Below are 141271 nucleotides of genomic sequence, written 5' to 3' on the forward strand. Positions count from 1 at the left end.
CGCTGCCCCAATCCACCTGTCGATCTCCCGCTCCCATTTTCCCTCATTTGTGAACGAGATCTCCAGATACTTAAACTCCTCCACTTGAGGCAGGAACCCCTCTCCCAATCTCTCCCAGAGAGGTGACATTCCACGTCCCAAGAGCCAGGTTCTGCAAGCACCATCCATATTCACAAGTGTTTAAGAAAAGAGTTTGTTACACACAACCAGAGCAATGCCTGCTGCTGTACCAAAACCCAAACCAAAAGTGAAGCTGCTCAAAAAAGACTCCCCACAATCAGACAAGAAAGTCCACATACTCCAGGGTGGACTCTCCTGCTGCCTCACTTCAGGTCTCAGATGTTTTGTTGCAGCCTCCAATATCTCACTTTCTTCTGATTCATCCAAATCATAAAATATTTTAATTTTCTCCATTAGTTCCGCCATTTCAGTCAATAATTCTTCTGCATTTAAACCTCGCAGCCTCCTTCTTTGAATCCTCATATAAAATTCCTCAAGCTCTTCAACAAATTCTTGATCTTCCATCATAAAAGTTTCACAAGTAGCCACTCTTTCTTCAATGCTCCACTGTCTTTCTTCAATGCTCCACTGAATGATCTCTTGGGGAAAAAGTTCAAGTACTTAAGACTGTTTATGATGTCATAACAAGAGAATGATATTATGACATCACAGAGAGTGATGTCATAACTGACATATGCTTGCATATATTTATGCATTTTATAAAATATGTTTATATGGTTTTCTTTTTTGCATATATATTGAAATATGTTTAATCTAGGTCATGCTAGTTCTGCTGTTATATTGTTTTTGTCGTGTTTTAGTTCTTGAGAAAGTGTGGTGGGAATTTCCCAAGCGGTAACATTTTGGCTCCTCCTTGCAGGAACTTGTTTTTTGCCAGACACTGACCTTACCTTGATGCCCATTGTGTTTTACCAAATCTCTTTATTGTTGTTACAGATGGTTAATCAAACTGAGCTTTACATACAGTTTTAAACAAATATATGGTTCATTTATGTTCTTGCATTGTTCTAAAATGCAAGTTTATATAAACTAAAATATAAAAATGGCATCCAATAAATAAAAGGTCAGTATTTTATTTTATTTTCAGAACATTTTAATTACTTGCTTTACTTTTTTTGAAAAGGATAAGAAGCATGGCCATATTTTATTTTATTTCTTCAGATCGCTTCCACTGGATGCAGGATTATTGCTTGTATCTTATTCTGAAGATTGGCATTTTGATTATGGAGTCCCTTTTTCCATCACATTCGTTTATTTTTTTTATTTCTTTATTTTATAACTCAGTTTTTCTGACTTGAAGCTTGGTTCAGCTTTTATGCTCACTTCTGAGCCCTGCCAAGAGCAGGAATGGTTCAATCAGACGGGAACTACAAACTTGTCTGCCACTTTTACCCATAATGCACTGCAGTTAGTTGATTGCTTCTCTGAAAGATGAGTGCTGTATTTAAAACTCCCCTTTTTCACAGAGTTCTTTTGATTCTTTATTTTCAGACTCCTTTGCCTGATATGAAGCTTCATTCAGCTTTTAACTTCACTTCTGAGCTTCTGCCGACAGCTGGAACCAGAGGCGTCGCCAGAAATTTTGGGCCTCCTGACAAAATATTAGATTGGGCCCCCCTGCAAAGGTCGCCAGGCCGGGAATCGAACTGGCAACGGCCGCGTCGAGGACTAAGGCCTCCATATGTGGGTTGTGCTTAACCCCTGCGCCACCACAAGTCTTTTTTTGACCCATTAAAAAATTTTACAATTTTAAAGGCTTGCAACTTGCTTTCTTTGATTCAAGACTGATACTAGCATAATATTTACTGCTCATCTATTTTACATGCAACAGTCCACATGCAGTATGCAAGTAGATTGCTTAATTTTTTTCTATTAGTTTTATTTTACTGAAATGTCTCTCCCCACGAGCAGCAGTCATAGGCAGGGGTGAAAGTAAGGGGGAGCGGCAGGGTACTGCGTACCCCTAAAAGATTTAGAGGGGGTACGCAGTACCTGCAAGAGAGGGGAGCGGCTGTCTGCTGTAAAAAATCAGTGGGATAAACTGTGCAGCCGTGACTGCGCCCACTAATCAGCCGTGACTGATTCGTTTTTCAAGAACAATCTAAAACAGACTTAATCAGTTAATAAATAACTTTTTTCCCATTTCATATTGTTTCGGAACTGTTTGTGCTTTGTTAGATCAGCGGTGCAACACGTGGTTTTGAGTCGATCTCGGCTTTAGGTGACAAACTGAACGCTGCCAGGAGGCTGAGAGCAGCACGTCCACCGCTGTGTTCAGGGAGGCTTATTAATGATCGCAAAATAAATATCAAGCCTGAAAACGTAATATCGTAACGGACTAAATGTTATGTTTTAACGTAATCTCTGGTCGGCTTGTGGAGCGCAGGAGGCTGCCATGGCAACGGGTGTGCTTAAATTACAGAGAGACGGAGAGTAAAAAGGTGCGAGTGGTTTGGAGTTGATCACCTGTTCGGATTGTTTTAACTTTGTTTATCTTTGCTGTGGCGCATCACAGTGCCCCCAATTATTTAAAACTTCGTTCACCCCTGGCTGCAGCTCTATGAGAGTTTTGTGAGGTCAGAAGTGGCTCTTTGAACAAAAAACGTTGCTGACTTGTAAAAAAAAACAAATGGAATATTCGTTCAGATTTTTTTTGTTTGCTTGTAAAAACCAGAAAAACAAACATCAGAAAACAATATATATGCAAGAAAATAAAAGTGGGAATAAGAAGCACACATAAAACATAAAAACAAAATGATGTTTTATAGTCATGTAAAAAGGAGAGGGGAGAAGAGTGTTAAACGCTCCGATCGACTCGTCCGGTTCGTGCGTCGTGCCTTTCGGTCGGCTCATGTTGGTCGACCGAGGAAGTTCCGTGGTCTGAAAATGAGACATCATTCTCACAGAACAACATCGGACCAACTTAATCCTTCACACCAAAACAAGCCAAAAATCTAAGAACAAGTGAAGATTACATGATCCTGAACAGATGTTCAAAATCCCCCTTTTTAACCGTTTAGTCGGGTTTAGCTGAGCGCATATGTACGCATTCTCAAAATCTTGTTTACGACGTGGGCTCAGAAGGATTCCGGGGCCCGCTCGGTCCGGTGACAGGTGCTACCCGGCAGGCCCCGGCCCCGAACAAGACGCAGCTTTCTCGTTCACATTCCAACTGCTTTCAATTTTTTACTAGAGCCCAGGGGCCACTGGAACCGCTCCGACTCGGGTTCGACGGGGTCTGGGCCCGGATTCTCAGGGCCGAGCCAGGGCCAAATTGGGTGGCAGTGTGTCGCTTTGCTTCCCACTCAAGACATCTGCTCTTTCAGCCTCTATCTGCCATCGTGGCCTCAGGTGGTCTGGCTTGGTTTAAGGCAAAGGGGCCGATGAAACTGACTGATCCTGGTTAAAACTCAGCAAAGAAGCCTGGTAGGACAGACAGCGGTTGCTCTTATTGTAGGTGAAAGGTCAAGGCTAATCTGTCTTCATAAACAGGGTGGAGCCAGACAAATTCTTTTGGCTTGGTATTTGTAAATGCCGCCTGCTCTCTGCCTTCTCTCTGGGAGATTTTCATTTCTGCACACTATTCAATTCATTCCACTGGTTGCAACATTACTAGTTAATACTGGACAGGTCTATGAGAAAGCTGGGGAAGGTAAAAGATGTAATATCGTTAAGTTATGTATCAACTCTAGGCTTTATGGGGGCCACATAAAGAAAGCCTTTAAGATAAACAGTTGTGTGCTTAACTATTATTTTATCCATGAAAAATCAAAGCAGGTTTTTTCTGCATGCTGCCAAGATACATCAGTGTGAAAAGATGTTTGATATTATTTCATCTTTAAGGTGTACTTATTGAACAGACACAGATAATTATAAATATTTTTAAAAGTTTGCTAATGGGTAGTTTTACCAATACATTCTGCCACAACCGGCCATATTGACGACATCTGTGATATGGATAAGGCCCAAAATGAAAATGAGTTTTGACACTCCCTGGTTTCAGATCGAAGCATGTTCTGTATTAGAACGGCCCAGTCAAAGTAAAGTTGTGAGAACTGGTGTTCAGAAGTTCTCACCGGCTGAGATTCGCAAAGATGAGAAAATTCCTGTGTCTATATGTCTGAAACCGGTAAAGTAAAAATGAAAAAATCCAACTTGAATCGCAGCGAAATATGTTTCTGTAAGGTGGGGAAGTTTATATTTACCAAAGTGCTACTAAAATATAAATGCACACCACACTTTTAAGATTTTTTTTCTGTAAAAAGTAGACATTTTATTTATTTTTCTTTCCCTTTTTTATGCACTGTTTTGTAGTGGTCTGTCAGATCAAATCTGAATAAAATACACCCAAGTTTGCGGTTGTGGAATGGCAAAACGTGCGAAAGTTTCAGGGGTTTGTATGAAAACGTAATACCTACAGGTGACGCACGCGCACGGAGAAACATCCAATGGTCGAACAGGCTGAACGAAAAAGGTGGAAATCGAAATCGGGAACAAAAACCGGCCAATGAGAGGAGCCATAGGAAGCTATTTGAGAGGGAAAAAACCCGAAGCAAGAGGGTGTGTCGATGATGGCAGCGAAACAGCAACGGGGAGGAGATGATGAATTGATTGAGCAGATTTGAAAGTCCCAAATGGGAAGACAGCTGTGTCTTATTCAGGAATACGGAGCAGAGGCCAGAAAGGAATTAGCGGTCTGTAGCGTTTCCCATGCACGTGTTAATTAGACGTGTTTGTGTATCGAGAGCAGAAAGAGGCTCCTGTAACATACAGCAGAGCCGAGGGGTATGTTTCTGCAGATGTGAATTGTTACAGAATCGTCGGTAATCTACTTCAAATGACTCTCGTGTGGATTATGAGCGAAGCTGTTCCCCTGAGAGCCGCAGCGGGAGCCGACACCCTCGACACGGCTTCATTCGTCAGAGAGGGGAGCGAGAGTGACCCGCAAAACGGTCTGCTCGAGATAAAACCTGGTAAAGTTGGGGTTGTAACCTGCGTGTGTGTGTGTGTATGTGTTTGCTTGTGTTCATGTCATAAAAACGGATGTTACAGCGCAGCAAAAATACAAAAGCGCTACAAGTTGATCTGTTTAATCGCTGCGTTTAGCCTGAGACGTGGCTGAGCTGCGTTCAGGAGCCCGGCTCTCCTGCCATCGCCTGTTATCTCTGGCTCCGATAGTGAACAGCATTTATCTACTTCTGGCCAGTAACACCTAAGTGCTGGACACAGTTCCAAGTCCCTGTGGCGATAAGATTAAGTGGTAAATTAAGTCGAAACAAAAAGCTACCAAGAATGACAGACTCGTCGGTTCTGCCGACTTCAACGGGAATATCGGATTGTTCCCAGGCTTTGCATTACAGTGATGCACATCATTACTGTTGGCAGGCCAGCAATTGTTGACACAGAGCGGGATTTGGCTGATATCTAGAGCAACACATTTGAAAACAACAGTAACTTACAGCGCCTTGTTTTCACTTTACATCAGTTTTTTTTTAGTTTTTTTTTTATCGGGCATTAGGATTTTAGGCAATAAACGCCAAGTGGTGAATATTTGTAGCGAGGCCATTGCTTTCCTGTGGAGTTCTGCTGGATTCTCATCTCCCTTCACTTCTCCCTAGGCGACTTCTGCCAATTGAAGTGAATTCCTCTGGTAGAATTTCTACAGGCCCAATCAGCAGTTTACACTCCAGACCAGATGGTGGCGGTAATGCACACTTGGTGGTAAGTTTGCTTCAAAATGCTAATTATCTTCGTTTAATTATAAACAGTGCAGTACATATATTAAACAAACTTCCGTTGGTTTCAGAAATAGTTATTTGATCAATTTTATTGTGACTTTTATGATCACTATTATTATTATTATAACAATCATTCAACTTCATGTTATAACTGCATGGAGGCTCTTGTTTTTTGCAATTTAATATAGTTTTATTCATAAACGTAACTTGAGCAGCTGTTCAGTTTTAACTGGTGTTTTTCCCAACACTAAGTGCTTAATAAATATAATTAGAAAATAATTAGACTTTATTCCCCTTGTTAATCCACCATTTCTCTTTCATACATTGTATTCATTGTTAGCTTTCAGGGTCCTGTGATGGACTGGTGACCTGTCCAGGGTGAACCCCGCCTCCCATCTGATGGCTGCTGGAGATGGGCACCACCAGCCCCCCTCACCACCCTGCAAGGATCAGCATGTTCAGATCATGGATGGAAAGATTTTAAGATAGTTTGTCTCTCTTAAGTGCAAACTTAAAGGAGGTCCTATATCAGCACTCAGGTGATACATTTTACCTCCTTAAAAGTGCAGTACGTCACCTCTATTAAAAAAAGAAAAAGTTTTTAATATAGTCGTTAAGACCGTCTCCATGTTGTGACAGCGTGTTAGGAGGCAGATAATCTGTGAAAGAGAGAATCTCCTCCACTTCCTTTCGGAGAAATGCACCGCTCTTTATTCGTCCCGACCAAAAACAACCAATCAGAACCAAGAGGAGAGATGCTGTCAACCAGCCTCGTGCACTCGCTGCTACATAAATTAATGGCGGAGAAACAACTTGCCATTACAGGAAAACCGTTTATCCGCCATCATTGGTCTCCATGCTAACTAGCCTTAGCATTCATGACAGGCTGTGCTAGCTGCAGCTTAGCAGAGAGAAGTTGGAGGCGGGGTGAATAAGCAGCAACATGGAAGGGTGACTAAGACCTGCCTCCTGCCTCTGATTGGTTATTTCTAGTTGGCACTAGAAGGGGGAGGAGCTTATTTTTTTCACACATTGTTCATCTCATACCATACTGTCACGACAGTTTCCACAAATATGTAAAAAAAGAAAGTGTTTTTTTTTTATTGAAAACACTTTTCAATAAAGTGTTGTGCAACTACTGATTCTTGCATAAGAATCAGTTGCAGACATTAAATAAAAATGACATGACATGACATCATTATCTAGTTTGTTATGTAAGGCTGAAGCTATAAGTCAGTAAGCTGGGGATGGGGGCATTAAGGACACCTCGCTCGGAGTCAAAGTCCCGCCTCTCCCTTCCCGCTTGTCACAGCTGGGCTGCCAGCGTTGACGAACGACTGGAAAGTCTGGCTCGGCTCCGCACTGAACCCTCACCCTGTGACTTTACATTGCGTCGTCCTACGTGTAATTCTGGTGGATTACTGCAGCCTGTTGATAGCTCCTCCGTGTCCCCCGGTCACAGGCAGCAGCTAATGTGTTAACGGTCCCAGAGAAGTAGTGAATGTCCAACGGCATGGCCCGCTAATCAGCCCGGAGAGAAAGAGGCGAACGGGGCGACGCTATCTGAAACGTGCAGAGTGAGCAATTTCCCAGCCTTTACTTTTAACAAAGGAAACCAATTAACAGCCGGAGGGGGTGCTAATTCTCCTCATTACAGACGCCTGACAGCCGTGGTGGGGCGCCTCACAAAGGAGGAAATTATACTGGGGTTGAAGAAGAAAAGCAATAATTTTGACTCTGTTGCTATTTCTGAACTGTATTAAGTATTGGTAATTAACTTGAGTTTGGACTCTTCGTGGGGAGTGGTTGTGTCAAAGCAATAATTTTAAACTTTTATAGACTTTAATAATACAAAGCGGTGCTTTCTTTTTTTTTTTTTGAAGCTGTAGTATTGTTATTGTATTGTAATTGTGTACTTGATGAAAGCAATTCAAAATAAATTTCCTAGAGGGTTAGAAAAACACTAGGAATTGAGAGAGCCAAATAATAGGACTTATAGTGTTTCATCCTTATCCTTTATTATTTATTCTGGCATATACTTTTATTTATTTATTTATTTGTTCTTTGTTTGCTTATCTCCTCCTTTTTTTTCTTCCCTCCTTTCTCCACTTTTTTCCAAAATATGTGTGATGCTAGATTAATTAGAGAATAGAAAAACAATTGAAATGAGAAAATAGCTGCCAAGATCAAAAGAAAAAAAGCATATCCTAATTCACATATTAATCAGTTTCATTTTTGTTGTGACGCCAATTCACTATGCTCTGTGTTTTGTTTTGAATGTGCCCTTTTTAATGTTTACCTACATGTTTGTTAGTTTGGTTTGTTTGTTCTCCCTATTCGTTATTTGATTTCTATTGATGTTATTAATCTATAAAAAAAAAAGATGAAAAACACTAGTTCCATTTCCGTAACAAATGTGCACAAATCTTTGTCTCTATTCTGCTAATGTCAAAAAAACACACTCGCAATTGCCGTGTTTGCAGTAAAAGAATCAAATTAACATCAAATGTGAGTCACTAAAATAAAACAAGGCAGTGATGGTATGTATGTGGCGTTTTGGGGAAATTGTAGTCGGCGATTTTACAGAAGAGCACGTTCTGTTGAATCCATGAGCTGTTGCACATTGTATGAAAACGCACAAACCATCATCCTCCTACTACCACTTCCTGTTGTCGTCTTTGTCATTTTTGCCAGTAGTAACTTTGGGTTGTTGCAGATGACTCGTATGAAACGAAAAAGTGTTTCCACCGCAGTTTTGCTAAATACACCTATATTGAAACGGCCCAAAAAAACCCACCATTTTCTGACTGTGCCTTTATTCAGCCCGTCATTCTGATGAGGGATGGGGTGGACAGTAGGAAGGAACGTCTTCGTTTTAACCAGAAGTAACCTGCAGCGAAACTGGACTCAAAGTGACCTTAAAAATGGACAGGGTGTCCACCCCGTAGACAAAACACCGGGTTCACAAGAGATGTGCCTGATAACTGGAGTTTGTACTGTCCATTCTCTAGGAACAGCAGGAGGATTGTTGTGAAAATATGGCTCTGTGAGATAAGATGGCGCTCTGTGATTTAGAAGTCGTTTAACTATCGCAGGCAGAGGGAAGGCCTCTTAGACTCAACTTTGAATTGTTTTGTTGAACGAGCTAAAAGAGATAGCCAAAGATTCAGTAAAGAAATGAACACACTAATACATCTTTTTTTTTTTTTTATTGGTGTATTTCTATTGAATTTATAATTTCTGCAATTTTAAGTAAATAGAAATGCCGAAAAAAACAACTTAAGGATGCCAACAACCTGTTGGTTTAAAGTTACGTCAGAGATGGCTGTGGTTTTTTTTTTTGTTTTTGTTTTTTTGTTTATTGTAATTGGACCCAACCAAATTGTCAGCGTCTGCATGTCTCCTTCTCACAGACACTAATGAACTCGGAGTGAAAAGAAGTCTCCAGGGAACAATTGTCCAACCTTAGCAACGAGATAGTAAAGAGGAAGTTCAGAAGTGCTCTGGAACGCAGCCCTAAACCCAACTCTTGGTCTAACGCAGCATCTAACCACTTCCTGCTAAGACACACCCAATTGTTTGCTCAAGCTTAATGAGGACTGCAAGTGGCGAGAAGCTTTAAATAGTTTTGTGAGGACAGTCGAGTCAGAAACTGAGAGGCTAACTCTTTTCTTCTTCTGCTGACCCGACCTGTCTGGTTTCACCTTTCCTGCCTCGGTTCTCCGAGGCTTTTTTGGACTCCTGTCAAACTTCATAAGCCGGATCCAGAGTTATTTCCACGGGCCTCTCACAACCCATGCTCATCCATCACTGTGATCTCTATTATGGCGCGAACTTCCCGCTGCGGTCATGGACCGTGATAACTAGACAGCGTGGAAACAGATGTGCGCAAAGGTGACCCGAGCGCGTGCTGAAAATGAAAAAGGTGAGCAAACACCTTTGTTAATTATCCAGGTTTTTTTCGCGGAGGAAATCACTCATGAAGCCCAGGGTTCAAGGAGGGGAAGGCCGGCCGCTGGTCGCGATGAATTCTTGGCGTGTTGTTATTATTCCCAGCCCCCCAGGGTTTGACTTGTGGTGCTTACAGTGTTTAGTCACAGAGTGATGACCCTCGAGTCGTCTGTCATCTTCAAGTCGGCCACAGTCGCGCTTTAAGAGACCGCCTCACAGTGGCATATTGCTGCCTCACCTCTTCACCCTTCGGTTAATCCATCAGTTTACCCTGAGAGATCAGGACATCTTTAACTCAACGAGCATCGACTTTTCCTGATTGATGCTTCGCAGAGATCCAGGGGCTCTTGAGTGGAGCGGCCGCTCGCCTGCTCTGGCTGTTGAGGGGGCAGCGTTATGCGTTTTCTAGGCACTTAGTGAAATATTGCAGCGTAATCAAGTAACTACGTTTACTTCAGTTGTTGAATAATTTGAAATGCTATGTAAAATAAAATGCTATATACATTAAATATGACTTAAAAGAAATGTCTCTAAAAACTCCTGCTCTTTCTGAAACTCCGCCTCCAGGAAGTCATCACAACATGGCTCCTCTGTTAACTCTTTAAAAACATTTTTACCAGCGTTTCACTGAGAAGTAGCTCGTATAATGAGCTCAGCAGATGCTCAGTTCCACCAGGTGTTTGCTCATTTCTGCTGGCTAGTCTGAAGGAGCTGAGCGGTTGAGCGCTGCTCTGTGAGGCAGAAGCTTTGAGACTTCAGCTCAGACGAGGAGCTTCATCCTCGAAGGCGGAGCTATGTCCACCCAGGTGTTTCGCACAGCTGAATGGTTGCCATGAGAGATTAAAGGATTTCTCAAACACGCATGAAAGAATCAGGGAAACACTTCTGGTACATTTTTTGACGAGGGAACAACTTAACACGATGTAAAGCTCAAAAAAGTCAGTTTTATCTAATACTACCCGTTTAGTCCTCATTGTCTCCGGTTTGTTTTCACGGCCGTCATGGAGGGAAGTGTGATAAAGTTTCCTTTTCTTTACCCGTCTATGTTTAACCGTCGGGCTCCTCCTGCTTACGCGGGACTTCGGGCACCCAGGCGATTGTTTTACATGAGGTTACAGGAAGGTCAGACGTGGGATCGATGGGGAAACGGCTCTGCTGCTCTGAACTCTATTTCTGCCGAGCAGGATCCACTCAGAGGAGCCGGGATATCGGAAGCCCCAAATGGGAGGATCGTTAACATGGCTGGGGGAGGAGGAAGAGAGGGGACAAGAGGAAGAGGAGAAGGAAGTGAAATGAATAAGGGGGAAAAAAAAGAAAGAGAGCTGTTACTAGTGAAATTTGAATCAGACCGGTGGAAAAGGCTCTGAAGGGTTTTTTGTAAGATGTTGCTCAAGCTAAGCAGAATATTATCCTGCAGATCTGTTTCACAAGTCAAATTACAAAATACTGACTAGCCTGTCATTTAAGTAAAGGGATAGTTCATGATCTTTGACATGAAAATCTGCTAAAAAGTTGTAGGAAAGTGTATTTGTGTGGCACATTTCAGCAACAAGCCGGTTCAAAGTGCTTTACGTAATAAAATAAATAAATAAATCATACGATAACAAATTATGAAGCAACCAAAGTAAGTAAAATTGATTAAAGGACGCAGTGATTTTATTCAAAAGTTAAACATGTCAAGGTTTAAAGTTTAAAAGATAAAAATAAGCTAAAATTCTGAGTCAGAAAGATGGAGATTTCTCTCTAAATTTGACTTTAAGTTCCAGTATAGTTGCCATGTATATTAACTTTGGTGAAAGCAGAAGTAAAATTAAAAAATGTTTATTTCCACTTTCTGACCACCTGAACCTCATCAAATCCATCAAACGCTGAACTCTACATTGTCCAGTTGCAACAATGTTGCTCCGGTATTTGAAAGTACAAAATAAATATATTGTTACTCTGGTTACCCTGGTTACTTAACAGATTAATTATTAAATCCTCTGCGGTTTCTTTGAGCCTGGAACTTGACCACAGTTAAAGAAGACTCAACGTTATCTCCAACATTATTGAAGTTTTCAGAGGCAAGCAGAAGCAGCTACCAGAGACATTTTCTGTTTCAGTTACTTTTAATATGTTCATATCTTAAATAGTTAAATCCCAAAATATCTCCAGTGGTTTTTCCACCATAGTTTGAGAACCCAGGGAGTTTTAGTATAAACCCAGATTATTCTGAATGCGGAAGCTAATGACTAGTCCGGGAGGATTTAAGACCAAAGTGCTCTTGTCTTGCACCATCTTAAGCCTCCAGTTTCCAAAACGTCAAAAATAATCTTCCTGTTTGACACACGTACTGAAAATGGAACATGTGAACAACCGTCTTAAATCTACAAAAGCATCTCACATAAACAGTAAACATTTTAATTGCCTGAGGAAGGGAATTGAAAGAAGAGCTGGAAAACCTTCTGAGTTCTGAAAAAGCTTCGCCGTGCAATAATGTTCACAGCGTCTTATAGGAACCTCGGGGGGTTTTTTGCTTTAATGTTTCCTTTCCTCTCTGCTGCGTTGCAGAGGGGCGGATATTGCAGATTGGAAGCATACAGGGAGTTTAGAGCGTCTCACACCGATTATGAGCAGTGTGACATTCACACTTTGAAATGCTGAACCAAAACGACTTTAGCTTGAACAAAGCTCTGAAGTTTGGTTCTGGTTCTTTTGGATGTGAAGGAACAGAGCAGCCTCAGGGCGCTGGAGACCAAAGAAGAAGAAGAAACATCTCACCTATAGTTCACGTATGCGAGTCAGAAGCTTTTGACATTTTTGAAAATGTGCTTGTTTTTTTTTTTTTACTTCACTGCTTTGCTGTTAGAGCTCCAGCTGATGAGTAAAAGTATATATTTTTCATGCTTTACTTCAAACTGCAGCTTCACGTTTCTGCTGATATTCTTTGTATATCATCATTCCACCATTTAGCTATGATTTAGTTCTGGATGTAAACATTTCAGCAGCAGAAGTAGTTCTACAAAATATCGACAGTAATGTGCAGAAAACACACTTTCTAGAGTTTGTTAAAAGGACAGAATTAAGCAAAGTCAATGTCTTTGAGTTTTACATCATGTTATAATGTTATTCCCTCATGAAAAAACATTCCTGGAACGTTGCCTTGATTCTTTCACGCATGTTTGAGAAATCCTCTAATCTCCCGTAGCAACCATTCAGTTGTGCTAAACGTGTGAGTACTCCTAGCTCCGCCTTCGACGACGAAGCTCCTCCTTGGAACTTCTGCCTCACAAAATAGCCCTTCCCTGCAACTGTCCTGCCCAGTTCCTTCAGACTAGCGGCAGCAGTTAGCAAACACCTTGTGGATCTGCTGAGCTCATATACGAACTACTTCTCAGTGAAACAGGTGAAAATGTTGTACAAGAGTTAATAGAGGAACGATGTTATGACTTCCTGAAGTTTCAAAAAAGAGCAGGAGATTCTTAAACAGCCAGAGACCCGATTTCAAGGAGTTACATTTACAAGTCAAATTTCTTTTAAGTCATATTTGATATATGCAGCATAATTATAGCAACCGGAGGTAACATATTTACTTGATTGTGCTTTAAAATGGCACTATATGGCTGGAAAACACATAACACTGCTCCTTTAAAAAAAAACTAACTGAAAGCTATGCTCCTTTTTCCTTCCACCAATTAACTATTTGGTGTTGATCCATCGCATAAAATCCCATTAAAAATAAAAATAAAAAAAAAAGATTGAAGTTTGTGGTTGTGACAACATTTTAAAGACATTTTATACGACCTTTTCCCGTCTACTCTGTGCACAGCAAAACAGATCCTTCAGCAGTGCATCAGCCTTCTCTTTGGTTCCAAGTTCATCTGTTTGACTCCAGCCGTCACAGTGAGGAGCGGAGTTTCGGCTGACGCTGTGGGAATAAAGCCATCCGAGCGTTCGTCTTCATGCGATGCGTTGCGTTCGGCCTGCGCTCAAGAAAACATCAAATTACTGCAGATTGTTTTGGAGGCATTCGACTTCGGCGCGGCGGTTTGGCACAAGCAGGAAAGCCAATCCTGAGTGATGCATGTTTAGTGAGCTCTGACACGGCCCTTCCTTACTGAATAATCACATGTCTTTTGGGGGCAGGAAGATTGATGCTGCTCCCAGTGAACTCTAGGATATCCCCATCCTCAGTCGGGCAGCATTCTGGGGGTTTGTGGGAAACGGGGGGAGCGGGGAGTCGAGGGGGGGGGGAAACCACTTCCCCTGCTTGTTAAACAAGACCATTAAAAAGCATTATGCGCCGGTATCTGGAAAGGCTTTTTTGCGTGTCATTGCTTGCATCTGTTGGAGGGCGTCTCTGGGTTTCGCGTTTCTTTTGATTATTTTAAAATGCCGTAAATCTGCTCTCCGAGTGTTGCGGAGGTTAGTGGAAACAATGAGGCCAAAGAGAAAACGCGGCGGAGGAAAGCCACGACACGAGAAAACGCATGAAAGCATCCGACAAACCCCAGGCAACATCAGATATTGTGTTTTTTTTTTCTCGTTTTCGAAAAGTATAACTATAATCGAATTACACAGTTTATTGACAATAAATAGCCAGCACAAGCTCAGTGAAAGGATGAGGAATGGAGATCAGAACTGACGTTTCTCAGGGTGGCTTCAAAGTGCATCTTTCCCAACACGCTGCACATCCCGTGATCTGAGCCATCCAGAGCCATGTCATATACACAAAACCCAAATACTGATCACATGCTGGATTAGGAGGTTGAGAGAGATTTGGAGCTCATAACATCCTTCCTTCATGGGTCAGCAGCTTGACAGATCACTGGATCTGTGGGTCGGATATCTTTACAGTAATTATCAGGTAATCACATTAGCCTTTTTCCCCTGTCCAGACGTTTAAGGAACTCTATACTTTTGTTGTTATGGGACGTTGTCAATGGATCCAGGGTTGGTGTTTTTATGAGTGCTGCACCGATTAGTAATCCTGGACAGGTTCTGATCCTTGGTGTCTGTAAAGCAGTGACCTGCTGAGTCAAGTGTAACATAGAAACAACATTTTACTAATTTTACTAGAACTGCAAGCAGTTATGAACGGGTTCCAAGCCCTAACCAACCTGCGGCCCTCACTCCGCCCCTCTCTGTACACATCCCGCCAGCCTGGCGTTTCTATTGATCACATACTTACGAAATTTGACATTTCAAAAAATAAATTAGCTTTATGGAAACATGCAAATTTTGAAAACACTTGTCATTAAAAAGTTTGAGGTGGCTATCAAAGATGTCTTATCGCACAAAGCTGCAATGGAAACACTTTTTTCGCATCACATTAGTCACATGATCAACAACCGGATGTTGCCACCGGCACAAACCATGAAGAAGAAAGACGACAGGAAGTAGTAGGAGGACCATGGGGGTTTTTAATGACTTATCGCTTGAACAAACTTATTCACATGTGATTTTAATTGCGTTTCTTCTTTAATGGGAGTACAGCAATTGCGAAATTGTGTATTTTCGACATTAGCTGAATATTGACAAAGTTTTGCGTACATTTGTAATAGAGACAGAGGTAGTGCGGCTTTTAGCATGCAGACCGAGTTGGACGTTTTTGGGACAGTGCTTACCTTAGAGGTGTTCCCATTACACTGCATTTAGCTTCATGGGTGACAGTGAACAAGTAACTCCACCTTGTGGCCAAACCTTTTCTTGCACACTCTCCCCTCCCCAGTCATGAGTGGTCAGTAATTATTTTATACCAGGAGCAAAAGTGGATCCGATTCACATCAGATACAAACCAATAATTTAAAGCTTATTACACAAAGTTTGTGGGATACTATTATTATACTCCTAACGGACAATGGGATGTAGTATTATAGTGCAACATTATTAGAACACTTTCTTTTTAGCCGCAGATCAAATATAGTTTTTTTTTGTTGTTTTTTATTGGCAAGTTGACCATATGCTGATTAATAATCCCTTTTAAAGACAGATTTATATTTCCAGGATACCAGTTCTAAAAGCGTTGGAGAGCAACAAACAGGTCTGAGCTGACAGCAGCTTGTACAATGAGAATTAACAGAGACTTTGTAAATTTGTCAGAATACAGGGAGTCATCAGATTTCTTTGGATCAAAAACCACTGGCGCAGAAATACAAACTCGGTCCTTTACTTTTAGAAATGGAGGAGCAGTTGTTCCACTTGCTACATTATTCAGATTTCTGTCAATAGCTTAATTAGAAACTTAACTTGTAACTAAATCCCTTTCAAAATTAAAAAAAAAAAAAATGAGATCAGAGCTGTGGCGGAGCCAGAAAGCTTTCATAGAGGTGGCCAGGCTGGGACCGTTCCTCACGGCGGTGGCCAGCAACGGATCGTGCCAGAACCACAATATACATATTCTCAAAGTAATTTACTGAAGACTGCTAATATTTTCTTGAAGGCCTTGCTGTACTAATACATACAGGAGTAAATTAATGTTTTCACTGCTGCCACCACATGTTCATTGAGGGGAACTGCATGTTCCAGAGATGAGCTCTGCTTCTGAGTTACATCACCATGGGAACAATCACGTTGCAGGAGAGGAACCAATGAGTGGCTAGGGTCACTCCTGGCTCCGCCCCTGGATCAGAGCGTCTAAGAAACTTTACTTATCCATGACTTCCTGTTTCTGTAGTGTGTAAAGATGACATGACACCCATTTCTCTTAGTCACTCTTCAAAATAGGAAAGACAATCGGAAATTCTGTTTAGGTAAGGCCGATGTGTCAGGAAATAGCAAAAGCTTCACCTATATAAACTTGGCAATGGCTACATTCAGATCAATGAGTCAAAACGGCTCAAACTGGATGCAACGAGCAACGATTTTGAATTTCCGTCTTTACGAGAGCAAATTGTAATAGATGGAGCTGTATGCATGTAAAGCCACGGAGAGTTTATTCAGAATGCTGTTTGAGTCGCGTTGAAAAACGCAGAGAAGTGGACATGACATACGAAAAAATAACAAAACATCCTGCTGTTTACACTTTATTGGTGTTAGGAAACAATTAAAGTCACTCTAAAGTTGGTGCTGATGCAACTGTGGAAACTCTTCAAGAGTGCTCCATAACACAAACACTATGCCATGGAGTTTTTGGGGGTTTTTTCCACGCAGATGTTTATTTCAGAATTTCATTGCTGTCCCATTTTCTTTATCTGCCACAAAAGAAAAGAATAAAAGGAGTTTTTCCTAGAAAATTTCCGTGACACATTGTGGTCTCAAAAACCTGGCAGTGTGCAGCGGAGCTAACATTCTTGGACAACCTCCGTTTGGGCTCTACCCAACACAGCAGAGCCCCGGGACCAAGTTCAAGTCGCAGGTCTGGCACAGAGCAGGACAAAAAAGGGGGGTTAATGTGATTAAAGTTGCGCCTGGATAGAGATTTCCCCGTTAGAAGTCAGAAGAAGAAGGATTAGATTTGTCATATGCGCAGAGGAGCCCTTGCTGTGGTTGTCCTCACTTCGCTGCTCGGGAGGAATCCGTGAAGTGAGTGTCTGTGCTGTTAGGGATGTTCATCGGACAAAGTAATACGAGGGCAGCGTCAGCTGGAGAGGTACTGGGCTGACTGCCCAGAAATAACACCCTCGCACGCACGGATATTATAAAAACAAAAAAAGCTTGTAAGCCGTTGAACACAGACGGCGTGTTATGCACTTCCTAGCATCTTGAGGGCCATGAGGTATGCATGTTAACACATGATATTGTCTTGCATTGTTCCACCACCATTCCAGATCCAGGAGATGTCCCTCTTATTAGGTCAGCTGAAAGTGGAGAATTAGCACAATCCCCCCAGGCAGGGATTTATCCCACATCTCTTCCAATTAGCTCCGAGAGCTCCAGGAGATAATTGCAGTGTACTGGGAAGAGACAGTGGCTCCCATAACCTCTCTGCTGCTGCTGCCGCTGCTTCTTCATTCCTTCTTCTATTTAACGGTGACGTCTGCACTTCCTCATATAGAAAGACGGAAAAAAAAACCTTAAGGAACTTAGAGTGTAACTATAGGCTCAACATCTCATCTCTCATGATTAATCCAGCTCCGCAGCAAGCAAGCGAGCCCCCTCCACCTCTCCCCCCGAGCCTGGTTCGGCTAAGTACTTACATACGCTGCTAAGAGTTTGGAGTTGGGAGAAGTTTTTGCATGTGTTGTCATTTATAGCGCGATCATCTTTAATAACAGGGAGGGATTAGCGCCACTGGCTTTTGATCCTATAATCCATGCTCCTCAAAAATCCCAAATTCTATCGGCTTGCCTCTCTCCACCGGACCGGCTGATCTGCTGGGAAAGACAGAAATTGACCTCAAATGAGGTGCCGTCCTGTGAAATCCCCGACAGGTGACAGCCGTAATTCACGGCGCAGAGGAGAGCAGTTGGTCTGACGCGGCGGCCACGGGAGATGAGCCCGTTGGCTCACACAAGGGCCGTTGTCAAGGGAGATTAAAGGACCTCATAAATATGCCTTTCCATTTTTCGGTGCCATATATCACAGGGCTGCATTAATCATCACTACCCATCCATAGCATTGCGATTGCATGCGAGATGAAAGCTGAAGGACTTCATCTCTCCACCTGTACCATATGTGGCACTGCGGATCCATCACACATGTTTCACGTCAAACCTGGAAATAACAGCATGCATCACCGTCTTTGCTTCAGTGCAAGTATATTTGAAACCTCAAAATTTACAGAAATGTTTACTCTGCAGTTACCGATTTGGGAAGACTTCATTTACCTTTAAGTAGTCAAGAGAAAGAAAGCAAGATGGAAGAATGATTAAAACACTTGGAGAGGACTTCCTCTGGTCTCTTCATTAAAGTGACACAGACTTCCTTCCTCGGCATTGTCGGGATTCATGTTCCACTTTCGTTTGCGGCTCTCTCTTCTTCCCCGCAGAGCCTCAGACAGAGGGATGGAACGGTTCGGTTTCAGTGGCTCCGGATCGCGCACTGGAACTAATTAACCAGCCAGCCCTCAGTTTATGCTAAACGATGTCTGAGAGCCCCCAAAGCAAACGACGGGAACTGACATTACGTCGGTGTGGGGATGAGAGCAGCCGCAAAAAGGTTTTCGGTGGCAAACACTGACTTGGTTGCAGGAGCTGGAAAGTCTCACTGGCACGCGCTGGCGCTCTCTGCATGCTTCAGCTGTGGACCACTGCTTTGCTGGCAGATTGGTGTATTTCTTGAGGGACTTTTGTGGGATTAGGTACATATAGCAGAGTTGGTCTCAAAACAGAGATGGCGACTCAAGTTTGAGACTCGACATAGACTTGTGCCCTGGCTAGACAAGTGATCAATATTGAGAGAAAGGGTGTTTTCACTCCTGATAGTCTGGTAGACTTGGTTTGATTTGGGATAAATTTTTGATTGTTATGAACATCGCCATGTTCAACAAACAAACAATGCGATTAATGTTATTGTCATTTATTGAAGATCTAAAAAAATTACAGCGCCACACGAAAGGGAAAATAAAACTGATAAACAGGCATAAAACAACTTTAGGCTGCTTATATTCTGCTTTTCCTCACTCACTGTGTCAGTTTTAATCTACATGCAGATCCATTGTCATGGTAACCAATAACACCTTTGCTAACCCCACACAGGAGGGCGTAATATATTGACCAGAATGCCCTGCGCTGCAGTTAGCTTCCTGCTTTTTGAGCGGCCGCCGGTCCACTCGCATTCAAACTGTGTCAGAGTTCACTTCAACCGAACCGAGACCAATGTTATACGGACCAATGATAGTCCGTATGAAGAGTTCGATTATGCATTCACACCTCCCCAAGGACCTTCTAGATAAGCAAACTAGTAGAGTTTGATTAAAGCCAACTAAACTGGTCTTTTGTGAATACAAACAAAATCCATCTGATAAAATGTTCAATAATTTCCCTGAACTCCGATCCAGAACCGTACGCAGAAGACATGCTATGGTTGCTAAATCTCTCACGGCCGACTTGGCTCGGTTGGTGGCATCAGCCAACTCTTTGGTTACCTAGCAACAACAACTTGTTAAATATCATGATCAATTTTCATAATATTACAAAGCAGCCTATAGCAGACCTTTTGGACGGTGAAATAAATGTTACATTAAAAGACAATTGTTGTTGTAGACTTGAGGCTCAACTTGGAAAAATTAAACATTTCCACATAGTGACTTTCTCCCTTAGAGGTCAGCATCTAATTGGGTCGTACAGAAGTCACCTGACTCGTAGCTCCTCTGCTCACAGGCCTGTGGGGACTGACAGGAAGTGAAGCTGGGGTCAACTTGGGGCGCCTTTCAGAAATTGTAGCGGCCATAAAGCAACGCAGACTCCTGAAATACCTCAGTGACAGATTTAGAAACGTCAAGCTGTGCAAGATGAAACCGAGCCGTTTCAAGATGCTGCTCCTTCCAAACACCAAAGGAAACAAACGTTACCTGCAGGAAACTGCAGCACAAGGTGAGAACATGAGGGAGTTTGAGGCTTTTAAGAGAGGATGTCATTAAATGAGGTTCATGCAGTGAACTACAAGCCTCATTCCTTGTGCCTTCTTTTATCTTCTGACACTTCAGAGGCTTCAAAGTTTCAAACCACTGTCTACTTTCACATCAAAAATCTATGAGTCTTTGATTCCATGCATAATTTCTATTGAAGAAAAGAAAAATCCTGAGCTACTTGATATACGAGAGCACCCAGAAATCGGTCCCGGTTCTCACAGGTTGTGGCATCCACGTTGTTATAATTCTGATATCTCCAATAGGTTATTCAAAATCTAGTTCCAAAAGGGAGAGGAAGGTTTTATTTCCAACATGAGAATACATTACCCAGACTCCGGCAGAGCCGACGCTGACAGTTTAATCTACTTATGGAAACATTTTTGTAACTTTAACCCAGTGAATCCAATGAACGGCCTACAGTCAGGCTTATTCTGAAGATGTTTATTTGTGTGATATACTACTTCACGGTAAAACAGCACGCCATTACAATGGTTTATGCTCCACCGTAAAAACAAAGTCCGTTTGGGGAGAAGACGGAATCAGTTAAAGCGGAGGAATGTGGAAAACTCCGGTCAGTCAACAGAGTCTCGTTGGTCCGAAACATTTAGACTTTTTTTTTTTTTTTTGTTATTTATGATGTCGGATTCCGGGCTTTCGGCACTCCCCTCCATCTCACCTTCTGGGTTGGGAGGGTTCCACAGGAAGCCTGAGACCAGACTGACTAACTTCTGGTAATAGGTAGTGAGCAGAAAGGAATGAATTCTCCCCCACTGGGTGAGTAAAGCTAAAGTTTTAGAAGAAAAGTGAGCTCAATAAGAGTAGACCTTTTTTTTTTTCTTCTTCTTCTGCTTCTTCTGGTTTGTGCTGCCTAACAATAACCATTCTGTAGAAGTGACTGCCAAAGCCGCAGCTCTTATATAGGAAACTGTGACCATCTGTGACGCAGCTGCCTGCAGTCAACACGCTGGCGGAACCGAACCGCCTGCATTCATCACGGCGTGCCGACCGACCTGGGCATTTAAACCCCTCTTAATGGATGCGGTCTTTCAAGGTCTCACAATCAGTCTGGTTCCATTATCAGCCTCCCGCTCTGACGCTGCCATCCCGAAACGCCGAGCCACTCCCGTTTGGCGTTATGTGACCTGTTCCCACTCGCAGCTGTCGCCAGAAAACCGCGTGGAATTCCCCCCGCGCTCTCGAGGGGAGAGGGGGCGTGGGGGTGGACGTCGCCTGTGAGAAGGGAAAGCTACTGTGCGGACGGGCCGTCGTGTCATTACGGGCTGCGGCGGTTCTCTGGTCCGAAAGCGCGCAGGACGCGACCCATATTTTTGTCAACCCCGTGATCAGCGACCGGCCTAATTACACACTAATCAATCAAGTGTAATGAGACCGGAGCGCTTGCAGGGTGGGGCTGCGCTCCACGCCTAATCCGCTGCGTCTTTTGAAGGGCGATTCCGCAACCACGCTTGTTTTATTCACACACTAAATTTTGTTTAATGTTGCCGTTTTTTTTCTTTTTTTTTTTTTGTAGCGTCAATCAAAATGTTACATGACAGAGGAAATTAAAGATGTCGACCAACTACAACATAGTGTGGTGGACCGAGTAGAAAACAGGGGAATTATTAGAGAAATAAGGTTTTTCTTTTAACCCTAAAAATTGTATTCTCTGAGCTACAGTGAGCTACAGTAGGACTTTAGAATACAACAGAACAAATAAAGATGACATTGGATGGTATAATGGGAAGTTGTAGCTTTTTTTTAGTTAGCCATCTAAACCTTGGATATAACTCCATACTTGTAAAGACATGACTATACAACATGGAGATGCTGTCTTGACCCAACTTGTCGCAGCAAAGCTTTATTTCTGGACTTAGGAGCCCACAGCGAAGACAAACTTCTCCCGACAGAGAACTTCTAAAACTGTAAGCCATCTGTCCGTGAAACGGTTTCATCACAGGACCAACGGCCTGAAAACAGTGAAGCCATTTACCTCAAACATCACCGATATGGATAATAAAGATTTCCTACACTGACTTGTCTTTCACTCTACTCCCACAACCTCTCTGGGACAACCTGAAACATTTGTCCCTTCTTTCAGCTCCGCGGCGCTGGCTGTGGTTCCTTCATGACATTTCGGTAATTAAAGCCAAATGGCACGCTCCGCGATTAGACTTGCAGCTGCTTGCATTTAATTCCATACAATCAAAGTGTCCTGTTGAGCTGTCACAAGCTACCAAAAGCCATTTGTCACAGTGGTGGTAAGAGAAACATTTACGGCCAGCAAAGATAGAGCTGCTGTCGTTTTGAACAGTTTTGTTGTTTAGAAGGGAAGGCCGTCTCAAAAACCCAAAGTAGCTGTTGAAAATGAAGTCGTTGCCGTATAAACCATATCTTGCATCAATCTCCCCCAAGACTGAATTGTTTGTCAAAAAGAAAAATCAAAAGCAACAGAGTGGAGGGGGAACTTTATGAATCAAAGCCTGTCAGAGACAGAACACACATACAAGAGCTTAACGGTTCCAGAGTTGACACGTGGAGAAAAAAAATAAATACAACCCGAGTGTTACCTGATATTCTGCACCCCTGTGTCATAGGTTCCTCCAGATGGGCTTTTTTTTTTTTTTTTTTTCAAAAACCCTGTGACCTTTAGAGAGGAGATGGTGTTTGATCCAGTGAACATCCCCTGAAAGGTCTGAATGCAAGCTTGTTTTGTTTTCAGATCTGTTTCCTCGTGTTTTGACTGTGGTGCATGTCCACCAGCTATGGGGTGAGCTCACGCTTTTAGACATTACGCCTCGCAAAAACACAACGTACGTGTTAGAAAGTGTTCAGCCTCCTTCGCACTGATACCCCATGTTGTTTTAAGACAATATCTCAGGCTTCGATCATCACTCCGTTCAATCTGTTGTCTGAATTTGAAAAGAGCAGTGACTGGACCGCAAACGAGACCTGGCTGTCCACCGAAGCCGACAGGCTTTTAGGTCAAAACGTCATCATGTGTTAGAATGCCCTAGTCAAGGTACAGAAATAAATTAAGAATTGGGAGGTTTCAAAATTGCACAAGCTCAAAAACTGCGTGCTATTTTTGTTTTAACAAAGAATGGCGAAAAATAAACTTTCTGTAAAAGGAGTGGAGACATACCATAATACCAGGGCAAAAGTATTCCCATAAATCTGAACAGAAATATGACCCACACTTTTCAGATTTCTTTTGAAAAAAGAAGGAGCAGTATTATGTGTTTCCTGGACACATAGTGCCATTTTATAGCATAATCATGATATTGGGCCGCTGTTTCGTTAAAAACTCATGCTCTGTCTGAAACTCCGCCTTCAGGTAGTCATCGCAACATCGCTACTCTAACGAGTAGCTCGTATAATGAGCCCAGCTCCACCAGATGTTTGCTAATTGCTGCCGCTAGTCTGAAGGAGCTGATTGGTGGGGATTGCTTTCTGAGTTGGAAACTGAAGCTGCTAGGAGGAGCTGTGCCTCGAAGGCGGGGCTACGTCCAACCAGGCGTTTTGCACATCTGAATGGTTGTCATGGAGATTAAAGGATTTCTCAAGCATGCATGAAGGGTACAAAGCAACACTCCAGGTATACTTTTAGTGAGGGAATAACATTATAACACGATGCAGAGCTTTAAAAAAAAGTTACAAAATGCTGTCCCTTAAAAGAAAATTAAATTTTTTTTTTTCAAATGGAAAAATAAACATTACTTCTTAATGGACTATAAAATATCATTAGGTTTGAGGTTGTAAAACGACAAAATGTAAAAGCGGTACAAAGACGTTTGCAAGGAACTGCATGTGAAGCCATCAGTGATGTTTCTGGTCAACCAGCACTTTGTTTTCTCTGCTCATTTTTCACCCTCATCACATCTGCTCCTCGGCTGAGTAATAATGTAAGAACAGTTCTGTTTTTTTTTCATAAAAATTTCCTGGCTTTGTTACGGCAAATTTGAGAAATAAAATAACTCGGGGGTTATAGGATAGAAAAGCACATCGCTGAGGCCTGTCTGTCAGAATGAAATATATTCCTTTTCATAAAAAAAGAAACTTTCCAGTCCCTTAAAACCCGTCTCGTCTTTTCTCGACTGTGGGCACTTATATCCCACTGGGTGTGTTATTTCATTTCTTTGGATGCAAGTCATGAAATTTTAACGCCGTTTGAGAAAGTTGTTCCAAAGCGACGCCGTGTTTGGAGGGCGATACGTCGGGAGTCGGTATTTCAACGTCTTCTGGAAATCAAATATGCTCTGCGAATAACGGCGCTTTCCAGATCCTCTTTCCACCGTTTGCGCTGGCAAAGACACCGACGGGCCGTCCTTCTGAGGGAACCCTGTGAAGAAACTCTTCCACTTCAGCACCGAGGGGGCCCCCGTGTCTCCTGCATCCTGGAGACGAGAGGCCTAAACACTTCAGCTTGAATTTAGTGCGACTGTTAAACTGTTCTGATGTAATTACGAGCCATTAAATGAAGAGTGGGATTGCCCTGTCGCCAGCGGAGCAAAAAAGTCAATCCACATTGAAGGTGATTTCAGGAGATGCGGGGGCTTGTCCGGGGGGCCTGGCGGACCTCACACGCTCCCAACGCCAAACTGGGACTCCTGATGACAGAAATGTTCACCAGCTTCAGGGTGCAGGCGCAGACCCGCGCACCACAGGGCGACTTGATCACGCTCCCAACTCTAAGAGAGACCAGAAGATAATCCCAGAATTTACAGAGCATGATGATTTGATTTAGCATCACATTAAGGGAACTCGCTGGCTGCGCTGCCGCCTCGGCAGGAAGGCCCTCAACAGCAGCTGAAAACGTTTCTTCTTCCTACTCTCATTTACGATGTCAAACTCAAACTTCTGTGTGATGGTGAGGTTTCCGAAAAAAAACAAAAAAAACCCAAACCAGAAATGCACTTCTTCCACAAGGATCAACAGCTCCGCAAAAGAACAAGCTAAAAATACTGATTTTCTCAAATTACTTGGGAAGTCTGACTTGGCAACGGATCAGTCGGAGGGGTAAAATTAGATGGTTAAAATACAGAGAGAAAACTGAGATAATCACAAGAAGAAGCTGGAGAGAAGGCAGAGCGGAGAAAGCCACCAGGGCAGATTCATTTACCACACTGACACACATTTTCACAACACGCACAAACATAAACACACACACACACACACAACGCAAGCAGTGCTCCAAGGTGCTAAAAACAACAACAAAAAGGAGAAGTGTTACTTTCTGCACCTTAATTGCAGAGAATTAGAAGCAGAGTGTGTTGCATTTTTATTTCACGGTTGGAAGAACAATAAACAAAAACATCCTCAGGTCAAAGTGTAAAAGGCAGCATTGGTGTATTATCGTCATCAGCTGTTGTTCTGTTTGTTTTGCATGTTCGACTCTGTCTAATGAAGCAAAGATGCACATGAGTCATCTTCAACAAGTCCAAGTCAAGTCTTGACTGAAAAAAACAAAGTCTCTGATGTGATGCATGTCAGACCTTACAGACACAACTGACTTCATGATTTCATTACAGGTTCCAGTCTGGAGTGTAGATTTACACCAAGATAGGAAGTGAAATCTCATAAACTGGCTTCATCTCATGGTTCATTTGACCAACAGTAAACCAGGCTTCTCAGTTGAAGCGTCAGGGTTGTTAAAGCTCAGTGATCTTATCGGGTTTCCCCATCATTCCCTGCTGTCAGACTCACAGAGGAGTAAGAGCTTCGGTCATTCTGCTCCTCTTCCTCCTCCTCGCAAAAACATCCCTTCTTCTCCCTGTGGGGAGAAAGAGGTAAGACTGAAGAGCTGCCAGTGTGAGGGGTGTTACTGTGTGCTTTAAGATGTGTTGTGTTCGGTTTTGACTTCATCTGCATTCTAGAGAGAGCCTTGCACAACAGCAGAAAGAGGCAGAAACATTAGATTCAATTCTGAACTCAGAATTAGCTAAATTAGCTAAGTACACTTAGCTAACTTCAGTTACTCAAGTCAATTGGCTTTAAGTAGCTGAAATGTGGCTAACATTCAGTTAGCTGAAAGTTAGTTAAGGTTTTGCTAGCTTTAGCCAACTGAATCTAGTTGGAGAATAAATTAAAATTCATGATTTTTCTTAAAATTAACATTTTGATTCATTTTTTGCCTGGCGCTCAAAATGCAGTTAGCTTAAGTCGATTTGCTTTTAGCCACAGCTTCTGCATGGCTTTAAGGGCGACGTCTTGCTCCACCCAAATACAACATCAGTAAAACTGCTACACCTGGTAACCTTGTTAGATTAATGTATACATTTGCTTATTGTGTGAAGTTGTAACCAAGTATTTTCAAAATAAAATACATTCTTGTGGGGACCGACCTTTAGTAGTGTAAGATTTATACATGGTAATGAAGAAAATATTAGCAGGGTTGGACTTCAGGATATGTGCATCAGAATTTGTTTAAAAAAGTCTTGACATGTCTTGACTAGAGTGATATGTTGGGTATCTATCTTGTCCTGTCCAGATGGATGGGTATGGCAATGGTGTATTTTGACAATCAACATTTCTGCCTTCACTCTAGCAGCATTGCTTCCTTAGAAACAAGTCGACAGGCCTAGCTTCTGGCAACAGGGACTTGAGCAAACTCTGGCCTGAATGACACTGAGTGGTCATTACTACAGACAGGGCAAATGGACATATGGTGGTAAGTGGCAGGTAGTAGAAAAGCAGGTCAACAACAACTAGTGACAAGCTTCTCTTTTGCCTCGGCAATGATGAAATGTCCCCATCTGTCATTTGTTGACATGGTGGCAATCTTGACATGCAGAGATGTTTGGGAACCACAATACATATTCTGAATCCATAGACTTACCTGATTTAGGACCAAAGGTTTCACTACCAGAGATGTATTCACCAACCGGTTGTTCCCGTGAAACAAAGGCCGACAATCAATACCAATACTTTTTTCTTTTCAATAAAATCCCCAGAATGCTATTTGGCAAGCTGACGTTCCCTGAAGGGTCATAAGTTGTACCACAGAAGCCTAACACTTTATGTCCGAGATGTCCTTCAAAATATTATGAAAACATAAATCACTCCTCTCAGTTAACTCTACTGTTGGCTCACCAGAAAACAAAAAACTATCATGTAAATGTGATCTCTGCAGGTTACTTAGCTTCTCGCTGCTCTGTTCTTGCCGACATAGAAAGGAGCCATCTTGCATATGTATGGGGATTTGTCCTGAACAAGAGCTGACCTGTAGCGCTCCGATGTGGTGAAGGGAAGTGACCCAGCCTCCCACTGGCATGACTCCCTTGCTGGTCACCCAAGAATATGGCACTAATTGAATTCAATGAAGACAAACGAGTGTTAATTGGGAGGATAACGATGGCCGCAGCCAATTATTCACAGCAGAAGCAGCCTTCAAAAAGAGAAAGGGTGGTCAGGGTGGGGTGAGGGGGGCACCTACCAACCACAGGCCTGTTCTTCCCAGCAGGAAGAGGAGGAAGAGGAGGGAGGCAGTGAAAGCTGTGGTGAGGAGGCTGAAAGGAGGGAGAAGAGGGGAGGGTTTTACAGTTTGTTGTGCTTCTTTTCTTTCGAAGGAAGCAATAAAGCACTAAAGCGCATGGTAAAAAGGGATAGTGTAGAGGTCCCCGGTGTTGTGACTGCCCCCTCCGTGCCGATGGTAAAGAGTTGCAGGTGGGGGAAGCTCGGGTCGGTGTGAAGGATCATCACTACGAGGCCTCTGTGGGTTTGAACTGAACAAGTGTTTGACTTATTTAAGTAACGGTGAAAGCCGTAACGCAACTCTATACGATTACAGAGATGCAGGTTAAATGTATCCACCATTAAACAAGCTTGTGACATCACTATGAAGAAACCAAAGCAGTAATGCCTTACTAATAGAAGAAAAAAAAAAAAAAGGTCAGGTTTCATTTTCAACAGCGTATGAATTACCCTGTAGACAAACAATATTGCATGTGAGGAGAGCTGCAGGTTCCAGATATTCATCTTTTTATTGCAGTCCAGCAGAAGTGTCTCAATATTTAAAAAATAAAGCGAAGGCCTCTACACCAGCTACGCCTTCTTACATTTCTTATTGCTTTGTCATAAATTCTTCATGAGACAATATGATCACAAAGTGTTTGGAAATAAACAACTCCAAGAGGCTTTTCTGAATCTTTTTTTGGAAGTCTTTGAGGCGTCAACTTCTGAGTAAAACTGAAATATTTAATGGTAAAGTTTAAAAGATAAAAAGAAAAGGCACCAATACTTATTTTATATACACTTATTCCTTAATTGTTGATGTGATTTGGATTATGAGTCTGTGATAAAATCTCATACTTTCAAAGGAATTTGCTCAGATATTTTCTTTTAAACACCAAAACAATGTTTTTGAAACTTTTCCTTTCTCCCTTAAACCTGTAACCAACTAGTGACACAAACGTTTTTACTGTTTCAAATGGACATTTTCTTATTTCAAATGTATTCCAACGCCACATTAAAGTGAGGAAAGCTAAGCTACACGCCGCCCATCTTCAACAGACCATAGCAATTCAAATCCAGAGCCAAGCAGACATAGTAGGTTCATTTGACTCCTAAATTCTAAATATTTTTGACTTCTATATTTGCAGTCAGACGGAGACGGGAAGAAAAGGCTCTCAGATGTTACCGTCATATCGTGTCTTTGTCTCTGCAAGTCACATATTCGTAGTGCCATCGGTTTGCTACTCTCGTGTTAAATCTGCGCTTGTTACCCTTAGAGTTTCTACCAAGAAAAGTATGATTTTCTTTTCTTACATGTGCTACAATCACGAGAAAAGGATAGTGAGTCATTTACTGACAGGAAAGAGATTGGTTTTTGTTTTTGTCTGGCTTTAAAGCAACATCTCTGAATCTAGCTGGATGTAGAATGTAAGCTAGCAGCTAGCATCTTTGTTTTGTTTGGACTTCGGTTCCAAATCTGAAAGAACAGAAAGATAAATTTTAATCTTATTTTTTGGCATATTTTTGCTTTTACAAACGCTCCCATTTCGCAACATCTGCTGACACTTCTAACCCTTTTGGAAGATTTGAACCAAGCATTTGTGTGGTCTTGTTTTGAAAAGTCAGTGAAAGAAAATGAGTCTGAAAGAGAAACGGAGGAGTTGCCAAACGGTCCGGCTATCTGGTACGTGCTGGAGTGCGTTCGGAACAACATGTATCACAGCGTGTGGCATTTTGTATCTGTAATGAAGCAACCAAAGCTACTTGGGAATGAAATGGCAAAGGAGAAAAACAAGGAGCAGAAACGGTGGCGGCAGCAGTTTACTGACATTTATCCAGCTGGCCTGTTGCGGCGTTAATATTTTGTTCGTTAGAAAAAGCCGACATGAGCTCAGGTCACGCTGGTGTTACACTAGGCAACATTTAAGGACGGATGAACACTACAAACAACTTTGATTTTATTCTTTGATGATGTGTGGTTTTCCTTTCATGCTGTGATTCATGCAACCAAGAAAATCCAGATGCAGTTGAGGATAAAAGCCGTCACTATTTAGTTATTTAGGAAATCCTGAAATAAATGGTTTTCAGCTTTGATTTTTATGACGTATATAAAAACAAAAATGTGCATAACAAGAGCATTCTTGTCTGATTAGTTAAAGCAGAAGTCAAGTTAACAACTCTGGTCATTAAGACCATCTCCTGTCAGTCGGCTCTGAGAACGAGCTCTCTCTCTCTCTTTCTCTCTCTCTCTCTCTCTATTTTTTCCCCCTCTCCCTCTCCTCCGGGAACACAGCAGCACTTAATCACCCTCAGCATGACCCCGGACAGTGGCGCGAGTTCAAAGCTGCACACAACCCCTGCTTCACCCAGAAGAATCTGTCCAATCACCTCTGCATCCCACTGCTTCCCTCATTGGCATCTGTCCTCTTTCCATATATCACAGGTGAGCCCCGGCCATAAAGGGGATTACTCTGTGGGGGAACCGTGCATCCATTTCCACCATTAAACCCGATTCAGGTGCGCCTTCTCCTGCTCTCCATAGGCGTCCGGTGAGTAATGGATACCCTTGTGCCTCTCGCTGCCCTTTCTTATCTACTCTGGAGCCTGGAGACACTCACTGATTCACACAGACAGACGGAGACAGCCACACACCCGCGCACTAAAACAGAACCAGTCGCTTTCGGTCCGAGTCTGGAGGAGTGTGCTCAAAAGAGGAATTCTGGATCGTGACCCACTGCGTGACTGATTGGCCTTTTGGACCGCACCGCGTCCTTCATCCCCTTGTCCTCCAGACACTCATAGACGCGCAATGTGCTCCCCAGAGTTCTCCCATCGCGAGCTTTCGTGTTTCATTGTTCTTTTATTTCAGCCGGACTCTTTCAGGTGCCGATTTCCATCTTTGGAACAGGAAGGGCGGTTTGACTTTGCCGTCGGCAGCGCGGTGCGGAGCCGCTCTGAACTCTGTGAACAGAGCCATTAATGCTTCACTGCTCTCGCGGTGCTAAAAGCCCCTGTCACAGAGCGAGGCCGGGACACAAGAAGGGTTTTCGCGGCTGCGAAGACGACGAGTCGCCAAACAGACCTCAGTGAGTGGATGAAGCTCACTCAGATCCGAGGGAATACGGAGCCAAAAGGTTTTAACTTTCTTGAAGAAAATATAAAATTATTGAGTTAAAAGAAGATTAAGAATCTTTTCGTAGCAAAGCAACTCTTTAGAACAGGGCTCAAAACGCTTGGCACTCAAAACGACATTATAGCTTCATTCATTTTCGTCAAAGAATGTCTTTAAAAAGACACCGTACTCCATTTTATTTCTCTCTGTTCAGAGAGATGACCAGACTCCTGTGGCTGGTTAACATGTACATTTATAATTACTGAATGAACATGTCAAACAGTGGGTGATTTAATATATCTACTTTTTCATTCAACAACATTTCATACAATATTCAAATAATTTAAAACTGTTTAAGAAAATTTGGATGTGGATTTAAATGTCCCAGAAAAGGATAACTTCAGTTTAATTAATAAACTACAGCAAAGATGTGTCAATGGCAGTACATTGGTGTATTGGCACCATCGTAAAGAGGGGGAAAAAAAATAAATAAACTATTGCTAAAAAAACCATAAAATTTTGCAGTCTCTCTCAAAAATTCTGAATTTGAAAAGTCAAAAAATGTGCTAGAAACCCCCTCCCAAAATTTCCATATATTTTTGGAACAATCTTTAACAATCAAAACTTATTGACCTAAAACTCTGAAATGTCCTTATTTTTTCTAGACAATTTTGGAGATGAATCTCAATTTCAGAATTTTTTTGACTGAAATGTACTCTTGTTTTTTCCCCTCTGGTATCCTGTCGTAGTCACAGCCGAGACGGCACACAGTCAGAGTCTTGACTTGTGTGTTAACTGCGGTAATGACCTCCTGCTAAGTCGTCCTTATGGAAATAAATGGAAACAAACAGAAGGGAACAGAATCTCAGACCATCAAATCCTTTAGATCATTAATCCGAGAAGATAATCTTACAAAATTTGCTCAGGACTCCTGGAGTCAGTTTTTTGTCAACCATCTTGCTCAACATGGCTGGAATGCTTAAACCAAAATATTTGGTGCTCACTCAAAATGAGAGCATAGTTTTAACACACTGAGCAGAAGTAAAACAAAATTCGGCAGCAGGTAATAGAAAGAGACGCGTAATGGCACCCATGGATGTCTGCCTGTTGACAGTCTGTAGCATGATGTCAGCTCTGTTGGACTCTGCGTTGATGGAAAAACCTGCTGTTATGTTGCCAGGGTTCCATAAAGACTGATTAAGTCCAAAAGTACCCACAAAATGTTTTGTACCACTCAATGCCACCCTGTTGCTGTGCAGGACTGTGAGGGCAAAGTTCAGGTAACGAAACTGTCCTCTAGAGGAGGACTGCCATGTTTTATGACGGACATGAAATGCTCCAGGAGAGTTAAAGGGGCAGAATTATACGTTTTCCAGCCACAGTGCCGTTTTATAGCACAATCAAGTAACTATGTTACCTTCAGTTGTTATAAAAATGCTCTATATATCAAACATGACTTAAGAGAAATTTGACTATAATTTAGGGTCTTAAAATTGGATCTGTGCCTCTTTAAAAACATCTGCTCTTTCTTAAAGTCCTCTATTAACCCTTTAACAACATTTCTACCAGTGTTTCACTGAGAAGTAGCTCCTATAATGGTCTCAGCAGATGCTCAGTTCCTCCAGGTGTTGCTAATTGCTGCTGGCTAGTCTGAAGGAGCTGAGTAGGGGGGAGGGGCCGCTCTGTGAGGCGGAAGCTCGAAGACTTCAGCTCAGAGGAGGAGCTTAGTCCTCGAAGGCGGAGCTAGGTCCACCCATGCGTTTTGCACAGCTGGATGGTTGCCATGGAAGATTAAAGGATTTCTCAAACATCCACGAAGGAAACAAAGCAACACTCCAGGTGTGTTATTGATGAGAAAATAACATCATAACATGATGTGAAGCTCAAAAAAAGTGTATTTTCATAACGCTGCTCCTTTAAATTATTCCCACACAAAGCTCCATCTGTTGCCCTGTCATCACTACCTCAATTATATTCAACTCTGCCAGCTCGGATAAAAGCGCTGCTCTTACAGGCAGCTGTTTCCCGTCCCCAACTCTGCTGCACAATTACTAACCAGCCACCATTATGGTTCTTCTTCTGCTTGTTGAGCACAGACTCTTTACGACTGAGGCAACGCCGCAGATTCCCCCATCAGACGGCTTCTATCCTTCATCAAAGGCTCCCAGCAGACCCATAACCCTGCCGTCTTGTTCGAACAACGCGAGGGAAAAGCTGAGGGAACACATTCTCCATTAAAAGCATTTTTGAACACCTGAAACAGCAGGCTGCTCGCAGTAATGGGAAACTCCCGTCTCGTCAAGAGAGGTACGGCGACGTATCCTGAGGGTCCAGAGGAGAACCTCGTACTGTGTAATTACGGGAGTGGAACACATCGTTCAGCGCACCACTCAGACCCCACACACTGTATCAATGTCACCACACAGATGAGAAAATCAGACGGGTTTTTTTTTAAATGACAAATGAGGGAAGGATTTGAAAAATGGCCTCTTTTAAAAAAAAAAATGCACTGAGTAAATAAAAGTAGGGTTAACCGATTAGCTCCTGTGTTTCAGTATTCCCAATCCTGCATTGCTTTGGTGTGGAGTGCATTAGATCTTTTTCTACATATTTCCCCATAAATTCGAATTACCATCCGTGTATTTTAGTGGCTAAAAAGCAGAGCTGTCTAAAATGCACCACTTTTTATAAAAAGCTGTGTCGGCATAGCTTCATAAAAATCAATGGTTGATCATACTGTCCTAAGTTGAAGTTCAACATTTCTAAAAATCAGCCGGATCAGAAGAACAAGCCCCGTATTAAAGTCTGACACGACACAGAACGGTCGTAGAAAAAAGGTCCAGCGACACACCGTGGCATCGTCTCTGCTGACTTCAAGAAAACACTAAAGTTTAGTCAGTGACGACAGAAGCTGTGTTTGTGTGTCTTGCAGCGACTCTGGGCCTGAACGCTGGGACGCATGTCGCCTCGTGACGCGTATCAGAGCTGACTGACTGACAGACGCTGACGGCTGGACCTCGTGCAAACATGCATTTTGGAGACAGCGTCAGTCAACAGCGCAGATTAGCGGCGAGGCTATTAGTCAAGTCAAACATCCTTCATCTCTCCTTCAGCAGAACTTGAACACAACGGAACTTTAATTGAAGAGTCGACAACGTGAAATGACCCGCAGCAGCCGGGAATAGCGAGCCACATTAAGATCCTAGATACCAGAGGGGGTATGTTGCGTGCATGAAGGTTTGACAGACGTGTGAAGGTGAAACAAGAAAGTTCTCTCATTGAGATTTGTAACTCACATAGAGATTTATGTCTAATTGAAATCAAAATATGTTCTTGTTTAAAAGAGAGAAGTTGCAGCACGTTGTGGGACGTCTAGGTGTCGTCCAGAGGAAATGGTGAGAGAATGGCATGACGGGTTTTTATATCTTGTTAAAACAAGAAATGCTCTGGCTCTGAGCTTTGTATTTATAAATGAGAAAGTTTCTGATTATACCACAGTGAATTTGAAGAAGACTCTGACTGAAGACTCTCTACCTTCCCAAGACATGAAGAGGACGGTCAGGGTTGTCCACTCCAGCCAGTGGAGTGGGCAGGAGCGGCTCTGCTCTGCGTGTCGAATCGTCTCTAGTATTTCTCTGAGGATGTGCAAACGGTTCAGAATGGTAGTTCAGTTTAGGCTTCACTTCTTCCACCGTCTACTTAATAATATTAAAGTTTGGAGCAAAGGAGGTCTTGCCAACAACCTCTAAGTGCAGCTAAGATTATTTTCTTGGCCTTTATTTTTTTTATAGCTCATAAAAAAATATTTTGGGGATTTTTCGAGTTAGAGTTTCACTTCATTGAACAATTTGATTTATTTTTTATGTTTAACAATTTTTTTCCTTTCAACAAATGAAGTACAACCAACTGGTGAAGGACGAGCTGCAATTTATGTGTTTTACATCGTCAATATCTGTCAACCTTCTCTCTGCCCAATTGATAGTACATAGTGATGGTAAAATAAAATATGAATGTAGAATTAGTTTGACATTGTTGGAAATTGATGTGTTTCAGAATGTAAATGTGATAAACGGACTGAAGTTAAGCGACACTTTTCTTAGGAATGCTGAAAGCTCAAAACAATTCACTGTAGAGACACATTCACCCAATAACATTCACACACTTATGGGACCAACACGTAGCAACAATAACTTGCAACTTTTGGATTTTCACTTTTTTTGTTAATAACCAACAACCTTTTAGTTTGTTTTTTTGCCCCGTTTCTGGGATGAAACCGAATACCTCAGCTTAACACGGTGATTGCAAGGAAAATAATTTAATCTCTCAGCCCACCTTGCTCTCACCCCATTGCTATGGTTACATAAAATTCACAGCATTTCAATGTTTCAGTGCATTGAGCAGCAACAAATCAAGCCTAACTGACCCCTACATTTTTTGCTCATGTTTTGGCACTTTGCTTGGATTCCATTTCACTACTTGCCCTCATAACCTAGTCTTACCTCAATGTTTCGTGTTTGTACTCAGGAGTGGAGGCGTCTCAACTCTTAATTTTCAAGGCACATTTCAAAACAAAAAGTTTCGAGCCCGAAACCAGAGCAGCTCAGTCCATGATTCTCTCATGTCAGAATTTTTCCACTGGAAAGGTATTTGTCATAACGTTTGCAAAGGTGCGTTATGGGATACTTTTTAGTTTTCCTAAAAATACTAGTGAAAGCATCAAGTTTTGTGATTCCACTTTATTAAATATTCTCCCTTAATAAGCGTAACAATATATCTGTACTGCCAACGTGGAAATAACTCGTTCTACAACATATTGAAACTGGGGAAAGAAAAAAAAACAACTCAGCCAAAGCAGCTCACCTTTTTATTCTGAATGGATTGTGAATAAGTTATCTTTGCTGATATCAATTTCTCCCACTTTCAAATGGATTACCAATGTTTTTCAGCTTTGTTTGTGGCGAGAGTCATCATTCTGTTGTGTGAAATGACAACGGTGCAGAAAGCTGGGAATTGTTAGTGAGACAACTCTGGAACGAAGAGAAACCATGGGTCAGCCACAGAGAATCCAGCAAGTAATGACAGAAAAAGTACTTAAATACTGAGGAGTGATCACTGACACGCTTCACAATGACAGCCAATGAGGGGAGCAGCGATGAGAGAATGAGGGAAGCTGAACGTTAAACAGAAAAAATACACGAGGATCTATGGAAACTAAAACAAAAAACCTGCAAGGAAAAAGGTCTGCTACACAAACCAGAGTCTAAATAGACATATAGGACATAATGGGAAGCACAAGACTGAATAAAATGAAAGCTCCAGCGATCATGACCGAAGGGACAGAGATTAGCTGTTACAACTGAATGCATCATAAAGAGCTACTGGTGCATTCACTTTGTACTCTTCTGTAGGATTTTCTGAATTCAAGGTAGGAATTACAGCAATACCTCCTTAAGACGAAAGTCTGGAAGATGGACCTGGTCATACACCCACTAGTTAAGTATTCAACACGACAGCCACATATGAAATATAGTGAAGACTGCAAGTTAGAAATATGAGAACTTACTGAGCATGCATTACATTAAACTACAGGTCAGTGTTGTGCATAAACACAAAAAGTAGAGATAACGTTTTCAAGATTTTTGAACTGAGCAGTGATCCATTTTTACACGACAAACTTGAAAGTGAGCGCAGTTCATCCCGACATCTTTGATTTTTGCTCCATGTGAGCAAAGACATGCTACCGTTGTCAGAGTGCGACTTCTCAGGCGGACACTGAGATGACTGAATATCTTGTTTAAAATATTTGCAGGATTTTTTTAAAGATGGACAGCCACCTCATGTATAGTGCTTTAAAAGTGACCACAAAAGGCAGCCCAATGCGACTGCTTTTCAGTTGAAGTTTCAACTGATCAATATTCTGATGATGGGTGGATGACAGCCGCTGTTTTTGAAGTTTCATCATTTCAATACAGTTTATCTTAGCAAAGGCAACGGGATTTAAATCGATCAAAGATTGAAATTGATTTAAAACGAGCTTTTTGTTATGGGTGAACTGGAACAACATGTGAATGTAATCCTCTACAGTTTGAGCAGAAAACATGGCTTAAAATACATACTTTTCAGTTTACATTGCTAAAAGATGTTAGTATGAAGAAATAATATAAGAATTCTGCAAGTCACTGTTTCACTGTAATGTGTTTCAAGCTGAAAATGAGTTTGCTAGCACATGCTACTGATTAGGAAATAACATTCTGTTCAATATTTTCTACCTCATTCGCCACTTTATGTATAGGAGAACGCATAAAAAACACAACAATATAACTGCCTAAATGAATTATATTTCAATATCGTGCTGGGGGCATCTGATATCTGAGATGCGGAGTGCAGAGCGGAGGTCACACTTCACATCAGCTGCAGTTTATAGAACCTGCATGGTGTACTTTTCGGGGTAACGTTCCTCTCCGACTGTCAAGGCACGTTAAAATTTTTGTTTGGTTCTCGCCAAACTTACTGCTAGATTAAACTGAATGAACGCGGCGTCGTAAAGTCATGCTTGTGGCTGTGGAGCACCCGGGTCTTTGTTTGTGTTGGAGCGACGGGACATGCGTGACCTCGGGAGCGGAGCGGGGTGTGGGGGTCGGGGGGGTGTTTGGGTTTAGCAGGAGCGAGCGAAAACCCCCGCTGATGTTTTGAGAGCGTCAGAGAGTGGCCGGGCGGATGATGTCATTAAACACAAAACAACCAGCAGGAGCGTATCGGCTTTCAGTGAAAACACGAACAAATCTGGGAACACGAGCTACCAACACCAAACGTGTGAATTGACAGGATGGACGGACGGACGGATGTGGCCGCAGAAACAATACAGTTGAGCGTGAAAGTGCACATGTAACTTCCATTGTGCCAAACGGTTCTGTTTTACAGATCCTGTCTTGCATGTGAACCTACAGCTGGTCCTTGGGAGTATTTCTGCAGAATGAAATCACCCATTTTATGTATTTATAGGTCAAACTCCTGTGACACCAGTAAAAGCAACCTCTCTGTGTGTGGAGCTTTTTTTTTTCTTTTTAACTGTGTAACCTGATGATTGGTTGGAGAAGCCAACAACTGAGTTCAGATTTTTTTTTTTTTTTTTTTTACAACTTAATATGAGAAAGCAAATGCTGTGAGACGGACGCTGAGCTGTGCAGCCTGGACAGGAAGAGAGAGAAAAAACTTATCTGATATTTCTAGACAATCACATACAGAAATTGTACAGAAGAAGAGTTTAATGATTAAAATCTTTCTGTGCACATTTTAGCGGAGAGTGAAAAATCTCATAATAGGAGAAAAAAAAAAAAGGTCTGGTAGCTCAGAAAGGTATCGATACACTTGGAGTTGTTTTTTCTCCAACCCAACTCTAACCCTGGCAACCACAAACCTCTGAACATCTTAGGTGGTTTGTATAACACTGCAAAAAAAAAAAATACTTCTATAAACAAAATTTATAAATATATTCCCCCCGGCCCATAAGTGAAACAAATCTGCTAGTAGAACTAGTACTTCACACCAAACGGGGAACCATTTGGCGTGAAGCTGGACCGGTGGACTGGTAAGGCCTGTTGATCGATAAACGCCTGCTGCATTTACTTTACCCAGCAGCCTCTTGGCGTTTTGTTGGCCTAGTTAAAGGTGTCTTGCAGGAGCGCACCTCATCATCAGCGGGCGCTGACGAGGGGAGGGAGCCGTGGGCCAGACCTCTTCTTCTGCCAGGAGGGGATCAGACTGCCAGCACCAACAGCTTCTGAGAGATATACGATCCACTGCTTATTAAACAAAACTTTACTTGTGATTAAACCTCTCAGATGGGTTTCGCCAGAGGTTCGCTCCAGGCCTCCACCTCTCTCTCTTTCTCCCCCGTCTGCCTCCTGAGAAGTGATGAGTGAGGAGTAATAGGTTTCATACTGCGCCACAGAAAAAAAAAAAAAAAAGAGAGAGAGCTGGCCTTGAGAACGCGAACTCTGAAAATAAAAAAAAAAAAAAAAAAAGAGAGAGAGCTGGCCTTGAGAACGCGAACTCTGAAAATCTGAGTAAGGCAAACGGGCAATCATCATCATCATCATGTAGATCTTATCCCACCAATGGCACGGTTTGAAAGATCCTAGGAAAGCGCTCCGAGGGGAAAGCACACCGACCGAAATGATTACAAGGTGGTAGAAAAGCTCAGTCTGGAATTCCAGAAACAATTTGCGTGTGGTTGGAAACACTGGCTCTGGATGTTCAATCACAGACGTCAAAACGTGCGCAGGGAATCTCCAAAATGTCGAGTCATTATGCAATAAAACTCTGGGAATAAGAAAAAACAAACACTGTTTTTAATGTACGTTTCACTTCTGTTGCGTACGACGGATGGACCGACGTGGATAAGACGTGAGCGTGCAGCTGTGCCCAGATGCGCGTGAAACAAGGAAGCCAGGTGTGGTGGCAGAGAGCGGGCCGGTCCGGTCCAGTCTGGTTTGGTCCGGGGATCTGACGCAGGCCTCCAACACCTCTGTGTGTGAGGAGCTAAGTGCTTTCACAGAAACGTCTGGCGGCATGGCGACAGGTCTTCTCTTACCAATTAGTGCTTCCTCACACTCCTCTATACGTTTCCTTACAAGGCTCACACACACACACACACACACCACACTATATTCACTCAGATTGTCGATCTGAGTGAATATAGTGATTAGCCCTTTTACATTAAAAGGGCTAATCTACCCATTTTAAACATGGAGTTTATTTTTACAGTCTCCAGCTGGGCTTGTTTCGTGTGTGTGGAAGTAATCAGGAAACGGAGAGAGAGTGAGGGAGGGGAAAGAGAGAAATTGTGTTCACAGATTTGAAAGTAACTATAAGCTCTGTGGATGAAGTGCAGAAATGCATAAAAAGCCAAATTGAAATGTTAGATTTGCTTGATGCGATCGCCTCCAAATGGATGTTTTGTCTTTGTATGATCAAAAAAGTATTTCAAATAAAAGGAGGGAGATGGCAGCTAAAACAGAATCATTTGTCAGCGTGTCGATGTTCTGAAGTCTCTTCAAAGTACGAGTGTGTTGGTGAAACGCAAGAAAATACCTGGAGTGTTTTCGTGCGTGTCCTCTTGGTTTCATTCATCGGGCCAATAAAGGGTTGGTTTGCAACTATGTGCCCCGTTTGTGCAGTTTAATGTACGCACAAATAAAGACATACAGTAGAAAGAATGTTGTATCGTGTGTATTTATTTGAGCAGGGAATAAAGATTTTTATATATATTTAGTAAACACTGATTATCACAATCATGAATGGAAATCATGAAAACAACCTTAAAGGGCCGTTATGCGTTTTACAGCCACATATTTTACAGCACAATCAAGTACCTAAGTTAACTTCAGTTGTTGTAAATATGTTATATATATATATGTAAAATATAAAATATGGCTAATGAAATTAGATTTCATAATTTAAATAATTTAAAACCTTGAAAATGGGCCTCTGTCTCTTTAAAAAACTCCTCTTTCTGAAACTCCGCCTTCAGGAAGTCCTCACAATATGGCTCCTCTATTAACACTTTAACAACGTTTTTAGAGCGTTTCACTGAGCAGTAGTTCCTATAATTAGCTCAGTTGATGCTCAGCTCCACTCCTTCAGACTAGCTGCTGGCTAGTCTGAAGGAGCTGAGTGGGGCGAGGGGCCGCTCTATGAGGCTCAAGTTTTGAATCTTGGAAACTGCAGCTCAGAGCTGCGTCTTGAAGGCGGAGTTACTGTAGGTCCAACCAGGCGTTTTCCACAGCTGAACGGTTGCCATGGAGATTGAAGAATTTCTTAAACTTGCATGAAACAATCAAGGCAACACTCCAGATCTGTTTTTGGTGAGGGAATAACATTATAACATGATGCAAAGCTCGAAAAAGTCAGTTTTACATAATACCGCCCCTTTAAAACAACTATTGTGAAATTAGAAGCAGAGAGTTTAGGAAGCAGTAGACTGCAGGTTGAAGGTTCATGTTTTACATTTTGCTCTTAAATCTCTAAGGCCGAACTGTGACAGAGTGAAGCTTTAGTGGTTTTACACAGGATTTTCAGACTGGCATGGTGAACATGTTTGCATAGTTCAAGTTCAACATCATAATTATTCCACCCTGAAAGAAGACATCATCATGTGGCACGCATCCTTTGTACTCCTGTGATGGCTCTAAATGAAAACTGTAAATATGCAAAATGCGATGAAATGCTGTCCACCAGCAGCAGCACTGCTGAAACATTCGTCAGGCGTAGGAATCTGACGGAGCCAGTGGCCTTCCTCCACCCAGAGCATGACTCTGCGCTGCCCTCCTGGTTTGACATGTTGCTCTCCTGATTGATGTTCACCTTCTGGGGAAGGTGGCTCCGCGCTTTCATCAGGTCCTCAGCAGGCGGGCAGGCAGGGAGGCGTTCAGGGGAGAAGAACGAGCATCAGCCGACTCTGCGCCGAGAGATAAAACAACCGTCCCGTGTCACCGAGCGGCACATAAAACAAGGCTGCGCTTCACAGATCGTACATCAACGTTATACAGTCTGACGCCAGGAAGCAGCGAGGCATGCTGGGTAAGTGACACACCCGGAAAGATGGATTTCTGTAATCTTGATTAGCGAACGCATAAATCTTCAGGGAATACATTTGAGCACAAGGAGGATGGTTTGGTTCCAGCTGAGGTGAACCAACAATAATTTGGTTTGATTTAAAAAAAAAAATTTACAACCTGTACACGTTTCATACTATTGTCACATTTCAAATTCACAAATTTTATTCATGCGTCACGTAGTAATGAAGTGGGAGGGAAACAATATATTGGAAAGTATCTAAAGTTAAAACTCTTAGATATGTTCCCCCAAAATAAAAGCCAATGTGACGGACTGCCTTTGAAAGTCACCGAAAAAAAAAAAAAAAAGATTCTACATATTCTATATATAGTGCCACAATAAATCCAGCTGTCCTTTAAATTTAAATGTTATTTAAATTCAAAAATACTTTATTGATCCTAAAGGAAAATTAAATGTGGCTCATATTAATTAAAAAATTCTTCAGAGTTGTTATAGATGGTGATGGCTGTGGTCAAGAGGGATCTCCTGTAGCAGTCCGTATTGCAGCAGCTTTTGAAGATGCCTCTGATTTAAAGGCCTCTAAGGTTTGTTAGACAACATTTGAACAAACAGCATCTTAAAGGTCAGGGAGAAAACTGGAGACGTTTAAAACAGGTTACTAAAACAAAACTGCAGCTTTGAACAGTTCAATTCTTCTGATCTGGTTTAGATTAGAGCTTATTCATGCTGTTCTATGTGTTAGAATGGCCCAGTCAAAGCCCAGACCTAAATTCAATTGAGTATCTGCAGGAGGACTGCAGTCGCTCCACGTTCAATCTGACCGAGTCTGACCAAGAAAGCAAAGGCAACGATTTCAAACCAGATCCAAAAACAAATGCACAAGTCATTTTTTAAAAATTATTTTCATTTTCATTTGAGCGATTGTGTTTTGGTAAAAAATCTTTTACATTCATGTTTATTTTGGATTTTATATAACATCTAGAAATGAACTCAAAGCCAAAAACGTTCTCGGCTGTTTTACCCCTTGGTGGGACTTTTTGCAGGGTTTGTGTGTGACATCATGTCATCACCTCTGTGAACCTCTGGGACCAGAGACCACATATAGCAGCGTCCTTCATCACAGCCGTCATCTGGGCGTCAGAACGCATCATCGTCACAGCGGCGTCTTTCCCACATGCGGTGCGTGCGTGTCCCTTTAAAAATGCTCAAAACAGAGATTTAAATTCAAGAATTAATACGTTAGGATGAAACTACGACTTTTAAATGAAAATCCACTTACAAAAATGTTGGATGGAAAACAAAGTGATGGTCTTCTTCAAGGTTTCTGGTTTTCTTCTGTTGTCATGGTAACCAGGACATTGTTTATTATCTCTCTTTTAGCCGCTCAAGTATATTTGCACTGCAAAACCGTAAAATCTTACCAAGTGCTTTTGGTCTAGTTTCTAGTTGAAATATCTTCGTACACGTCACATAGGGAAAAACTAACATCAGCAAAATATGTAACATGAGAAAAATGTCTGCCAATGGAGCTGGCACTTTTTCATCAATATTAAGGAATTATTGACTTAAAACAAGCTCGTAAATGTTGCTGAAAAGTTACTTATGAGCTGGTTTTGTCTTATTTCAAATGCCCAAAGACATTTGCACTAGAAATTAGACCAAAAACACTTTGTAAGTTTTTATATTTCTGTAGTTGACAATTCTGGCCCACGTGACGAATAGTTTGGACAGCCCTGCTTTAAAGGATCGACTTCACTGTAAACTATTATTTTTATTTTGGTTCTTTTTTTGGGAGACGTTGCAGGGGGGAGGCACAGAGGGACGACTTCAGAGGTCTTCATCCTTCACCTCAGCTCACATTCTATTCTTTTTTCTCCCTCTTTCTGTCCTCTGCACGTCCATTTCTCTCTGCAGGATACCAGAAACACACATTCGGCAGCTCGCCCTCACGGACACTTACCCCGAGTTTGATCCTTCACCGATACGAGCGGTTTCCAGTCGCGGCCTGACAAACGCTTGACATCAGCATCTCATTGTATCACTCCGCAGTTCCTCCTTGTGTTCTCGACCTTTCAAACCCGATTATGCCTGATTGTTCTGTTACGGTTCGAACATGCCGGAGCCACCTGTCGTCCTCCCCGCCACTTAGCTAAATGTGGTTTTCATCTCTTGAAACGTGGTTTTGATCTCTCCCACCCCGAGCTGAGGGGCCTTCTCCTCTTTTTGTTTTTTTCCACCGCTGTGGAGGAGATTATGGCGTTTTGCGTACACCCCACCGGCTGATTAAAGGGTGGGGGAGAACAGCTTATTTGCAGAACCGGGCGCTCGCAACTGTCTCAACAACCTCTCAGTCAAGTGCAACACACGCTTTAATTGCAGGGAGTTTAAAATGAGGCTCCATTAAAATGAATGAGCTTCATTAAACTGGTATTAAGGGACAGATGCCTTTACTAGCAGGGTGAACTGGGACTTGTTGTGAGTCGGGGAGCACTTGTCCTGACTCACAAGTGCTTGAATAAACATCTCTGCAGGTTTTTCTTGCCTTCACCCCGCTCAGAGCGAAGCCCCACTGAGACCGCCATCAAGATTACAACCACCTGGCCGGGCGTCCCGCTCGTCCCTCCAGCCCCCCACCGCGCATTTTAATCATGGATGAAATTCATTTATATGTTGCGATAATTGGTCCTAATTGTTTCTTTGAAGGGGGCTAAAGCCGACAGCATCTGGCGGACATCTGGCCTCATGCCTGTGAGAGAGACTTTGTGCCCAGCAGGAAGCCGACTGTGGACCTGATCTGATCTATACAGCCCATTTACCCAGAGTGTGTGGCAGACCAGGCTGTGCAGCTGACGAAGTAACGGCTAACACATGAGGACGGCGATGCCCCACACAAGTGTTTCTCTCCTTTGGAAAGTTAGTAACATCAATGTGTTTGCTAGCTGCGTTTCCGTCGACCGTGTAATTGAGCAAATTGGAATTCTGAAAATAAATTAGCGCGACGCTCAGGAGGAGAGCAGCAGATGTCACGGTCGGCAACAGCGAAGGGGCGTGGGGGAGTTGTCCTGTCAGACTGTCAGTTCCCGAAACCACACCAACAATAAAACGCTTGTTAGTCAATGCGACCCACAGGGTAAAAACCTCTTGAGGTCCAATGGACCTCGTCTCTTAGGAACACGGGAAGGCTTATGGAAGCATGCCAATTTTGAAAAAAAAAACCTCACATTTTTCTATAAAAAGTTTTTGCGCTAGAAAAAAACTTTTCAACTATCAATTATTTTGTATTTCGCAAACCTGCAATGGAAAGATTTTTTTTTTTTTTTGCATCACACGAGTCACATGATCAACAACCGGATGTTGCCACCGGCGGAAAAGATGAAGCAGACGACAGGAAGTGGTAGGAGAACAATGGGGCACCGTGTTTCTAAACGGCTTATTGCATGAACAAAGTTAATCATGTGGGATTTTAATTGTGTTTCTTATTTAATGGAAACACTCCAACTGTGAAATTGGTTTTTTGACATTAGCAGAAAGTTTTGTGCCCATTTCTAATGAAAAAGCAGCTAGTCTTGCTCCGTCCCTCTGCCTCTAAAACTACTCCTGTGCTCGTTGGGCCACATGTTTTAGATCATGACTTTGGTGAAAGACTCAATGATTGCCCATTTTCAGTTAACAGGTAGAGGGCACCGGATTTTTTTTAGAATCTGCTCATATTTCAAAGATCTCTTGGTCCCTTGGGTCTCTGGAAGAGAAACAGCAGATCCCCAGGTCCTCCACCATTCTTTAGAGATATGCAAAAGACCTTTCATCTTTTGTTTAACCTGGTCTGTTTGTGGAGAAAAAGCTTAGTGTGAAACATGCATGCAGTTGTAGTCAGAGCCCTAGTAGAGGCTACTAAACTCCACGTGATCATGTAAGTGATGGTAGAACAGAAAAGGCCACTAAATAGATCTTGTGTTATCATGTGCCAGGTACTTTCCAGTGATGTTATTACTATTATATATGAATATGTTTGTTTGGTGTGGTTTTTCGGTTTTGTTTTCCCTCTTTCTATAGGTTTAAGGGCAGACTTCAAGGTTGTGTTCGCTCTATGCTTCTCTCTTTTCTCTACTCCTTTCCTTTTAAACATTCCCCCCACCTTTCCATTTCATCCATTACATTTGAAATAAACACAAACACATTTCTAATAAAGTTCTATAACTCTATCAAATGGAGCATCGGCTTGTGAAAGTACCTCTGTTGGGCCTCAGCTTGACAACAATTCTGATCCCAGGACAGGACACATAGCAATGATAAATAAATGTGGCAGAACTGGTTATTTAGTTCTAGCACATTGCAGTGAAATTAATCTTATACTACACATCTGTAGCAACTGTCTGGAGTCGCTTTGAGTCATTGACTTTGCAGCAATCCCTCCTCCTGAGCAAAGCATGTGGCAAGCGAAAGGAAGCGCTTTCTTTCAACAGGAAGAACCCTCCAGTGGAACCAGACCCACCAGAGCAGCCAACCTGGCCCTTCAGAGGACACAGCAGGCGCACAAAGAACAGAGAAGCGCCGGTCCGGGAGCACATTCTCAATGTTCGAGAAATAACAGCTGGTTACAGTGCAAACCAATTACTCAGTAATTGACACATAGTTGATTCCTGCTGGGTAAACTGGGCAAAACACAACTGATCCCAGGCCAATCTGAATTCAACACAAAGGCTGGCGTTGAAATCCTTTTAATTACATTGACACACATAAAGTCAGAGTTTTGAAACGACGGTGTGGAAACAGAAACCAGGGGAAGACGAAAACCGTCTGGAGAGAGTGGAAAGAGACGGGGGGGTCAGGAAAAGGATAGAAGAGGTGCAAGAATGTGCGGAGTTACGGTCATCATAACTACGGCCATCACGACTCCAAGTGGTTTCATGTCCAATGTTTTCAGTGGAAAATCAGATGTGAAGTTTCTGTGAGCTATCCATGACAATCCATATCCCTAACAATAACCGTTTTGTAAGATCTAGAAACTCAATTTTCCCGTTGCGGGAAAGCGTACGCAAACTGCCGTAAAACACCAAAAGTCCTATTATGCCACATGTTTGCTATTTGTGAAAGTCGGTGCACATGTATGAATCTTAGGAATTGAAAACAAGTGCTATTCATTTTCAAATCTAATCTCTAGTATTTTGATCGAGCTTAAATTTCCCACTTGGACTAATAAAGGGTGACCTTATCAGAAAGACATTGTGTTTTTAAATACAGAGTTTGTGTTTCATTAATGAAATATGGGATTTTAAGAGGAAAATTGACAATTTCCTCTTAGTTGTGTGATGTAGGTGTGTTGCTGTATTAAACACGTTTAGGAAAAGTTTTCTAAAAAAAAAATAAAATAAAAAAAAATAGGTAAAGGCTTATTAGCTTCTGAGTTTTGCTCCATTGAATAAATATAGGTAAAGTGTAATTTTGTTCTACATTTTTTTGGTGACTACATGCTGCTGCAATAAAATATTTTAAGTATTTTTACATACATCTTTTCCAGATGTCCCCATAACTAGGTGCTTTTTTTTTTTTTTTACTTGTCCCACAAACCTGCCACCACACACACACACGCGCGCGCACACACACGCACACACACACACACACACACTTGCATAGTTACACAGTAGCCTGCATTTGTTGTGAATGCACAAAGTTGCATGATTTAATAAGACATCATATTAACTTTCTGGTTTATTACTCTTCGCTACAGACAGTTCTGAACCCTACATTTGGTTCCAATTTGGTTTTCAACGCCCGCAGGTACAAAACATACCGAGGCAGAGCAGTGGAAACAGCTCACAGTTAAATCTGTTCGGTTCTTTACTTTACAAAATGTGCCAGAGAAATATTAACAAAATGTTTGAACAGCTTATATATAAACAGACGTTTGGGTGCGAAGTTAAACGTGTCTGTGTAGCAAAGAGTTCTGACGTTAGCCCGTTAGCTAGCTTGTTCACGGTCGCTCGCTCCCACAAGATGGATTGGCGCGTCTCGGTGTTTAGCATGTTGTCAGTCTAGCATGAGACGAAGTGCTTTTTCTAGAGGATGCAGTTTCCTTTCGGCCTCATTTAGTAAAGTCAAATTCATTACCGTCGGAAGAGGGAAGTAGCGAGCGTAGCGATCAATCCTTCGTAAGAACAACTCAATGAGGCTGCTCCTTCCTTGGCTCAAAGACAAACCAAAGGCTGTCATCTGACTGTAAATCCCACCATTGTCTTTCTCGGTAAATCACATTTTATACTGACTTTAGAGACAAAATAAATTGTTACAGAAAAAGGAATAGAATGTTGTGTTCTTTTTGTTGGATGCAGAGCAGCTTTGCAGCAATAACAAATGTTGGCTTTGCATAGACATGAAATTCTTACAGCATGATTACCCTATAGTAAAATTCTTGATATTATACTACCAGACAATATACTGTGCCATGGCGCTAGCACATTTAAAACAAAAATACAAAACACGATCTAATTATTTTATTTCAAACAGAAAAGCTACAAAAAAAAAATCATGTTAATGTTACAACAATATAATGCGATTCCTGCTATAATAATGTTATTTGGTGCTCTCTGAAATGGTCAGATTTTGATGTCTTATTCTTTGTCTGAGGGAAATATGTTGTGGCTTTTTTTCTGCCAACTGGCCAACAGTGTGCAGCACTTTTTAGGAGCTTGTTTTAAGTCAATAACTCCTTAAATTTGATGAAAATGTATTTGTTCCACTGGCAAATTATTTCACTTAGGAATTGGGAAAAATGTCTTGTTATAAGTTAAATAATCTGCTAGTGGAACTAGCACTTTTTCCATCAATACTAAAGGAAACATCGACTTCAAACAAGCTTCCGTTTCTTGCTTAAAAGTTACTTATAAGTTACTTTTGTCTTATTTCAAGTGCACCAAGATATTTGCACTAGAAACCATTCCAAAAATGCGTAGTCAGATTTGGTGTTTTTTTGTAATACATGGACACAATCCAGAGTCCATGTATGAGGACGTAAACCTAATCTTCTGCTGATGGGAGGTTTTATTCGTGATACTCTTGCTGACTCTGTAGCCAATCGGTAAGTTAACCTCCCCGCTCCCCAACCCCGACATCCCCACTTCGACATCGAATGTCGTTGACGCTGACACGTCACATCTGGAAGCTCTTCCCCGCGTCTGGTGCGCGGACATTTCTCTCTCCCGGGAGGCCAGATTGAGAAGCCTCGACAACGATGGGAACGCAAGAGCTCTGAGGTGTCTCTGTAACTCCTCTGAGGGCAAGAAAGAATCGGTACCAGTCGCATTACTCCACCTGCTGTGCAGGGATCACTTTTCCTTTAATGATGGGAAGAGAGAAAAGAAAAAATGAGATGAAGATGGTAGCAAACCGCTTTGTGTCCCGGAGTCTTTAACACCTCGTTTGGTGCGAAAGGTCAGAGAAGTGGAACCTGCTGACAAGGACGAGGGGCTTTCTGGCGAAACGCATCGGTTTTAAGCAAATCCAGAAATGTCTGAAGTGTGTTTTAGAAGCTTGTTAGCTCAGCAGGCAGTGACAGAGCCACTTCAGGCCTGTTTCCTGTGGAAAATGTAGGCTAAGTGAGCTGCTGTGTTGCAGCGAGGGTGTCTCCTTGGCAAGAGGAGCGAATGAAATAATCATTAATATGTCTGAGGGGTGAATGATGTCATTCCCAGTGAATATGTGTTGCTGTGAGGCCATGTGGGACGCTCTCGAGGAGAGACTGACACTTTGGGCTATAGCGTTACACAAGGACAGATGTGTTACACACACACACACACACTGCTCGCAAACGAGACTCGCTCTCAAGACACACGTACATCTGCAGGCCAGTTCACCGAAACCTGGGCACGATCTGCTTCCAGTTAGAGCCCCGCTCGGTTCCTGTTCGGCAAGCGTACAAAGGAGCGGCTCCGGTTTCAGGACGTGCTTTTAATGAAGCTCAAACAGAAACACGTTTCTGATTGGAGAACAAAGGGCCAGAATCAAAAGCTGTTGCAGAGGTAACCTGGGCGAAATCGTGCTCCCAACTCCAAACACAGACTCTTCACGAGAAAAGGGCACACTTCAAACGCGGCCGTGTTTGAGCCGAAAAGAGCGCCAAACAATCCGACGGATGCAGCCGGCCCTCATGCCGCTGCGATGCGGAATGCTAATTTGTTTTGAAAAGTCCGTGACATGTAGGTAAACTACAATTTGGTTTGTTTGGGACTTTCAGGGATGTAAGGACGAAAATCTGAAACTACTGAAACCTTGAAACGCTTTGAAGACAAGAAGCATTATAAATATTAGCTGAATGAGCCACAACTCTTTCATGAAACGTGTACATCTTAGCTGGTAAGAGTTATTACCTGACGCACGTAGAGACAGTCTTTTTGAGAGGCTTTGTGCACACTGAAACACAGGCATTGATCATTCCTGTCTAAAAAGAGATTCTGGAGTGAAAGTTAATATTTGTTAAGTGCTGTGTTTACTGGGAGTTTAGAACTAATCCTTCAAATTGCTCTTTATATCTGATACAAAAACAACTTCTAACTCAGATTCATTATTCCAGGATTCGCAACTGAATTTTTTTCATCGTCTTCTTTTAGAAGCTGCAAAGTATTCACACACACACTTAGACATTTTTCAAATTTTGTTTGTTTCAATTATAGAGATTTGAGACAGACACAAAGTCAGACGTAATTGTGAAGTGGAAGAAAAAGTTTTTGAGTTTCTCATGAAAGCCTGAAAAGTGACACTTTCAGCTTTCATGAATCTGATTTCCCTGAATAAAAATCCTATACAACCGATGCCCTCTCAGTTGGGCCTGGATTAGTGAATATAAAGCTCTCCAAAAGCAGGAAGTGGACTATATCAAAGTGCATTCTGGGTAAATACAACTAAACAGTGAGTCTAGCGTTAGTGGAAGAAACGGCTTGAGGTCTTTTGCCAAACTGCTAAACTCTGACACTACTACATTTTTGTTTACGTTTTGTTATGAAGGAAGTTGCGCTCTGTGTCTTCTTCAGAGGTTTCTACATCGTTTCCTTTAGAAGTTGTTGGTGCAATGCCGCCACAGGCGAGGAGGTGAACAGGTTTCTCAAAGGGTTCGTCTCGAAAACCCTAACCCGTTGCCTCAAGATGATCGAGGCAGCGCTCCAGAAGGCTCGCATCGGTTCGCTTTCACACACGGTGCAGTGTGAAAGCGAACCACACCGGCTGAAAATGTAATGAATGTTGCAATTTTGGTCCCAAACTGAACTGAGTTTACCAGACTACCAGGCGTGAAAACAACCCCGAGAAACTCAACCAGGAGTTAGAGAGAAAGCTAGTTGTGTTTTCTTTAGTAAAAACAGGAAAGCTGGTCAGAGTTTAGACAGACGGACTGAAATACATACAGGACAATCCTCAAAGAAAATCTTTTAGATTGCATCCAATCTGACTGTTTCGCTAAGAGTTGGAGAGAAACATCCACTGAGCCAAGCACTCCGAAAGACATGCAGTTGTAACTGCAGCTAAAGGTCCCTGTGCAAACTATTAACTCAAGGATTTATCATAAAAACTTGAGCCACACTTTCTGGAGCAGTTTTTTTTTTTTTTTAATAGTTTGAAAAGCATCAATCTGCTTCCACTTCACACTTATTCCCTGTGGGATGACTGCTTAAGACGTGAAACACATTGAGGTTTGCTGACAAAACATGAAAACATTTGCTTGTATGTCATCGAGTTCCAAACTTTCACCTTCAAACAACTTTTATCTGTTCAGATTATCCCTAAAAAAAATAAAAAGTATAAAAAAAAGAAAAATCACTGAGAAGTGCAAATCTTATTCATTGCCTCCGCTGTTCCACCAGGCCAGGTCAGCTTCTCCACTGTGACCTCCGTCTGGTGGTCCTCCGTCCCCCCGGGGAGTCTTCTCGCTCAGTCTGCACCTGCATCTGGTTGTGTTCCCGATTGAGGAAAACAAATACGGAAAATAACTCTCCCCCTCAGCCTAATGGAGCTTAAGAGCGCCCTCAATCATTTACCGCAAGAGTGTTTGAAACGACTCTGAGCACAATGGCTGTTAAAGAGCGGCCACGAAGCGCGATGGGCCCTCCGCTGCCGCTGCGCATGAGTGGCCCGGCGATAACATCGGCCTGAGCTGTGTGGTAGGCGGAGGGCGAGATGTGAGGTTTGGCGAAGAGGTTAAACATACGGGCTTGCCCACATTTACCAGGAGAAACGAGCGGAAAGCCCTGAGCAAACACCATTGTGTGCTACTGAAGCACACAGACCGAGGGCGGCTGCATCAAAGACGGCTTCAAGGACGGACCCACCGCCACATGAAACCTGAGAATTTAAACAAAGTCTTTCATTTCTCCTTTTTTTTCATGCTTTTCGTCCAGATATTGTCCTGAAAAAAAACGACAATAAAACTCTGCTGTAATGTTAGACAAAGGGACGGTTCTCTGCCTTGTTCCGCCTTGACTTTCATTGTGCTAACCGGCAGCTAGATTTCCACCCGCTCAGCTCCACAGACAGCGTTTTTATTATAACAAGAGTGTAATTTATGGAGAGTCCGACTGGGCCGGACTCACTCATTCCTCAGAGTGACAGGGCCCGGCTCCTGGAGATATGGGATCAAGGCTGATGCCTGACACAGCACCGCTTGGGGATGGGAGGAGGGCGGGACAGGTAGCTGCTCTTCCCTATTTTATCCGTTTCCCAACAAGTGAACATGAACGCAGCCTCCTATAAATCACTGGCTTCTGTCGACAGGCAAGGAGGCAGAGCCGGCTGATGTAGTACATGTGTGCCATCTTGTTTTTTTTTGTTTTTGTCCTCTTAATAAAATACAGGACGACGGGCCGGGCTGCTGTCACAGTCCTGTACAGACTCGGTTTCTTTACAGACAGTAAACGTAGCGCCTCTGCAGCGCTGCAGTCGTTTTGTCTTGAACCAGGAATGTTCTCGGTTCTTTCTGCAGGTTCGCATGTTTACCTCGTGTATGCATAGGTTCTCTCCGGGTACTCTGACTTCCTCCCAGTTGTGTGTGCTGACCTGCAATAGACTGGCTGCAGGGTGATGCCATGGGCCACTGCTCTAGCATCAGGTTCCCTCTGGTTGTGAAAAGAGCTCCGATGTATTAAAGGCATCAAAGTACAGCAGGAAACTCAGAAAATATGAGAAGTGAATGAGAGTCTTTCAGTACAGAAGCATCAATAATTAGCTACATTCCTAGAGTTGTCTGATTTTTAGTACAGGGAATCATGGGGCTGTTTTGGTTAAAGCTGCAGTATGTAACTTATTTTAAAATGTTGCTTTTTAAAACATATTTGTTAAAACTGTATGCAGTGAAAGTATAGTATGAGACAAATAATCTTAAATAATAATAAAAAAAGAGCTTCTCTGCCTCAGCTCAGTCAGAAACATCCAATCAGAACCAGGAGGAGGTGATGCTTGTGTACGGGCTGCTTTGTCCTGATAGCAGAGCCTGTCATGAATGCTAAGGCTCGTTAGCATGGCCACTGATGATGACAGCTAAAACAGTTGTTAAGCAACAGTTAGCTGTTCCTCTGCCTAGCAGTACACAGGCATGATTGACAGCGCTAAGTCCCTCCTCCTGGCTCTGGTTGTTTCTGAACAGGAAGTGCATTTCTTCAGACGGCAATAGAAGTACTACGAGGAAGGGGAACTTGATTTTTTCACAGATTATCTGTCCCATATCATACGGTCACAACATGGTTACAGTTTGAAACAAATATGTAGAAAACATTTTTTTAATAAAAGTTATTTACCGCTGCAGCTCCCAGCCAGTATGCGACTATAGAACTGTACACGAGTGCTTCCTGACTGCATGAAATGTACAAAATAAATTAACAAAACCAACCAAATAAGAAGTCGGTATTCCATTAATATCTGTGGGAATTCTCTTCACCCTTCTGCGGCTGCCTTCTAGCTTTTCCTCACATTTCTGTGGCTGAGCAGGAAGGGACACGCCTCGTGCCTCAGCGCGCCCGACTCTTCCTTTCAGATTACAGACCTCAGGAATCCAAGAGTGAAATCTGCTTCTGCCTCGCTTAAGAGTTGCAATCAGAACCAATTTAATTCTATGCAATTCTACGGGCTGCTTCCAAAACAACAGTGTGTGAATGCGTGCACGCATCCATCCATCCATCCATCCATCCTCAAAACTATCCAGTGCTGAACCTAAACGGGTGTGTGGGAGTGTTGGGCCGTCTATTATTCTCTAGACCTCGATCATCTGTCCGCGGTGCGCTTCCTGTTAACGAGAGGAAGAGAGAGTGAGCGCTCGTTGTTTACTGTATGTGAGAGCAGGGAGGCAGACAGACGGTGTCACGGTCAGCAGGCCAACAACAATAGATTCACTACGTTTGTTTGACCAATAACTTCCTGTGGAAGATGGATGCGTTCAGGCCTCAGCAGCTGTTCTGACAAACAGGCGCTTCCCTTGCATCACGTCCGTGCATCCAGAGATTATCATTCTGAGCATGTCTGCCTTATACATGCGCAGCTATGTGTGTGTGTGTGTGTGTGTGTGTGTGCGTGTGTGTGTGTGTGTGTGTGTGTGTGGCCGATTCACAGGGCCCAGACAGAAACATCCCCCACACACACACACCATGATCCCACCAAACACTTTTCAGGAGGGCCAACAGACACTGGAGGCCTCTCTCTCTCTCTCGCTCTTTTTTTCAGTGAAGTTTGCATCCTTGTGCGAGTTTGGCGCATGTGTGTGTTTGTTCACTGGACCGAAACCCAAATCAGCACATGAAAGGTGTGCATCCCAGTGTCGCCGCTTTCTCCCGGCGCTCTGACAGGAAACAGGCGCCAGCAGCGGTGTACGGTTTCCCCGGGACTCGATTTTAAGGCGTGCTGCAGAAATTTAAAACAGAAATGCAGCATGAGCGGAGCGGGGCGGGGCAGGGTGGAGGGGGTGAAAAGGGGGGTACGACAATAAGGCCAATGTTATGTCACTGGCTATGTTCGCTTCCAGAGACCGAACGCCTACTGGTTCAAATACGGCGATGCGCGTGATTAAAAACAGGTACTGGAAGGGTTTTTTGCGTATTTGATTTGTTTCGTGTGTTTTTTTTAAAGCAGCCTAATGACTTAATCCTCCTGCTCTCGAGTGTGTTCAGAGAGAATCCTTGTCTGAGTTCACGCTGTGTGTGTTCTCCCCGGTCTTTCCCGTCTGATTCTCCAACCCAGCGGGAGTTTGGTGTCATTTGTGCTGTGGCATGTAACACAGGTCCCCCCCAACCCCCCAAAGATTATGGGGGCTAAGACAATAATAGAGGATGGGATGGGGAGCAGAGGAGGGGAGGATGAGCAACTGTCTGACAAATGAGGAAAAAGACAAAGGAATTGCATCTGATCTTTCACCACATTTGCACTGATGTTTTGACTAGACCTGTGGAGTCGACTCCGTTGTCACTGCTCACCTGAAAAACAAATCCCTACATGGAAAGAACAAAAAAAGCGATCCTAGCTGCAGATTTGTTCAGTATTATTTAAATGTAAAGTAATAAAAAAAAGCCCAGGGTTCAGTTTCTGGCAGCTCATCACAGGCAGCTTTGGCAAAAGTCAAAAAGTTATTGAATTTTGTATTTTCTTGTTTGTTTACTTTTCTCTGAAGTCAAAGTTTTCCTTTTCTCCTCTGGTTACATTTGTTGAAAGGTTCTTTCTGGCATGTGCAGCGGTTTTGCAAATCTACAGACTTTCTCTGCAAAGACAATCAACTTTCAAGCCTCGCCACAGATTCACAACTGGATGAAGATCTTTGACTGGGCCGTTTCAACACATAAAGGCTCTTTAATCTGAACCATTCCACTGCAGCTCTGTCTGCGTGTTTAGCATCGTTTTTCTGACAGAAAGTCAACCTCCCACCTCGTCACACGTCTTTGCAAGTTAATGTTATCGAAGCAAAGCGGTTTTTTCGAGGATATTTCAGATTTCTGTTTGTCACAGTTTTTGAAAACCCATTAGTTATTTTCCTCCAAATTCACAACTATGCACCACTTTGTGCTGGTAGTGCATAAAATCCCAATAGTACAATAAAGTGAAGGCACTGCAGTTAGAAAACATAGGTGCATTTTCTTTTTCTCTTAAGCTCTGAAAACCTAAAGGAGACATTTTCAGTATTTCTAAGTGTCTAATAATCAATGTTTTACAAAGATAAAAAGTTTTGTTCTCATAAGCAGGTGCAGAAATTGTGTTATTTTGACAGAGGTGCCATAAACACTGCATGACATTACCCCATCCCACAGTTACACTATTATAAAATACACTAGATATATGGTTATGCATGTCATCATGAACATGTATAAGTATGTAGTAATTACAGATTTTTTTTAGCCACAGAGAGGCAGCAGAAACAAGCTGCAAAGAAACCCGATAGGCTGTGATTGAAGTCAGGGTGGGCAGCACCAACAGTGGGGCAAAAAAGTATTTAGTCAGCCACCAATTGTGCAAGTTCTCCCACTTAAAAAGATGAGAGAGGCCTGTAATTTTCATCATAGATGTACCTCAACTATGAGAGACAAAAAGAGAAAAAAAAATATCCAGAAAATAACATTGTCTGATTTTTAAAGAATTTATTTGCAAAATATGGTGGAAAATAAGTATTTGGTCAGTTACAAAAGTTCATCTCAATATTTTGTTATATACCCTTTGTTGGTAATGACAGAGTTCAAACGTTTTTTGTAACTCTTCACAAGGTTTTCACACACTGTTGCTGGTATTTTGGCCCATTCCTCCATGCAGATCTTCTCTAGAGCTGTGATGTTCTGGGGCTGTCGCTGGACAACACRGACTTTCAACTCCCTCCACAGATTTTCTATGGGGTTGASATCTGGAGACTGGCTAGGCCACTCCAGGACCTTGAAATGCTTCTTACGAAGCCACTCCTTCGTTACCCGGGTGGTGTGTTTGGGATCATCGTCCTGCTGAAAGACCCAGCCACGTTTCACCTTCAATGCCCTTGTTGATGGAAGGAGGTTTTCACTCAAAATGTGACGATATATGGCCCCATTCATTCTTTCCTTTACACGGATCAGTCGTCCTGGTCCCTTGGCAGAAAAACAGCCCTAAAGCATGATGTTTCCACCCCCATGCTTCACAGTAGGCATGGTGTTCTTTGGATGCAACTCAGCATTCATTCTCCTCCAAACACGACGAGTAGAGTTTTGACCAAAAAGTTCTATTTTGGCTTCATCTGACCATATGATATTCTCCCAGTCATCTTCTGGATCATCCAAATGCTCTCTAGCAAACTTGAGACGGGCCTTGACATGTACTGGCTTAAGCAGGGGGACACGTCTGGCACTGCAGGTTTGAGTCCCTGGCGGCGTAGTGTGTTACTAATGGTAGCCTTTGTTACTTTGGTCCCAGCTTTCTGCAGGTCATTCGCTAGATTCCCCTGTGTGGTTCTTGAATTTTTGCTTACCGTTCTTGTGATCATTTTGACCCCACGGGGTGAGATCTTGAATGGAGCCCAAGATCGAGGGAGATTATCAATGGTCTTGTAAGTGTTCCATTTTCTAATAATTGATCCCACAGTTGATTTCTTCACACCAAGCTGTTTACCTATTGCAGATTCAGTATTCCCAGCCTGGTGCAGATCTATCATTTTGTTTCGGGTGTCCTTTGACAGCTCTCTAGTTTTGGCCATGGTGGAGTTTAGAGTGTGACTGTTTGAGGTTGTGGACAGGTGTGTTTTATACTGATAACGAGTTCAAATAGGTGCCATTAATACAGGTAACAAGTGGAGGACAGAGGAGCCTCTTACAGAAGAAGTTACACGGCTGTGAGAGCCTGAAATCTTGCTTGTTTGTAGCTGACCAAATACTTATTTTCCACCCTATTTTGCAAATAAATTCTTTAAAAATCAGACAATGTGATTTTCTGGATTTTCTTTTCTCCTTTCGTCTCTCATAATTGAGGTATATCTATGATGAAAATTACAGGCCTCTCTCATCTTTTTAAGTGGGAGAACTTGCACAATTGGTGGCTGACTAAATACTTTTTTGCCCCACTGTAGCTGCTGTCTGATGATAGTTCCTCTCCCAATTTCCTCCTAATGAAATAATCTTCGTCTGCCTAACCTAATTCCTTTGCTGTTTTGGCCTGAAGTGCAGTCTGAAGATCAGATAAGATAAGAACAATCTTTGTGAAGTCACCAAAAGAGAGCACAGGGGGGATATTTACAGAGAGAATGAATGTTTATCTTCAGATGAGGGATTCCCCGGTTTGGTCTCAGACATTTTATCATCGCCTATTTATCAGTCAGAGGTTTTTTTTATTATTATTTAGGTCCAAAAGTAAGACTTTTGACAGAATGTTTGGCAGTGCAAAAAAAAAAGGTGAAAGCCCAGAATACCCAAACACACCCTGTCCCACATTATTGAAATCCTTTGACATGGCGCTCCACGCTGGGCACACACATTCCACATCACTCCGGTCCATCTGGGGGGAAACCTACCTGTTGCCCCGCAACGCTGGCCAAACACAGGGGTCAGACAAGCGTGTCTGGGCAATTCCTAACGTGACAGTGGTTCACCAGAAACCCGGACTGGCGTGGTAATGATACTCCTGCGCAGTGGGCAGGGCCGGCGTTCGCCTCCGCGGACGCTGGTCGGAGCCCAGTCTGGCCCGCACTCACAAACGGGGAGGCAACACAGGAAACCGGGGCTTCCAGTAAAAACATGTAATTAGAAACACATTGACTGGGAGCCTTGGCATGATACACCCATCACGATGGAAGAGACACATGCAGGCCGGGATGCACACATGAGTTTGAGAAAGGAGAGACTGAAATGAACAATGGGACTGAGAATAAGAAGGCTAATGCTGCTAAGCTAACATTCACACCTTGGGATATCTACTGTAACATTCTCTGCCTTAAGCTGCTGTCGCTTTGTTACGTCAGGATAAGTTTGCTGGTGAATGGAAAGAAAATTCACAATTCAGGTCTAAACATCAGGAAATCAATGGGTTTTGGAGAAACATGAAGTCCTGTCGTGTTTGTGAACATTGTGTGGAAGATGCACTGCTGCTCTAGTCCATGTGTATTTTGATCAAAGTATTTAACTCTTGGAAATTAAGGGTGCATTCACACCAGCAGTGGTTAGCCTGCTTTAATTGAACTCTAGTTCGCCTGCCTAGAAAGTCCGGTTTGTTAGTGTGAACGCCAAAAAAAGTGAGCTGTGGTCTCGGTCGGTTGAAGTGAACTCTGGCGCAGTTCAAATGTATCCATAGCGCAGGGAACTCTGGGTAAATACAACCAAAACAAACACGCCAGTGGAAGAAATAGCTTGTGGTCTTTCTCACAAAGGCAAAAGAGAAATCCTACAACCCCAAAACATGACAATATTCCATTTTTGTTTACATTTTGTGAAGAAAGAAAGCTGAGCTCTTCTTGTATGGTTTTCATGTCGTTTCCTTCAGTGGTTCTTGAAGGAACCACAGGCGAGAGGAGGAACAGGTTATAAAAAAGGGTTTGGTTTATTTGACACAGTGCAGTGTGAAACTGAACCACACCAGCTGGAAGTCTAACAAATGTTGCAATTTTGTTCCCCGAACGAACCGAGTCTACGGGACTATCAGGTGTGAAAAAAGTCAAAGTCTAGCTTTTGAGTTTCAAGCATCCAGCATGCTGATGAGAGTTAGGCTTTTGAATAGCTTAGATTGACAGCAAATAGCATCATTATTATGTTATTTATGAGTTGAATTTTGTAACCCTGGGATGCCAAGCACATGAAAGTTGGTGGACGCTCTATAATGGTCTTTTTGTGTTATATGTGGTTAGAATAACGCCAGTAGACATTACATTTAACGTGTGTGTGAAAACGAACAGAATTGCAATGACGGCTACGTGAACTGGTCTGGGGAGGAAAGAGAAAACAATGGTGTGGTTAGCTCACCTTGACCTCTATTGACTTCGTCATCCTGAAAACAACATCTGACCTGGTTGGCCCAACAGCTCCATCCAGTGCCTCACTGGACAGCCAGCCTAATCGATGGTGATCGGTAGAGTTCGATTTAAAATGTGGGTTTTCCTGAAGGTAAGAACATTTGTGGTTTAGCTAAAGATGGTTTTCTTCCAAAACACAAATACTGTGTGTCCTCTCTGTGGTCTCTTTAGTTGTCTGTCCATGTTTGTATGACATTAAGCACAGGTGAAGCTCATCAGCCTAATCAAGGCAGTCTGCACTAACGTGGTGCATTTGCTGCTTCAGGACATTTGTGAACCATGAGGACGGCTACACCACACATTGTTTCTCATCCAAAAACAATTCAAAACTCTGGGACATTTTCCTCAGACATGTCACAGACTGGCAGACAGGTATGAAAAGATTCTCACTGAAGTTATTTCACTCAAATAAGAATAAAACTAGAATTAAAGATTAGGGCGTCTTAACTTATTCCACAGCCAGAAAACAACAGGAGACAGCAGAAAATTCACCTGAAACGGAATCTCCTTCTCTTCCAGAGTACATATAACAGCGTGATTTGACGTTTCGAAAATATTTTTGCTCAATTAAGACACATCAATTTAAAAAGAAAAAACAAACTTGTTTATTGATAAAAAGTTTCGGCCATATAAAAATTAGTTTATTTCGCAAGACTGCCATGGAAACACTATTTTTTTGCATCACACGAGTCACATGATCAATAACCAGATGTTGTCACCGGCACAATCCACAAAGAAAACGACACAACCTTTTATTTGCTTTTCGTGGATGATGGAAAGTCCACAATTGCGAAGTTGTGGTTTTACAACATTAGCGGAAGATAGACTAAGTTTTGCGCACATTCATAATGAAAATGCAGTTATTGATATTTAAATATTTCTTTGGAGGCTACTGAACATTTTATGGTGTCTCCTAATTGTTTTATTCTAATGTCATGGCTGTGCATGATGAGCACCGCATGTATCCATGCAACAGGACTCGTTCCACAAACTTCCTTTCCTCACATTTAGTCCCACATAGCATCGAAATGGGATCCATTACTAACCAATTCCCTGCTTCTGCAGCATAAAATGCTACTTTTGAGTTTGAAAGTGCATTAGTCTGGACCGGAGCCCTCTTTGCTAGAGAGCAGTAGGTTGGTGGCACAAGCGGGCAAAGGCCCGGTCGCCAGGCCGCGCCCTTCACTGCCATGCGGTCAACCCAACTCCAAGGAAACGAGGAGAGCCAACCGTGTTCCTGGCATGAACACCGGAGACGTCCTGCAGCTTTTGTTTCTGGCTCATAAGCACAGAGGTAATTGAACATGAGAGGCAGAAATGAGTTAATTGTTGAGCAAACAGTCGCACTAAAAAACACGCACCGAAACATGCTGTAGCAGTTAGATGTTTTCAGGAAGCCAAGAGCGCGCACACACGGCAAGATTTATTAAGCATGAACAACCAGGCCGAATGATGAGAACAGCTTCTCCCCGCCGCTCGTGAGAATCTCACAGATTTCAGCGTGGAGATACCGAAAGGAGCTGGGGGATGGACGTGAGAAAGAGTCTCCGCATCCACAGAGAGGAAACCATCAGAGGCGCTCTTTAGTGTGTGGCTTTACAGATCAGGCGAGTGGTGACTGTGGCCTCAGAAAGAGAGGGGGAAAAAAAGAGCCTTAATTAGCCTCCACTCCCGTCAGACTGCCAAACTAAGAATAGGGGTTAGATTAACGAGAAATGAACGCTTTTAATCAACTCTCAATCTTTTTTTTTTTTTCTCTCCTCAGTGTCAACAGTTCACAAACACGTAATTAGAGAAAGTGGGGGAGAAATGGACATTTTGGTAGGTGATGAGGTTTCATAACATCTGAAAACACAAAAAGTGTGAAGTGACAATTCACATTTTCCAGATGCGGCACAAACAGCTGGATTAATCATAAGGACACCGAACGAGGAAGGAAGGAGGAAGTGGGAATAGCATTAGGAAAAGAAGAAGAAAACGCTCCTAAAACATAAAAAAAAGAAAAAGAAACATTGTATTGAACAAGGATTAACAGAAAAGCACGTAAACATATTTTATAAGGCACAACATCTTGGGCGACTTACACATGAAGAGAGATTAAAAAGTCTCTAATGAACGTAAACAAAAACTTTGGTTCTTTTTTAGTTCCTTTTTTAGGAAGCTGATTCGTCCACAAATATGTGGCGAAAAAACTTCTTTTGAACTCGGAGTCCATTCATCTTACACTAATGACGGAGTTCAAACGGCAGGATCTGCTGAAAACGGAGAACAAAGAGTACCTTCCTAAAGTATTCACACCCCATAAACATCATGACAGCAAACCTCAGTCGACTTTTATTGGGATTTCATGTGTTAGACCGAAACAAAATAGAACCATTAAATGGATTGGGTGAATTTAGGGTTTGCAAACCGTTACAGCGAGAATCTGAGCAGGGAGTAAAGTGCATTAGCGTTCAGCCACCCTTATTCTGATTCCTCTAAATAAAATCCAGCACAACTCATTGATGAATAGTTAACCAAAGTGTTATTTAAGCTAAGCAGACATACAGCTATTCTTTCTTTTGGTCCTCTGAATTTTGTTGCACTATATCGGTGAAAAAAACCAACTAATCTGTTGACAGGATTTTTAGTTGCGTTCCTCCCAAAAAAATCTGAGCCTTGTGTAAGACAGAGAAAAAAAAAAAACCCACTGATGAAAGAAAATCACAAGAAGTCCCAATAAAAGTTTGGCAAAAAGCAACACGTGAAAGACGGTGAACTTGTGGAATGAGGGAAAATTGAAATCTACACGCTGAAAATGCTAAAGTATTTTTGGTCCATTTTCTGGTGCAAATATCTTCGCACACTTGAGATAAGACAAAACTAACTTACAAGTAACTTTTCAGCAAGATAAGTCAATATTGATGGAAAAGTTCTTGTTACATTGGCAGACGATTTCAATTATAACAAGACATTTTTCCTTTGACAAGTGAAATAATCTGCCAGTCGTACCAGAACTTTTTCATGAATATTAAGGAATTGTTTACTTAAAACAAGCTCCTAAATCTTGTTGAAAAATTACTTGTAAGTTGGTTTTCTCTTATTTCAAGTACACCAGGACATCTGCATTAGAAACAAAATTACTTAAGGTTTTGTGTTTTTCCAGTGCTATTCAGACTTTCCTTTTGTAAAAGAAAAACACAGTTCAAAGTTTTGTGCTTCTTTGTGTTTGTCTAACTCCAAGAAAATCCCACTAAAATGCACTGATGCTTGCAGTTGTAATACAAAAAAAACAGAAAAGAAAAAGTTCCAAGGCTGTGAATGCTTTCCCAAAACCCTTTATGTCAAACATGGATCGAACTTTAACCCCCCTTAAAACAGTGAAAGAGTAAAGTAGATCCAGAACGACAAAGCTGCAGATCTGACTGATGAAAGCTTGTTTCTACTTTCTGGGTTTTACGTAAACAAAGCTGAAAGTTGTGAGTCGGTGCAGATCGCGCAGCTACTTCCTGCTTTTACTGTCCATCGCATGTACAGTAAGTTCCAAAAATAAAAGGCGTAGATCTGAAGGAGGTCTGGACGCCCCCTAAGAGCAGGTGTCACTTTTAACAAAAGCACTGTGAACGGAGGCAAATAAAACCAGGAGAGGGAATCCGAAGGGAATCGGCTCACTGGTTTCCTTCAGAACTTGGCCGCTGGCCACAAAAGTACGTCGAGGTTACAACGAGCTCTGGTTGAAACGGTACAAAGAACAAGAGGTCGGAAGGATTTGACGTGAAATGCAAGACATTCCTGAGAGCAGACACAGCGGCTCCGGAGGCATATGTAACATATGGGAATCTGTTTGTTCGAATATTAAAAATAATGCGGAAACAGGATGACGAAGGACTTAAGGGAGGAGGCGGAGGAAACTTTCAGTTTCCACATGCCTGCCTTAATGTTTCCCATATTCTTACATGGCTCTATCGGTAATGCCAATAAGTCCAGCTATCTGTTCATCTCTACATGTTCGTACTTTACGGGTGCGTAAAACGCGAGATAGGGTTTTATCTTGGGGATCTTGCTTGTGCTCCTGTAATTGGCTTTAGCTCTCCGTCTCGCCGTGGACGTTCTCCATGTGGACCTTGAGGTAGTCGTTCCGAGTGAACTTCTTGTGGCAGAGCTGGCATTCCGCCATGGGCCGGTTGGGGTTGTGGGTCAGCTTGTGTCTGCTGAGCATCTTCTTCAAGCTGAAGGACAGGTCACACACCTGCAACACAGGACAAATGTGGGCTGATGGGGGTCATGACAGCAACAAACTGAAAAACTAGAAGAACTACCACTTTGCAGAAGTACTCGTATCCCTTGAATGTTTTTGCATTTTGTCACTTTACATCAGGAGTTTTTTAGATTTTATTGGAATTTTACGTGACAGATCAACACAAAGAGACGTTGGATTCTGAAAGACATTTAGAGGTAAAAATGGTAAAAGTTTGACGTGTGTTTGTGTTACATCCTCCAGTTTGCCCATTTTCTTTGCACATCGGTCATGCTGTGCTCCTGTAATTAAAAATGATCGTTAAGGAGAGCATCCTTCTTAAAGTCACAGTTGGACTCAACCAGTTGGTATTAAACGTCCCTTGACTTAAGAGCTAAGAAAGTCGTGCTTCCTCTGTTGTTGCTCCCATTCTCTGGAATAAGTTACCCTTCAGATTAGATCTGCTCACAGTCTGGGTTGTTTTAAATCGCTTCTTAAAACTTCTTTCTTTGTTGGCATTCAACTGAGGTCTGACACTGTGACTTTTCTGTTGTGATGCTTACGTTTTCTTTTCTTTTCGCCATTTTATTTTATATCTTTCATGTACTTTGGTGCAGTTGTTACATTTCTTCAACCTTCCTGTCTCAATGTTTCTTAGTTAACGTTAGTTATATTTTACATTAAGCCTCAGATTAATATAAAGCTGCTGGATTTAGGTCGGGATTACATTAAACATAAGTGACTTATTTTAACTAATTAGGTGATTTACAGGCCATCTTTCTGCACTTGATTTTATTTAAACAAAAACAAATTAAACAAAATTCGTGTCAACGATTGTGCAGCAAAATTTTTTCTTTGTAAAATCCTCATTAAATCACATTGAAAGATATCGATAAATGTTTCCAGAGGTCATCGAAGGTCAACCAGCTCCCCCACAGTTACAAAACGAAACATGTTTGGTGCCAATAAACTTGTACTACAAAGGAGGACAGGTTGACCTCTGGAAACTTTTTCTTTTTTTAATCTTAAAAATGCAGCGGCATAAACTAAAGTTTTTGCTGCTGAAATGCAGCACAGTTGATTGACACCATATTTAATTTGAATTTGTAAATGTGGATTGGCCTGTTAAGCTTTAATGGCTGCTGGAAATATTAAATGTATTTATTTGATTTGATTTTGTAAAAGTAGCTGGGTCAGCTGACCTTTGATGACCTCTGGAAACAGAGATATCTTTAAAATGATAGCGGCACTATTTGTTTTGTTTTTTTGCAGCACAAACCAGTACAAAAGCAGCACTGTTGATTGACACAATGTTTAATACGACTTTGTCGATGTGGACTGGCTGGTTGACCTTTGATGACCCCTGGAAGCATTTATTAATATCTTTGAAATGATTGCGGCACCAATGAAAATGTTTGCAGCACAAACACTTGACACCAATTTAGTTTCATTTGAAGAAGGTGAAGGAACAACTTCAGACAGATTTTATCATGTGAGCTGTTTATTTCCACTACACAGTTTTGTTCCCCTCTGTTGGCCTGTTGTGTAAAATCCTCATTAAATCATATTGAATTGGAAACAAATTACGAAGCAGTTCAACGGGTTAGAAAACTTGTGTGCTTCCACTTGCTGAGTTCTTTGGCTGACAGTGAGGTTTGGCTTCACAACAGTGACACAGGCTCATTTATAAAGAAGACATAAAGTATGAGAAGTCCCCTCCCTCAACCCCCTTCAGGGATGGGAGAGATTGTACGGCACTTCAGCATTTATCCTAAATAAGTCATTTTACACTGATGACTCCTCGCGCTCCCCTCGCTCCCCCCCGTATCAATCAGGATAATCCAGCATTGGCCGGAATACCGTTTTGACATAAAGCTGGGAGAATCTCAGCATGTGTCCTCGGCTCCCATCTGCGAATTACATTTGGAGAGTCAGACAGCACACATCTGTGGCTCTGTGGCATTAAACAGCCGCTCTGATAGCAAAGCGGATCACATCGGATATCTACATCGACGCGTTACCTGGCTGTTCCTAAACGCGGCTCGACAATCCGCATAGCAGACCCAGCGTCGGCAGGCTATTTTTACTTTTTTACAGTGACAGGAAGCTGATGAGCAAAGAGCCTCAACAACATTTCGGTAGTTTTTCGAAGTACGCAGAATCCGCAGGCTCTCTTTTCACGTCCATAAAGTGCGTCTGCGGAGCGTGCGTTCCATTTCTGTCTGACTCGAACATAAACCGTCTCCTCTAATAAAATCCAAATGTCATTTCTGTTATTTCCACTGGTTCTTAGGATCAGATTAATGACATGGAAATATCTCTTTTGAGGCTGGAGAAAAAAGAAGCCAGATGAGTGTTTGATATCTTTTGGGGGTGGGGGGGGGACTTTGTGGTGATGCTTAATTGTCAGTGAGTGGGATGCTGATTTTATGACATTTAAATAAAGCTGCAGATGAGTCTCTGGGTGGATGGGGTTTCTGTTTTAAAGATTTCTGGGTCTTAAATTTGACATGTTTATTCAGGAACTGTAGTCTCCACCTTCTGCTGATGGTTGCTCATTAATAAAAACACTCAGTTTCTGTGTTTTCTGCTGTATATTGTACAGAAATAAAAGACCAAAAGACACAAAAAAGAGGTGGAACAAAGTATTCTCTTTAATCCCAATATGAAATCTGCAGAAAAAATACTAAATCTTCGCAAGTATTTTTTTGTGTAGTTTTGAGTGCAAATATCTTAGTACACTTGAAATAAGAAACTAACAATTAGCTTTTCATCAAGATATGAAGAGATTAGAAAATAATTCCTGAATATTATTATTTTTATAAACATCAGTTCCACTATTACTTTTTTCACTTATAGCATGGGAAAAATGTCTTGTTATAAATGAATCAATTTGCCAATGGACCTAATACTTTCTCATCAAGTTTAGACTTATTTCAAATGAACAAAACTAAACTAAACTTCTAGCGTCTTGTTTCACTAGAAAGAAAAAATACAAATATCTGATAATATTTTGTGTTTTTGTAATGCATTTCCGCTGGCAGATTATTATGTACTTATTATGTACACTTATGTACTTTTTCATCAATACGAACTATTTATTCATTTATTTAGTGCCGTAAATATGTCCTTATTTCTTGCTGAAAAGTAACTTGTAAGTTAGTTTTGTCTCATTTCACGTGTACTAAAGATATTGGCACTAGAAACTAGACCAAACAAACTTGGAAAAAGGCTTCTTGTTCTCGCAGTGTGAAGAGTTCACAATGAGCCGGATGAACGGATGGATAAACATTTTTTTCAAATTCACATTTTTCTCCACAGATATCAAGCTAAGAAAATGTGGAAATGAGCTTCCTGCTGACGGCCTCCTGTTTAGCATCTCAGTGAAACGAGATAACTGCATCTGAGCAAACTGTTCCCTGCTATTGCAACAATTTCTGGTTTTCTAATTTTGGTTCAGAAGCCTTAAAAAACCCCTCAAAATTCAGAAGAATCAGATGTTTTAAGGTTTTACTGGCTTCGGTTACTTGCTTGCTGATTTGTAACCCAAACCCATTAGGGAAGTTTTGGAAATGTGTTTGGATAGTGAATAAGTGTCTTTGGCAAGGCCGTTTGCAAAATTTCATTTGGTGGAGCCAACTGAAAGAAGACCAAGCCTTCAAAGGTCTTCTTTGATGCTCTTTCAATGAGGGAAAACTCTCCAGATCTCATAAACAGTAACTATCTCCATTAACATCAACGCTGAACACCACTGTTAGTCATCTAACCTAAGGCCCAAAACTGTTCATACCCTTTGAACTTTTCCACACATTTACCACATTAAAACCTTGACCTATCATGTATTTTACTGGGATTTTATGTGAGAGACCAAAAGACGAAATGCTGAATGCAGAAAGAAGAATTCCACACCCAACGACCAAATCAAAACTAGAAGATGCAGCAAAAGTTGGTCTTGCATTGACTTTAAGGGCTGAATACAAACACTCATGCATTAGTTTTCCTTGGTCCATCACCTAGGATCCCATTAAATACAATGAAGTCCGTGGTCTTAACGTTACTCAATGTGACAAGGTTCAGGAGACATGAGCAATTTTGCAAAGCAAGGCGATTGTAATCCCACAAACACAGCAAGAATCCAGTGTCTCAACAAAGTAAACAACATTTGGTCATATTTTAGCTCGAACTATTTGTTCTTACTTAAAGAAACCAGAACATAAGCTGTTACAGGTATTTAGCCTTTAGCCGCTCCGTTCGTTAGCCGTGGAAAGATAAGCTACTTAGGAGAATCATCTTCTGGAGTTTTAGGGAACATCTTTTCTAAGATTTCAAAGCTAAAAAACCCCCCAATGCACCCGTGATATATATCAGAGATAATCGAGTCTTTTGGAAACTGTTAGTTACACTGAATATAAAAAACATGTGCTTGTTCAGATGTGACTCCAAGCAGAAGTAGTTCATCACAGAGCTAACGAGTAAATCAGCGGTAGGAGCTCAGAGTCACACGGCCACGTCGTCAAGAATAGTATTTTTGTCAAATTATCTGAAATTGTGCAGCGGTTTCTTAGAGCTGCTTTTCTACAACTGAATTGTTGTTTTTGGTTTCAGTGACTTAGCAAAAGGTTTTTTGGTTTGGGTGAATATTCACCTGATTAGTAGAGACGGTTTTCAGCCTGAAGGTTTGGTTGTAAAAATGTCACAAATGGTGATAAGGTTTCGGTGGCAGTGGGAATTTATTGTGTCATTTAACATTTATTGCGATAAATTTCTTATCGTGATAGGAATTCTGATTTATCCTTGTCACAATAAATTCTAATTACTGATGTTAAAAACTGTTTTTCGATTGTTAGCTTTACTATTTTCTCCACTGTTTGATCAAAGACAACATCAATAAATTTGAAAAAATATTATTAAATGCAGTTACTGTGTGCAGTTTAGTGATATAAATCATACTTTTTTCTGACTGGTCTTCTAATGAAAACCTAAATAACTGGTTCTTATCGTCACTTTTATCAATATCCAAACATTTTGTGATAAATCTTTAAGTCCTTCCTAAAGTTTCACATTATAGAAGTTTCAAAACACTGACAGGAAGTTCTGTTGCGTGTCTCTGCTAAGAATTATTACTTCTGCAGTATTATTAGCAGAGGATAATTTATCCCTCTGATCCTCTCAAAGTGTTTACGTGAGATCTGTTCACTCTGCCCCTCCGGAGAGGCAAGATCCCTATCTGGCTCGAACCGAGCTCCGCGTCTGGCCTCGTGCCAGAACTCCGTCACACTTCTCAAAAAAAAAAAAAAAAAACCCAAACAGAGACAAAAACAGGGAGGAATTGAGAAATGACGGGCAGTCTGCACTCACATCACACTGGAAGGGTTTCTCTCCCGTGTGCGTCCTCATGTGCTCGTCCAGCCCTCGTTTCTGGCTGAAGGCCTTGTTGCACTCGCTGCATTTGTACGGCTTCTCCTGCGGAGAGATGGGTAGATTAAAAGAGGGCACTCTGTATGACAGAACACGGCCAGTTTTGATCACATATGGACGAAACCCGGAGGAAAAAGAACGAAAAGGGGGCAGGGGGGAAAGTAACGACACACACATGTTGGAGCGTATACGCAGAGAGAGAGGAAAACAAACACGCATGCAGGAAAGATGTGGAAGTGTCCCAGGTTAACTTTCACACCCCAACGCTCTGCCTGTACGCTCGTGGAGATGGGAGACAGCCAACACAGGAACCATCAAAAACACATGGATTCCTAAAAAGAGTAAAGGAAAACAAGGAACAGGAATTGGCTTTGAACGTGTTTCTGTAGCAGATCGATCCGCTGTCTCCACACCTCATCAGTCCACCAAAGGACATTTCCTCTGCCGCTTTTGGAGGCCTTTCTTAAGTCACACTGCAAAAACATGACAGCTTACCAAGTATCTTTGGTCTAGATTCTAGTGTAGTGGTTCTCAACGTGGGCGGTACCGCCCCCCAGGGGGCGTTCAGAGGACGGCAGGGGGCGCTGGCGGACATTTTTACAAAAGGGGGGCGCTGGGATGCCTTTGGGGGGCGTTTGGTCGAAGGTAAACTTTACACCTTAAATGCACAACAATGCCAGTTTAGACTTTGAGCAACTTGGTAAAACTGTATTGTGTAACATTAAATCATGCTTGGCTGCAACTATCGATGGCAGCTTTTCTTCTCTTCAGTGTTTGTAGCTTCTGTTAGATTCTTGGCGCAGCTCCGTTTTCCTGCTACTGGTAGCTAAAATCACGATACCCTCACTGTGTATCCCTCTGAAAAATGAACCCATTTAAATAAAGAAATAAAGAAATCCTTCCATGGGTGATCCCACGATAGAGAGCTTTAATTTTATAGTGTTAACACCGATGCTGTAAGTGGTCCGGTATGAAACGGGGGTGATAGAACAACACAGCACTTTTAAATTTCAATAATCAGAATGCAGAAATTTTTTCCGTTGTTTTAAACGGTTTATGTCAGTCTGCCTTTTCCTCATCGATACGCTTCCCGACTGCCCTGCACCTTAGGGGCTTAAAAAAAAAAAAGACGTTCACATTGCGCAAAACTCTGAAACAGGAGAAGCGAGACATAAAACGGAGCGACGAACTAGATGTGAATTATGGCATAAAAACAGAGAATCTGACACTGAACAGTGAAAAAATCAACACATGATGTGAAACATATGACGATTAGGCGGCGCAGCAGGTGATGAGTGAAGATTACTGATGGTCAATAAATGATTAAATAAATCTAGCAACAGGAAAGAAACTAAAGTGGACCTAGCAATAAACCAGAAGAGGATAATACTAATCAAATGAAACTAAATGGATATGAATGAAGAACAAAATGCAAGAATAAACTAAGAAACTAAAGTAAATAGAGAGGAATAAACTGGTATGGCAAGACCTTTCGARCAATAATTAATACAGAGGACTGTATGGCAAGAATAAACAGACACTATTTCCAGATAAAATGTAAAATAATATTGTTGAAATGTCATGGGTTTGTTGAGACCACATCTAATATTGAGAATAAATATATCTTACAGACCATAACAGTAAATAACTGATCACTTATTTATGTTTTTAATTAGATTTGATATATTTATTTTTTCAATATTATTTTTCATGTCAGTGTTAATGTCATGAGGCTGATGACTCCATGATACTTTCAATTTGACTCATTAGGATTTGATTAAGAACCAGATTTGTTCTTTGTAATTTCTGTCCAGTAAAACTATTAATCTATAATCAATAGACAAGTCTATATAAAGATATAATCCATGTTTCTGTCTCATATTTGTATGGCATTAAAAGGATCCGGAACTTTTGTTTTTCCACTGAAAGCTCTGGTTTGCACAATAAATGCCATGTGGGTGAAGTTTTATGTCCCATTCTTCTGAAGGCAGCACAGAGCTGCGCCACCAGAAACCAACAGGAAGAAGAGTTATGATTAATGTAGTTACAGTTCTATCCATGTTTTAATGTTGCAGAGCTCAGTCGTTTTGCAAATAGTTCAAAGTTTAAACTGACATGTTTAACATCTATTATCAGGTCATTTTGTGCAATATTTAACAACTAGAAAATGGCACAAAATAAGAATATTTTTCCACTCTGATTGGCTGCTGTTAGGTCTACCAATTTTAACTTGAATGTTCATTGCATTTTTTGTAGACGCCTGTGAAAATAATTTCTATTCCCATGACTTTTTTGTTCTCTGGGAAATTATTTTTGATGATAAATACAGAAACAAGCATAAAAATCTAAACATCTACAATAGTGATAGTAATATTAATGAGAAAATAATAGTCAGTGCAAAGTAGCCTACAAATTCTTTGGTGGGGGGCGGTGAGGGACCTGGATAAAGGCTAGGGGGGTGCTGGCCCAAAAAAGGTTGAGAAACACTGTTCTAGTGCAAATATCTTAGTACACTTAAAATAAGACAAAACTATATCATAGGTAACTTTTCCACAAGATATACAAGCTTAATAACTCCTTCAATTTGCTGAAAAGGTACTGGTTCCACTGGCAGATTATTTAACTTATAATAAGACATTTTCCCCATGCTATAAGTGAAATAATCTTCTAGAGAAACTAGCACTTTTCATCAAATTTCAGGACTTATTGATTTAAAACACGCTCCTATATCTTGTGGAAAAGTTACCTATGATATAATTTTGTCTTATTTTAAGTGTACTAAGATATTTGCACTAGAATCTAAACCAGAAATACTTTGTAAGATTTTGTGTATTTGCAATTCAACCAGAAGCAGCTATCTCGTCGTGGATGTGTTGTCACAATTATACAAGTGTGCGTGTGTAACTGCGTGTGTGTGTGTGTGTGTGTACAGTATGCATGATGAAGAGGGAGGACAGTAGGCGTGTGCTGCTCGCTGAGGGGAAACGCCGCTGACACTTTAAAGACTTTCAGGAGGAACGAGAAGGAGATAGCGAGGGGCTGGTTCCCACTGCCGCTTTTTCTGACAAGTCTGGCTGATAGCAGAGGCTCTGCCCCATTTTGGGCTTAGTTGTCATGGGAACGGGGTGAATGCAGGAAGCAAGGGTCCTGGGAAAGGCGCTATCATGTGGGCCGGGCAAGGAGTGCCCAGTGACACAGGAGACAAAGGGAGGTAAAGATCAGGTTCACTGCATGTAGCGCCTGCGAGCGGCTTTAAGGATGCGACTGTTTGTGCGCATGTGACAGAGCGAAGGGGGACCGGGGGGGGGAACAATGGAAATAAAGCCCCCTGTGTGTGAGAGAGAAGCCCTGCCCGCCCCGCGGAAGCGGATTCTGTTCCGATCAATGTAATGCTAATTCCCACTGAAATCCCCCGGCTTTCACCAGAATCAGAAGTTTTCCACATCTCTGAAAAGTTAAAAGAAAAAAACAATAAAACAAAAACGCATGGATGGACTTTTTAAGTAACACCCACAATGCATCACTGTGACCCCGGTAACATCAAACATCTGTACCTGGTGACCTCTGGCCTTTGAGCAGCTGTTCGGGCTCCGACCTCTGACCCGACCTTTCACCTGAATACGACCGGTCTCCTACTAAGCGCACACCCAGCGAAGTGCGGACCGGGTCTTGTGTGTTCAGTCCCAGAGCAGCAGATCTTCTCACGTGACGCATTAACTATTCAGGTATTTGTAAAGCGGCGTGCGAGCAGGAAGCTGCTGTGCACAGACGGCCTTCAGGTCACCAAGAAACCAACAACCAAAAGGATTATTTTTTTTAGACAAGCTGGCAACATGGCTTAAGGCGGTGTCAGCCTGTCAGGAACCCTGCAGGATTGATTACCATGTTATTGTAGGAGAAAAGCTGACTGGTCAGAGTGATGTAGTGCTTTTTCTACTGGGAGTGCAATGGGATCAAAGCTGCAGCGCATAACTTTAAAAAAAAAAAAAGTTTTTTACTTATTTGTTAAAACAGTCACTTCGCTGTGACAGCATGACACAGATAATCTGGAAAAAACTCAACTCTTCCACTTCCTCCTTATGCTTCTACTGCCGTCTGCAGAAAAACACAGCTTGGTCAGAAACAACCAATCAGAGCCAGGAGGAGGGTCTTAGTGCTGTCAATCACCCTACCGCTTCCACTCTGCTACGTTAAAGCTAGTTCCCCACAACAAAGCTCGCCATGAATGCTAAGAATAGTTAGCATGGAAACCATTTATTTGTTTATCCACCACATTAATTATCACGTACACATGGGTGATCAACAACGCTAGGACACTCCTCCTGGTTTGATTGGTTGTTTCTGACCGGGGGCAGTGTGTTTCTTCAATAGTAGCGCTCGGCACAGGAACTACAACTTTTCACAGATTATCTGTCACAACAGAGTGACAGTTTTAACAAATATGTAAATAATGTAAATTTCTGTAAACTTTACATATTGCAGCTTTAAGGTAAAGAGAAAAATTTCAACCATGACAAAGTTCAAATTATAACTGTTTACAATGATTTGTGACTCTGAGAATGACATTTGTTTCATTCCATGTTCTTGTGTAAAGACACGTGATTTTCTGGAAGAGTAGTGAACAAACAGAAACTTCTCGCTGTTTGACTTGTCGTATTTTAGCTCGGTTCAGAGTAAACTGTGCAGATGGAAAAAGTGCACTGATTTGTTTACAGCTAATTAGGAATGGCTGACACTACATCATCAACAATCAAGTTTAAATCAGCTTTAGCAGGAAACGGTACGACGTAGCATCTTTGACCAACATGTAGGTGAAACTGGGAGCACGGCACATTGACGAAGCTGAAGAAATCTGTAAGCTGTATTGTTTTTTTGGATTAAAACAGACTTGGAGTTCTGTCACAGTGACACGTTTTTTATGGATGATAAATTGTCCCAAAAATTATAAACAATAATATTGCCATTTTGAGACCATTTTCAAGTATTAATAATGCAAGTTTGCCCTGTCAAATACTGGTAAAGTTTCATTTTGCAGAGATTAATTCATACTGGAAGTGGGAGACATTTTAAATATGCAAAATAAAAGACAACAACCAAACCAAAAACAATAAATAAAAGGAAATAAAAAACACACACAACAGAAACTATAAATAAAAGGGGTTATGAAGTCTCTGTACATTTAGAAAAAATATTTTGGTATTTATAGTTAAAGAGATATCAATATTGGGTCTCAAGAGTTTTACAAAAAGCATGGATCATAAATTGGCCATAATGTGACTAAAATGCGGCAAGTCTAACTCTAATTCACTTAAACCGTTGTTTTAAGTTGTCAAAATGCCACAAACGATTAAAAACTTTGTTCCAAAAACTTTGTTTCATCAGTCAGAAGATCTGATTGAATCCCATCCATTTAAAACTGAAATTTAAAAATGTGAGAAAGTAAAACCAGAAGCCTGATATCTGCCATGTTCCTCCCAGGTTTGCCAGAGATGTGGTTTGTTGGATGAAACACACGGCCTCGCCTCGCCTCATCCATCTGAAATCATGTGTTCATTAACGGTGAGCTGCGGCTCCTTCAGCCAAATGACATTAGTTTCTCCCCCCACTCCCCCCCAACAGTGACTTCATCCGGCTCTGCTGTTTGTAACTGTTCAGCCCATATTTTATAGAACCGTGAGCAAAGGCAGGTCTGGGAATATTCAGAGCAAAAACATCAGTCAGTCTAATCAGCAGCACACCGCTAAATTACATCTGCCTGTTTCTACGGAGACGGACGACTTGAGCGGGATACCTCCACTGTTGACACGCTGCAACAGGCAGGGCAGTGCACTGTACTCTGGACAGCATTAAAAACGGGAACAAAACGCTTCAGTGAACAACGCTGACAGGCTGCAAATGTCACAGTCAAACTGATGATGGAAATATCATATAAAACACATTTTATGTCGATTTTGTCATAAGTAGCACACATGTTCAGATGCTTAGATGGCTAGAGAGTTTTGTTTTGGCTAAAAGCTCAATAAGTTGAAAACTGATGCCGAGGAAGGAGCAGCGTGTCCCAGCTCTGGAAATAGACTTGTGAGAAATGAAAAGCTTGCCTTTAATCCTTTAATTTCCCCCACCCTGAACACTGCCTCTCGTTATGTTTACTCTACGTCTTCATTTAGTTTTAAAATCAAAGGAAAAGCAGAGGGGAGCAGCAGAACCAATCTGATATTGGATATCGGATTGAGGCATCTTTTTAAATGGTAAAACTGCTGCATAGTTTGTCAGCCACCTCCAAAGTGATGCTGCAGTAATGCTTGGCATAGTATTTTTAAAAGAAATGCTGCACACTTTTGTATTCATGGCCAAACAAAAAAATGGGTTTTTATAATGTACTGATTAAATTGTTATTCCCCCCCAAAAAATGTGCTTTTTACCCATAAGAACAATTTCCCCAGTAAAAGAGAATACTGCAGCTTCTGTGTACAGATAGCTCTCAACATAGAGGATAAAGCTCTTCAGAGAGCAGCTGGAACTCTAGTCTTTAAAGTTTACGATGTTCAAAGCAAATCACTGCTTTTAGCAGACAGTGTTTTTTTTTTTTTTTTCAAACAGAAAGCAAGTTGGTAAAGTAAATGATTACCTGGAGCCACACTGACATGTTTCAAGCTGATTTACCAGTGAGTCCCACTAAAGGCTACAGTTTTTCATTTACATCAGATTTTGTAATATCCATGTTATGTTGATCCAAAACATGAAGAAAACTAATTTGTTTGCTATTTTCCACTTTAATAATGTGTTCACCATTGATTAAAACCTGTAAAATTAGAAGGTAATGAAATGGGGATGATCCTTGTTGGAAACTCAAAAGTCCAATCATTTTTTGAACAGTAAATGCATCATGACATGAGAGGAAACAACATCAGGGAGGTGTTTGAAAAATGAAGCCAGGGGAAGCAATGTAATTGCTTTTTTAAAGTCTCTGTGTTAAGGTAAGTGTCTACTTTCTGTACCGGAGTTACACAGTGAGAGTGCGGTTTACACTGGCTAGCTAGCATGGGTATGTTAGCATTGAGTTAGCGGTAGCCTCAACCGTCTCAAGTCACTCGCAATGAAGATGTATGAGAAAGTTCCACAAGAACAAAAACAACATAAAACATACAAAATTAAGACAAAATTTAAGACCTGTGATTAACATTTCATGTTTTTGAAAAATGAAACAGACATTTTAAGGCCTTAACTTTATTAGATGGATTTAAGGCATTTTTAGACATTTGAAGGATTCACGAATACCCTGCATAAAAAGCGTGATGAAACTTAATGTAAGGAAATCAAACATACCCGTGTGTGGGTGCGGATGTGCATCTTCAGGCCGTCGTTCTTGCTGAACGCTTTGTCGCAGTAGGGGCACTGGTACGGACGCTCACCTAAAACATGAAAATCAGTTAGTAACACTCCAACTGTATTCCAAGAGTATTTTAGGCCAAACATCAACAAATGTTTCAACTACAGCTCAACAAAAAGCACATCTCTTAAATAGCTCCATTCCTTTCTTTAAATGGAGTTGCCAAAAAGCCCCAGAATGAACGTGTCTGAGTTGGATGTGTGGAATAGATCATTCTCTCATCAACTTTCCACTGCGGATCTGAAGCTTGAGGTGGTTTCGCTCTGTGGCTTGCTATCTGAGCTCCAACTGGCCAGGAGTTTCGGAGCACATTCAAAGATATCTGGCTTCTCCTGGCCGGATCAAAAGCACTCCAGTCGAAGTCTTATAGATCCTATCTGAGTGCACGCTGCAGATGACAAAGAGAAAGTGACGGGCTGTCAGTCAAACAGCCTGCTGACACATGGATCTGTTTACTGTGTGCTGATCCACCGGCCCGATAAGAGTCCCAAGAGCTGATTGCTAATCTATAGAGGAGAGCAGAGGTAATAACCTGCAGGACTGTGCAGAAATTGAAGCAACACGAAGCTGACCCCCAAAACAGAAATGACTTAATGATAAGAAAACATTGTTTCAATCTTTCCAAACCGATGTTCAAATCAATTCCTGAGTCAAAAGAATAAAAAAATAAAACAGGAAAACATTCATCTGTCGAATTTACCGTTCTGGTTAGAAGTTTGAATCGTGGCCAAGAATATTAAGCTAATTTACGAGTTTGATTTTTATACCTACAAACCTATAAGACTTGCCAATGTTTGAACCACATATGTTTGAAATTATTGTTAAAAGTTTTGTTTGTCCAGCTACAACCACGCAGACAGACTCAAATATTAACACAAACCCCAAATAAATTTTGGATGAATGACGTTTAACAAGTTAGAGGAAAAACTACACACTTTTTGTAGAAATGGGAATAACCCTGTCTGCTTATTTGGCCACTGAGAAAACACTTGAGTTTATTTAAACCAGCCGGTGTCCAGGCGCAGTCTCAATTTTTTTTGTGTAGCCTGCTAATTTTTGAATACCGTTGGGGCATTATCATTCCAGAAGCTTAACATTAGCCTTTTTATTCACAACAATAACAATTATAACAAAGTGTTATTTCCATCCATCCATCCATTTTCTTTACACCTTTTTCCCTTAGTGAAGTCGGAAGGGTTACTGGTGCCTATCTCCAGCTAACGTTCCAGGCCAGAGGCAGGGTCACCCTGGACAGGTCGCCAGTCTGTCGCAGGGCATAAAGTGTTATTTGTGTCCCACAAACTTTTATTCAATCTGTACTTTGAGAGCAAAGTGAAGCTAAAGTTAAACATCAGTCAACAAAAATAGTTAATGAAAGTGTTTCACAATTACACCGACAGTCACAACGCAAACAGAATGATGTCATCAAAATAAATAAGACAGTGCAGAAATAGTAGGGTACAACCCAGTCTTGAGGGGTACAGTGAATGCTTGATCAACTCTACAATTTACCTTTCACCTGGAAACATTGAGGAAAACCTGGCCGGTTGTCCTGAGTGCTCTCTACAGTGTGTGGATGTATCAATTACCAAGCACAGTGGTGGCAGCAACATGTGAAGGGCCTGTTTCACTTCCACTTGTACTGGTGAGTGTCACAGTGTCAATAATAAATAATGACAAATGTGGTAGCTTCACTTCAAAGCAAGACAATGATGGTGGACAAGACAACATGGCGAACAAAGAACCAAACACTCAATCTAACTAGGTTTACAAATGGATAATGGAGGCTACCAGTGGGCTTCAGAGGAGGCTTTAACCTCCGTGTATGGACTGGGCCAACAGGTACAGACCTCAGTGTATGGACTGGGCCAACAGGTGGGTGTGTCCCCACATACAAACCAATTCAAACCAATCCTACCAATTCTGACAAGATGTTGGTTGAACATTTAAATTTGGATGTATATTGAGCTTGGGTATATAAATTTGACTTTATTGATTAGAGAAAAGTCCAGGTTAAAGTCAGACCTTTTGCACCTTTTAAAAGTAAACCACTGAATTAGCAATGAAACCACTTCACCCAGCGAGAACAATGGTTTAACAGCACAAAATTAAAAGATGAATTTCTCACTGGTACCATGTTCACATACATTAATTTAAACCCACTGACAAAAACATTTCCTTAAACAGAAACATAACAACCTATTGTTGCTTAGACCCTCCCTACCACAATTTAATCTTCTGCCTACTTTGTCCGACCGTAATCTGTCTTCAGTGACTCGATGTTGAGGAGGCAAGCAAGTAATTTTATTGATGGGGGACATGTGCTGCCCTTTTAAATAAGAAGGTTAATTAGCTGTGTTTCTTTGGGATTCAAAATGCAAAGATGCTCATTATATCAGAAAACCCATCGTGGGAATATACGAGAAGATTGATATTATTCCAGGTTATAAACACGGTTGTTCTAGAGGAAAATTTTTTTGTCCTCAGGTTCAGATTAGGTCCAATCAGAAACCCTGAAAGGTTGATCCGATAACACAGGAAATATTTAGTGGAAGTTGTTTTTAAAGCTGTTTTATGAAAAGTTCAGCACAGGGAGAAAAAAAAAAGAAAAAGAAAAATCATGTTCAAGGACTTTATCCTGACACTTCGTATTTACGTCCTACAGAGCACGTCTGTCAATGGAAAAGTTACAACAGCTGTCATGTAGCAGATATACAAGTCGACTTCTAAACCCACCCACCATAAATCCCCCACAAGAGGGCTTCAGAGGAGCAGCACCAGTGACACCGGGTAATAAAACGTGCAACCTCAGGTTAATGTGGAAAGGGTTAACGTGACATATGTGGTCTGATCACACGTAGTGAAACATGCACACGAGGACGGCTTGGAAATCCGTCCCAAATCCCTCTTACCCCCACAGCTCGGCCGGAGGGTTGTTTTTTTGTTTTTTTCTTGTTGACAAACAGCAAAATCTGAATTCCAGATGTGTTTTGAGAAAGAAGACAGCAAATCTTTGGTTAAATGTAGCATGTGCGGTGTCGGGTTAAGGCCCGGCGTTAGCCTCGGGTAGCCCTGTTGGAGGCATTACTGCACTAATGGCATGGTGTGGCAGCGTACTCTGCGGCTTGGAGAGCGTCCCTCGCAGGAATCTGGCTATTGTCAGCTAATGCAGAGCACACACTCCAGCCTGCAAATGCAAGTCTACACACCAATTCACCTACTTAACCTATACACTCTCTGGTTCTGAACATGTGTGACTCATCTGGAAAACGGAGGGAGACAAAGTGACGGGATTCGGTGTTATATAAGGAGGCCGTTTCCACAAGGAGCGTTTGAGTAAGCCACTCAAGGCTACTCGTGTTTACCGCTGAAATGGGCGAGCTTGGAAAAAAACACGACCTCTTAGTTGAAACAGGAAACAAACAAATGCTACTTGGAAAACTGCGGCGTTCCTCCTGCGTCGGTGTCTGTTGAGCGTGCCAGAAGACGATGCATGTCTGTTCTGCTGAGTGTTACTGTAACTAGAACCCCCCCCACACGCTTATTCTCCAGATTGAGCCAGATTGTTTGGGGATTACGAGGGGTGGCTGCGAGCGCTGAGCCGGGGCTTTATGTGGGCCGAGATGGTAACTGATTTAGCATGTGCTGAAACTGTACACCGCCTCTTTGACCCTGGGTGTCTCCCCCTTCTGCCTCCCGCCCCCCGCTGCGGCCCTCACACCCCTAGTCTGCTAATCGATCCGTTTGGCACAGGCTTGTGTGTGTCGTATGTGTGTGCACCCATGTGTGTGTCTGCGCGTCTGGTTAGCAGATGGTCGGCTTTTGTCATTTTGCCTGCCGCCTTGTGTTCGTGTTACGGAGAACCCTTTGTAGCTCCGAGGCTCCGGATCTGAAAGACATTAGCGCTGTCCGTCAGAAATTAATTCTGGGCTTCCTCCGGTTGAAGCAGACAGTGACCCTCCACTGTCCGGGTCTCTCCGCCCTCTGCCTCATACCGTCAGGGGCCACGCAGGTAATGTGATATAAGCGTGCTGAAGATGATAAGAGATTCCCATTGTCCCAAAAACCTTCACACTTGACCTTCCTGATGAGGTCAGGGCGTCAGAAGATTTCTCTGCTTTCTGAAAGTGCCTGTTTCAAGTCGCTTTGGTGAAAGTCTAGTCACCTTTGATCTACATATAAATCCAGCTGTTCTCTGAAGGCTCCAGAGGTTTGTTAGAGGAAAGCATGAAGACCAAGGAGCAAACGGCAGGGTTAGGGGCGTGAAAACAACAATGCGTTCATCTCATACAGCACATACAGCACGTTTCAGTTCATCTTTTGAAACTGGAAAGGGCATGACACAGTTGAAAACGGACCAAGAAAATGGCCACCCACCTAACACTACAGGCCAGCAGGGCTATTGCAACTCTCTGAGAGCTGCAGAGACCAAGCAGGAGAATCACAAGAAATCCTTTAAGAAATCCTCAAATCTAGCTGCAAGAATGCCGCTGTTGCCTGGTTTGTCACACTTTAGTGTTTCAGACCAATATAAGTATTAGTCAAAGACACCTTTTAAATGAAGCCATTTATTACTAAGGGAGAAAAAAATCCAAATCTACATGGCATTGAGTACATGGCACTGGCTGCCCTTAGCAGCAACAACTGCAACCAAGCGTTTGCAGTGAGTCTTTTCCAGCTGTGCAGGAGTTTGGAGCCACTCATCTTTGCAGAACTGATGTAATTCAGCCACTTCAGAGGTTTTCGCAGCATGAGCGGTGTTTTTTATGTCATGTCACAGCATCTCAATAGGATTCAGGTGAGGATTTTGACTAGCCCACTTCAAAGTCTTCATTTTGTTTTTCTTCAGCCATCCAAAGATGGAACTGCTGGTGTTTTGAATCATTGTCCTGCTGCAGAACCTGAGCTGGTTTCAGCTTGAAGTCGGCAACAGGCAGCCTGATGTTCTCCTTCAGGATATTTTGGTTGACAGCAGAATTCATGGTTTCATTTATCACAGCTAGTCTTCCACGTCCCGAAGCAGCGAAAAAAGCCCCAGAACATCACAATACCGCCATCATGTTCTAAAGTTGGTGCCTGATCTTTATCTGATATCCAGTGTTACTTTCACGTCAGACAAAACAGGACAAACACTTTCCAAAGAGTTTGGTTTTAGTCTCATCCGTCCACAGAATGTTTTCCTGAAAGTTTTGTGGGGGTCATCAAAACTTTTAGGAAAAACCGGGAGGATTTTGCTCAGCAGTGGTAACTCTGCCATATTTTTGGGACCAATCACTTCTTCACACAGGATCATGTGCATTTGGATATTTTCCTTCCTACTAATGAACAGCTTCATTTAAAAACAACATTTTCTGTTTATTTGTGTCGTCTTTGACTAGTAATTAAATCAGTTCAGTGTTCAGGGCAATCTAGGAAGCGGCTGCTGAAACCATGCGACTGTGGTGGAAGAAAACAACCTTTAAAACACACAGAGAGCTACAGTTTAACCAAAACATATCCCTGTGCTAGAATGGCTGAATACAAAAGGCATTACCGCACTGTTCGGATTTTTATTTGTAAAAGAAATATTGAAATAAAATTGTGACCGTTTTCCTTCCGCAACGCAATTACGGACTGGTTTATGTTGTTCCATAACAAAAACCTGATACGATGTGTCGCAGTTTGCGGTTGCAACATGAGAATTTGTGGAAAAAGTTCAAGGTGTATAAATACGTCTACACGGCACAGTAATTGCTGCAGATCTGCCAAAAAAAAAAATGGGGTTCTCAATCTCAGTACACAAAACAGGCCATAATCATCAAAGCAACAGCAAATAATTCAGGATAAGTTGCTTTTGCTTCAGAAGATTGTAACCATGACCACAGCTAAGACAAACAAAGTCATCTGTGAGTAAATAACTCCAGAGTTCTGCCAGATGTTAGTTGTTTTGGGGCAGCTGTTCTGTTGCAGACTCACTTGCTGTTTCAAAACATTAAAAAAAAATTGTGCCGTATAAATAGCCGCCACAAATACGACTTGGTGTACGACTCTGAAAGTACGCTCAAAACGATAATTATTGCAATTTTTCATCCGATGTTTGGACAAAGAACAGAGAGCTCCTTATCTCAGGCCGCAGAACAATCTCAGCAGAAAATGCACAAAGAACATCATTTTTTTTCTTTCTTTGGGTCATTTCTATAATTATACAAATATATCAAAATTCACATGGCAATGATTTACTCATGTTAAAAAAAAAGGCTGCACCGCTAGCCTTTGGTTCGCCGAGGCTCACATCAGAGCAAATGTCAGCGAACCACCCCTGATTCAAACCCGGGCTGAGGAAAAGCAGACACCGGGATTTCCCCGCCCGCTCGTCCGCCCCCCGCATGTCAAAAAAATCCCTACTGTAAACAACCTGTTAATAACGCAATATAAGGTTTGTCTGTAATTATTACCCGGTGGTTGGTACCAGTGGGAATCCGGCCCTTTCCACTTTCTGTTTGGGTGTGAAACAATGTAACATAAAGGAGTGTTTACGTTTGCCAACATATGGCTTTATTCAGACATGTCAGGACCTCGGTGGTGGAAAGATCAACACGCGAAGGCGAGCGCTGCTGCGGGGAAACTGTAAGAAGATGAAGACTTTTAATGATCGCTTATGGATTCTGAACATAAATCCACCACCGAATCTCAGGCACGCCACCGTCGTCGAGACCACAAAGACCCCCCGGAGCATGTTTTTTTGTCTCGTGTATCCTTTTAACCCCTGTAATCAGTTTCACTGTTTCCCAGTTTGAAGCCAGATATGACCCTTTGAACCACATACAAGCACTGAGACTCGTTTTCACCGGAGCTCCCTCCTTCGCTCATGCAGCTGGCTTTGACTAATGCTGAAAACATTGAAGAGGAGGCAGCGGGTGTGATTGTTGTTGAGGTTGTCTAATGTTTTTCTTTTTTACCCAATCAGCTGTCTCTGTTTCATCTCGGGGGGCTAAATGTTTTTATTGGCTAACTCAATATTCAAAGCATTTTCATAACAGGTCTAAATTTACACCCTGAGCTGTTACAGAGTGTTCATACCCCTTGAACTTTCCACTTTTTCTCACATTGCAAACATAAACTTTGATGTTTTTCTTTGGGACTGAAAAGTCTGAAAAGTGTGGCGTACATTTGTATTCATTTCTTCAGGCAAGATGCTGTACAATCAACTTTCAGTGTAATTAAAGCTGCAGGTTGCTTGAGGGCTGTCCCATCTGTATAAATAGAGATGAACATTTTTGTCTAAAAAAAAAGCAGAAACTCAGTTGGGCTTTGATTTAGCTATTTTAGCACGAATATGCTTTGATCTAAAGTACCTCTGGCTGCATGTTTAGGGTCAGAAAACAAACTTCTACCCAAATCATCACTGAAGGTTCTCTTCCAAAATTTCTGACTTTTTTTGACTCAAATTTAAAACTTTTTAAGACCACTACGAACAGAATTGAAGACCTGTTTCTCCACAGAAATGTACAAATTTGGGGATAAGTTTGCACTAAATCATGATAGATGCAAAAAAGCTAGACCTCTATCTTGCTAACTAGCAGAGCTATGCTAGCAGTTAGTCACAGAATGCAATAAAGACGAGTGAATGCAACTCAAACCTGATGGAAAAGTTGTGTAGGAAAAAGAAATAAATAAAACATACAAGACTTAAAAGCCCTGTCAAGACAAAATGTAAGACCTGTGATTAACACATTAAAATCCTATTTACGTTTTTAACTGAATACGAGACATTTTAAGGCCTTAATTGTAGATGCATGATTTTAATACTTTTTAAGGGTGTGTGGACACCCGGGATATTCAGCTCCATCCATCTCCCTGTCAACTCTGTAGAAAAGATTTCTCACAGCATGAAGTTGCCTACACCATCTTTCACTAGAGGCACGGTGTTGGTCAAACCTGACCAGAGCACTATCTTCCACATTTTTGCTGACTCCACATGGCTCGAGGTAAACTGCAACCTGGACATTTAATGTCTTTAGTTTTAACAATGGCTTTGTTCTTGCCACTTTTCTAGTGAGTGAATGACTAATAGTATTCTCCTTCCAGAGCTGTGCCGCTCCTCCAGAGACACAACGAGCCTCTCGGTGGTTTCTCTGATTAATGATCTCAGGTGAACTCTAAGGATTTTAAGTCAAGGTGCAACACAAATACAAATGTACACCCAGGACTGCTGCAATAAGTAATAAACCAATTAGCTCAATAATTTTCATTGATATTTTCATTAATATTTCTTGATTGATATTTTTAGAGACTTTATAATCGACTTTATTTATAGTTTCTGTTGTGTGCAGTTTATTATTTCCATTTTATTGTTTTTGGTTGTGTTTTATTTTGGATAATTTAAAATATCTTCTAGTTTCAGTGTGAAGTGTTCTGTACAAAATTAATTGTATTCGTCTTTGAGAGGGCAAACCTCCATCATTATGCCATTATTATCAATAAATTGCTTGAAAATTGTCCCAAAACAACAATAATACTGTTTATCATGATAATTACAGGTATGTAATTCATAAAAACGTTTTATTGTTACAGGTACACCACATTTCAAATTTATATTTGTTAAAAATGGAAGAATTTTTTTTTTTCCCATTCATCTCACATTTATGTAACAAAATACACGAAAAAAAATCTTAGTAGCGAAAAAGCTTTATGGATTTATGCTGTATGCATCTTATTTACACCAAGCATCTATCCATGCTGACCCACATCGGCACATCGCAGCTCTGATAGCTGTTAGCGGTAGACGTGTCTTTATTCTGTTCCTGCTCTCTCAATTTGTAGGAATCACTGACATAAACATCCATAAGCCTCTAAATGCTCTTTCTAGACACCAAATGTGCGCAAAGACATCGAAGTCAAACTGGGACTACTCCCCAGATTAATTTTTCCATGAGCTGAAATACACACCAGTTTGTTGCACCACGGCTCACAGACCAACACTGATGCTAGCTGCCAACATGACATGTCCTATGATGTCAATATGACGCCGTGTCACTGGGTTCTGTCAACATTTCCCTTGGCAAAGATCACTTTTAATGACCCCGCGACGGTTATTCACCACAACGTGGCACACATGGTGGGAAAGTCTGCTCTCACCGAGCTGTGATGTGAAGCGGTTGATATCTGCATCGCCGCCGGCCGGGCCAGAAAGAATAATTTAGAAAATGATAGAAACATCCATCATGGGCGCTAAGCTCCACAACGCCTCGGTCCAGCTTTTTCTGACAGCTCACACTTTATGGGTTGTCAGTGATCTCATAAAAACGACTGCTTTCTGAGAAGACGCCAGCCTCCGTGGCACTTCGGCTAATTTGTTCGAGCCCAACACGATGTTCTCTGACCAAATGAAACTGAAACGCGATCCAACTCAAACACACATTGCGTGCCTTTCTGTGCCGCTCCGTATATTGATGTTGATGTTCTTTCAAATTTCCCTTTAATCTGTTTCACACTTCGCGAAGATCGCTTAGCCGACTCTGCCGGTGAAGCGCCGCAGCGTTTCGCGTAAAGCGATAGGGGTGGGGAGGAGATCTCCGGGGAACCTCCAACAAAGTCCTCAGTGTTTAGCAGGTAAATAATCAATGCTGACTTGTTCCTGTGAAGCAGGAAGATAAACAAGATTAAGCTTTCCTGTCTGTCATGCAGAGGAGTGGGAGAGGTGAGGGGCTGCAACTCTGAGGGTGCACTGCAAAAACACAGAATCTTACCAAGTGTTTTTGGTCTAATTTCTAGTGCAAATGTCTCAGTGCACTTGAAATAACGCAAAACTAACTCACAAGTAACTTTTCGGCAAAACATAGGAGCTTGTTTTAAGTCAATAACTCCTTAATAATGATAAAAGGTTCCACTGGCAGATTTTCTCCCTTAGAAGATGGGAAAACATCTGGTTATAAGTTCAATAATTTGCCAGGGAAACCAATACTTTTTACATCTATCTTAAGGATTTTTTTTAACTTAAAACAAGCTTCTAGGTCTTGCTTAAAAGTTACTTGTGAGTTAGTTTTGCCTTATTTCAAATGTATTAAGATATTAGCTCCAGAAACTACAACAAAAATACTTGGGTTTTTGCCGTGTGGTCCGGAAATAAAGGCATCTTTAAGCTTCATCTTCTTTTATTAGACCCATTTTTTTTACAATTTGGGTAAAATTCAAGAGACGTACCTGCAGTTTCTGTGTTTAGATGTATCATGATGTATATGATAATATGATGTCAGGGTCACTGCTTTGGGAAGGAACAAGTTATTTCTCCCCTTATATAAAAAAACAACAAACAAACAAAAAAATCAACAACTACAGAACCAGAGGACAGATTTACAGCCAGTCGGGGTCGAAGGTCGTGCTTTCTTGCTTTCTTGGAGTGGTCTTTTCTCTGTTTGCTCCTTTCTTTTCTTTTAGGTGTCTCTTCGGCTCCCACCCCTCCCCCAGCATTCCTCGCTTTTGTTTATGCCGTATAAATACAATCAGAGCGGCCTGCGGACCACACTAGTACACATTCTCTCTTTCTGTTGGTTTGTCCTTCACACGTACACATGTACGCAAACACACGGATCCGCCGTTGGCACGCACGCCCACACAAAAAAGGAGCTGTTGACAAAGTGCGGTGGGCTTGTTAAGGGACCACCACTCAACACACGCAAACACACTGACACAGTAATCGTACATGCATCTGCAACGAGTGTTTAATGGGCTTTTATAAGACTTATTTACATGTGGAGCTGTGCATGAGGCTAGCTGATGAGTAAGTTTGGTCAGTTTTTTTTTTTCTTTTTCGTTTGATAAACTCCATGCAGCAACATGGAGATGCTTCATCAGGCCGGTCTGTGGTCACAAATGGACAAAAGATGAAAGAGTGACGTGTCACAACGAGGCGCAGAAAAGGAAAAAGTTTACAGAGCTCTGAAAAAGTATTAATTCTGTCTCGTTGCAACCACAAGTTGTACTTTATTTTTATGTGAGACACATGTCGTAATCGGAATATAAGACTGCACATGAATTAGGAATTGCTTTCAAATATCAAATGGAAAGTAAGGTGTGCGTTTTTGTTCAGCACCTCTCAATTACGGTCAAACAAAGGGCAGATGCTACAAGCTTATGCTTCTTTCTGCTCCGTTTCATTTGTGATTTCTTTTAGTTTTTACATCAACTGTTCATGAAATAAAATGAAAATTAAATCAAATTAAACGGTGGCCCTAAATAAAAAATAAAAAAACCTTGTACAATCAGTCATCTGCTGAACTCGACATCAGGCCTGGGTTGAATATTTCGACAGCGCTCTGTGCAAATGTTGGGTAATTGGTCAGAATTCGGTCGCCGTGTTTTATGCGCTCAGACAGCGATGTTGATATTTCTCTTCAGCTAGTCACCAAAATCTGGTTTTGGTATCAGCGGAAGACATGAGTACTACTGAGGAACATTTATCTGACGCGCTGAGGAATTGTTTTAATTAGTTTTTCACTAAATAACCAATATAAACCCCGCCGTGCCGGCAACCACGTGACCACTCGTTGTCTGCTCGGTCATCCGACGGTCATGATTTTGGGCTGTGAGAGAAAACTGGAGTTCCCATGCAAACTCCCACAGAGAGAAAAACCGGACTCGAACCCAAAACCTTCGTCTTGCTGGGCAGCAGTGCAGCCCCAGACATTTTTTTTTCTTTTTCCCCAAGTTTCACCATTTCGCCATGATGTACTGCTTTCTGTCTGCCTGTCACATAAAACCACAATAAAACACAATGACGTTTGTGACTAATTGGGGAAAAAGGTCCAAGGGGTATGAATACTTTTCCAAGGCTCTGTAAGTGGGAATAAATGAGAAAAAGGAGAAGACGGTCAGAAGGCAGGCGGAGAGACAGAGGGAAGGAAAAGAAAAGGAGGGGATGGAAGCCAAGAAGGGTCTGTGTGGCCGAGCCAGGCCTCTGCACCAGTCTGTTGGTAAGGAAACACACAGGAATGTGTAGCTTTAGTTTAAAGCAGTCTGATGAACATCCAGGGCTCAGAACTGTGGGGGGTGCAGGAGGCTGATGAAAGGAACGCTGCAACATGTTACATCTTTCTCTCGTCTAAACGCGATCCGAACAGACTGGATGTACGGGAGAGGTGCTGCTAACTGAGACTTTTAAATCTTTCTATGCCAAGAATGGCCGCTTCGTTCTTAAAGTGATTGTTATGCTGCGCAAGTGTTCAATCATTTCATGACCAGATTCATTTGACACCGACCTGTATGGCTGCGGATGTGAACCCTCAGCGTGCCGTTGCTGGCGAACTTCTGTCCACAGTAGGGGCAAATCTTCTCCTTCTCCCCCGTGTGAGTCTGACGCAGAAATGATAAAGAGAAACATGTGGTGGGTGGGAAGACAACATCAGAAAAAAAAACATTCAATCTTTGATCCTTCCAGTTTTCTGAAAATGTGATCCAGTGTGACTGATGGATTTTAATATCAGAAAGTGTGTTTTGTCAGATACTCGTCGATCTATTTGTCGACACCAAATCTGCCGTTTCATTTCATCAGAAAAAGCTGCAGGTTTCAGCAAATCACATTTAAGACTTTTTAAGACATTTAATGCCAGCTTGAATGAAAGTTAAGACTGAAAAAACTATAAATATCGGGAATGGTATTTCCCCCCAATAACCTAGCTTGAGTTTTTATTTGTACAAAATGCATCCAGCTTCGTGTGGGTTCGCAACAATTGGGATGTAGGAAAAACAAACGTCGGTAACTGGCAACAATTTTGTGAAATTTGAGCGCAAATAACACTCTGAAGGCGACGCCGTTCCCTCTCCATTCATTTCATATGGAGCTTCCACAATGAGGTGACAATCGCTTGCCTTCCTCGAGACAACTAACTGAAATGTTGAGCTCCTACAGGCAGATGTGCACTCACGGGATTGTGATGCGACATGGGAAATTTTGAAAAATAATGAACTTTTGTTTCGCTTTGTACACCGAGTTTTTTTTTTTTGTGCAGGGGGGATGCACATTCTGACATCAGCTCTGCAAGATCACAGACGGCACACAGACGTTGGAAATTTGCCAGGATCCAAAGTCCAAAGATCCTTCCAGCTAGGAGGCAAGGGTTTGTTTTTAACCAACTCCTCCTCCTCCTTCCCGTCCTTTCACTTTCAAAACCCGAACGCGACTGAGCGCTACGAACCAAACCAGGCTGCACCATGCAGCTCCCACAGCTCTGGGTTCCTGCTTCCCAGGATGCTGTAAATCTTTTGAAACCACAACGACACTGAAAGGTCCAAACTCAGAGCGACAGTTTCAACAGCCGTACGGCGGCGCAGGAACACCTCCCCTCCGGGGCCCCGTCCTTCTCCCTGCCGCGTCCCTCTCGACACCTCAGGTGTTTTGTTACAAACCCCCCCCTCTTCCTCTTGCCTCCCATCCACACATGCTCAGAGAAAAGCTGACACAGACGAGTAGGCTCACGCTCAACAATGCACAAATAAAACCCACTGATACGAACACATGGGTTCCAGATGGATCAATGCTGCAGAGAGCCACTCGCACAACAGACCAAACATCGCCGGTATTTTTACCTTCACGCGCCGACAGCCCGAGGGAGAATCGCATGTGTGGAATTTATTGACGATTGTTTCTAATTACTGCGTGTTTCCATTTTTTTTCACATGAAGAAACAAAAACAAAAAAAAGCAACCCAGTAATTTTCAATCATTTGTGCGTTCTGCACAATCTTGTACATACGTGCAGAGAGGACACGGCATGCGTGTTCACGTTGACAAGAACACAGTTTCTCGTATATCGAGAATCCAGGCTGAATTGGTGTGACTCATCGCTTCATTCTGAAGTGGCACAAAAGAACTGTAAGTGAGCCCGGATAATGGCCGTCACTCAGAGCAGTCCTTAACCACGACGATCTTGTTTTCTTCTCCTTTCTCCTCCTGGAGCTGCTGCTCGGTAAACCGACACTCGATTAAGCCTCCAGAGGCCATCAGGCACTCGACTAATGCCTGTGCATGTTGACAGGAGGCTTTACCCACAACTGTGGAGAAGTCACATACCACTTAATGGTTTTATTTGTTCAACTGCTCCAAACGGAAAAAAGCTACGACACACAACAGAACCGGTGCGGCTCCCAAAGCCAGGAAAAGAAACATAAAAAAATCATACATTGCAGATGTACTTCCCAGTAGGACTGAAATGATTAATAGATTAATCGCAATTAATCTATTAGTCTCGTCTAATTAAGTAATTGATTAATCCTTAACTTGAGCATAGAGACTTAAAGAGGCCAATCGGTGAAGCGGCGATTAAGACAAAACTGTACATCTTGCATCTGAGGTAAAGAAAATCTTTATTTGTAAATATTTTCAACACAGAACTCCTCAGACGGCAGTTTCAGTTTCACATGGTTGAGAAAAAAATCTTCCATAAAGCACCTGTAGTTATTTAATTATTGATTGGTAAATCCAAAAGAAATAACCAGCAGATCAGCTCTGCATTGTGTTGATGTTAGAAGTATTTTGTATCTGTAGATGCAAAAATCGAGAGTTAATGTTATTGTATTTTAGGAAATAAAATGTTTATTTTCTTATAAAAAAAAAACTAATAGAAATAATTTTTTTTAAATCTATTTTTAAATGTACTTCTTATGTTCGGTGACATCTGAAATCAGTTGTTTTCCCTGGATTTTCTTTAGGGGCGTCATGGGGGGGACTACAATTAATAACTGCACTATTTGAATTCTCATTTGTAAAGATTTTATATCTATTTCTGAAAATCTTGATAAACACACTGAAGTGTACAGCTGTAAAGTGAATATAGGTCAAATACACAAGGTTATTATTACTGTTTTTCTGCAGAGATTACCTTAAATATGTCAAATATTTCATCACATTTTTCCTAACAAAGAATAAATAAAGAATTTATTCTTTGTAACTTGTAAATTTTGACTTTAACCCTTATGCACGTTAATGTAAATTCAATTTTTCTTTGTCTCATGGCGAAAAAACATTCAGAAATGTATGGAAATTCAACGCCTTAAATAATAAAGCTAAACTTCCTTTGCTAAAAGTTTGGTTTATAACAGTACTTATGCTTCTATATATACTTAATACAATACATTTATAAAATATTTGTTGAAAAAAATTTGGGGCAAAGTCACGTCTGCGATGACAATTTGGGGGAGCAAAGTTTCCAAAAGCAACTGAAGCGTTGCTTCTGGAAACAGGGCGCATGTAAACATAGCCAGCAAGTTGTCGTCTCCTCGGCAACCCGACTTTGATCAGGGCCGGGCCCCAGGCGGCCTCCAGACGTTGGTCAGCAGCGAGACCGTTCAAGAGTGGCTGTCTTCGGGTCCTACTGTTCTGGGACTTTTTCCCTTTTGCAGCGTGCCAAGAAGCTGCTTGGTTTCGATCTTGATCCACAACCGTCCCGGGCGGCATCAGGTTTAGGGCTCATAATCTGCAAAGAGATCTTTTTTTGGAGCTGTGAAGGCCTGTGGAGCTAATGTACTGACTGTCGCTTCGAATCTATAAAGGAATCCATTTGATAAGCGACAGAAATCAAGATGGATGACTACACCAAGTTCGATAATCTGTGATATTGCCGCAGATGACAAGAGGCCTGTTGGGATTTCAAACAGTGGAAGCTTTTTGGAGGAGCAACAGGGTCGGCTTGCAAAAGGTTCAGGTTATGAAACAGCATCACAAGCTTTGACCATCTCACGGAGAAACGTTCAACCATTAAGAGAATGTCAGAACTGAACTACATTGTAAAAACACAAAATCAAATATTTTTGGTCGAGTTTCTACAGTGCAAATATTTTAGTACATTTGAAATAAGACAAAACTAACTTACAAGTTACTTTTCAGCAATAAATAGGGGCTTGTTTTAGTTAATCAATTTTGATGAAAAAGTGCTAGTTACAACTGCATAATAATCTGCCAGTGGAACAAGACAAGACCTTCTCATATTATAAGTTCAAATCTTTGTTGCACTGGCAAAGTATTTCACTTATAATTTGTCATTTTTTATCATTTTTAAAGAATTATTGACTTAAAACAAGCTCCTATATCACAGTGAAAAGTTACATGTAAGTTAATTTTTTTCTTATTTCAAGTGTGATAAGATGTTTGCACAAAAACTAAACTTTTGAAAGATTTTGTGTTGTTGCAGAATAAGCAAGCGCATGGAAGAAGGCACTCTTGCATGCAAAACATGATGGGAAATGAACACTAGACATCACCCTGAGTATGTTATTCCTATGCCAAAACATGGTGGTGGCTGGATTTTGCTGTGGGGAGGATTTTGTTCAGGAGCTGGATGGATCTAATACACGGGAATCCTGGAAGAAACTTGAGATCCGCCTTCCAACATGACAATGACCTTCTGTTAAAATGGCCTAGTTAAAGTTCAAATATATGCAGAACCAGATCTGAAGCTATTTTGTAAAAAAAAAAAATAATAAAAAAAGTTTTCCATTAAGACTTGAAACTGCAATTGCACCTATAGCTGGTTCTACAAGCTAATGACTCAGGGGTGCATTCTTCATTTTTCAAGTTTTTTAATTGTAAAACCTAAAAAAAAAACAAAAAAAAACAATATTTTCTTTTCACATTTTGGTTATGAATGGAAGCCGAGGGACTTTTCCCAATATACATTTTTCCCAATTGTTTTCTCGAGATAACAAGTTGATTGGTGTGTGTATTAAACCTGATTCCATCCTTCCGATGCATGCCACCACAGCACTGAGGCATATGCCATGATTTACAACTGTCACTCATGGCATATTTATGTAACCATGACTCTTCATCTTGAGAAAACCATTGAGGAAAAAGTAAGATAGTCATCTCGTTACCTAGAGAAAGGAATTAATGTCTTCTCCTGGTAATGGAAGAAATTATCTTATTATTGTGAGAAACCTGTTGTTGTTGTTCATGATAACATAAAATTCTCGTTATATTGAAAAAAAAAAAAACAGACCGCAACCGTTCTCAACTTCTGTATAGCTATTCCGCACTTCACATCTATTAAATAAAATCCCAAGCAGACTAAAAAAACTCTCAGATTTACGGTTTCATAAGTATGTTTTCTTCCACTTTATATTGTTTGAACTTTTACGTGTCACGACAATTTCGTCCGAACTCAGCTCAAAGAGGCTGCGGTCGCGTAATCGCTGCGTGTGATTGAAGCCCGCTCCACTCACCTTCTTGTGGCTCTTCAGGACCGACGGAGTGACAAAGGCCTTCTCGCACAGGTCGCACTTATACTTCTTGTGGCCGTCATGCACCACCTGAATGTGGACGTTGAGCGTGTCCTTCCTCTTAAAGGTGGCGTCGCACTGGTCACATTTGAATGTCCTCTCACCTGCAGCGAGAGGACAGGGAGCCCACGTTAGAGGGAGCCGCTTTGTGTGAGCTATTGTTGTCGCCTCTCAACATCAAAACAGCGAGCGGGAACCCAATTTCACCATTGTGTGGGCAGAGAAAACTATAAACAGAGGGGTTTTTCAGCTCCGCACAATGGTTTTTCAGAATAGTCTGGCTGTGCTTTGCTCTTTTTTTTATTCTTTTACTGAAAACATGCCCTGTTTTAATAGTTGTTCTGCTGAAAGGAGCTGAAAAAGGCTGTAGTTAGACAGCGTGCAGACAACCTGAGCAGCTCCCAGCGCCGAGCCCGATGTCTGCCTCGGCTCTCTGCCTCTGCACAACAGCCTCTATTGTTGGGGAGTCCGTGTTTCCATTATATGGAGATCATTCAATTTCCACAGCCTTCTTCGGATAGAGGCTAGCGAGCGGTTTCAAGCCCGGTGATGGTCAGTTCAATAAGACAGAACACAACTTGGAAACCGAGGTTCGGTGTGTTTTCAATCAGCCGGAGACGTTCGCCTGCCGGTGATAAATGTCAACAGTGGATCGCGGGCGGATTCTGGTAATACGCAGAGCCGGGCTTTTTGCTGAATCTGTAGCCGTGCATGTTTCCACACAGTAACACACACACACACATCCCAGTTACACACACACACACACACATGCATACTTACAATGAGTTATTCTCAAAGCCTGGAAGTGGTAAAAACACAGGTGGTGTAAAAAAAAAAGTGAATCATCTTATGCAAGATGTTCTGAAAATGAATGTTCAGGAATTTTCCCGTATTCGAAACTGGACTGGATAACGTGAATATTATCACAGGTTTCTTCCGTCATGCTTAAAGGGGCAGGATTAAGTATTTTCCAGCCACATAGTACCATTTCATAGAACAATCAAGTCAACAATGTCACCTTCATTTCTTATAAAAATGCTATATCAAAAATGACTTTAAAGAAATCTAACTTTGCAATTGAACACCTTGAAATTGGGCCTCTGTCTCTTTAAGAAACCCCTGCTCTTTCTGAAGCTCCGCCTTCAGCACGACGTCATATCAACACATCAATCCAGTTTCTCAGAGAACTGGACAGAGAAATAGTTCATATAATGACCTTAGCGGGTTTGCCAATTGCTGCTGCTAGTTTGAAGGAGCTCAAAGTTCACAGCTTTGGCCACAATGCTAAAATTAACTAAAGAGAGCAGCAGAAAATAATGTACAGCCATCAAATTGTGACGTTAACCTCAAGTGTACTCAGGTTACACAGCACAATAATGATTCAAAGCACACCAACAAATCCACATCTAACTAGCTAAAAGAAAGTTTTGGAGTGCCCTAGTAAAAGCCTGAACATAAATCTAATTGAAGCGGTGAGGCATGACATTAAATATCTGGTTGGCGCTCAAAATCCTTCCAAAAGTAGCTGAATTAAAACAATGAGTCAAATGAAAATTTCTCCACGTTGATCTAAATAGGGCTGTAGTGATACAATAATCTCACGATACGATACACAATATTCTGCTCACAATACGATACATATTGTGATATTCAGCAAACGATACAATTCAATGCACTTTTGCGATTTTCTGAAAGATTTTAGAGGGACAGAGTGATTTTGGTGACATTTTGTGACTGTTATAGAGTTGGATTGAATTAATTTAACTGAAAACTGATTAAGAGCACCAACTACACAATACCTGGCTCTAGTTGGACATGGACACAGACTTAAAGTCGACAGCTGGACAAAATGAATCAAAGAAGTGGTGAGAAAACATGTTTCTYTTAATTGAAACAGTACAAACTGTAGCTTACATGCATTTGTAAAGTAAATAAAGTGCACCAAGTACCCTGCTCTGAATAGTTTGATACCTTTTTAACCTTGACACTTAACATCTGAAGGAATCACTCTAAGCCTGATGACCTAATCACTCTCCCGGCGAAGCAAGCAGTGAGTGAGCAAGGTGACAGTTGGATGTTACGATACTTGCGGATGAATATCGATTTTTTTCTAGGAAAGAAAATATCAATATATATCGCAAAATCGATATTATTACACAGCCCTAGATCTAAATGACTTATTGGTAGTGATCGCCAACGTGATGGCAGTTATTGACGGTAATATTGGTGATCAGGACAAGTTTAGGGGATCAATTACTTCTCTTCTAGTTGGTTTGGATAACTTAAAAGAGCCATTTGAATTTGTATGTACTTAGATAATGTGACTTGTGTAAATGTGACAAAAAACAGTAAAACAGAAGAAGCATAAGGGAGAAATCATTTTGTGCTAAATGCAAATATTAGAAACCAAAAGTAACTGTGTAACATTCACACATATTTAATAAGTAATACTTGTCGTTAAAGAGCATCCACCACATGCAAAGCGGCTGCAGCAGGATGTTGCTTCAGTGATTTTTCTATTATTTTTGCTTCACAACATAAATGTTCAAAAACCTCAAGTACCTGACGTCTGCTTCGCGTTCTGGAGCCGATTTGTTCCAGTTGTAACTCGTCTGGAGTTGATACTTTTTATAACTTGATCTATGAACGATTTTAAATAACGCGACTTCTTTTTTGGCTGCATATACTATGCTGCGATTTTTGGGCACCTGTCTGCAGTAATTGATTAAAATAAAGTTGAGGTAGCACACTTTTTTTCTAGTTTAGTTTTAGTTTTAATTCTGCTTCAGTGTAACCACTGTGGAAAAAAATTTATTATTGCTTGCGGATGCAGAAAAGCAAGTTGCAATCCTGATCAATATCTTTCTCATTTAACCTTTGCAAATACCAAATGGGTTTAAGTCACGGAGTAAGTTGTTATGGTTACCCTTTAGGAAAGTTTTACAGTGAAGGCGCTGTGACAGAATTATTTATTTTAGTTTCATTATTGAAAACAGCAGATTTTCCTTCATAAGGAGACACTCTTTGCTTTCCTCGGTACTATTGGAAATAAATGTAGATGAAATCTTTTTCTATTTGAAGCACTTATGCATCAGTTGAAGGAGGGAGCCATCAGCGTCGATACACATCATTTGCCTGAACAGCAGGGCTGTGCACAGCAGTGGAAAGACACAAAGCAAACCACCAGGATAGATTAATAGTTCCAGGTGAATAAGTTTAGGAGGACAAAAGTTTAGGGCAAGATAATGAAAATGCACCTATAGAAAATAGATTAATAATGTAATTCTCCCTCCCACGGCGCGGTGAAATCTGCTAGTGTACTGCCTGCCACCTGGGACAGCAGCAGGAAATGCCTCCAGTTTTACAATCTCCTTTGTTATCTGGTTCTGTAAGAGAAATGGAGCTGCATCCTGCCAAGCCTCAGCCGCAGTGTGTGTCAGCCTGACGGTCTCTCAGAGAGACGACACATGTTGTTAATCAGCCACAGGGACGAGTTGATAACTCATAACAATATGGGAAATATGGAAAGAACTATAAAACCCACAAGGCGACTGGATTCAGTGGGAAGTAGTAACATTTCTGGACCAGTTCATGGTAGAACGCATCGTAGAAAAAAATCCACCCATCCATCCATCCATCCATCCATCCATCCATCCATCCTCCCTCTTTACTTATGAATCTCTGGGGAACAGAAACCCAGATGTCTCTCATCCTGCCACCACCCTTTTGTTCATTCTCATTTTTAGTTGACAAAAGTCAATCCAAATAAAGAGCATTCACACCATTTTGTCTTATTGAAAGGTCTACAACAAATAAGTACTTTGTACCAAGAAGAAGCCTAAACAATGACGTACAGTCAGTGGGATTATGCTGCTTTTAAGAGAGGATGCAACAAATTCCTCCCCTCAGAACAGTTGCATTCAGACGCAATTACATGCCTCATTACTCTGTGAAAATACACTCAAGAATCCTGCAGCTGCAGCCTTTATGGGTCTGGTATTGATAGTACCGTTTGCTGGCTACTGTTTGCTAAAGCTGGTTAATTTAAAGTCAGTATAACATCTCTCATCTCTCTCTCTCATATATATATATATATATATATATATAATTTTTTTTTAACCAAGTTATTTATCATAGTTTTTAGGCAGCCTCTCATTTTTTTTAAAACATGCCACTGCAGCTCTGTTCTTTTAAAGAGAAACAGAGTGACAGACTCCTGCTTCGACTCAAATGTTTTAACACTTTCTACTTTTAACTGCAGACAAAAATGCATAATTGATGATGTTGCAATGGGACTCCAGTAAATATGGCATTGAGAAGGAAAAAGTAGAAGATCTGTTAAAGTGCTTTATTGATTTTTTTTCCCCCTCTGCCTTGTTCTTTTTGGTATTTCTGCAGAAAGAACTTAAAACTTGTTCGATCTTAGAATAACTCTTTGCTGGTTCAGAGTGAATCAACTATTGTCAGATGCAGAGGACAATCTGCAGCAAACATGGAGACCAACAACAAGCAATTATAAAGTTTCAACTTCCCATACTGTAAATTTCGTCACGTTCTTTGATTCACAACCGGAAAAAACAACACAAAACAACTATTAACATTAAAAAGAAGATGAGCAAGTGTCTGAAATCTTCCAGCAAGTATTGATATGAATGCAGACCGATGTTTGCAGAACCAGTTAGACTTAACAGAACATTGAAAGTGCTAATCATCATTGCAAAAAGCTTGCAGAAACATTGACTAATGCTTAGAAAACGAGCATATAGTCCTTGAATTTTTCACATTTTATCAACTTATAACCACAGATTTCAGCTTCATTTTTACTGAGATTTTATACAGAAGCTTAACATAAGGTAGCACCTAGTTTGAGACACTTTGAGACTCATGAATAAACTACTTGATTGGAGGAACCTGTGTGGAATTTAATCCGAGTAAGAAAGTCCGATGAAGGCCTCAGAGGTTTGTTGGAAAACATTAGTGACCAAACAACTTAAGACCAGTGAACACAGTAGAGAGGTCAATGAGAAATATATGGAAAACATTATTACAGAGTTGGGTCATAAGACTCTGACAAAAGCTTTGAGTATCTCACAGAGCATTCTTCAATCTATCATCCACAGCTCTGGTGGGAGAAACTATTGACAGGACAAATCTTGGATCAGGGAGAAGAAGAAATATTGGGTTGAAAGAAAAAAGTAGTGAAAGGTGGAAGGTCACCTTCCAGTAGGACGATGACCCTAAACATATTGTAGCCAGAGCTACAATGAGAACAGAGCCAGCCAAGTTTCCTAACCTGAGAATCACCGACTTTCTAAATCTGCCTTTGCCTAATTAGGCAGTGCAAAGTTGGTTGAGGTTTGTGGTTGTAAAACGTGAAAAAAAAAAAAAGTAACTTTTGCAATGGACTGTGAATGAGCAAGTAATCTTTGAAGACCGTGGTTCGTACTTACTGTTGTGGATGAGAAGGTGGCGCTGCAGAGAGAAGGGGGTGCGGAACAGCGCCTTGCACTCCTCGCACTGAAAGGGCCTTTCCTCTGAGTGGGTCTGCAGGGAAGAGTCGGACAGAGTCAGCATTTCTCATAACGAGCAGGCTGAGCCGCCTCCTGCCTCAGCTTGGCCTTTAAGACGGCTTCATAAACTGATTTTAATGGATCGCACATAATAGCAGCACCCAATTAGGTCTGGAGAGGTGATGAAGACAAGCGGCTTAAGGGGATTCTTCCGCAAAATGCTTCTGTTTCACCTGACCATGCCCGCACCTCTCCGACCATCCATCCACTCTCCTATCAATCTGAATGACACCTTAATCCCTAAAGTAAACACGAGGAACCCGGAGGGCTTTAAAGGGCCAGAGACCCCACAGATAACAACCACCAGCGAGACCCTGATTGATTACGGCCTTGCTAATGACTAGCTTTGAAGTGACAGAACATCTCCCCAATGGGAACAATGAATCTATAAAGAGAAGACCTCCTGCTCCAACTTAATTTGCTAAAAGACAAACAACGGAGCTCTGATTCTGCGTTTGCTCACCTTCTTATGATTCTTGTAGACGTTGCGGTGAGCGAACTCTTTTCCGCACAGCTTGCACTTATACGGTTTGTCTTCGCTGTGGATGATCTTGTGAGCCGTGACCTGATCCAAACGCTTGAAAGACCGACTGCAGATCTCACAGGTGTAGGGTCGCTTCTCTGAGGGACAGATTGATGTAAGCTCTGCTTAGTTAGCAGAAATGAAGCTTAAGAAAAGTACAAACAGTTGAAACTAGATTGTTTAAAAACCACGTGACCTAAATCTTCTCATTGTTTGACATTCAGTCAGACTAAATGTTTCCTGTGTTAGGCCAGTTGGGATTTCTAAAATGATTTCTAGTTTCTATTACAATGAGACGTAGAATTTCTCCTATTGTTTCCTAGAGATTCAAAAGGTTATATCGGGCAACCTGAACTTGCCAAGCCATTACTCAAAAAGAAATGGAAAAGGCCTGATTACACCTTTGCAAAGGCACACAGGGACAAAGACTCTATTTTTTGGAGACATGTCTGATGAAACTAAGCTTGTAGTTTGGCCATAATGACCATCATTATATGGTGGAGGTAAAAGGAGAAACGTTACTAGTTTAAGAACTTCGAGGTAAAAGCTGTTGCAGCGTGGTGTTGTGGGAGTTTGTACTTCACAAAAAAGACGGCCAAAAAACTTAACGTTTGGCGGATGAACCTCAGTGTCCAGCCAAATTCAGTACAAAGTGGCGGATGGAAAACAAACTCAGTGTTTTGGAGTTACCATCACAAAGCGCTGATCTCAGTCCTGTAGGAAAGGCGGCCTTCAAACCTGACTCAGATATACTCGTTCAGTGGGAGGTCCAGGAAACTCAAAGTATAAAACCAAAGTCATACATTTCAAAAAGGCAATGCTACCAGAAACGATCAGGTGACGTGGTGGTTAAACCTGTACATAATAATGTAAAGAAGTACAAGTTCTCATTGTTCTGGCATTTAGCAAACAGGAAATAGTTTGAAAATCCCAACCGACTTTAAACAGGACACATTTACTCATGTAATCAACTGGTTTCCACTGTGCTCATTTGATGGAGTGCTTTCTTACCAGAGTGTGTGATCATATGGCGTTTGAGCTGGTTGGTTGAGATGAATTTTTTGTCACATGCATGACATTCAAATATTTCGTGTATCTACAATAAAAAAAAAAGAAATGACAATGAGTTTGTTAAAGTCATGCAAACGTTGTTCATTTTTCTTTCTTTTAAAGCCAGGGCTGACGGGAGCTCGAGGGTATAATTCTGGGATGGTCAACTGTTGCAAAAATCTTGACTGTTTTCATTAGACTGATGTCCACACACAGAAAAGCAATTAAAGTGATGAAAAGTCTCAATCCCTTCATTGCTTCAGTGCGTGCTTCCAATAATAGCGCTTTTAATAGTTCCCACAGCTACAATAGCATATGCTAATGCAACACAGCTCCTCTTGTCAGTGCTGCTTCTGCAGAAGCTTGTTCAGCTAAATGATGATAATGGAAGTCTTAAGCTGCTTTTCAGCTAAAGTGTCATTATGGAAAGTTTGATTGCTCCTCGGCATGAAAAATACTTCATGCTCGGGCGGAATTGATTGAAGTTGTGAGAACATGCCACGGTTATGCAGTCATAAATGTGCCATCTTTATAATAACACTTTATGTTTTGGTAGGGAAGGGATTCTTTGGAGCGTTTCCACCTTCCAGGGGAAAAGTAATTTGTCAAGATCTGATTCGATGGTGACACAAATTCTGCCTCTCTGATGTTTGTATTATGACAGGCAACAGATCACTGTGTGTGTGTGTGTGTGTGTGTGCGCGTTTGTGTGTGTGTGTGTGTGTGTGTGTGTGTGTGCGTGTGTGTGTGCGTGAGACTCAATTTGAATTACTGCCTCGTTGTTTAATGGCCTGGCTTGCAAAACTGGTCGAGGTACAAACAGCATTCAAGACAATCTAGATTCACATCTGGATTCATGTGGATAAAAAAATTTGGAAGAATGAAAGAAAATACGCTTTCAAAAAGTATTAACACTCTCTTAAAAACCTGTTCCCCATGACATCATAATCATAAACTCTAATGTGTTTTATTGAGATTTTCTGTGATAGACAAACATAAAGTATCATGTAATTTTGAGGTTGGAAAAACTGGTGCATGGTTTTGAAACAGTGTACAAATAAAAACCCAAAAAGAGTGCCAACCATTTAAGATCAGAAGGATTAAACTCCAGGGTGTCTGGGCTCTCCCTTAGAGATAGGGTGAGAAGCTCGGTTATCTGGGAGGGACTCAGAGTAGAGCCGCTGCTCCTCACTTCAAGAGGAGCCAGTTGAGGCTCGGGCATCTGGTCAGGATGCCTCCAGGATGCCTCCCTGTTGAGGTGTTCCGAGCACGAGGAGGCCCCGGGGAAGACCCAGGACACCCTGGGGGGACTATGTCTCTCAGCTGGCCTGGGAACGCCTTGGGATTCCCCCGGAGGAGCTGGAAGAAGTGGCTGGGGAGAGGGAAGTCTGGGCCTCCCTTCTTAAGCTGCTGCCCCCGCGACCCGACCCAAGAGGAATAAAATGGATGGATGGATGGATGGATGGATGGATGGATGGATGGATGGATGGAGAATTAAACTCCAGCAGACTCTAAACATAAATAGCTACGATAGAATAGTTCAGATCAAAGCATATCCATGTGTTATAATGACCGAGTCACAGCCAGGAACTAAATCCAATCCAGAATCCATAGAAAGACTCAAATTGTTGGCAGCAACGGCTCTCCATCTAATTTGATGCAACTTTAGTTAGTTTGTAAGTACAGAAATAAGTGCATGCACCACTTTGTGTTGATCAGGTCACAGAGAATCTCAATAAAATGAATCAAAGTTTGTGGCAGTAATCAATCTTTGAAAAGACTCACGGGACAAAACTGATGCATTTAACTTTATATTAATCTATGCATGTAGTTTAAATACTTGAAAAATAGGATCAAAACATTTTTCCAGCATCAGCAATGAAATACTGATTCTCTGTTTCAGTGGCCACACAGGAACATCTTATTTTTACTGTAAAACACACAGGACGGTTTGAAACAGGAGAGCTCCGAGTCGAAGGTAGCCGAGGCAGATTAAACAACCCCCCGGAGGAGCAACCGTACTGTAAATCCCAGCTTCCAGGTGACTTTAAATCTTGCAAAGTGTGTCATCCGAAGATGAACAAGCCAACAGGGTTTTATAAAATGTCTGCAGCTCAACCTGAGTGATAGATTTTGACAACAGAAAATTACACTTCCCAATTACCACCATTTTTAATGAAAGCTAAGCGACGACAGCCACTGGGGTGAGTTATCGAAGGCGGCCAGGACGCTTGTGTTAAACGCCAAACGTCTCTCAACGTGTTTGGCTTTGACCTGGCTGAAGAGCAGCGAGGATAACAACATGTCCAAAAGAAACTCCTAGAACATTTTTTATTTGGTTTTACAACAGATGCCATAAAGAATAAGAATAGACTGCAAAAGTATTCATATCTCCATAAACTTTAATATTCCCGAGTAATATTGCGAAAGACTAACAAAAAGCAGTGAAAAGGAAGGAAAACGGTACAAGATCTTTTACAACTAAACATATGGTTACAGAGAGTCCTAACAAGCTGTTGGCCATACTGATAGAGTTAAATAATGTAAATAAACTAATTTCTAAACATAAAAGAACTACATATTTGCTGTATATTTCGCATGCACTCGCTCACTTTTGCAGTACATGATGAATAACTCTCATTACTACCTGTGCAGATGGTTTTTTTGAACTGCTGAACTCTCAAATGTGTGTTCATCTTCACGATGAGGTCATGTAAAATCATGTTCTGTATAATATTTCAACGTAATTGCCGACAGCTAATTAAGTCTGATCCCATAGTCAATTCCCTGGAAAACATGCAAGTGTTTTTTTATGCTATAGCTCTAAGCTGGGAGCATCAAAGCCATCAAATGTTCACTCTGGATCATAATTTTTCTTCTGCAGATGTGACTTTATTGACGCTGAAACAGCAGTAAAACGACAACTCTACTATGCAGGTATTGCTGAATTAGAGGAAATTATATGAATTGGTTCATCTTCAAGTGCATCAACATGCATAAACTTCAATGTGTGAAATCACTGAGTGCACCACAGCACCTGATCATGTGGATGTAGTTACTGAGGGAAGAAGACTCAAATGTTGCCTTTTTAAGCATCAGTAAGATGTTTAAAATTAATTCTAAATGGTTTTTCTACAAAATACTAAGACATGTTGAGGGTTTATTTAGGTGAGAGATTGAGACTTTCATCAGGTAACAAAGAGATATGATAATGTTGACAGCGATTTGGAAATCTCGGATTAAAGTTTCTACATTCTGTTGGGATTATATCCAGACAAATGTTTACAAGCAGCAATCAGTAAAATTAGAAAGCAAAATTAGAACTCTGTAGTCATTTCATCACTGCTTGACAAAATTAGTAAAACTCTATTTTACCGTCTCTGTTCTCACATACACCCAGTGTGACATCACCTCTTCATGTGTATTAAATACTCTCACCAGAAATGCTAGAAAGAAATGTTTTGAACACTTTTCCAAAAAGTGTTCAAAAGTGAAAATTGAATGTTGTCAATAAATTTTGATTGGTGAATCTCGAGCTATTAATTTAAAATCAGTAATGATCTTTTCTTGTAGTTATTTGGACATTCATTTGGAGAATGGCAGGACAACAAGCTAAAAGACAACACATCGGATCCCTGATCCCTGGTATTTGCAGATGTTAGGGATTCCGGCCGCCAGCAAATAGATAAAATCTGCAAATACTTCCTGTGATGCACAGTCTTCCTAATTTCCGTCACTTGAGGATGCAACCAATCAGTGCCAAAGGAAAATGAATGGTGCTCCTGGATTGGCTGCTTTGCAAACACCAGGCCATTGGTCGTAGCTGTTTTAGATTCCCAGGCTGCATTTTCTTTTCAATATTTTATGCGCTACAAAAAATCTGAAACTATGCAAATTTTCCAGGAATAATTCAGTTACATTCCACAGAAAAATCTGAAAATAGATAAATATGTGAATAAAAATAGGCAAGTGTTCAAAAAAAAAAACAAAAAAAAAAAAAAAACAAGGTTACAAAACTCTGAACATTAACAAATATATGCAGTAAGTGCTTAATACATTCACTTGTGATTCAATGGTAAATGTCTTACAAATTAATGTTCCTTGGTTGATTAACTTTAGCGACCGGGTAGCAGTCAGTAAGCTTTTGACATCAACAGATGGCCTGAGCCTGAATCAGATCTTTGTCAAGAACTCTGACAAAGATGTTAGGGATTTGATTGGTGAATCTCGCGCTATTAATTTAAAATCAGTAATGATCTTTTCTTGTTGTTATTTGAACATTCATTTGGAGAATGGTAAAAGTACAGTTTACTATTGTATTGTTTTGATGCTGATGATTAGAAGCCAAAAGCAGATCAGAGCCAGACGCTTGATGAAAGATGAGGATTAAATCAAAGACAGGTGACGGGAAGCTGGACAGGACCAACAGAGGGATCACGAAACCAAAGAGCTGAAATTCTAGGCGGAGTGATTTCTGACATGGAAACCAGGTGACCACAATCAGCAAAATGAATGGCAGCTTGAGTGAAGCAACTGTGAGAACAGAAACGCAAATAATTAAAAGCCTAACCAGTCGGAAAAAGGGGGTAAATATAAAAACTAGAGAAATAATTTGAAATACAAGAGCCAAAATACAGAAATCTCAGCTACATTTTCAACGTTTTCCCTTCATTTTTTAATCACCAACCTCAATGCATTCAGTGGCCAAATGAGCAATTTACAGCATTACATAAGAGAAGAGCTGAACGTGACAGTGCCAAGTGAGGACTTGAGCTAAATGTTCCAAAATGCAACTCTGTGAAGTAAATCCCATACTTTGAGTGGAAAGCGTTGCTCTTGCAATGTTATGTTATAACCGATTATTTAAAATGATTTATGTAATAGCAGCTAATTGCGCTAAAATTACAGCTGTGTGACTCAGAGGAATGCAGTTCTGATGAGAACTTACCCAGGCATAAGCGACCAAAAGCGCGAAACAAAACTAGGATGATATCCACAGTAACAAAAGCAAACATTTTTCCGCATAAAAAAAATAAATTGTGAGAGGGAAATTATTTAAACAGCTGTGTTCAAATCTGCAATCCATCAATAAGAGGGAGAGAGGATCCTGACGCCAAGGTTAAAATCTTACAGACTGCCAATAGAGGTTCTTAAATTTCACAAGACCTGTTTGGATGAGCTAGTGAAAGAGGAACTAGCCCACTGCTCTGTGTCGCCCAGCATACATTTGCAACAAATTGATCATAAAGTGGGGGAACAAGTGATCAGAGGGGCACATAAAGCACTTCAGAACGTGAGATAAAGAGGTCAGAGTGCATTTCAGACGACGCACGATGGGATGGGAACGAGCGAGCTGGAAGAAACGGCTCCAAAGAGAGATCACTGTAAAAACTGAGAGAGCTGAGTAAACCCTCAGCAGATCCAAGCCTGTTCTCTGTCAGGCTGCATGAAGAGCAGCGATATTTAACAGCTGTCACCGGTCCGAAAATGTATTTAGATCTGGACTTAGACTAGGCCATTATACCACCAGACCATACTTCCCCCCCGCCGTACTGCTCTGGTGTGGGTTTCGGGGTCGTTGTCGGGTCCCGGACTCAAATCTTTCTGCAGTTTTTAACCGGTTTTATTTAGGGAGAGCGATTTATTTAGCTCCATAAACTTTGCCCTGTCCATGCTGAACGAAAACATCCCCTCGACGCGAAGCCACCATGTTTCATGGTGAGAATGGTGTATGCAGGATGATCTGCAGTTTTAGTTCCAGTCACTCATGACATTTTGTACCAAAAAGATCAATTTTAGCCTTGTTTCACCAGAACCCTTCTCCGCAGTGGGGTGGTTTCTTTTTCACTGAAATGGCATTAGTTAGGGTTAGAGATGCAAATATTCAACTTACAAGTAATTGCCGATTAATGATTTATTACATCAAAATTTGTTCCAGTCAATTAACTAGTTTTAGTTGGACTGCCATCTAAAAGAGGGCGCCACTGGTCATCTTTAAGAGGAGGGGGTTAGGGTAGGGTTAGGGTTAGGGGTCAGTTGATACAGAAACAAAGATGGCAGAACCATACCAGAACAGGAAAGAGAAATAGTCCAAACAGAGTTCAGTGTGGAATACAAAATGCTCTTTACGCGGTTCTGTTTTGAAGTGTAAACACTCGACAAGATCCTAAAGTTTCATCTTAATAGCGCTCATTCAACCGAGCCACAATGACGGAGCAGCGTCAACTTCTTTTATTTGTTTCATTTTTTATTTTTCTATTCAGTAACCTAGGCAGTTCTTATTTTGCTATATTTTATAAATATATCTATGTTTGATAATGTGAGAAAACCACAATTTTCTATTTATTCAATCAGTATTTAACAGGAGTTGACTTGTAATTATGTTACAATTTAATGATGGGTTTTTTTTTTATTCATCAAATTAGGGGTATCACAATAAAGACCAATAACCTGAATACGTTTGCAAGACGCTGTATTTGAGAACGCCTCACCTTTCTGTGCTCTTGAAGATTCAGGGAAGAAGAACATTTTCTGTTGCATATGGTGCAAGTGAGTTTCCGTCGTGCACTTCCTTAAAAAAAAAAAGAAAAACCCATAAATGACAGAAGTAGAGCCAAATTTATGAACAAGCATTGATCAATAAAAAAATGACCAGTTTATGATTGCATGTACAGTAAGCCCACTGTTTTGTAAAGCCTTTACCCCATCTAAATTACCAGATCAACATCTGTTGTGTCTGATCCGCTCCCTCCCCGCCTCGCCCACACACACTCTCCCCATCCCGACCACATTTTTGGAAAAGAATGAAGGCCCGACTTTGGGCTCCATCAGCCTCTCAGATGAATATCCTAATCTCTCTTTGATACTCGATTCACATCTGAGGCTCTCGCGGATTCCACGCTGCCCTACATCCCATCATAAATAGCTATGGAAGCTCAATTATCTGGCGGAGTAAAGCCGCCCCAGAAAACACAGGTCAGCAATTACGGAGCTCATGTAATTAGAGACGGGTCTTAACACTGGAGCGGTTTTAACTGATCGAGGTCACGTTAGTTTTTTTTTTTTTGTTTTCGTTCCTTGAGCGTCGAGCCCCGCTGATGGGCAAGCGCGTTCGTTACATGAAAACAATAATTGATGGGGCTGTAATTGTATATGAGTGTATCGGGAGGAGCAAGAGACAGAGAACATCAAAGACAAAGGCACCGCGCTGAGCGCAAACACAGATTCCCACCTGTGTGAACATTTCCTTTATGCTTCTTCAAAGCGTCCTTGCTTTTGAATCGCTTCCCACAGCTCTCCGCTTTGCATATGAACCTGGCGTCTCCTTTGCATGCCTCCTTGTGCTGTTCGAAACTGTGCAACGTGAAATATGGAAGGGAAATAAGGAGGAACAAAATAATTCAGTTTCACATGCAAGAAGGTTAGTGTGTGTGTGTGTGTGTGTGTGTGTGTGTGTGTGTGTGTGTGTGTGTGTGTGTGTGTGTGTGTGTGTGTGTGTGTGCGTGGGCGTGTGTGTGTGCGTGTGTGTGTGTGTGTGCGTGCGTGGGTGTGTGCATGCGTGTGTTACCTGGACTCTGAGCTGAAGGTGTTGTGGCAAAGGGAACACTGATGAACCTTAGAGTCGCCTGACGGGTCAAGAGACTCAGAACAATGTAAAACGCTGAGGAGGAACACAAATGTAGAACAGATCAGATGTGACCATGAAATATAAAAACAAAAACAAAAAAACAGGAATTGTGCAATCCACAACTCTATAATCTTAACGCTCTCTGTTTGCTGCAACCTGTGAACTCGGCGCCGTCCTATTCCACATATTTAAGCTAAAGACAGGATTTTTCTGTATTTTTCAGTCTTGCATTATGCAGCTGCCTAACAACCAGCTAAGCGACAGATGAATAAACCCACTGGCGCTGCAGAGCCTGTTTGACGGGGAACTTCTTGCCACAGTTCCTGCATTTGAACTCTTTCTCCTCGGTGCTGGGCCTCTGGTGCAGACTCTGGAGGTGCGCCGCCAAGATCTCCTCACTGGGAAAGCTGCTCTCACACAGCAGGCAGGGGTGGTCCTCCTTCTTTATGACAAGTTCTGCACAGATATGCGAAGAAGTCACTCACAGAAGAACCCTAACGGGTTTCCTTGCACGTGGTTTCGTAAACCGATTGAGAGAGATTCGGGTTTACCCATTTCCACAAGATGTTTGGCCTCTTTGCTGTTCTCGTCCTCGTCTTTCACGACTTCTTCCTCTTCCTCCTCCTCTTCTTCCATGTCACTATCCAGGTAGCCAATCAGGAGCTCTGTATCTGTCTCTATGTCATCCACGGCCAGGTAGAAGATGTTCTCTCCATCCTAACCCAGAAAACAGAACATCGTCACATTTGATAAGGCGTTGCGATAAAGTGAGAGTGTATTGTATCGTATTGTTTCTCATTTATCATGATAAGATTTTGGTTTATCGTTGTCACAGTAAATTCAAATTAGTGATATTTTTTTAAAAAACTAAAACCGTCCTCATTGTCAGGATTACTATTTTTATTTTTTTACCCACCGTTTGTTCAAGAAGAATATCAATAAATATATATTTAAAAAAAATTAAAAACATGATTAAATTCTGTAATGTTAAGGGTTAAAAGGTTTTGTAAGAAAACATTAGCGAACAGATGCGTAGGAATATGGACTTAGAATTTTATCCCGATATTTTTTGGGATGAAATTCCAAAAAATGTCATCCCAAAATGAAATTTTGTGATAGCGATGATGGGAAAAAAAACTATCACTCATTCTTTTAGGTAACTGTATGGTTGTGACTGAATGACAACATTTATAGCGCCACAACCACAAATACTGTTGTTGAAATAGGCGTCTTCATTGCATGTACAATCAGTAAATGAAATGTATCATGAACACATTGAATCAAAGTCATTGGAAGCTAATCCCACCTGACGGGAAGACGGACAGAGCACAGCTTTCCGTCTGGGGTGGAAGTTTACTTTCCAGGACAGCGTGAGCTAAAATCTGCAGCCAGAGACATTTCTACATGTAGAAATGGCCTAGTCAAACCTCAGACGGTTCAAGAAGTAGTAAGACTCGCAGAACACGGTGGAACGTAGAGCCAAAAACACTCTGACCCGGTTCTAAATCAGCTAGAACATTTTATTTTACAGTCAGTCTACCGAAGCCTGCTGGCTGAACCCATTACACCCAGACAGCACTCGTTTAAAGCCTGATTGAGGCCACAGGTCAAAGGCATGTAACCTTAAAAATGTGTTCATTTACTCTGCTGTCCTGAAAGGTCACGTTAATAAAATCAAACCGTCATTTTGTTTTAATTATAGGATTCTAAATGTACATAAATAATGATTACCAAGAGGAAAACCAAACAATAAATGTCATTGTTGATGAAACGCAGAGGTCTAACTCACATGCGTGACCTTTAAACAACCAATCAAACTGTGTGTTCCAGCATTAATGGCAGGAACTTGGCCCTAAGACCCAAGTGTTCATGCTCTTTTCTTTCCTTCTCTATTTTTCTTCTGTCATGGGAGAGCTATCTTTTTTTTCTTTTCCTTTTGTCTTTTTACACTAAAGTGCAAGAGGTGAAGTTTATGAGCTGCAGACAGAGGCTCCGGCCTCACGTTTGTGTGTCCCTTCAGAAATTGTGTTTACGTTTCTCTCTTTTCTTCTTCTTCTTCAAATCATCTGATTTTATTTTTTGTTAGGAAGCTGTAGACCTGGCTACTGTTGTTGACACATCATTTATCACAAGAGTCATATAAAAGATATGTTTTCTCAGCCATTTAGGAATACAAAATTGAGATAAGGAATTTTGCTTCGTATCCAACTTTACACCCCAAATTACACTCGTAATAGTTCCAACATCTGGCTGCAGAGGGACGTGGCGTCCAAGGAACATATTTGAACCATAAGCATCCTTTAAGCAAGCGATTGTATTTGTGAAACATATTTTTATTACATGAAAAATAATAATAATAATAATTGTGGCTGTCAACGAGGATTTCCTGACAGTTTTCAGTGTTTGCTCCAGGCTTGTCTGTTCCAGTTTGTATAAACGTAAATTAAATTCACATGACCTCTTGGTTGTGTTTCTCGGCGCTACGCAAAAGTATGTCAATTACTTCACGCTTTGTCCTTTCACAACCACAAATTTCAGACTATTTCTGAGGGATTTTATGCGATGGATCAACATGAAGCACTGCATAACCGTAAAGTCCAAGGAAAATAAGACATAATTCACATTTTATTAACAAATAGGTCATAAAAGTGTCTTGAGCGTTTGTGTTCAGCGTCTCCGAGTCGACACTCTGTAGGACTTCCTCTCCCGGCAATGACAGTCTTTTTGTGGCATTTCTCTATCAGGTTTCTACATCTATAAATATTTTTGTATAATAACACAAGCTGGTAGGGTTTAATAATGTTCTCACAATTAGTATTTTTAGGACTATTCTAATATCCTATTTTCTGCTTATGAATAATTTGATTGGCAAAGTTTTGATAGCTTTAATAAAACCATGACTTTTTTTTTTTTTTTTTACTTTTTGCAATTTTCTAAAATTGAACTACAGTATTTATATTTTTACACATAACCCGTGGTGTAAAGTTGAAAGAATATGTGACATGGCTTAAAAGATGAAAAATATGAATTTGGGAAAAAATAACTCACATCTTACGGCGCTCTCGCACAAACAAATATTCTACTAAGCTCTAATAAAATGAGACATTTAACATCAGAAGTTTAAAAAATGTATTCGTAAATGATGTGAATTACTAACACTGCTTAATTAAAGCAGTGGGTTTTTTTATATTTTCCATATCATGTGGCTCAGATGTAAGCTTCTCCTTTCCCTTTCACTTATCTTTACATTGCAGCTTCCAAGCAAATCACAATCATTTTTCACTTCCAAAAGCGACCGGCTGCAATGGATTTTATTTAGTTGCACCAGAGTGAAGCAGGTGGAATACACAACCATGCCACACTTTTAAGATTTTTGGAAGGAAACATTTTTCTGAAAACCATGTAGTCACTTCCTTCCACTTGACTACTACGGGCTACGTTTGTTTGAGTCTGTCACGATGAAACACATTAAACTTTGAGGTTGTAACATGACGAAATGAGGAGAACGCAGAGGAAAACTGGAAGCAGACGTCTGCCCAAAACTACGAGGGAAAAAGCGAACGTTTTGGATTATTCCATGAAAAGAGACACGATTCTTTACTCCCCTATCCTGCAGCCTGTTTTATTGATCGGGTTAAGGCTGAGGGATTCATTGTCTGCTGAGTGGAAATGTACCTGAATGGCTGCCAAGTTCTTCTGCTCCTGTGAAGGCGCCTGATGGACAAACCGCAGCCAGTTGGCATGGCGAGGATTACTTGCATCCAGAATATACAGAACATCCCCTTTACTGCCACGAACCTGAAAAAAAAAGGAAAGAAAACAGAGCAACTGTGAGAGCTTTCAGAAGCGAACTGCTTCTTTTTTTAGTTTCTTTCTCCCCCCCCCCGCTTGATGCCTTGAAGATTGGTCCTCTGTACAACAAAGAGCGCTGACCTTTTCCCGTGTACACCTGGTCACCGAACGCAGCTCCACGCCTCACAATATGACAACAACAGATAACCAGTGGCGAAAACGCTGCAGTTATCTCCAGCTACTTTGCACCCAACAAGTGATGAGAGTCAGCTTTTACATTGGCTTTGGCTCATTGATCTGCAACGTAATTAAATGTTTCCTTTATCACACAGAAGCAGAGAATCTCTTTGGATAAACCTGTGGGGTTTTTTTGCAGACAGCTGTGTTCTCCGATAAAGGATGCGGTTTTTTTTTTTATTCTACTTAATTCCAATTACGTTTCCATGCCAAGACTGCGAACTCTGCTTACTTTTTAGTTCCAGTTGCTGTTAATCATGAAACGTTTACACATGATCTGTCACAGCTGTTAGCTTAACCTCACATCTGCATTGTTATGGTTGAAGTTTTGATTAAATTTGCTTGTGCAAAAAACAAACATTCTTTTTCATTGCACAAAATCAGCTGAAAATTCAAATTTTTCCATTTTTTTTTTTATTTGTTTCTACACAGTAAGTCCTTTATATTCAAGGCTAGTCTTCCTCCAAAAGTTTTTCTCTTGGTCTCATTCCACCGATCTTAAACACGCTAACATCTGCTAACATCTGGCTTTTGAACACGCAGGGAAGCAGTTTGATTGGCATCGGGATAGCATGAAATTTCTCCACAGCTGTCACGGGTATTTATCAGCTCCAGTCAACGTTGATGGAATAACAACCTGGAAAAGGAACAAAACAATCTGACAACAACGTATTTATAATCGACAGCAACGAATCAAGGGGGGAAAACAATAATAATAATTTAGATCAATCAGGTGCATTATCTCTCCCCAGAGCTGCTCGCTCTATGTAGCAAATAAAACGGTATGTAGCGTTAGGTGATGTTTCATCGTTAGCTTACTGCTTTATACTCTGCCCCACACTGAGCAGGTTGCCATGACAGCTTAAATGTTACGTTTTTGAAGATTGTGTGATGAAAAGTGATTTATTCGGCTTATTATTGTTATCAAAGAACAAGGTCTGCATTCGCTTTTGCAAAATAAGAACGATCCAAGAGTCTCGTTACAGTATTACAGCACACGTCAGTAAAACAAAGATCCAACGTGATCAAACGCTCAAATACAAAGTCCTTAAACCAAATCAATCTTTCTAGGCATCACATAAAACTAAATAATTAGTGCCACTCTGGCAAAAATATGTTTTTTATACATTCTTAAGGCAGTTCAGTGGATTGTCCTACATAAACCTACACTGGGTGCCTTTAAATCTCAACTTAAAACCCACCTGTTTACAGTTGCTTATGGCTAAATTAGGATTAGAGTGTGGGTTTTGATGTTTTTAATTAATGTTTTTATCTTTACTTTTCATCTATTTATTAATGTCACATACCGTTTTTTTCTTCTTTAATTATGTAAAGCACCTTAAAATGCCTTGCTGCTGAAATGTGCTATTCAAATAAAATTTGATTGATAAAAAAATAAAAATATTAAAGATAAATATTTGATTATCCGTCAATTCAAGCACAATTTCTTTCTTTGATAATAATAAAAACTCTTTTGAAATAAACACTGCTTTTGAAACCAAGATCACGATAGGAAAAACAGATTTCAACATGTGATGTTTGAAATAGATTCATATTTTAGGCACAGATTGGACAAAAAATAGTGACACAGCTGATCAAGAGCAACACTCTTGTATTCTTTTTCAATGAAAAATTAAAACACATGCTTCTCAAACTAAAGAAAAAACCTACCTGTAATAATAATAATAATAATAATAATAATAATAATAATAATAATAATAATAATAAACTACATATTGTTTTTGTAAAGAGTTAATATTAAAAGATTTTGAGCATTGAACTTATTTTATAAAAATCAAAAGAAAGAAAATATCTACTTGTTTTTTAAACAAACATGAAATTTTAATATTTTGTGGAATATTTTGTAACTCTAGTTTTATATAAATATGCATCTTCCAACATGGGACAAGGATCTGTTGTAAAAACAGACATTGTTATAGTATGCACAAAAGCATATTTATGTGTTGGGGTCCAATGAAAGTCCAGGCTTACGTCTAACTGGCACAATCTGTTCAATGTGACTGAACTATTTTGCAAAGTAAAGATCTGGAACGCTGGGAAAAACACGCCCCGAAAAACCTTCAGCTGTAAGCGTACTCAACTCAGCAGGGCTGAACACAAATGCACACCACACTTTTCAGATTGGAGCGTGAAAATGGATTTGGAAAATCATTTCTCCTTTTATTTCAGAGCGTGGCTGTTCTCGACGTTGATCTACTACATGTTCCAACTTCCAAGTTACCTAGATGTTTCCATTGTCATGTAATGATAATTCATCACTTGATAAAAAAAATTAAAATACTAAAGACAAATGAAATAGAAATTAAATATTACAACTAGTGGGGTGTATTAGCATTTTGTTTTCTTGTTTTAGTGTGTGTACAACTGAACGGTGTGCGGTAAAGCATATAGTGAGTGGTTCCTTCACCTCCCACATCAGCCTGGTGTCCGAGCTTTCATCCAGCTCACTGGGCAGCTTTTTCTCACCGGCGAACGGACCAAACTTTTCCCCCTTGAACGTGAGGAGAGGGAATAACTTCAGTAAAACAACGAAAACAACGTCATGGAAGACTTATGCCAACATTTGCATTGTTCACACGATAGCTAGAAGTATAGTAAAACAGACATTTACAAGGGGCGTGGTTAAAAGTTGTAACATTGTATTCAGCTACTACCTCATATTAACAATTTGACGCACGAACCCCGTCATCCTCTGACACGTTTCAGAGCTTTAGGAGTCTCCTCTGCATAAACGGGAGCATAATGGAGGCGTGTAGGGATGTGTATGTTGTAAGTAAAATGGCGCTAAAAGGTTTGGGGGAAAAAACCTCTGGATAAATGATTATGAACGCGGAGGCGCGAGACGCTTCCTCGCGGACGTGACTCCATGGAGGAAACGGAGAGGAACCGCTGCAGTTACTGTAGCTACGTGGCATCTAACGTCACAGCAGTCTGGAGCTCATAGCGAGGCTTTGACAGCGACTGAGAGAAACAAGGCGAGCAAACAATCTATCTACAGCGCTAAAAGAAAACTTTTTAAAAGTAACTTCGGTGTACAAACTCATACCCATTAGTCGTCGCAGTCGGAAACCACAAACCTTTTTCACTCGCCTCGCCGTGTAAAGACCGATTCCATCCTGGACCTTTGACGATTTCAGAGAAAATCTGTCTGGCACGTACATACCCAACATTGTCATCACTTGGAAACGTTTCCTTCAGTGATAATTAGTTGGTTGTTTTATGTGTCAGCGGAAGTGGAGGAGCTTTGTCAGTTTGAATTGAAAGCAGATAGTTTCTTCTCAGAGCGGTCCAGGTTGAACCTCTCTGTTGGTCCTGCTCGTAGGAAGGCAAAGCGGCGTCCTGATTGGTCCAAAGTTCTGCAGCCGGGGGCTACCTTACTCTCCTGCTGCACGCCGCAGCCTGCGTTTCACTCGGGCTGCTGCTTCTTAGCACAGCAGCTGGGTTGTACACCGGCTGCAATGTTGACCGTTCTCAGTGGCGTGATGACTTACCAAAAAGCAACTAAAACACGAAAAGTAAAAGGTGGGGGGGGGGGAAGTCAACCTGAGTAAAAGTACAGTAAGCAGAGTTGGCTGGTAACTGGTTACATTAACTCAATCATATTTACTTACATTTGAAAAAAATAACTTTTAGAAGTTGTTAGGGTTTTTTTTTTTGACGTATTTTTGTACTTTTTACTTTTACTTGAGTCATTTTATTATGAAGTATCGCTACGCTTACTTGAATAAAATTTCTGGATATTCGACATTGAATGAGGAGCAAACATGTTTTAGCCAAAAATCCACCAGACAGACACACGCCTGCAGTTTTTGTTAAAGTTTCCTATGTTTTTTGATTGAAGGAAACTATCTTTATTTTTTTTTTACCCCAATTTAATTTATTACTTATATGAATTATTGTTATTTCCACCCTTAAAATACCAACATTTCCACTTAACTTTATATATTGGTCTATCTGATGATGTCATTTTTAAGTATTAAATAATTGATCATTTGAGTAATTGATTATTTGATCAATTACTCAGTACTTGAGTAGACTTTTCACCAAATACTTTTTTTACTCTTGCTTGAGTAATTTCTTGGAAGGCTACTTTTTACTTTTACTTGAGTAAAAATATGTGGAAGTGAGAGTGCTGCTCTCACTTGAGAGCAGCACTCTCAACTCTAAAATGTTTTAAAATGTCTTTAAAACATTTTAAAAACATTTTAAATGTTTTAAAGACATTTAAAACATTTTAAATGTCTTTAAAATGTTTTAAAGACATTTTAAGTAAAATGTCTTTAAAACATTGTAAATTGAAACTACTGTAGCCTTATTATTGGTTTTATAACCGAGTAGCAATTCAATATAGCATGTGTAAAATCTTAATTTCTAAGCTATTGAAACTTAATTTTTTTTGCCTCAGAGAGCCATAATTCTTCAGTTATTTGTAAGCAACAAAGGAGAGGTGTATCGGCAAGCATAGAACCCCATATGTTTTTTGTTTGTCTAAATGGCACTAAATCAGAATAATTTTTTTCTGTTTTAGGTCAGTTAGGGTCGGCAACATGTTTATTAGCTAAATGTTAAAATAATAAGATATATATTAAGATTATTTGTTTTTTTCAAGCTTAGAACTGAACATATTGTAACATAACTATGCCTTCAGATGACAATGTTGTGACTTTGCGAGCTTATTTAATTTAAATGAGACACACCAGTCAATGTATTTTAGGGCAACATGTGAAATGCTTCTTTCTTTTGTGATATCATTAAAAGTTCTGAATGAATCAGCTAGTGTGAATAATTTTGTGACAACACTTCCAGATCCCTCCAGGTGACACATTTATGAGTACAAACTATGACATGGAAATCTAAACATGTCCAGCCGTACTCAGGGGTGAACGTGTTTTGATCCCAAACATGCAAATATACGCCAGAACAAAATCTGGAGAAGTTGTGAAGCTGTTGGCTGAAGAGAATGTTAGTGTTTATAGTGAAACTACCTGAAAAGCCGCTCAGAGAGGAAGAAGCCATGTCTCCAAAAGCTACAGAAAAACTGGAGTACAATTCCACAAAGACCATTGTTGCACTTAGAGGGAAAAAAGGGGAGAAGCTTACAAACCTGAGAACTGTTGTACAACTTCAATGTAGGTTAAATCTGGGATTATTCTGCAGAGTTTGCATATTCTGACCCCCAAAGTCCAAACATGTCTCTGTTAGAATAACCCGTCTCTCTAAATTGGAGCGAGTATGAATTTGTCAGATGACGGATGGATGAAATCCTGAAATCTTGCTGACCTGTCACAGTCATACTTTGAAAACTTTGTTTTTTACCCGAGGCAGCACTTTCTATAAAAGGTTTGTGAACCCAATCCCCCCCCCCAAAAAAAAGCAAGGAAAACACAGAAGCAGCTATTTGAAGCTGATACGGGGTCGGTGACCCAGCCACATCCCGAACCGGAGCCTAATGAAGGACCTCCAGAGACATGAGCACGGTTTTGCATCGGTACGTTTTTTTGGCCGAGCTTGTCAGCTTTATAAAGAGGAATTGGACAAACGTCAAAGAGAAAGGTGTGCAAGGAAAGTCCGATCATTTCCAAGAAGACTTGAGGTTTTTTATTTCCCCCAGAGGTGCTTTGAAGGTGTACCAAGGACTCTTCGACATAGATGAGAAAGAACTTCATGTTCACTTGCCCCACTTACCATTAGCGTGAAATCAAACGTTTTAATGTTCTGTGTGTCTTGGCTTGAATTCATCTGTGGTATTGTGGTTCTTATGGTTCTGGCCTGAAGCCAGCAGCAAAGCAGCCTTACGGTCCCACAGGAAGACATATGACAAAAAAAATATCATATGCAAACAGAAATAAACTAAGCTGAATGAAATCAGGAACTCATTTCTTCTTGATCAAACAGAATAATGAAAATAATACTTCTTATTGTGCTTAATAGCACACGTTTGGGTAGTAAATCATCCCTTCCATGGTTATTATTCAGTATTCAGAATTATTCAGCTGTCTTGCTCATTAACACACATTTCTCCTGGCATAATTCCATACTTTTCCTGACTCCGGTTTCATTCCTTTCCTAAAATAGTAATACAAAACTTTGCTACGGTTTTCCTATCATATTTTAATAGGCCAGGCTTTTAAAATAAAATCTGGAAACATCTGTTTTCCAAAACCTTTTGACAAATAATAAGATTTGGTGAAGTATAAAAACAGGCTTTTAATGCCATTTGTATGCAAGTCATACAAATGGAAGAAAAACAAAGTGACATTCACCGTCCAGCGCTGGGCGTCACTCAGCTCACCTTATGGATGTAACCAAGTGAGGCAAAGATTGTAGCGTGAATTTTAGCTTTTATTCTCCTCCTCATTCCATACCCTCCGTAAAGGCTAGTCTAATCAGTTTCATTTTATTTATGTGTGACTGTCGCCAGTCTTATGTGATATGGTTACGTAAGCAGCAGCAGTGTGTGTGTGAGCAGATTAAAGAGATTGAGGAAAAGACACAGAAAACAAGTCAACGATCATCAGAACTTAACAAAAAAAAAAAAAACACATTTCAACCAAGCCTTTTCTATCGCATTGTTTATGTGCACACAGATTCCACACTTTACCTTATAACCAAATTTCCTGTTACTCTGTTTCTGGCCTTACCATGCACAAAATGTACAATATACTGTGGAACATCATGTTGCGTCACAACTTTAAAGAATCGTGTTGCTTTAGCTGCGCTGCTATCTCTATAGTGCATGTGTATCAGGAAAAGTGGTGTGGAATTTAAAGTCGCCTACTGCCTACGTTTGTGACAGATTTTGCGTCTTATTTTATTCCTTAAATAGTTATTTGCTGGATTAATCAGAAAGTAGGCCGAGCTGCCTTCAGTTGGAGCCACTCCAAGTATTCGGTTTCCAGGTGAATCTTGAGCTGCGTAGACCACAAATCAGGAGTTTGATGGAGAGGAATATCTGGTGTATGAGTAAATAAGTGAGCATTCCCAACACAGATGCCCTCACTCTGTCACACTTCCTGCAACCACTTAGTATTACAGTGAGTCGAAGGGGTTGGGAGGTTAAAGCCTATCTCAGCTGTCAACCGGCGGGAGGATGGATTATAAACAGTGAATTAGTAAAAAAAAAGAAAAGACATTAAAAATGGTTTTTGCTAAGCTTATCTAAAGCCTCTAATACCTTAAACAAAACACAGAGAGATAAGGTGACTTTTAAAAGCAGGGGTTAATGGAGCCGACGCTGGACATAAGAGTTTCACTGTTGTTCTGACTGCTGTCTTCATCCTCTGTGACAGTTTCAGCTACCAAGGCTGGTTTTATTGCGATAACCTATCAGATTGAGCATTACAAACTTTTTTCCCCCAATGAAAATGCACAGCAGATTCAGTAAGTGTTCACCTCCTTTAAAATCACAATGTTTTTCAAATAACAACACAATGCTAAATCACTTAACGTGGCACATCCTGAAAAAATTCAATGGAAAAACAAACTAATCTGTCAGAAGGAAAACTGTTGATTGCAACTACCATAACCTGGAAGAGAAGCCAATTCGATTGCACTCAAACAACACACATTAGCCTTGTTTGAAGCAGCGCACAAAGTACATAAACACAAAATGTGTTTACCCTGCTAGTTACTTTCAGCTGTGAAACGTTTGAGGGTTTCCTTTCAAGCTCCATGTTAAGTCACAGCATCTCAACGAGATCAAGGTGAGCTCAGACTCAACACAAGACTATCTGTGTTCTTAATTCTCAGCCAGAATTTGGTGAATTTCGTGGTGTATTGTGGGTAATCAACATGATACAGGACAGAGGTCTGCTTTAGCTACGATGTCTCTACAAACGGTTTCAATCCTTACGCAAGCGTACATTCACACTGTAATACAGTAGTACACAGATCAATAGGCAGTTTGGGGTCAAGTGCCTCACCCAAGGACACGTCAATATTCATCAGGAGGAAGATGGAGTTGAATCTACAACTTTTTTGGATGACTACTCCCAAGGACTTGCTGTTGGACCAATGATGGCACGTTAGGATTTTTGGAGACTTCTTTCAGCATCTTGTCTTCTGCTTTCAGGGTAAACTTCCTTGTACGACCAGACATTGAATGAAGGCAGTTATTTTGAACATTTTCCACTTGCATAGCATTTTACATACAGTGTAGAATCGCAGATTTCAACCTTATACACCGATGTGTGATTGTAGCAATTTCAGTGGAAAGACGATTATGGGGCGTCCTAATTTATTCGACATCAGGAACTGCACTTCACCTACTTTAAAAAGCATATTATTCAGTCTAATTGTTCATTTTTCTTTAATTTCTTGGTATTGGAAAACACAGCTTGTCATATGGGGTGCTAATTTTTTCACATGAATGATACGGAAGTTTTGTGGGTGAAATCGTTTTATGAGGCTTGAAAACTTTCCAAAGCACTGTTGTACTATTTAAAAAAGCGTAGTTCAAAATCTTCAACTATTTTTTTCTTCAAGAAGTTGAAACTACCTTGTTTGGTTTAAAAAAGAAAAGACCTGACAATTTAAAGAACGTAAAAGAAGAGTTTTGATGTCCGAGCTTTAAACACTAAAGAATGACCGAACAACTTATAACAACTTATAAATACATTGCCGTAAGATGCTGACACTCTCATTCGGACCTCACATGATCTCCATTATAGTCGATCTGTCTTCGCTCACCTTGATTTGTTGACTTTCGCCGTACGGTCAGAGATTGGCATCATCTCCAATCACTCACTGTTTGTGTATGCTCGGTTTTCGGGACACCTCTTCCACAAACCCCCAGCTCCTCTTTAATCTGCGCTGGTTTAGTGTTCCCGGCGGTTCTGTTTACTGTGTTCGGACCCTGTTTATGCCAGTTGCTTCCTGTTGTGCCGCGGCTCTGTGCCTAACTGCTCCGTGATTGGCCCAAATGACGAGGATTTCGGCAAAGACCGAAGTCACGGTGCGCGTGTTTACATCGGGGGCAACGAACCGGTGTGTCTGAGTGCACGAGCTGCTGTTTAGGAAACGTTTCCATTTTGAAGTGGTGGTAAACAGGCTGTTTCATTCATGGGACGGATGTCTTTATCTCAAACAATTACATGTGAGCTGCCTGGAGTCATATTTCTGGTGAGTGTGGTGAGTTAATCGACAGCAGAGGGAGTCCCACCTCGGTAACAAGTCTTGTCGTGGTGTTTTGAAGGTCTTTGGGTGCATTTACAACACCTACGTCCTGCTTGGTCCGCTGCTCTGCCAGTGACTCGGCCTTTTAGGGCAGAACTATTTAATGTCATGACCTTCCTTTTTACCTAGTGCCCTCTAAAGACCCTACAAACCATTAACTTTCACTCTGTTTTCACTAAGATACCGTAGTTATTATCTCCCCACCGCTGATATTTAACACCTGCGCAACAAGACGGAGAAGAACACAGAGGGAGATCCTGGCTCCACTGCAAAGAAACATAAACTCTTACCGAGCAATTTTGATCGATATTCTAGTGCAAATATTGTTTTATACGCGTGAGATAAGACAAAAATTACTTTTCGGAAACAAACAGGTGTTTTAAGGGAATGATTTCCTAATATTGACGGAAAGGTACTTACTACAATGGCAGATTATTTCACTTATGGGGAAAATGTTATGAGTGAAACAATCTGCCAAAGGAACAAGTACGCATTCTACCTGAATTTGGATATTTTGGCCTGGTTTTGTCTGTTGTGAAGTGGACTTAATGGGTCTGACTAATTGAATAATAAATGTGTCAGAGCTGCAGTTTTATGTTTTTGTAAGCGTCACTGGTTGCAGCTACTGCCCTTTATTGTGCAATTGTTCACGTTTTATATATTTCTAATGTCTATTTTTGTTATCTTTGTTTACTTGTTTTGCCTTTAATGGCCTGTGCTAATAATGCCTTTCTTGGTCAGGTCGCCCTTGTGAAAGAGGTCTTGATGTCAATGTGTATTTATGTGGTTAAAGTAAGGTTTAGTAGGAAAAACATTTTTTTAAACTATTGCGGTTTTTTAACTAATAATAAAGAATTTTGATTAACCGACAAGGTTTGGTGCAAGTTTCGTTCAACGTGTAGCTCATTACAAAGAGGTTTTGAATATCACCTCATCGAATTTGAACCCGAACCAATCGAACGCTGGAACCGAGCCACTCGGTGGCTGAGCTGTAAGCGACTTTGAGGACCAGAAACTGCAACAAACCCCCTCCAAAAAAATGCACTTAAGACACAGCAAAGGAAAGAACTGCACTGAAATAAATAGTCAGGACTTCTCATTTACTTTGAAAAAAAAAAAAAATTTTCACTGAGGGAAAACCTCACTTTGGCCAACGTACAAGTGGTTTCATACGAGATTTTTCCAAATGGATCTGTGCATTCTTCTGAAATCTCCCAAACCTGATACTGTAGATTGACGAGCCAGACCACCTTTTGTTTCATGTTTCAGAAACCCTCACCGCAGCTCCCTTTTTCAAGGCTGCTGCCGCTGAATAGCCGGCAAACCATTTCCTGAAGCTTCGAGGCCACTGGATAAACGATGTTTTCATTTGACAACCTCAGGTCGCCGCTGCAAGGAGGGTCTTCAGAGCGAGCCCTTTGAAATTACAGTACTGATGAAGCATGAGAAATTACAAGCACTTAGATGTGATTTCACCAGCACAAGAGAGCAGAGGGGGGGACCACCCCCTGGGCAGATCAGGCAAGAGGGAGCGGTGGCAGTAAGTGGACACACACACACACATATATATATATATATATTTATACATACGCACTCCTGGAAGTAAGCAAGGCTGTGGCATACACACACACACACACACGCACACACACACAATCTGAAATCCCATTTATGTGCAGACGTCTCTGAACCCCAACCATGTTCTTATCCCTTAATTTTTCTCATGTGTACAGGATTATTTGGTTACGGCGATAAAACGGTGTAAATATAAAACCGACCTTGCAGTTTAATATGCAGCAGAACCGAATGAAAGTTCCACTTGTGAAGTCAGTCTTTTTTCTTTCTTTTTTTTTGTGAACTGCATGAATTATCTCAATGGTAATCAGCAGTGATGAGCAATGCCCCAGGGCCACTGGTGCCTCTCCACCCTTCCTGGGAATGGAGCTCTTGGTCAGCGCTGGTTTGGAAGGAAGCCCCGGATCTTTTTTTTTTTTTTATTTCTTTTTTTTATATAGCTGAAACCTCTAAAATCAGGGCTGAGTGGAGACGAAAACTGGATTGGACTTGATACTTCAGTAATTAATCTATCTCCCAGAGAAGCTGAAGTGAAATCATTTCAGTTTTGCTCTCCTCGTACTTCCTGTTTGTGTGGATGTTTACAGTTTTGCCTTAATATCGAGATTTTTATTTCAAATCCCCTCTAATTCACCTTTTCCTTCAATGCCACCCGCCCAATCAGTCTGACAGTGTTTGTTTTCAGACACAGGAGATTTACTTAGCTCTGTCCCAGTGTGTCTGTCTGTTCCTTGCCCTCTTTTCACAACTTGCGCTCGAAAGCATCACTCAGCTCTCAGTTGAGCCGCAAGTGCATTTTATGTTCATGTACACAAAACACACTCACAAATGCCAAAGTGCAAATGCTCTTTAAATAGAGCGAGTGGCTGACCTTAGGCTCCCTGGCTGCACTAACGGATACATTTCGCAAAGCAGAGATTTTCTGCTACGTTAGCCCTAACTCGATCTAAATATTTGGAAAGAAACAGATCTTTAAAAGTGCTTTTTTCCAAAGACTTTATTTCTTGGCTGCACATCGATGACGCAATCCCCGTTTACCAGATCTAAAGGTTCTCTGTTGGATTAGGATCTGGTGGCTGTACAGCGAAGTATTTCAAACAACTCAGACTGAAAGTGTTCTTGTTAGTGGGATATACTGCTATGTTAGCTAATGCTAATTCAGACAGTTATTCTGTTGTTTAGTCGAACATCCGTATTTCTGTGTGATGTATTGTGGGTTGAGCCTTTTGCTTGTACCAGTCCACTAGGTAGGATCATTTCTAAACACCTACAAGACCCAGAAAGTAATTTCCATCTTTAATGCTGCTCCACCACTAACATCATGAAGCAAAACCCAAAGGTTTTCCGCATTCTTGGAGGAACTAGAGAGGAGTAACCGCTAATCTGGCAGACTTGCTCCATTTCCATTACAAATATGCACAAAGCTTTGTCAGTAGTCCCCTAATGTCGAAAAAACAGGAATGCAATTAAAATTGCATGTAAATAAGTGTGTTCATGTGATAAGTCATTAAAAAACATGCCATGATCCTCCTATTACTTCCTGTTGTCGTCTTCTTCGAGGTTTGCGCCAGTAGCAACAACCGGTTGTTGATCACGTGACTTATGTAAAGCAAAAAAAAGTGTTTATGTTTCAGTTTTGAAAAATAAACCAATTTCAAAACTCCAAAAAAAGAAACACCTCCTCCTAACATGATTTTTTAAATTTATCAAGAAACATGTTTTTTTTTTCAAAATCACCATGTTTCAATTAAGCAACATATTCCAAGATGTCAAATTGTGCCATTATATAGTCAGTGGGAAAGCAGCAAGTGACACACATTCCTCAGTTTTAATCAGGATAACTTCATGGAGGAACACAGATGTTGCACCACAGTGGGACTGTTAATATCTGCTGCTAACATGGAAGTCAGATGAAAAATAGTCTACTTGAACACACATAAATCTTAACCCTTCTCATAATTACACACTGCTTCACTATCTTTGTCAAGCACTTTGAAAATTGATCCTGATGCTAAAGTTCCAACATGTGTGACACCAGGAAGTCTGTTCGTATGTTTATTGAAAGCAGAACAAACCCTGCAATTAGATCACAAAAGTTGTTCAGATATACACTGAGGTAACTTAAAAATAAATAAATAAAAAAAGTTATTTTTAAAAAGTATTTAAGTTCAAAGTAAATCTTGGAAAGTAGTCAAGGATCCAGATTCTGCAGATTCTACTAATTTGTAACTTTCTTCATTAGCTTTAAAAAAAAAGAAGAAAAGCTTTAAATTTGAATAGCAGTCGGTCTAATCCAGAGTTGGACACATTTGAACTGAGTCCTCCGAAGAGAAAGGTCAGGCCCACATGAGTCCACATATCCACACGTACAGCGGCGTCTGCGGAGGATGGAAAAGCTCACTCTTGTCCGACGCGGCCAAGAAAAGCAGCTGTTTCTCAAAAAAACGGCCATGTTCCCATCCTGACTCTGATTTTGGGTAGCTGCGCTCCCAATTTACCGCCACGGTTTGCTGTCAGTCATGGGGGCTCCTGGTTGCAGGAAATGCGCGGAGGCCCCACCTGGCTTCCATTAACCTGTCGTTGCCCTGGAATAATGCGGAGGGGCTTTCAGAGAGCTGTGGGAGTTATGGGTATCCTGCTAATAAAGCCGGCCAGCTCTGCTCAAATGCTTTCCCCTGCATGTGTGAAGGATATCAGCTGTGAAGCTTATAGAAATGTCCCGCTTTTAGTTCGGCCCGAGAGGAGTGAGGAAACCAACGTGCTGCAGGAAATCCACTGGCAAAGCCTCCACATGAGCGCCTACATCTGCAGGGTTCCCTGTGTTTATCCTTCCTGTAGTAACGAGAGCCGGGCTTTGATGCATGGGTTTTGTATATATATATGTGTGTGTAGATGGGTTTGGGCAAGGAGCGGAGACAGACATGTAGGGCCATGTCACCGCTATAGGAGGAGTAATCACTGCAGTGCATGAAAGAGCTGACCAACTTCTGATATTTTTATGGAATTAAGGATTTATATATTTGACCATGGTTCCTAGCATTGGATGTATCCTATTGTACATCAATGTATCCTTTGAGTTTGAAGGATGTTTTGCAAAGGACAACACAGCTAGCATCTGCGCTTAAAAGCAACATAGAGATGGAGCTTATTAAAACTGCAGTATGTAATACATATTTGTCGAAACCGTCACTATGTTGTGACAGTGTAGTATCATAGTATAATCTGTGAAAAAAAATCAAGCTCTTCTGCCTTCTCAGTGCTAACAAGAACCAAAAAATCTGAGACAGGAGGTGGGTCTTAGCGCTGCCCCTCCCTCCCTTGATTTCTGCGAAGCTAAAACCATCAACAGCATTAGCATAGCCACCAATGACCGCGGATAAACAGTTTTCCTGCCATGTCAAGTTGTTTCTCCGACATTAGCACATTTAGCAGCGTGTTCACAAGGTCAATTGACAGCGCTGAGATGCTCCTCCTGACTCTGATTCTTTGTTTTTTGGAGGAAGTGGAGAAGCTTGACCTTTTCTCAGATTATCTGTGTCCTACTGCCACAACGCCGCGATAGTTTTAACAAATATGTAAAAAATATCGATTTTTTTTAATTTTTTTATAGAAGTTACCAACTGCAGCTGTACAGGGTCAGTTTGTATTTTTTTGTAGTGTGTTACATTAGTGGTTCACTTACTGATAGTAAGTGAACAAGTAAACTATCACTTACTGATAGTAAGTGGTTCACTTACTATCAGTAAGTGAACCACTATCAGTAATTGCTCGTTTACTTGTAGCGGAAATGTGGCAAATCACAGCAGGTTTGTTGAAAAGTAAATCAAACCTGGGAGTTGATTGCTTTTCCCTGTGTCTATTGTGGCCTCTTCTTATGGCATGATGTACTAGTTTTGTTTTTCATTTTTTAAGCTATATATGATTTAAGAAAGCAAATTATGCTAGCTGACTGCAGAGTAATGATGTGTTGGACAGAACAACCAACTATTTCTTGATTGGCTCCAATTGATAGGTTGGTCAAATACTGGAAAATTACATTTTATTTTATTTTTTGCAATTCATTAATTATTTCTGGACCTCAATAAAAGCATTTACTTTGATGTAAATTTTGAGTTCAATAAAAATCAGGTTGTGGAAGTTAGTAAAGGTTATTAAAGCGTAACAGGCCCCTGTTCGAGCAAATAAAACGCACAATGTGCTCGATCATCACAGAGCTGTGAATGCAATGTTAACTGCTTGGTGAAAAGAACTTGACACCCAGGGTGACACAGGGATTACTTGTTCTATATTTAGGCTTTATGTACATGAATATTGGCAGGACATCTCTGTACATGTGACACACTCACTCACGCACGCACTCACACACGCACGTGCACACACGCACACAGCGATACAGTGATAATAACACAGATCTCCAGCACAAAACCGAATACATTTACAAGATGGGCTCTAGAGGAAAACACTGGCTGGGATACACAAAGGGAATGTCTTGAACTACAGCTTCCACATAAAAACCGGAAATTATCTGGAACAGCCAACATTGTCATCAATAAAAAGAGACAATCAAAAATATAGACACAAAGTATAAAATAATTTAAATTTTCTCCTAAAACATGAAACGAGTATGCAGTTGAGAGAGCTATACAAAGCGGGAAGCCTCTGGATCTCCTCCGGTCGCTGTGACTCTTACCGAAGGATGTGATGGACGAAAGCAAATGTCATGCAGTGACACAGGAACCGACGCGGGAGGAAATGTGATTTTTCGCTGAAGTTCTGCCTCCCTCCCTGGTGGCAACTCGATGTCAAGACAACAAGCCTGGTAGGAAAAGCAGCTCGCGCTTCGGGCCTCTCGGGTCGCGCCGAGATAAAAATGTAAACATAAATATACAGGTTGATATCTCTCTCTTTCTCTACAAACAGTTCAGTCTCTACTACGGGCCCATCAGCTGCATGAGTAGTCAGTCTGTGTACACTTCTTAGTAGAATATCACTTAGTGTTAAATAAACTTATTTAATATATATATTTATATAATAGATTTATTCTTTGCAGAGTCATTTAGCAGTACTTCCTTGTTTTCACCAGTTTGCTCTGGTATCTTACTGAGTGGCCACTGTGTCCCACCACATAAACGTCCAGCAGGTAGGTCTTGCCTGGCTCCAGACCCGTGATGGTCTCTGTTGTCACAGCTTTCTGCAGGTTCGGGCTGTGGAAGTACTTGCACAGCACCTTTTCGGATTTCCTGCGGGTCTCTGGCCCGGCACACTGATTTTGCTCCCTGCGTCGCTGCTCTTCACCGTAGCTGTCGGCCACTTCTTTTCGGTAAATGCAGTACTTGTTGCGGTCCTGCGTGCCCAGCCAGGCCACGGTGACGGAGGAGCAGGTGCGCAGCTTGTCAAAGGCCTTGATGCGAGTGTCCTCGGGCAGAGAAGGGAAGGGTTGCTTGCTGCTGGGCCGCGTAGTGGCGAGCACCTTCAGCGTGGACGCCCCTTTCCGGCTTCCTCGAAGGCGGATCTGGTACTTGGCTTTCGGCTTTCCCCGTAACTGGAACTGCCGCACCCCTTCCACGTTTTGCGACAGCAACAGCTTGCCATCTCGCCTCACCTGCACCTGGACCGCGTCCAGACACGAGTGCACGAAAAGCGTCACTCTCTGGTGCGAAGACACGGGAGCAAAGCGGAGAAACTTCGTTCCCTTCCTCTTGATGAAAACGTCCGACACTTTGCCGTCCTTCAGCTCCAGGGTCTTCTGACGGGCTTCCTCTTTGGTGCGAGCAAATGTTCCTACGTATGCCGTGCTGGTGTTGGTGGCCGAGTTCACGGCAAACACATCAAAGTAGTACTGGGTGTCTGGTTTAAGGTCTGACACAGTGTAGATGTTTTTGTTGCCAATGCACACCTTCTGAATGTCAGACGCTTTGGGTTTGGCTAAATATGCTCGTGAAATCTTGTTACTAGTAAGGCCTCTCTCCTTGCCAAACCCATTGTCAGAGGGAACAAAGCCAAAGTGCACAAAGTCAAAGGGGCTAAAGTCTCTGACGGGCTTCGGAGCCAACATGAAAGCATCATCGACACTGATTTTGGCCTCCGCGGCACACATGCTTTTGAAGTTGTGCTCCTTGTTAATTACCACGCAGTACTGAACAGGTTGGCCCATCAGAAAGCCTGTCGGCGTCGGCTTCCAGGCTAGCGTGACAGTGGTGCGACCCAACGCGGTCACGTCAACACGGGGGTCGTAGGGCAGCTCCGGATAAGGCTGGTCAGACTCTGGAGTTGTGGTGGTGTACACCTTGAAGTTGCTGTCTTTCTCAGTGGACAGCAACTCCAGCTGGTAGAGACCAGAGGGCGTGCTTGTTGCCACGTAGGACTCCACATCGTTTCCCTTGTAGGTGAAGAGCTCTGTGCCTTCGTCTACAGTCACCTGCTGTTTCTGCTGGTCCAGGGGTTCAGGCTCTCCTGGAAAAGAAAAGCAAACACACAACATGAGCTCCTTGCGTGATGTTGCATTTCCGCTAGTTTATCATGAATATAGATTAGAAGTGTAGGATATCTTTCATGCTTTATTCAAAAACATCCACTACAAGAAATTTATTGCTGCTAGATTGCGATGAAACTTATAGATAATGAGCTCGCTCGCATCACGGTTGTGTTTACATTCCAAACATCCCCGAAGATCACAAGCCAGCATTCACTTGGCTGTCCGAGAGAAGCTGTGCCACAAAGAGGCGCCTTGTAGCTCCTATGTGAGAGAGACAGTCTGAGTGCCAACTCCAACTTAAGCCAGAAACCATAATATTATGTTTGTTAGCTAGAGAGTGTGCTCAGTGGAGTGCTAAAAATTAATGCTCAAAGATCTACTCCCTCTGGAGACACGAAGACCAAAGACATTAAGAAATTCACAAGGTTAACTCTTGCTGTAGCACCTTTTTTAAAGTCAGATTCACAAAACTGATAGTGTGTTGAGCTTAGGCATATATCAAATTTTTGGTATATCAAAACCACTACTTAGTTTTAAAGGGGCTTGGTAATTCTACAGTTGTTAGAATTACCCCCTGCTTGGTAATTCAGTGTTCTTTATGTATTTCCACCAATGGTTTAATATTTTTCTTAAAGAGCGTTTGGCAACAATTGCAACCTCATGTTGGCCTTGAAGTCCAGGCTTAGGAACGTCTGTTGTTGGGTAAGACGCTCCAAGATTGGCACACCTGTTTTAAAATAATGTTTCCAATTCCTCTCTGGAGTCAGTCTGAACTCTACCCATGTTCAGCTGGAGTTCAGTCTGGGCTGTGGTTGGGCCACTTAAACACATCGTCCATGGGATGCCCCTAAAACCACTCCTCTGTGCGTTTGGTGTCGTTGTCAGATTGGATGACAAATCCTCTCCCTATTCTCAGGTCCAGACAACTCCAAAACAGGTTTTCCTGAACACTCTAAATGTTTGGATGTTGTCTAGTTGCCCACATCATAGTAATGATTTTTTTTAGCCAGTTGATGAAGTTCTATTTTAGTTTCATCTGACCAGAGAATTTTGTTCATCATGGTCTAACCCTTTCTGTGTTGCTTTTTGGTAAAGTTAAAGCTTCCATGTCTATCTGGCCATCATATTGTAAAGACCTGAGCAGTGCAGTGTTTCATCAATAGCTGACTTTCTGGATGCTTCCCTGTAATATGTCCACAAGGGAACAAAAAAACTCTGCTTTAGTAACCTCTGGGGTCTTTTCAGTGCTGCTGATTATTTTTGTTTGTGTCCAATTCTCAGATATGTGCTTTGACATAGTCCGGTCTATGAGGTAATTCCATCGACTTCATTTCATGGTTTATCCTCTGATATCAACTGAGAGCTTATGTTCGGTTACAAATTTTGTTGAATAATCTGAATGTACCACAGGTGGGCTCCAGTGAAGTTGCAGAAGTATCTCAAGGATGATTAGTGAAAATCAGAGCTACTTGAATTCATGTCATATCAACGGATATGATGACTTGCGTACCTGATACGGCCAAGCGACATTTTTTTATTTATTAAAAATGTCTTACCCAACAACATTGTAATATAAAAATGATGTTATACCAACTATACATTTGTTTGTGTGAAACTTCAATTTCACAGTTATTATGGTTTCACACATTCATACTTTGCCCAATCGTAGTCCAGCTGGCATTGTTCTGCATTATTTCGGTTTAGGACGAATTCTTCTCTCCTGAGGTAGGGCTTGTGTAAACTTACTAGTTTACTAGCCAATTATTCATTTTAGAGTATTTGATCTGACAATGGCAGAGGCGCAAACAGTTGCTTGTGCATTAACATTCAAATATATGCTCACATCACACTTCTGTAGTCTAAACCACTACCTTAGTCAGCTGGCAAGGCCTCTCATGCTCATAGGACAGCTTCCACATGGACAAAGTTTTAAAGTGAGTCAAAAGAAAGAAAAATAGCAGAAGGAAGTCAGACAAAACAGAGAAGAAGAGAATTTAGCTTGGAAAAGGCCAAAAACGCATTGAGTAGAAGGACGTAATGACTTTGATTTAGAAGGCTGACTAGAGAACAGCCCTCTGTTGAAATTATAGACGTGAGTTTGGGACATGCCCATGCCTCATTAGTGGTCAGACTAGACACTACGAGTGTGACTTAATTAAAACCTTCCAAAACACCAAGCCTAACATTGGCGCGGAGGGTAATTATGTATGGGGGATAGCGATATTTCCACGTAGCATGTCATTAACCTCTTCCACTGCTGTCTGATGTCAAGTTATACCTGATCCTTCTCCACTGGACTCCTCCGGCAGCTCCTGCAGGGTCAGTTTCCACTCCAGAGGAGCATCACAAGGTGTCACTGTCACAGACAAGGGGGTGTTGTCTTCTTCCACCACAAAGTAGTACCTGTGGAAATGAACACTGGCTCTTACGATTCATTATAGTCTGATGTTATCCAAACAATATGCACAGACCATCTAGGACACCAACACTGAAGAACAAGGGGATATTATACCGTCGACCTTGTTCGCTCTCCCACACTGACATTCTCATCTATTATTTATGTCTGCATCGACTCGATAGATCGCGTTACAGAAAAACATCTTATCTTCCTTCTTATTTATAGGGACAAACCATTCACAAATGAGATATTTTCTTCCATGTATGAATGAGCCAATCTCAAGGTGAAACTGACTCATTTTATTCAGTCTTGAAGAAGTCACTGGGTTCATGTCAGTCAGTCTGCCACTAGGTGTCTTCACAGTGCTCACCTTTTTGGCGTGTCCCTGAAGAGGTAGCCGCTGATCTCAGCTCCATCTGGAATGACGGACGAGTCGTGGAACAGCGACTTGTCTCGGATCTGCATCTGAAAGAGTCCTTCGTCTCTCGTGGGCAGCTTCTGGGCCAACGATCCCAGGCCCAAAACCAGCAGCAGCACTAAGCTCCAGCCTTTACACTGCCTCATTCTGAAATACACAAAGACATTTATGCAGCCACTATAAGAACCGAGACATACATCACAAATTACTGTTTCTTGACATGACACCAAACACCTTATGTTTGGAAAACCAATTTGAATTTCCAGTATGGTGTTGAAACGATTTCAGAGACAAGATCTCAGGATATTAAAACACAAAATTTCTGGTCAACGTGAAGTTTGCTGTTTGTAATTTATTTAGTGAAATAAAAGTGTGTACTTTAAGCTTGATGTCTTGTATGTATGTTTGAGGCTTTTATTTGGATTTAAAAAAGGAAATAATTCTGCAGTCACCTCGTTATGCTAATAGAGTCCACTAATGAAGACCTTCAGTCATGAAACCATCAGAGAGGCTTCTGCTACTTCTAAATCGCTTTGTGGTGTTATTTTGGGCTCTCAGGAGAAACAGAAATGCTAACAGACAAGATACAAATGATTTGTAAGCACTGTGAGTATACTGTGTCATTAGCGGCTACCCGTTAGCCGCTAGTTGAACTAAACTTGGCATCTTCTTTGGAGCTTCATCATTAAACAAAAGGGCTACTTCACAGTTTTTATGGCCCAGTCTGTAGGCTATTTGTTTATATGTCTTTGAAAAAATGACATCATGGATTATTATTTAGAAAATTTAGACGAGATTTATAGAAGTTAATTTCATTGGAGAAACTATTTCTTTAAAAATAGCCTCTTTAGTAATACTCTTCATCCGCACCTCCTTTTTCACAAATATTGTTAATATTATGTTTTGTTCTCTTGATCTTAGTATTCTGTTCTGTCTCTTGAGCTACAACGAGGATTCCATTATAGCAACTAATACCCAGTCATCAATCGGTTTGATCAATAGTCCATACAGTTTCAACAAAGGAAAACGGGAAGTCTGAGTTCATTAACAATACTCTTAATAAAGTGCTAACAAGAGTCCACTAATAAAGACACATATCATAAAACTACTGAAGGAGCTTTATTAACTTTGTTACTTTGAGTCCTCAGCGATAAAAAAAAGAACAGTGACAGACAAAATCCAAATTATTTGTAAGCACTGTGCGAAAACTGTCATTAGCGGCTAACCGTTAACGACTAACAACATAGCAAATGCAATAAATAGATGCTGTTCTTGTTTAGCTCTTTAGCATGTCATAAAAACCACGTCTTTTGAATTTTACTGTTATTTTCCCGCTTTATGAAAACATGTTTATCTGTCAATACGCATTCGTATCAAAGAGTTAGGTGAAGCTAGCTGACTCTTGGTGCCAGTTTTATGGTTAGTACACATATTAATGAGTGCTTTACGCAACTTTCGATCTATGAATAGTTTTTTTTTAATTCTCACAAATATAACATTCTTTAAGGTCCAAACATTACAATTTAGAAAAGTAAAACTAAAAGCAAGAAGCTACTATTAGCTGTTAAGGCTGAGGTAAGCTAAATTAAGTTATTTGGCTTGTGGTTTGATGTAAAGCATACAGACATATGTGACATTTCAACTTTCTGTTCTGCACAAAGTAAGTTAGCAAAATAATTAATGGCTACTTTATAGAGTTGGCTATCCACTTTCAATGAGTTATTTACATAAATAAAGACCTCCAATATGACTTCCTAATATTTCGTCGCAGCAATTTGGCATCACCTACTTATGACTTTGGAATTTAGTTCTACTGAGCAAAATTCTTGTGAATTTGTAAATGACAATCCCAAATCACAGCGAGAATCACCGAAAACGGAGCGCTAACGAGAACCCCAGGCCTCCTCCAAAAGAGAGAATTGATTATACTTTAAGTGGGAATGTGTGAGAGGAAAAAGACATCACCTCGTGCCCCCGGGGGAACCACACTGCAGTATTTCACAAAACCCTCAACATAAAATGCTCCGGTCCATGTCGTTTAAGTTTTATTGACCCCAATATAAAAATGCTGGTGGCGCAGTCCGCAGTTGGAGCAGCGATCTGGGCGAGGTGCAGCTAACCAAGGCCAAACAGCCTCTCGCGTATCGCCTGTCTATTGATTTTTGCCCCATTGATTGCAGCTGATGGGAACGCCAAATCCCCGGTGATTTAATCAGCGTAATGATGGCAGATTAGCCAGATACTTTACTGCCATTTACTGCAAGTGAGATGGTGTCCTTTTAATGACCTCTTTCCCTCTCTCCTTCTCTAGTACTCCCGCCCTCGCCTGTTGATCTCAGGGTTTTTTTTCCTTTATTCTTTTTTTTCCCCCTCTCCATCAAGCAAATAATCCCTTTAACACTTGTGCACACACATCTTTCCCTTTTCAATTCTTTGCGGTTTCTTTAACTGTCACTGTAAACAGGGGGCAGATTAGTAAACATCTGAGGATTTAAAGTGATGAGTATGGACCTCCATTGAAAAACCTTGATTATTTCTTCATTATGGTCCTCTAAAAGTGCAGGCAAGAGTAAAAAAATAAAAATAAATAACCCTCGACAGGTCCTGACATTGTCTCGGTCTTGACTGTTGTCTAAGCCAAGCCCGCTGTTGTACCGCCAGACATCAGAGAGCAAAAGAAAAACCACCTAAGTGGTACTTTGAGGTTTGACTCACACAGAGAGAGCGGAGATCCTTATCGTCTCGGCTTGTCTCATTCCGCTTTTAAAAAAAAAAAAATAACCATGTCAGTTAGAACAAAGACGTTGTCTATTAATACTCGAGGCGGCAGGGGAGGCGGTACGCGCATAGCTGCCCTCGGCTGCCAGTCATTCCAACATCCCCTAAAAGCCAAATAGACACGGTGAGGACCCCTTCTCCTGCGCCAGCCGTGGCCCTACGCGCTGATGTCACCCAGCTCATATTCCAAGTATTTTATCACCCCTGTCATTAGCACATTTGATAGGTGTCTTCAGAGCGCTCCTCATGTGTGACACCTCTCCCACAGACACCGAAAACACTCGCTCCTTCATCACAGCGCGCTGTATATCGCAAAGGGATGACATCTGAATGTCAGAGCAGCTGCGGCGGGTCACTGCAGTCGCACGGACTGTCGCAGTGTCAACACGGTCCAGGCTGCGCCGTTTCTACATGTGAGCCTGCTGTCCACCCCCCCCAAAACACATGCACGCACATGCACACACACTCCCGTGCTCTACAGTTAACCTACCAAAACAACACATTAAAAGCAAAGCAGCATCTGGAAGAAATAAAGTGCAATGTTTAATTAGAACACAGAAGAATTGAGTCCATCTTGAAGACCAAATCATTTTAAGACGAACTAACCCGCAATCGTGTTAACTTTGTTTCCCTGCTGCTCTTGGTCTGCTTATTTATATATTTATAGCGTTCGTTTTGTTTTTTTGTGGGAATCAACAGGAATTCAGGACGGAAAAAAAACCATCTTGTGTGTGTATAATGGGCAAACTCTGGAGCCCAAGAGTATAATGGGATTAAAGGACAAAAACACAGCACTTTAGTCATCATTTCTCTGTTTCCATGACAGTCTTTTCAACGTCTACAGTAACAGGAAAAAAAATAGTTCAACAATGACCTCCACACCCTTTCTTTGAGGAATGACACTTGGAAAAGCTTTGACCTGCTGTTATTTGGAGACGTTACAAAGCAAATCACGTGGAACTGTGGATTCTAAATGGACACTAAATGATTACCAAGCAAACCACTCATACAAAGCAATCATCCCAAATTAGAGCATAAGTAAAGTTTTGTGTAACAAGGCGGAATAACAGAAAGAAATGTGTTGCACTTGTTTACTTAAATGTATTAAATGCACGGTTGAAAAGCGTCTCTTGATGACAACAGCTTGAATTTCTCTGGAATTTCATATTTTGTGATTTGTACCCATTCCTCCAGACAACTGTTTTCAAATCTTGACTGTTCAGAGGACTCTAATCTTCTGCGCCACTCTATAAGCTTTATTTTCTTTGTCTGAAGCTAGGTAAGGGATTCCTTGGCTGCGTATTGGGGATCCACTTCTTGCATCTTTATTTCAGGTCGATCATTTTGGAAAAACGGCAACCGATTCCTGTCCTGGGACATTTGTCCATTTACCCTTTATTCAGTTCTATGCACTCTGGTGCTGAAAATATCGTGATTCAGTCTCCTCCAAACTTCACCGTGAGCATGGTGTCTATGGAGTGATGTGAGTGATGTTACGGCGCCATTTCTCCCCAATATCATGTCCCTGGGGAATGGGATCCAAATGCGTTGAAGCACAAAGGCTTCAACGCGCCTTTTCTTCAGCAGTGGAGTATCGCGCAGTAAATGTACAGATTGTGATTGAGTGCTCTACTCGTTCTCTTTGTGTGGGGGGGAAAAAAACGATGCTCATTCCAGCTCTTCGGCAAGTGGCCATTGGAACTCGGACAACCAATTATCCCTCTGGCTTCCCATGACTGGTCTGCGGTAACAATTTCATTTCTTTCACTTCTGGATTATGGCCCTTAAGGGACTCAGTGGAACTTTCAGAGGTTTCGATTGACGCTTGTAACCAACAAGAAGGCTGCAAAGGTTTCTAGAGAGCCCATTGCTTGCACCCGTCATCCCTCTCGTGGCAGTCCTTGGAGTTGAGAAACCTTGTCTAGGCCATCCAGTAGGGCTAGTACTGATTGTAATTTGTACCGATCCACTTTCTTTGACAATAACTTGTGAGTGTGTTGTATGTGTGGATTGATTGGGTTATTGTCAACATACACGCTGAATTTCAAGTCAGTATGCCTAATAAGTTAGATTTTTCCTAAGAAGAAAGTCCAAAACTCCTTCTCCCTGCTGCATGTGCTCACCAATTTGCTCTCGGCCTCCCCTTCCTCCCATTACTTTTTTTTTTCCAACCTTCCTCTTCCCTCCTTCCTTCCAGCTCCTTGTCAATATGGATAAGCTTCCTGCCTGCTGACACATGGAGCTCATTAACAGAACGGGAAGGAATAAAAGGCAGTTTAATTTTTACACAAATAAAGACACATTTCGGATTCCACCCAACAAGACGCCTGGCGGGGGCCCACACGGGACCTCTCTCTCTCTCTCTCTCTTTTTTTTTGTGTGTGTGTGTTTTCTTAAAGGAAGTCTGTGGGGGCAGATTTACGGTGGGTGCTGTGCAGAAAGTTCCATCGCTGTCACTTCAGGGCCAACGTTGGGAATTGCAGCGCAATATGGTAGATTGGTGATGGAGTGGAAGAAGAGAGAGAGGAAAATCAAGAGTCAAAGACAGAAGAGAAAAAAAAAAACTGCACAGGACCCCGGACCTGCGCAAGAAACCGGCCAAACCAAATCAGGTCTGGATCTCTTGGACAGCGAGAACAGCTCGTTAATGGTTTGGTAGAGACTTGTGGTGTGCTTGGGACTTTGGAGCCAAGAACGGAGACTTTAATCTTGTGTTTGAGTGTGTGTGTGTGTGTGGGTGTGGGGGGTGGGTGTATGTGTGCAGTGCAGTACATCCAAACCATCAAACTGCACTGTTCCACCCTCTGCGCAAAGTCTACATCATCACTCAGGAGCTGTCGCCTCGCCATCCACAACATCACTCACAGTTTGAGTTTCTGAACCGCGTCCACATGATCAGAACCGCTCGCCGCTGTCATGGAAATGGGGGAGCTCGGTTTTCCTTCCAACTCTCTCTATCCTGCTCCTTCCTCGCTCTCTGCGCGGCCCGACGTCGGACCTTGGGGTTTTCGCATCCTGGAATGTGCCCCCCTCTCTGAGCAGGGGTTGGGGTGGGCTTTAAGCATCCACTCAGAAGGAACTGAGTCTGACTGATGTGGCTGGCATTGTGACTGCCACAAGGGTGATTGTAGATTACAAGATAAAATGCCCCCCTCATGGGAAAGTCATCCACCCACTGCCCATCACTTCGGATGGTGTGTGAATGTTTGAGAGAGCAGATAGGTGGAGCACGGAAAAAACAGTCCCTCTGAGGGAGAATAATAAGGGTCTTCTCAAAGTGAGCGTGGCTGTGGGTGGGGTTCGGAGGGTCAGGAGGCACATGAGATATAATAAGTAATTTAACTAGGAAATAAGGAAAGAAAACTTGCACGCTCTGACTCTGGATGTGTGACAGAAAAGCAAAGGAGACTGTATGCACACACAGGCAGAAACCTGTCACCTCTCAGGACGCTAGCGAGCGACCGCAGCAGCAGCAACACTGGTGGAATTCTTTCAGCCCCAGAGTTTTCATATGCAAATCACGGTTTAGTTACGGTATGCGACGTGGACCTTCCCATTTTAGGACTGTTATTCTCCCCCCCGCCCCCAACTCCACCGAACCCCAACCACCATTTTTTTTTTCCTTCTTCATGATTCGTTCTCCAGAGAAAGCTAAAGAGGAGTCGGTGTGTCTTCACCCGGCTAAATACAGTTATTGAGCTCCCTGTGCTCTCCTGGGTGTACGTCCCTCATTAAACACCGACAGAGCGGCTCTCAGATGAGGAAAACAACACAAAGTGTCAGAGCTGCAATGAATCGCTTCAGTGAATCAAAACGCATCAGCAGGTAAAACAAAAGTAAATAAAAATAAATAGAAGTTCACTGTAAAATAAAGAATTTCGGAGACGGTTGAATTTTGACTAATTAACAACCTTATTATCACCAATCGCACGCGGTGCTGTACATGTAAATGAATATATCGTCTTCGTAAAAGTTAGCAATGTCATAAGAGTTTTTAGTTGCACGGTGTTATTCCTCGGCGCAAGAGTAACATTTTATACCACTGTAAGAATTCATTTCCACTGTAGGAACATTAGCTGCGTTTACTTTATGAAGGAATTTCTACTGTTCAGGCTAACTGAAGATGTTGGTTCGGTTATTGGGCGAGAGGCGGGGTACGCCTTGGGCATGGCAATTCCCAAAGGTTGGGAATTGTGGTTGAGAAACTTTTTGAGCTGGAACTAAACTTTGACCTCATTGCATGTCGTGTTGAACATGCTAGCTGGTCTGACAGCTAGCAAGCCATTGACAGACTGGAGTTCACTGCCAACGAACTCCAATCTGCAGTTCTATGGTAAAGAAAGAAAAGGCCACCATGCCACCATATTGAAACTGGTTTTAATGAAGTTTTATGCCTTCACCATGGCTAAGTCTTAGTTTCTGCTTCTCCGTAACACGTGAGGAATTCATGAAAGTAACAGTGACAAGGTTTAAGGTTTTCTTCTTTACGACCAGCAAAGTTACATAGTTCTGCATCTGTAAAGCGCTTGTGTTGTATCGTTATCAATCAGCTTTTCTTGGTATTGATCAGAAATTCCAGGTTTATAATGTAAATAAAGGATAAAGTAAATAAATGTCTTTCTTTTCTCCATTGAGAACCTTCGTGTGATTCTCCTGCTGGTTTTTGCTCTCGATTGTGCAAATGTTTTCATTTGATTTAGGAAGACACCATTTGGTGAATATGACAGTTTTTTTCAAAAACTTTAGTCGACATAAAGTCAAACAGCTATCACCAATTAAATGTATTTGACTAATCAATGACAATTAATTTGGAACATAAAAATATCTTAATTAGTTAGACTCGAACTAACTGGTAAGTACATTTTAAAACTTGGTTAAGGTTGCAAAAGAATTATTGGTGAAGATCTACCTAAATGAAAGGCACGCACCGAGTATCTTGGTTAAATCGAAACAGTTCGGTTTTTGTAGTGTAGTGTAGCTTTAAGCGCACCTTTCATCCCGGACTGCGCTGTCACAGGTGCGCAAACGCATCCATAGGTGCCAAAGGTGACACTAAAAAATAACGCATTCAACTTTGTTTTTTGGGGGGGCGGGGGAGAGGAGAGGAGAGGAGAGGGGGGAACAAAAAAGTTTTGATACTAAAAAGTTATGACGGGAGCAAATATCAGAAGCAGCGCGCGTGCAGTTTGGAGACGTCCTGCGCGTAATGATAAATCGCCTTTTATTGGGTGCTGGGTCACCCCTGGGAGCATGGGAACCCGTCCGACGGGGAGGGGAGGCAGGCACAAAGGCGAAGAGGATTTTTCTAAAGTTCATCATCTCATCCGCACCGTGTGTTGCCGTGCCAAACCCGAAGATAAACTCAAAATTAAAACAGCATGCGAGCCGGGGCTTGGTTTCATATGCGTTTGAAACTTTTCACATCTCGCAGTTGTAAGCCCCAAAAAAAAAAAATCTTCTTTTCCTCCGCTCTGTCTCTCATTGCCAGACAAGAAGTCCGATCGGCTCTGATCTTAAATATAGAAACACAGAGCTGCAAAAAGAAAAAAAAGGGGGAGCGGTAGAAAAGTTTCAGAAATAAAAAAAAGTTTTCTGGTGTGTGTGTATATATATATATATAAAAGGAAATAATCCCGAATCAGACATAAAGCCAAATAATAAAAAATAGTAATAATAATAAAACATCTTCACATCAGCCTTACCTCTCTAAGGATGGTGCCTCTTGTTGGCCAAAACTCCCCTAAAATAAAATGTGGAGAAAAAAAAAATTACCCCGATCTCACAGGGGAGAAAAAACAAAAATCAAAAGAGCAAGTTGTCCTCTGCGGTGTCCAGTAGTTCCTCCAGTTTTCACGCGTCTTGTCTGGACCGATCAATCGGATTAAGCGACCGCTCTGATGCGCGTTTGCAGTTTTCTTGCGGATTTAACTGGTCTCCAGTGGGCAGGAGTGTGTTTGTGTGTGTGTCTAAGAAAGACAGAGAGAGAGGGAGAGGGAAGAGAGAGAGAATGTGTGTGTGTGTGTGCGCGCGAGCGTGCGGGCGTGTGTGTGTGTG

At 41.4% G+C, this 141271-nt stretch overlaps 2 protein-coding genes and 1 long non-coding RNA gene across 4 annotated transcripts; 1 reads left to right on the forward strand and 2 right to left on the reverse strand.

The window, feature by feature from the left end:
• The first annotated feature begins 4573 nt into the window (after positions 1-4573).
• Positions 4574-6138, forward strand: LOC103463869 (uncharacterized). Its single transcript, XR_533553.2, has 3 exons — positions 4574-4994; positions 5640-5742; positions 6100-6138. It is a non-coding gene; the product is annotated as an uncharacterized LOC103463869 (long non-coding RNA).
• Positions 6139-62610: 56472 nt separating this feature from the next.
• prdm5 (PR domain containing 5) lies at positions 62611-121204 on the reverse strand. Of its 2 annotated transcripts, none has more exons than XM_008407535.2 (16): positions 121091-121204; positions 114810-114893; positions 112028-112150; positions 108904-109069; positions 108631-108808; positions 108293-108385; positions 107957-108078; positions 107217-107296; positions 100687-100771; positions 99616-99773; positions 99033-99126; positions 93526-93686; positions 88570-88663; positions 76270-76355; positions 68884-68988; positions 62611-63537 (listed from the first exon to the last, which is right to left on the reverse strand). In XM_008407535.2, the coding sequence occupies exons 2-16, from the start codon at positions 114816-114818 to the stop codon at positions 63373-63375; spliced, it is 1719 nt and encodes a 572-aa protein (XP_008405757.1). In that variant the 5' UTR covers positions 114819-114893; positions 121091-121204; the 3' UTR covers positions 62611-63372. The 2 variants fall into 2 exon arrangements, with proteins under 2 accessions (XP_008405757.1, XP_008405756.1); XM_008407534.2 differs by lacking the exon at positions 121091-121204 and adding an exon at positions 115480-115854.
• Positions 121205-127411: 6207 nt separating this feature from the next.
• ndnf (neuron-derived neurotrophic factor) lies at positions 127412-141237 on the reverse strand. Its single transcript, XM_008407532.1, has 4 exons — positions 140920-141237; positions 132392-132586; positions 131902-132026; positions 127412-129601 (listed from the first exon to the last, which is right to left on the reverse strand). Exons 2-4 carry the CDS (start codon positions 132583-132585, stop codon positions 128205-128207), a joined length of 1716 nt encoding a protein of 571 aa, XP_008405754.1. The 5' UTR covers position 132586; positions 140920-141237; the 3' UTR covers positions 127412-128204.
• Positions 141238-141271: the final 34 nt, after the last annotated feature.

Source organism: Poecilia reticulata, linkage group LG4, assembly GCF_000633615.1.
Source record: "Poecilia reticulata strain Guanapo linkage group LG4, Guppy_female_1.0+MT, whole genome shotgun sequence".
Taxonomy (NCBI): Eukaryota; Metazoa; Chordata; class Actinopteri; order Cyprinodontiformes; family Poeciliidae; genus Poecilia; species Poecilia reticulata.

Coding starts and splice junctions, on each gene's coding strand:
- prdm5 (XM_008407534.2), bottom strand. CDS start 115,578: ATGACAATGTTGGGTATGTACGTGCCAGACAGATTTTCTCTGAAATCG. Junction 108,809..108,903: donor CAAACATCTTGTGGAAATGG/GTAAACCCGAAT, acceptor ATATCTGTGCAG/AACTTGTCATAAAGAAGGAG. Junction 108,386..108,630: donor AAACAGGCTCTGCAGCGCCA/GTGGGTTTATTC, acceptor GTTCCTCCTCAG/CGTTTTACATTGTTCTGAGT.
- ndnf (XM_008407532.1), bottom strand. CDS start 132,585: ATGAGGCAGTGTAAAGGCTGGAGCTTAGTGCTGCTGCTGGTTTTGGGC. Junction 132,027..132,391: donor TTCAGGGACACGCCAAAAAG/GTGAGCACTGTG, acceptor TCATTTCCACAG/GTACTACTTTGTGGTGGAAG. Junction 129,602..131,901: donor GTCCAGTGGAGAAGGATCAG/GTATAACTTGAC, acceptor TTTCTTTTCCAG/GAGAGCCTGAACCCCTGGAC.